Genomic DNA, 139,942 nt, shown 5'->3' on the forward strand with positions numbered 1-139,942 from the left:
AGCTGGTTAGTACTTCTGTCACTCGATCTTTGTCCTGTCCGTTAAAGAAACATGCAATGTCTAGGAATATTTTCTTCTCTTCAGAATCTAGATCATTGTAACTTATTTTAAGTATGTCAAAGATTTCCAAGTTACAAACTCTTCCCAGTTTCCCCAGTGCACTGTTCCATTCACTTTGATCTCTTCCATGCAAAAAAGAACCCAGTACTTCAAGAGCTAAAGGAAGACCTTTGGCATAACTTACAACAGATTCTGACAAACCAAGAAAATCTTCTTCAGGGTAACCTCTTCTGAATGCTTTCCAGCTAAAAAGCTGAAGAGAATCATCATGATTTAATTCTTTGACCTTCAATCTTCTCTCCACTCCATGTCTAATCAACAAATGCTCATTTCTAGTTGTGATAAGCACTCTACTCCCTGAACCAAACCACTCTTGGTTTCCTGCCAAATATTCTAAATGACTTGAATGGTTCACATTATCAAGAATGAGGAGAACTTTTTTGTGACCTAACAACCTCCTTATAATGGTGGCTCCTTCATGAGGGTCTGATACGTTGGCCTTCTTTGTCCAGATCCCAGAGAGAAGTCGCTCTTGTAAATTAAGTAGACCACTTTTTTCAACAGAGTTTCTCACATCGGTAAGAAGGAAACTAAATTCAAAGTCACGAGAGATTCTCTCATACACCGCTCTTACCATAGTAGTCTTACCAATTCCGCCCATTCCCCATATACCAATGAAGCGGACGTCATCCACCCCTACATCTAAAAGGAAATTGACTGGCTGCAATCTTGAGTAAATTCCGACTAGATTTTCTGCATAACTGAATGATGTAGGTTGCAATTTTGTCCATATAACTTCAACAATATCTCTAATGAGCTTTGATTCATACCTACAACACAGAATAGACTAAAGTTATCAAGTATTTAGTTAATGAAATGTGTCTGCATTGGACTAGATTTCTTTTATATTTTTGTAATGGCATTTAAAAAGCCTCATAAGCTCAACTGACTATCTGCTTATATTATTTGTGAATAACATAATGAAGAGCGCAAAACTTAACTATGTGTAAATTAGACAAAAGAGTATAAGCATACCATTCCTTTGAATTCCACCCTGAGAAACTTGCCACTTCTGTCAAAGCATATCTCCACCTTCTCAGTTTCTCTTTGTCATCCCTAAACCTTTCTTCATGATTAGCAAAGGCTTCTCTAAAACTCCCTGTTTGCTTTCGTACAACAGAGGGATCAACATCATAGAAAATTGGCAGCACAGCTTTTCTTGCTTTCATGCATTCAAGAATTCTCACTAGTTCATCCAAGCACCATGTTGACGATGCATAATTTTGTGAGAGAACAATGAGAGCAAATCTCGATTCTTCAATTGCAGCAATTAGTGCTGGAGAAATAGCTTCCCCTTTCTGAAGTTCAGGATCATCCCTGAAAGTTATGATTCCTTGATGTTCCAATGCAGTGTATAAGTGGTCAGTAAAAGCCTTGCGAGTGTCATCACCTCTAAAGCTCAGAAAAACCTCATATTTCCACTGAGGAGTTGAAGGGGGCAAAGATGGAGAGGTTCTTTGTGTGCTCATTTCCGATGAAACTTACTTTCCTGCTTGTGGAAGAGTACGTGTCATATAGGAGTAACCCGAGAAGCTTTCAACACAATTTCAAGGCTTGGAATTAACTATCACGGAAGACATGCAATCGTGTTTCCTGGTTTGCCTTCCCTACTGCATAAAACATAGAAAAGATGAATAATTTCCTAGTCAATCCACTATAAATAAATATTCATTCTAAAAAGAGTTGTATAATTAACTAGGGAAGCAGCAAACATTAGCTGGTTTGGGGGGCTGTACTATGGCCTTAAAATTGCTAGGAATTTGCTCATTTCTAATCTGGAAATTGAGTCTGATTCTGCCATCCTTATATTGCTCTTGCAAAGGTCTGATTTATCTCTGCACCCCCTTGGCTCTCTTGTTGATGGTTGTCATCACTTCATTTCAATATAACAGCTGATGCCTTAGCCAAAATGAGTATTGAGCATGCTCCTGGTCTTATCATTTTTGAGGATCCCCCCTGCTCATGCTGTTCAAGCTTTTCTGGACGATTTAGATGGTGTTTCTATACCTAGAAGAACTGAGAATGCTGTTGTTCCTTTGTTAGCTTTTGTTTCTTGTTGTTGGGCCTTTTTGGGCTCCTATTGTAACAAAAGGAGAAGGAAAAAAAAACATTAGTTGGTTTGGTTTAAGTGGTTGTCTATCCCTCTGCTCTCTCTTGTTCAGGTAATCTAAATAAACAGAGACACAAAACAGTGAAACACTAGAAGCAGCTGCAAATACATATTCTATTCCATAACACATATCCATATATCCTATTTGACGAAAAGTTATGATCAAAATTGATGAGTGGCCAAGTTATGCATGTATGTTCCAAAATTTCATAAGAAATGTTGAATTAAATCCATATCAATTACAAACTGGTGCCTCTTTTACAACTAGAGAAAAAGACAAAAAAAAAAAAAAGAAAGTTGATGTTGAATCAGAGAGCAGAAACATAGCAACACAAAAATGAGAAACGAGTTGGAGCTTAACCTGGGTTTCGTGGGAATTTGAAGGTGGGATCAGATCGACTTCAAATATAGCAGTTTGTTAAGATCAAGAATGAAGAGAAGTAAAGTGGTGAGAGACTTGACTCTTGAGAGAGAAATAAATTATCATCATGCATTCATGTGGTGGGTGAACTTTCGCGGAAGGAATCTTATTTTCCATAGCCAACTCCCCATACATTATCATCATGTGGTTCAAAAGATTAAATGGAATCTTTCGGTGATAGAACATGATATTGGAATTGCTCATTTGGATTTTAATACAGTTGGCAATACTGTAATACACCATGATGCTATAGACACTATTAATATTGAGTTCGGAATCAAGATCTCAGTTGATTACTTGCTTATGAGTTATGACAACTTATATATTTTTGAATTGGAATGGAACTAACACCGTAAGGGATTCTGGTTAATAAAACTGGAATAATTAGACTGCCGGAATAATTATTAATTTTATGGGAACACATATCAGGGGATATTTTAAATGCTCCATAATTACAAACGTTTTTGGGCGTGGGGCTGAACCTCCCAGCTAGACTGGGTTCCAAACCATTTAAAAAAAAAAAAAAAAAAGATAATCTTCAAGTCAATTAATATGTAATCTAATTTTGTCTATTTGTAGGAAATAAACAAAGTTGTGGAAATTGAGATAAAATTGCGCGAAATTAGAGCAAAATAGAAATTGTTGACAAAAGAACAAAATAGACGATGTCAGTCAACTAAAAATCTTTAAGGAGCGGAATCCGAAACCATAATATTGCGTGCGGTGGTGTCGTAGAATTATAAAAGTAGAAGTTATAAAAAGAATGGAGCTTAATTAATTAAGATAATTAATCAATAATGAATTACTTAATTAATCAAGTAAGGCATAATTTAATTAAACATTAGGAGCATTGACCCAAAGCACCAAAATGAGCTAAAATTAACCCAAGTACCCTATCAATAGATTTTCATTCCTACTAACTCAATTTAAAATAAAATGATAATTTTACCCTCAACCTAATTAGTAAACTAGGTTCATGCCATTCTCTCTCACACACACACTCTCTCTCTCTTCTTGATCACATTTCTGAGACTGTGACGCCATCACCACCTCCATGGCTAGAAAGCAAAAATCGATTTTAACTCCATCGAGGCCTTCGAGCCTGCCAAGAAGTAACAACAGCCGGAAGTCGTCAAGCAGCCGAAGCCAGCGGAGGAGGTAGAAGAAGAGGGACAATACAAGCCTGCAGCTTGTTGCCCAAAGCCGACAAGTGAATCGGCGACATGTTCCAGACCGGAGACATAGTCGAGGAGCTCCATATCGGCACCTCCGTCACCATCAAGTCACCATTCAAGAACGGCAGGAGCGGCTTCCAAAAGATTCTGCACACTTCCTTCAAGGCCAAGGACACGTCGATCTGACTAAGAGTCCGGCGCGGCCGAGACCAGGCCCGACCTTGCCCAAGAGTAGCTTTAGCGACAGCCCAGGGTCCAAGGGAAGGTAGGGCGCAATTTTTTTGATACACACACACATATATATAATATATTTATAAATAAATAGCAATATATGCTAGGGAACGTGGGAAAAAAAAAATTATTTCAGAAGTCTAGACGACACTAGCTACGTGTTTTCTTCTTCTTCGACTCTTCGAGTCATCGAGAACTGTAAAAAGTCATGCATCATTATAGTAGAGTCTTTCACTCTCTTCAAAACTTTGTAATCAAACAAATTTCTCTTTAAATTTAGGGTTGTTATGATTATTAAATCCCTCAATTCACTCTAGCGTGGTCCCACTGGGCGTGCCAAAATGTTCTGCTCCCAAAATCAGTCTGGTACAAACTGTCTCTTTTAAATGCGCGAGCGTGCCAGCACCGCGGGGTGCAGTCTTCGGGGCGTCCCTTGACCTGACTTCTTCTCAAACGATGTGGATGAGGAGAGCACCAACCTCGTCACAGGGTTCTTCTCTAGCCTTTCGGAAAAGGACTTTTGCCTTACGGATAAGGACTTTGGTTGTGGTCTCTTGCGTTCGCCGAATCGATACTTAGCGTCGTAGACTAAGCAGAGCAATCACTGGGAAGTTGGGAGAAGCACGGGTTGCGCTAAAGCGTGACTTTAGCTTCGCTGGGTTGCGAGGGCGTTACCCTTGCTTCGCTGGTAGTAACAGTGGCGGTTGCGCTCGCAGTCGGCTCCTGGGGAGACTGGGACTGGAAGTACGGTCGCCGGGTTGGTCTGGTGATGCTGACAGTCGGCTCTCGGAGAGACTGGGACTGGCGCACGGTCACCGGGTTTCAACGAGGTTGAAGGTTTGCTCCGGGGAGGCTTTGTAATCGCTAGGATTGATTGATATGAGAGAGGTCTTTTCTGTATCGTCTTTAGCCTCTATATATAGGCTGCTGCAGATTCACTTTCCAAATAGGAATGAAATACTATATTTTAGGCCACAGTTATTGGCCTTGAAATCGAATCAAAACTCTTAATAGTTTTGATATCTAATCGTAGGCAATAAGTAATGATATTTGCCTCTGTCATCGCTAGAATATAGGCAAGAGTTAATTGCCTCTTGGAGTCCTGGATGTAATCTTTCTCTTGGTCGCGAGTCAAACTGCTCCACCTTCATGAAACCTTAATTGCATGGAAGACTTGCTCGCTTGCATGTGATTGGCTGGTGAATGATGGCCCACCATGCTATTTAATTGCATGAATACTCTTGAATATAAGTGGAGAAGGACAGCACGTTGCCATGTTTAATTACATGGGGAATCTTCCTTACTTGAACCATGCATGAGCCACCATACATACATCATATATATATAAATATTCCTCTTTGACCACCATCAAGCATGATTGCATGCTTCCATATATGCCATTGCACATTAATTGCATGGGAATATATGAATATTTGCATGGCTTGCTTGCATGCCGCTGGTAGCGAAGGATAATGGCCCACCTTGACTCCCTCTTTAATTGAACCACCAAAGACCTTAATTGCAGGGGTGGTCTTGAATATGGGTAGAGAAGTATAGCCAGCTTGATCTTCGCGAGCAAACCGACTCGTCCGCATTCTTCCCTCCTGCTCAACCTTGGTAATCAAGCAAATAGATCATCATTAATTATCAAATATTTGATAATTAATAGTAAATCGATTAATACCCAGATTTGCTTTAAAATTGCTTGGCCTCCAAGTAGGCTTTATTTAGCCTCTAAACAATATTTTCCGAGCTTATCGAAAATAAATCGTTTGGGCCACGGATATTGGCCCGGTTCTCTTCGAGTCCCCCATGTAGGGAAAAAATATTTATTTTGGGTTCAAACAGTTAATAGAAAAAAGATCCGTTGCATTAAAGCTCCAGGTTATGTAACGCCTCCATCACATGTTTTGTTTGCGGATGATGTAATGGTTTTTCTTCAAGGTCGCTACAAGTACCTCAGAAACTTGATGTCCTTCATGGATGAATATGCATTAAATTCGGGTCAGAATGTAAACAAAGCAAAATCACAGCTTTTTCTTGGCAAGTTTGCAGTTCAAAGGCAAGTGAGAATAAGGAATATTCTGGATGTCAATGTTAGCAATTTCCCTTTTACTTATTTGGGTGTTCCCATTTTTGTGGGGAGGCCTAAATCAGATTTTCTTCTGCCCATTGCGGACAAAGTGAAGAGCAAGCTCAGTTCTTGGAATGGCAGATTACTTTCACAGGCAGGTAGGCTGCAATTAATTAGTTCTGTTATTCATAGCCAGTTAATTTACAGCTTCCAGGTTTATGAATGGCCCCATGAACTTCTGAAGAAAGTCCAAAGGTGGGTTCGTAATTTTTTCTGGAATGGTGATCCTATGAAAGATGGCTGTGCACTTGTAGCCTGGAAGAATTGTTGCACCCCCAAAGATCGAGGTGGTCTAGGTTTGAAAGACCCTTTCACACTCAATAAGTCATTGCTCTTGAAACGTTGCTGGGATGTAGTCACAAGAATTACTCCTTCTGCGATTCTGCTCCATGATCGTTTCTTAACCCCAGGTTTGCTTCCTTCTAGCTACTATAAGAAGTCGTCGATTTGGTTGGGGCTCAAAAAGCTTTGGCCGCAGTTTCATGCTAATCTTCAATGGGTTGTTGGGGATGGCAGATTGATTCGATTCTGGAAGGATAATTGGTTGGGTGAAACACTTGTAAATTCTTTTCATTGCTCCCCCGATTTTCTTCCATTCCTTGATGACAAGGTTTGTACTTTTATTCATAATAATGAATGGAAAATTCCTTGGAGTTTCCAGCTAGTGCATCCGCAGGCAGCTGCAGCTATTTACTCTGTTCCATTACCTACCATTGATGTCCCAGATCAGCCAGTATGGGCTTTGGAGCGGTCTGGTGTACTCACTGCTCAATGTGCCTACAGTTGCCTTGCTGACCCGCGGCCAAGGGTAAGATGGGGGAGAAAAATATGGCATGGTGCCATCCAACCTCGGAAAAGTTTAGTGACTTGGAAGGTTTTGTTGAATCGAATTCCTACAGATGACCTACTCCAACGAAGAGGATCAGTCCTATGCTCACGATGCCAATTGTGCAAATCTAACTCTGAAAGCACAAGTCATCTCTTTGTTACATGTGAGGCTTCTCTCTTGATCTGGCATTGGGTGGTATCTCTTTTCAGACTTCGTTTTGACCCAAGTATGTCATTAGTTGACCTGCTAGAAGGCAACTTCGTTTCTAGCCTCTCTATTTCCTCCAAGCTTCTTTGGTATATTTCTTTTTGCAATATCCTTTGGAGTTTTTGGATGGAGCGTAACAGATTAAAGCATGATGGAGGTGACTTTAATGAGGTGAATTTTAAACAGAGGTTGATCTTGTCTTTTAAGGAATCAGCGTCTCTGGTTTTTACCCCTTCTTCTAACCCCCAGTCTCTGCCAATTTTTGTGCTTCTGGGTCTTTCTCCTTTACGCCCTGCAGCCCCTAGAGTTGTGCAAGTGTTATGGCACTCCCCTCCTATTCATCGGTTGAAAGTAAACACCGATGGATCTTTCCATGAGCCGTCTCTTGCAGGTTATGGCGGGATTTTCCGTACTAGTGAGGCAGAATTTCTAGGAACCTTCTCTGCCAGGGTTGCAGTGCCTAGTGCTCTAGACGCAGAGATGTTAGCTGTCATTGAGGCAGTGCGCTTAGCTTGGACAAATGGGTGGCACAATCTGTGGTTAGAAGTGGATTCTTTGCTTCTGTTAAAGTACTTCAAGGTTCCCTTGTCTGTTCCTTGGCATCTTCGTACAATTTGGGGTAACTGCTTGCAAACAACCCGTCAAATGAATGTTCACATCTCCCACATCTTTAGGGAAGGTAACTCAGTAGCAGACAAGTTAGCTAACTATGGTGCCAGTTCAAATAACTATGTTTGGTGGGATTTGTTACCACCGTTTCTGTACTCCTCTTTTGGTCAGGATCTATCTTTTTGTCCTCGTTATAGGTTTTCTTAATCTTGGTTTTCTTGGGCTCTTTTCTGGAGTTCCACATTGTATTTTGCTCTGTATTGAGATGTTTTGTATGCTCGGGTTTTGGGTATTTGTCCCTCCCGACGATTTTTTAATTTCAATAAATAAACCGGACGTGGGGCTGAGCCTCCCAGTTAGGCTGGGTTCCAAACCCTTTTAAAAAAAAAAAGAAAAAAAAAATCAATTAGTAGCTTGGAATCGCCTTCAACAACAACATTTGAATAATGATGCAAAAGAGCGGTATGTAGACCGTCTCTTAAAGCAGTCGCTTCAGCCACAAGCACATTAGCATTGCCAAGCTTCCTATTAGCAGCGAACAAAGGATTGCCATCTGCATTACGAATAACAAAACCAATCGTAGCATTGCCATTTCTAACAGAACCATCAAAGTTCAATTTAACCTGTTTAGAATTAGGAGGTTGCCATTTGATATGAAAATATCTTGATGTTTTAGGAAAAATATGCTGAGGATTAGCCTGAAGATAATTGGATCTGATTATAGATGCTTGAAAAACACATTTAGATGGGACATAAGCAACATTCTGAAAAACTAATTTATTTCTACAATTCCAAATGGACCAAGCAGTCAAGAAGATTAAGGAAAGATTATCAGCAAAAGAAGGTATATTACTTATATGATCAATCCAAGATATAAAAGAGTTATTCCAATTAAAAGGCCTAGGAGAAGGAGTAGAGGACCAAACCTGGCGAGCAAATTGACAGTCCATAAATAAATGATCACTAGATTCTACATCCATAGTACAAAAAGGATACAATGGAGAAATATTATGATTGTAAGAAAAAATTTTGTCTCTCGTTTTAAGTGCATTTATGTCAGAGGTGTACTTGGGAAGGCAAATATGCAACGTGGTGGCATGTGATGGAAGAAAGGGCCAAGGTATTCCTATTTTTTAATAGAAGAAAGATCCAGCCAAGGATTGAAATATCTATGATAGTTCTGAAATATCCCCCAATATCTCTCTTTTTGGACAGGCCGATACATTTTAGGGGGTTAATACTTTATCTTCTACCGTTTCCCCTGAAATTTCTCCGACATTGTCAAATATCCCTGATATATTAGATATTTGGGATATATCCCCGATAAAGTAGAGAATTTTGGGATATATCTCTGATAAACTGAAGATATATCTATAAAATCTGATTAAAAAAAAAAAAAAAAAACTCAGTAATTGTCTAAATGCAAATATGTGTGAAGAGAGATGTCATCAAAGGAAATCTGGGTGAGGAGAAATCTCCTCAAGGTGAATCCAGGTGAGGAGAAATACCCTCAAGGTGAGATTCTGTGTGAGAAATAATTCTCTAAATTCAAATCTGTGTGAGGAGAGATCTTCTCAAAGCGAATATGGGTGAAGAGAAATCTCCTCAAAGATCAAATTTGGATGAGGAGCATTCCCTTCGAGGAAAATCTGAGTGAAGTGGAATTCAAGTGAGGAGAAATTCCATGAAATCGAATTTGGACAAGGAGAATTCATGATGAAGCAATTTCAAAAAATAACTCATTCACTTCATCTTTATGGGATTGGCCTCAATTATATTAAAGTTTTAGATAAAGAGAACATATTATTGAGTTATTATCCCCTTATAGGGAAAACAGTCGGCAGCTCTAAAGAGATCTATAACTATTATGTTCATCACTACAATTCGTACTATATGGCTCATATGTTTTGGTCTGATTGTTGCATTTTCGTAAACCAGCGAGCGGCTTTTCAACCACCTAGAGTCTCTTTTTGGATGTAGAAGAAGTTGACATTCATATGTATTTATATGTAATTCCAATAAATTGACTCTTTTATAAACGATATATTTTCTCCTATATCCCTGATATTTCCGATATATTTTTTTTTCAAAGTTCCGATAAATATGTAGACACAGATATATGATCTTCACTTGCCTCAAGTCAAACACTGATCAAGTCAAGAAGTTATTAAGAAGCTGAGGAATTGGGTAAGAAGTTGAGAATGGTTTGCAGGTGTTTTTATTGCCCCCTAGAAAAGGTTTTGAATTGATGTAATCTCCTCATCTTCTTCCTCAATCAAAGTTTTATTCTGTCTAATTTTAAAAAGATTAGTTTATCTTCCTCCTAATAAACTTTTATTGTCTCCCAATAAACATTTATCGTCCGCCAATAAAACATTTTTTTTTAGGGGCAATAAAAATCTCCAGAAACCTTTGAGAATTCCGACCTCTTTAGGGACCTCCAGCGACTTCCTAGGTCATAAGCAGATTAAAGGCTGCCAGCCAAGTTTAGCCCAATCCCACCACCTCTGACAGCCAACATCCTCAGCCCAATTTTGAAAATGAGAGTCTGCGCCACTGTCGTAACATATTCCATGTGAAATGCTATTACTGAAGTAGTGTAATGCAACTAGGATTTCTATTCCTTGTGACACCTCATTACCGAAGTAGTGTAACGCAACAAGGATTTCCATTCCATGTGAAATCTTAATGAAGAGGAGAAAAATAAGAGTTCAATTGCCCTATTTTCAAATTATGGATGATGTGATTCTCTTCTCTCTCTCTTTTTTTGTTCTTTTTGACAAGGGACTTAGATTGTTATAGCATGAATATTGAGCCATCCTATCTTTAAGAGCATAGCAAGCGGTAGTAAATTGATCAATATATGGTCTTCGAATGGAACAGCTGAAAAAATATCAGTGAAGCATCAATTGCAGCAACTGCATTAAAGTCATAACTTGTTATTTATATCAAAAAGATGTAAATATAAATTTGGTCGTTCATACATTCACAACAATGTTATTACTTAGATCCCATTGGCAATGGATTAAGTAAGATCTCAAGGAAAACCATATATACTACCATTGGAAAATGCCACAAAACATTTAGAAGCATCTTCAAAGCAATAGGATACAACCAAAAACTAAATGATGAAAGTCGATAAATAGTCTGAAATTTGTCGCTAAATATCTTAACTTTGTCCACATCAGGATATTCAAAATCCGAAACATAACGAAACTAAGCAGAAGTTGCCTCGAAAATCAACACTGATTATAATATTTCATTCCAAACACAAAAACATGGCTAGAAGCACTAATGGCTACAAACTCAAGATTGGAATTACAGCATGAAGTTACTGAAAAACAAGTAACCGACCTTTATCTGTTTTCCCGACTTCTTAGAGCTTCATTATGAGGCTTACCACTTCCGATCCACTCAAGCCTAGTTTTGGTTCCAATGAACAAGACTTGCAGTTAAAGAGCTGTTAATGTTGTATACTAACAATCTATGCACTCACACATATGAAAGTTCACAAGAAACAACTATAACTGTATACCCACTTGAGTGAGAGGATCAGTAGTCAGTTTTGTGACATTTTAGTGTAGTTAGACACTTAGACTAACTAGTTTTCTGCAAGAAAGAGCCTTGTTTATCGGATACTACAATTGACGATCTTTGCATAAATAAAGAAAATCGATAGTTTTAATTTTAACTTATAATTTGTATCAAGGGAAGTGAATTAATACTCCACATTTTACAATCCACATTCAATGTTTTCTTTTAGCATCTTAACATCACATAATTTACATCAACTCTATAAAAAGACAAAATTTTAGATATCAAAAAAAGAAATATGGAGTGCCAATTGTAAAATAAAATGTGAGAATTTCACTCCCTTTTTATCAATTACATTTGTCATGCTTTCACCTTAATGGTGTCCATTGAATACCTGTATTGTGTGTGACTACTGTGTGACCCTTTAGGTTCTTTTGAAGTTAGCAGCGGATTCTTGATCAATGGTCGATCATTTATCTTCAGCTAGAACAATTTCTTAGCTATTGGAACACATTCTAAACAAACTGTAATTCACAGATCATGGTTGATAGCTAGTAGCATGTCATGGCCCCTAAATCCCAATAGAATCACCAATGAATCTGTAATTACCGGATGGAACAAAATTGATAGAGTTTGAGTAATGACAGTTATTCAAACAAGCAACAACACAAATAAAAGAACACAAGAATTGCTGACGCAGTGTAAACCTCTCCACTGAGGAAACTTCACTGCGTGGCTTTTAACGTAGCCAATACGAGAATCAAATCCAATATGAATCAAATCGTTATAGATCACAAGTAGTGGTATTCAACACAACCACATTGACTAGCAACAATGCTAACTTGCTCACAACTGTAAAAGACCTATTCTAAACAACTATGAAGCAATCTGTATAGATGAAGAAATCTGGACACGCCTTCAGATTCAATCTTGCCTTGAAGCTTCACTGATCTCAATCACATATGCAAGTGATGAATGCAGTGAACAAGCAGTATGATCAATCAATCAAACAAACAATGAGAGTTTTGTAAAACAGTTAGTGCAGACTATGCAGCACAATTAAAATTCTCAATCAAAAACTCTAACTGCCACAATGCAGTTTCAAAACCTTTTATAGAAGATAAAGACTCCCCCTCAATCCAATCACATTAATCACAAATTGAGATAAGCTTGGAAGGTTTTTTAAACACATCGTGAGACTCAACTAATCCTTACGGATATCATGTAACTGTCATCTCTAAGGAAAGTTATCTGATATGCAATCATAACCATTCTAAATGCAGATACGATTTCCTGAACTTCTTTCCTTAAACATTATAAGATAGCAATTAGTTTAGTCTCACAATATATGCATCAATCACATGCAAATTGATATGATATGCAAATTAAAAGCTCTCTAAACCTAGACCATATTTTCAGAATTATATGGAGGAAAAAGAATCGTGTACAATCAATGCGCCTAACCCTAATTGATTCCTATTAGGAAAAATCTTTTTAACAAAAGATTGCCAATTAAAATAAACAGAGCTAAATCAATTAGGTCTTCAAAGGGATGTGTTTTAACTGGTGGAAAATATCTTTGCATAATAAAATTTAAGAATAGAAAGATACTTTCCAAAAACAAACTTCCTAAAACCTAGGACTGACTCAAAAATTGCAACACAGGTTGCAATCCCAATGCATATGCTGACTCATGAGATGCATTTACCTGTAACGTATTTGAGACCAGTATTAGGCCCTTTTCCAGCTTCTTCAGTGATGAATTGTCATGATATACTTCACTAGCTTTGTATGGGAATGCCAACAAATAACATGTACAAAATCTTGTACTTACAATCTCCCCCTTTGGCATTCCTATACAAAACACATCTAATTAATGCAAACTCCCCCTCAACAAGTACTTGAGGATCCTCACTTGGGAAGAAGCCTGCAATTCCTGTAACACTTATCACACACACCTTGTAAAAAGCAAGTTAAAGATAAGACATAGGAATGTCAACGCAATTTCAAGATCAATATCAAAAGCTTTAAACAATCAAAGCACAAGTTGATCAAATTCACCAATAATCTCCCCCTTTTTGTCTAGGAATGACAAAGGCAACATAATAAAACCGAACATGTAGACACAGCTTGTGAATGAACCCAAGAATACCAGCTCTTGTGCTGCTCGTACTTGAGTGAATAAATAGAGGAGCATGCAACAAGGAACAAAAGCACATACTTCAAATATTTCATTCCGATATCATCATATTCCTTTGTCTTATTCCTTGCATGGGACTCAGAACCTCAACATTGGTATCTTCCCACTTCTATCAATCTCTATGTGCATGGCCTTCCCAATTTTCCAAAATTTAATGCAGCAGCCAACTCCAGAGCTTGCAAGAACCATCCATGAATTCATTGTCAAGTAGATAGAGGAAGATAACGAACTAGCTTCATCACACAACAACAGACTTCGAAGACAGCCCTTCCATAGACTTATTTTTGTTCCAAAACTGAATATCGTTTTTTTATTTATTTTTTTTATTATTTTTTTTTATATATATATATATCGAAAACACAAAACTAACAACCTAAAAATAGCAAAAAGGTTTCAATTTTCTTCCCCCCACACTTAAACCAAATATTGTCCTCAATGTTTGACAAATAATCACATGTAATGAAGAGATTTAAGTATAGAAAGAGAGAGAAAAGAAAACAACAAAAACAAGTATAGTTAAGAAAAGTAGAGAATGCTCCCTCTTGTAGACCTCCCAATGCACACGACCTTTGGAGACGAACTAAAGACACAAACCTCAAGGCTAATTAAGCCTTGACTTCCTAACATAAACTCCATGCCAAACATGCTCCAAAGGTACTCCAATAATGCTCAAAGACAATATGAAACATCACTTGTCACAAACTGATTTCAGCTAAAACCTTGCAGCAGTCCTACTTCCGAGGCTTATAGCTCATCCATTCAGAATCGGAATCCAAAGATCCTACTTGGAGATGAAATTTCATATTCAGGGCTTTCCGTACATATGTGGCGCGAATTCTAAGTCCAAGGGATGTGAAAACTAGAGACCTGCAAAGTTAGCAAAAAAATACAGAAAACTGTCAGAATGCTGACAGAATGTCCTTTGTCCATTCAAACCTGAATACCGGAAGCTACAGGGGTCACATTCAGAAACCCTTTGGTAGGAATGAAGTAGACATCTGGGGCTTCAAATACATATAAGGCTTGTCTCATTTGGACCCCGGGAAGTATCCCCTGTTTTGCACTTTATGTGGCTCAGCTGCCCAGTTTTCTGGTTTTCTGCCCTGACCTTTCTGTACTCAACTGGAGACTGCAGACTCATTAGAACTCAGAATTTCTATCTGTCAACTCCATTGGAAAATAGACTCCTGGGGCTTTTGATCCATGTATGGCACGTCTTCTGGTTCCAAGTGAGCTGTGAACTCTAGCCGTTCAAAATGAACCGATCCGCGAGCCAGAAAAACTGTTTCGGTCAACAGTGATCTTCTTCTATCTTTCCTCAACTATATGACCTGCACACACACTAAAAACATAAAAAGGAACCAGAAAAGAAGCAAAGAAATTGAAAAGAAGATTCAGGTAAACTCTAACACCCTTTTAACATAAAAGTTTCCTATGCCGTTGCCATCTCCTCATCCATTCATTGGATTGCCTCCCAATTAGTGCTTGGTTTCATGTCATACAAGCGCACTTTCATTTCCAAATTCATTGAACTTCTCATGTTCAGTAATCAGTGACCTATTCAATGACCTGATCGGCTTCACCACTGAAACCAAAATCATTTACACGGTTTTTGTCCACGGGATAGACCCATCTCTGGTATATGTATATCAGAAATATGATATCAACACGGAACACACAAAAAAGCGATGCAACATTGACATTTTTATGACAAATGCAACTTATGTAGTGGAAGCTATGTAGAAGGAGGATCACCAGTAGATGTTTCGCAATAGACACCAGCCCAAGAAGAATCAATCAGAGAAAGATAGTCCAAGTATCAATACTCCCCCTAAGTGTGATCATGTGATGAGAGATGCAAGGATGAAATGCAAACACACAATGAGTGGGTTGTATCCAAATGCTAAGAACAGATTTAATTCGCATAGCTTTTCCAACAAGAGCAATACCACTTAATCATAAACAAGAGTGCAACAAAATAAGTTCACACGAGTGAATTGATTCCGACAATCACAAGGTAAGATAGAGGGTGATCGAGTATTCTATACCTCTTGTTGTGAAGAGTGAACATATCTCAAGATGGGGTGTGTAATATTTGTTGAAACCTGAAAAGCAAGCCTCACATACGAAACAAATTTAAGCACGTAAACTATATTCCCCCTTATAACACCGTGTGGGCATGATTTTGAATTTTTCTTTTGGCCTTTCACACAAAGTAACATTTTTGCTCAAGAAGACTACGACCCATGTAACGAGTATTAAGCTAGCAGCTCCCAAGTCAGATGACTTTAGGGTACTAGATGTAACAAGGACATCCCAAAGAGCACATCTACTCGAGTCAATAGTCTCATAATCCACCGGGGTGACCAAACCATTCCCGTTTCTTCCCAATCCTCATATCGTTCGTCACGACCGAGGCCTGTTTACTTTGGCAATAGCCTGGCCATGCTCCATAAAACATTCATTTTTTTTTTTCAAGGAGCAGCAAAAATAAGGAAATATTCCGTACAAGAGTATTGAGAACAGGCCAACCAACAAATATGACTTACCACCACTTAGAGTATGTGTGCATGTGAGGATTCAAGGTGATAGAGAATATGTTGTTCAAGCTCACAATTACAGAGTGATGCAGGAACAAATTCAAAACATGCTAAGCAGCTCATTGCACACAGATTTAAGAAAAGGAGTAGAGCCCTCGTCAATCTAAGTTCAAATTAATCTGTCAGACACTTAGGGATACAAATCACAATCTTGAATTTCCAGAAACTGATCCTAACAATGCAAAAACGGAAATAATAATGCACCTATACTACCATGAAGACATACAACATGAATGCATGCAAAATGGATCAAGCGAAGTGAGAGTATCAATACTTAGAGCATCCACCAACGGTGCTTCTAAGTGATTCATATTGAGTTATGTCTAAAGGCCTAGTAAACGAATTAGACAATTTGTGTTCAGTAGGAACGAAAGCAAGCTCAAGCATATTATCAAGATTATTCATATGAGCAGAAAAACAATTATTTGAACCTTTTTTAATCCAGATTTGCTTCTGCTTCAAATTCTGCTCTTTGGGGATTGCAATCCTGCTAATCAACTTCAGATGCTCTTTCAGCTCTGCTTGCAGCGATGCAGTTGAGCCTATTTTTGATGCTTTCCTCTGATTTTGAGTGACCCTGCGGAGCATATTACATCTAGGACGTATGTGTCCCAATTTTCCGCAAAAATGACAAGTGGGAGTGAAATTTTTTGAGTTATGAACATACCTGGGCTGACGCACAGAGGTGTGACTGTCAGAACTTACCTGAGTTCTCCTTTGATGAGGTGGAGGTGCTGAATCAAATTTAGGCTTTTGAGGAAGAGTTGGGGGATGAGTTTCTTGGTCATTTGATGAGCTTGAGTGCACACTTGAGCTCACACCTTTCACAAAGTTAGAACGATTGATTTTTGCACCTTTTGTTTTTGCACCTTCATGCCGCAACCTTTTCTTGTTGGTGTGTGGTTTTTCAATTCCAATCATTTTGGAAACCAAATCTGACCCTATTGAGAATTTGTTGAACTTTTCTTGAGACTCTTCAAGCTTAACCTGCAAACTCTCAATTTTAGAGGTTAGTGAGATATTCAGATTTGATTGGGCTTTAACTTCAACCTGAAGGGTTTTAATCCTGTCAATCAACTCAATACGCTCCACCTCCCAATTTTGGGAATTCATCTTATCCTGCAAAATATCAATTTTGTCAGTGTAAGCAAAGCGTTCACCTTCCCATTTTTCTTTGCATGATTCAAGATTTAGCTCGGCCTTGATCTTTGCTTTTCTGATTTGCTCAATCTCGTTCTCAAGTTTAAGATTTCTTTTGAACATCACTCTTGAAGCTTTATACAGTTCCCTGCACTTATCATTAGTCTCATCATCTGATACATCAAAAATCTTACCTTTACTGTCGGAATCGTCAGATGCCTCATGATAAGGTGAGGAGATGAAAGCAATATTCTCTTCTTCATTCTCAGTTTGAGAATTTTCCTCACTGTCGCTCCAAGTTGACTTAAGAGCCTTGTTATTTCGTGAGCTATATTTTCTATTTCCACAATCAGAAGAGATATGACCAATACCACCACATTCATAACGTATAGGTTTTTCAACAACGCTTTTCTCTTTATCAAAATTATTGACTTTTGGGTTTTTGTCAATACGTTTTTCAGATAATTGCCCCCTTTTTGAATCTGATATACTTTTTGAAGTACTACCATAAGAGTTTTTATTTTTCAGAAATTTTTTAAACTCTTTGGTTAGTAAAGCTGAATCCACAGAATTACTATCATCCACATCTTTCATTTTAACAGAAGAGACAGCAAAATTTTGTACCTTTTTCTTAGGCTTGAACCTCATCATGATCTTCCATTGCGAGTAATCTTCACCATCAAAATATGGGGGACAATTTATCGAACTAGCAGCTCTGTCACATTCATGTTCCATCATGTCCTCAGATCTACTAAAAAGCTTTAGAACCCGCTATGATGCCAATTGTAATTACCGGATGGAACAAAATTGATAGAGTTTGAGTAATGACAGTTATTCAAACAAGCAACAACACAAATAAAAGAACACAAGAATTGCTGACGCAGTGTAAACCTCTCCACTGAGGAAACTTCACTGCGTGGCTTTTAACGTAGCCAATACGAGAATCAAATCCAATATGAATCAAATCGTTATAGATCACAAGTAGTGGTATTCAACACAACCACATTGACTAGCAACAATGCTAACTTGCTCACAACTGTAAAAGACCTATTCTAAACAACTATGAAGCAATCTGTATAGATGAAGAAATCTGGACACGCCTTCAGATTCAATCTTGCCTTGAAGCTTCACTGATCTCAATCACATATGCAAGTGATGAATGCAGTGAACAAGCAGTATGATCAATCAATCAAACAAACAATGAGAGTTTTGTAAAACAGTTAGTGCAGACTATGCAGCACAATTAAAATTCTCAATCAAAAACTCTAACTGCCACAATGCAGTTTCAAAACCTTTTATAGAAGATAAAGACTCCCCCTCAATCCAATCACATTAATCACAAATTGAGATAAGCTTGGAAGGTTTTTTAAACACATCGTGAGACTCAACTAATCCTTACGGATATCATGTAACTGTCATCTCTAAGGAAAGTTATCTGATATGCAATCATAACCATTCTAAATGCAGATACGATTTCCTGAACTTCTTTCCTTAAACATTATAAGATAGCAATTAGTTTAGTCTCACAATATATGCATCAATCACATGCAAATTGATATGATATGCAAATTAAAAGCTCTCTAAACCTAGACCATATTTTCAGAATTATATGGAGGAAAAAGAATCGTGTACAATCAATGCGCCTAACCCTAATTGATTCCTATTAGGAAAAAAAATTTTAACAAAAGATTGCCAATTAAAATAAACAGAGCTAAATCAATTAGGTCTTCAAAGGGATGTGTTTTAACGGGTGGAAAATATCTTTGCATAATAAAATTTAAGAATAGAAAGATACTTTCCAAAAACAAACTTCCTAAAACCTAGGACTGACTCAAGGATTGCAACACAGGTTGCAATCCCAATGCATATGCTGACTCATGAGATGCATTTACCTGTAACGTATTTGAGACCAGTATTAGGCCATTTTCCAGCTTCTTCCGTGATGAATTGTCATGATATACTTCACTAGCTTTGTATGGAAATGCCAACAAATAACATGTACAAAATCTTGTACTTACAGAATCCTTATATCGTTTTTGTTGGAAGTAAAGGATCCTTTACAACAGCCCCAACAACCTTAAAACTTGTAAGATTGATCGATTATTAGTGAACTTGTCCCTCCCACAAGCACCCAAAACATATCCTAACTTTAAATCCCCCTTCAAGTACATTAATCAAAGAATATATGAATCTTTCACTAATATTGCTTTTGTGATTGAAAATAAATAAGTGTCGAATAATCAGAAAATTGTCTACATTAGAAGGCTACAGTGAGAACAATGGACCTTGCATTCCTAATATGAAATCTACCATCCATTGTACTAACTATACTATTAAGGCATCTTAATAGGTATCTCTAACATTAGTCGACTTTTGGACACGAGGGATGGTGCCAAAACGGCAAAACTAATACACATAATAAAGGACTTAGAAGATCGTCCCTTCTCCAAGTGGAGGACTGTGTTATATGCATATATATTTTTCTAAATAGGAATTAGGAGACACTGAGATATCAACTTACGTACGACTGGGAGGATTAGGAGAGCCGGCCTTAACTGAAAATCACCAAGCTCTACGCTCACCAACCACTAAGATTGGCCGGCTAATAACTTCACTTCAAAACCCTCTAATGAGCAGCTTATTTTTGCTCATCGAATACGAGCCAATACACAAAAGCTACAAGTAAATGGCTACTGAAGCAATGAAAGTATTGAGAAAGCAAGCCAAGAACACTGAGAAGAGATGTTCAAGCTCAAGCTCCATAGTAGGAGGACACTCCAACGATCCACATCAAGCTCATTTACTGTGCGCAAACCAATTCTGCCAGTGTGAATCTCTGTCATTGAGTAGCAAGCTCACATATAATCCTGCTCCATCGAGTTCAATAGCTCCAACCCAGCAGCATTCGGAGCATCTGCAGCAGTCATTTCTTGCTTCATCGTCCACAAATCATCAGACTTCAAGAATGAAAGTGAAATCCCAACACAAAGAGGGGATTGTATCTTGGCAGTCATCCAAAATGCGCAGGGCCACTAGACGAATAAAGGTAATCAGTTTATTTAAAAGGTTGAATGATGGAACAAAGCGAAGCAACTTTCTGAGGGGCAATTGTCAAGACAAATCAAGGGAAGAAAATGATCATACCAGCCAGGACAAAGTATTTCACTTCGGCATAAATTCTGTTGAATTGAATAGCAGAGCCCAATGGAGCCTCTATACAGATAACTGCTACTTGAACCAAAATCTCAGCAACAAGTACCGACCACAGCATCTCAAGGACATTGCAGGCCATGAAATGGTTATTAAGGCCATAACCAATGCAATTCAGCAGAATAAGATTGCACCGCTTTATCTTTTCTATGGTGCAAGAGGCTCCGGGAAGACATCTATTGCTAGAATATTAGCATTGGCCTTGAACTGTGGATCCAGCTCATTTATCAAACCGTGCTGGAAATGCCAAGGATGCTCCAGAAGCCTTTCTATTATGGAGTTGTGTTCTGGAAGTACAGTTGCTGGATTCAAAAGGATTAGGAAACTCCTTCAAAGTATATCATCTTTGCAAGCAACACCAGGATTTAAGGTATTTATCCTTGAAGAGTGCGAATCGTTTAGTACAGAAGCATGGGACGAACTTTCAGGCATAGCAAATGGAGCTTACAATGCTGGTGTGGTATTCATCCTTATCACTACAAATGCAGACATGGTGCCTAGAACCATATCATCAAGATGTCAGAAATTCTTCTTTCCCAAACTCAGAGACAGTGATATCATGCTCAAGTTGACTAGAATTGCAGCCCAAGAGGGTATAAGGATTGAAAAAGAAGCAATCAGACTGGTTACTACCAAAGCACAAGGATCTTTGCGAGAAGCTGAAAACATATTAGACCAGCTGATATTACTGGGGCCAAAGATAACAAGTTCCATGGCACAACAGCTTGTAGGTGGTCCTTTCTTTAAAACTTTCTACTCTCTTGGGGTTCAGTATAACTAATGGGGTCAACTGACTTGCTCCTAAGCTCCTGATATGTGATTACTTTAACAGTAAATTCTGTTCTATTTGAAGGTAGGTCTTGTTCCACATGATAAGCTCACTGAATTGCTCACAATGGCACTTTCCGGAGACACTATGCAAACCCTGAGATGTGCAAGGCAGCTGATTGGAACTGGTATTGAACCACAAATGTTTGTATCACAATTGGTTTCGCACATCACCAACATGCTTTTCAGTGAGGCTGATGCTGTTCCTGAAACCTCTTCTTCTACTCACTTATCTACAGATAAGGAACTTCTGCAAGGAGGATCAGAGCACAGTAAGCTGCATCCAATAATTTTCATATCAGTATACATAAATCAAAACACACACACACACAATACACACGTATACATACATACACACAGTATAATCATACTTACATTAGAGGACATTTTTACATCATTTGATTCGTTTAACCAATATTGCAGAAAATAATCAATCAGTGGCACTGTGTTGTGCCTTACAAATATTAGCTGCAGTAGAGAAGCAACCCAGGTCTTCAACTGACCAAACCTTGCAGATATTTAATGCTCTTTTACAAATTGCTTCTAGAGATGCTTCCAGCAAAAGATCTTCTGGACCTGTCCTATCCCCAGGTGCGTTCAAGTGCATCATCCTCAGACATGCAATTTCTAGCTGGGAACAAAAATCAGTTTCATTAATTGAGTTGAAGTTGGCACAACTTATACCAGTTTTGTCTGCAGTAGCAGATTACAAGTCCAATGCAGAAATGGAGTTGCATAGCCTAACCCACAGCAGGTACTTGGTGAACCACATTGCCATCAGCAACACTGCTGAGCAACAAGAGATGGACAATACGAAACAAAAGTCTACCATCAAAAGCATTACGAAACAGACAAATTGCAGAGACAAGGCAGTTGATGGAGAGACCCACTTTACTTGCACCAGTGAAATGGAAGAAATTTGGCTAAACATGTTGGGCAGGATGCATAGTTCATATTTGAAAGACTTTTTGCGCCACAAAGTGAAGCTTGCATCATTAACTATAACTAGTGGTAAAGCACTTTTACTCTACACTAGCATATAAATATTACCAGCGTGAAATTTATACAGTTCCTTGCCTGTTTGACTTCAACAGCCAATGCAATTTTGCATTTGATGTTCAAAAGACCAGAAGACAAGCAGATCGCTCAGATGTCTGAAGAACACCTATCGGAGACTCTAGAGAGCGCTATAGGATGCCCAATTATTCTAAATATGAGCCTAGAGCCTGTGGACTTGAAAATCTCAGACGAAAACTCGGCCTCCAGTTATCAGACACAGCTAGTAGAGAGCAGTCATTTTAACCATGGAACAAAATTTGTTCCTGAACCTGTTTATGAAGTAGATCTTGGAGCTGCAATGCAACACAGTGGTCAGATGAAAACCTTCTCCTTAAACAGAGAGCAAGTTAAGGCCAACAAAGCTGATGGCTGCAAACTGATATCTAAAAGGCAAGACAAATACAGTACAAGCATAAAGGAGGAAACCATTGCTCAGCCACAGGAGACAACACCCTTCAATGATCTTTTAAGACAAAAGAACCAAGAGGATGCATCTATTGATTCGATAACAGATTGTTTGAGTTCTCTGATGGACACAACTCGTACAATGAGGACACAAAGGCCCCAGAAGAAGTGGTTGTCTGTATCCTCTGCTCAACGAAGTGACGCAAGCATTGAACCATACAGTCAAGATATATCGTTTGACAATGCAAAGACAAAGATAAAGAGAAGAGCAAAATCCCAAAAGCTTCCAAAAGCATTCTTTAAGGTTAAAGAACTTCATGATTCTCAAGATGGTCCAAGAAACAGGTACATACTAACTTAAAGGGCATTTCTATTAAAGCCTCCTAATTTTCTCAGTAAACACCTCCCCCCATTTTTTCTAAACAAAAATGTCAGTTATGGTGATGAAAAAACCTTGAAATTAACATTTCTTCCTCCAAGGGGAGGGAGGATTCCCGAGCAAAAACAGGGGCAAAGATGAACCAATACTACTAATTATTATCATTATTATATTCATGAGTAAAGGTACTGAAAAAGACTGATATCACTTTGTAGAGGCCTGCACTGCAGCTGGAGTTGCAAGGATATATGCTGTCAGCAAAAACAAAAAATCACATAGCATGATCATCAATCATGCATTTATCACTTCTACAGGTGAGAGGTTGAAAATCAGTACACTACAACCCAAGTCCTCATTCCGTAGATTAAATAACGTTAATACTTGTATGATTTCTTAGTGTTCTACAAAGGCTATGGTTCAACATAGCATATAAGTAGTGCATAAAATTTCAATAATTTGTCTCTATACTAGATATAGAGAACAACTTTGATGGAACCCTATCCATGAATACTTGTTATTGTATAAATGTCAAGTTCCTATATGTTGAACATGCATTTTCACAAGTATGGTTCAGTATATTTTCCCACCATAATCTTCATTGTAACTCGTCAGATTTCAATTATGGAATCAAAACCTGCCAAATTCAGAGTGTAATATATATATATACTCGTATCGTATGGACCAACTTGTCAAAACAAAGCATCATCCATAAATTGGTAAGAAATATCAACTCCAAGACTTTCACTCCCTCAAAAGTTCCTTATCCACATGATTAGGGAAGAACAAAGGTAGTTCATGGTTCTTCCTGATTTATTATATCACTGCTATGGGTGATCAAGACCATTCAAGTCTCACTTTTGTTTCATAACACAGTTCCATTGCTCATCAGTTTCAGGCAACCTCTTCAACAAATTCCAGCAAATAAAGAAGGTTCTAGATCCAAACATCGCTTAGATTACACTAACCAAGGGCATGATAATAAATAAAAAATTGGAAGAAGCAAATATAATATTACTGTAAAAATATTGTTCTGTAGATGCTAGAAGCTGAATTAAGAACTTTCTCCCAGTCCACTTAAGAGGTAAAAAAGAATACAAAGTCCATATGCCTTGTTTTATAATCATAAGCAATAAAGTAGAAAATTTGGTAATTCCACAGTAAAGTGACACCAGAGGATGGATAATGACTAAATCTAAGAAGCTGATAAATGCAATTTTGTCACTAAAATAAATATATTAATTAATTTAAAATAAAAATAAATAAAAAACAAGGACCAAGGTAGTTTAAGAACATCAGAATTTACAAAGTATGATGAACTCTCAAACTGATCTGGTATGATGGTTTGCGAAATTAAATATCACATCATCAAAATTCACTTTCCAATGTTCTGTAAAATCAGATGGAATAAGCATCACATTATGAGTCTTTGACCCATGTGATGTCCTAGAATGTGTAACTAATGTGTGTGTGTGTACGTATATGCGTCTTCAAATGTAACTAAGCTGGTCACTTGGCTGCAATACCAAATTATAAATATTGTACATTTTAATTAAGGACACAGTTTTCATCTTACATTTATCAAGTAATCATTTTGCTGAACTAAACAGAACTTTATTGCATTTATCTTCCAGCACCATGTAAACCTTGACAAATTCCTCCTTAACCATAAAAAGTACAGATGCTGCAAAAACACTCTGTACTATCTTTGTGCTCATCCCTTTGTAAAAGCTAGGCAATCCTTCATACTGGATCATCTTCAATATGGCATCAAAAGTACCTGTGTTGCAAATATATCATGTATAATCTGTATTATAAAAATGGTTGATGCTAAACATGCAAAATAGAGAGAAACCAAGTGAAACTCTCTGCCTCTCAGTTATCCAGTCAAAATGTTGATTCCTTTTTATCTCCACGAAGCTCAATATCCAGATGAGATATGTATAAAGACAGGAATTCAACAAAGAAAGGAAGATAATGATAGTGCGGTGATGAGAGCTATGATCATAATATTTAAAAAAGATCAATCTATTTGAACAAGATTGATGTGTCTATAAACTATCAATTACAAACCTGAGTATCTTAGTGAAACATTCCCACCGATCTCCTGCTTTGCTTGCAACCTTGACTGCATAGGCTCATGGGACGCAGCTTATTAGAAATTTATCAAGAAGAGGCTTCAAAGATTACTAACAAGTGCAAAATCAGACTCCTGAGACTAGGATAGACAATTTTTGATATATGGCCAAAGGAGACTTGTTGGTGGGACAAATAAGTAGAATCACGATTCCCCTGGCCTAGTCTTAATGTGATTAAATATTGTATAAACTTTCTTACATGAAGTGAAATTCAGCAGTAACATTCAACTATTTTACTTTTTATATCCTTCAAAAGATGCAAATAACACGAGTACTGAAGTTTACCTTGACAACTAACAATGGATATGTTGTGACAGTTGCTCCTAGTTTCGCCAAGGCCCCTAAAAAGAAAACCTATCCACAAAAAATGTAATATATATGAGAAATGTATATGACATATAGATATGTCCATATGTGCGTGTGTGTGTGTAGAGAGAGAGAGAGAGAGAGAGAATCTAAACGACTCTTATTAGGTTAAATAGATTACTGTTGTGATATTCCTAATGATGATACCAATCATATGGACTCCTGGTGCCAGATTAATAGGAATTAAGAGAAAATGAAAACCTAAACAGGCTTTCAAAACCATCATTTAAATAGATCTTATACCTCTAAAGCAGTTATATTTTTCCTTCCCTGCTTGCTGGTAGCACGTTTTTCCCTTAGACGCTTTAACGAGCCTTCATAAATCATAAATTGTATTGCAGGGTTGCAAACCTACCAACAGAAACATTCATTACTCTAGAAATAAGTCATAGTGCATCAACAATCTATTCAATAGTAAAAAAAATCTAACCATAATAAGTGTTGGAACAATGCCTTTCCAAAATCCAGTAATTCCGGCTTCAGTGTAAACCTCGTGGACCTATAAATGTGTGCAGAATATATGAGAAGCAAAAGAAAGAAAGGGGAAAAAAAAATTAATGATATCGATGCCACTGATAATGGTGGTCCTAGTGATTATAGACCGCTAACTTAACCATTTATCCTTTGCATTACATATCCTTGAGGTCAAGTTGGCACATTCCTTAATGAACTGGAGCCAAGCCAAAGCTAAGACAGCAGAAAAATTCCAAACAAGTCTTATGTTGCACAGCAGAAACAATACTTATGAAGACACAGGCACATGCTTTCCTGCTAAAGGTCTAGTCTCAGTACATAGAGCAACTTACAGTTTATGCCAAGCACAACACAGAAACTGGGAGGGTACCAATCTGAAATATGATGACATGAATGCATGTATTTTCAAAAATGGACTTGATAACAAGCATTAAAAAAAAAAAGAAAAAAAAAAAAAGACAATTCTGCTATCCATACCGACTTAATCACAGTTAGCACACTGCAACCCAAAGTACTTTGGCCTCTTTTCCTTTTCCAAAAGCATAAGGCTTTATAATAGATCAACCCTCCCTGCTGAACTTGCCCAAATCAGCCCGACCTCTCTAAATAAAAATACTACAGACTTCACTGTGCACAAATACATGATGAACACTATCCCCCCTGCAGCTTGCACAAAACATAACAGCAGTTCAGTCTCCTCCTTTTATGAACATCACAAGTATTCACCCTCCCATGAGCCACAAGCCATCCCAAATCCTTGACCTTAGGAGGAATCTCAACTTCCCATAAATATTTTGCTGGAGGAAAGATTGGATCTGAATTAGAGTCAAATGAAAGGATTTGCAAGAGAAAATTTCAGAAGACTCCAGCTTCCATTTCCTTTCATCCAGTTTGGAAGCCACAAATCTTACTCTTTCTAATGCAATCAACAAAGAGGATAACTCCCTTACCTCTTCATGATTCGAATTCCTTCTAAAGCCAGTATCCCAACTCAAATATACAAACCTTAACTAACAGCCTTAAACAGATTATGAAATAAAATATTCTAATTCAAAATCATAACCACAATATGATTCTCTAAAACTCCTCTGAAGCTGGAGCATAGATGATATCTGTTTCCAGCTTGTTACATTTCTTAAGACATGATAAAGAACTTAAAACACAAAAAATAATATATATATATATATATATATATATATATATATATATATGAAGTCCTTGAATTAATATATTAATATATCTATATCTATATATTGCTTGAATGTTTGATCATGCCTTTTTGACCTTGAATTCCTTTAAATATAATCTTCAATACTCCAAACACTCCCCACTCCAGTTGATAAGTGATCAATATCTCAGTTTTGAACCAAACTACAATATTTTCCAATGCCGAATGGTTGAAAAACTACTGAATCTTTTTCCCACCAAAAACAATACGGGCATCATATACCTATAAACCAGATAACATTATTTTCCCTTTACACACATCATGTGTCTTCGCGAAACAAGAAAGGCAAACTTTGCATGTGCCTCGCCACAACACTTTTGAGACACATAGGTTGTCATAATAAAAGGAATAGACTTTGGTTCCCATCTTACCCATTTTCTAAGTTAAGAGATGCTAATAATGATGAAATTGTAAATTAGCTCAAATATACAGTTTCCTAGTTTGATTAGGGGCATGATTAGTTTCTAATTATGATTAGGGTTCTTCTCTATTTAAACCATTTTTAGATTATGATCAATGGCTCTCTGCTCTCATTTATCTCCCTTTTTCTCAAAATTTAATTTATTCAAAGGTGTTAATGACAGTGGGATGCTTCAGTCATCGTGTTCCAATAGGTTTTTAGGCTACTTAGTCGGATGATCCTAAAGAATAGTTGTGAACTGAATGGAAGGGTTAGATCAGACTAATATACAAACACATATATGTGTTTGCACGTGCACTGAATTGTTTGAGCACAATTTCCCACTTATTTATTTAAGTTTTATATTGGAGATTTTCAATTTCAGCATATGTGATTACTGTGCATATATAAAAACTGTTTCACTAGAAGAATTTCGCAACCATAACGTTTATGGATTCAGGGTTTAACGCATCTACTTCAGGATCCCAATGCAAATGATGTTGACTGAATGCTTAAATAAATTTATCATTGTTCATGAAAAATTCACAACAGAAATAAATTTGCTTACCGCTTGCAAAGTTCCATATGGACGGGGTTTTATTGAATCAAGTTCAGCCAATTTGTGTTGTAATTCAGAACCCGTCAAACCATTTTCAGAAGCTTCCCTCAACAGAGCGTCCTTTCTTTCCTCCATGATTTTTCTCTCAGCTTGAGTATGTGTCTTCAAGAGAAAAAGAAAAGGAGTCAAACTATGTAGGCTTTGATACAATACGAAGCGACTTGCACTGGAAGAAAGCATCTAAAGATCACGAAGTCATTCCTTTCAAAAACAAGATTCTAAAGTCATTATATTTTGAAGACAGAAATGTCTTCTTAGGGAAGTGAGTTATATTTGCCTTCTTGAATGCTCTTTGAAATGCTGTTATATTATAATTCCACAAAACTGAGTATACAGATAATGAGACAGACAAAAGGGCTGGTCACAAGAACGTTTACAGACTGCAACCGAGGTTGTTAACAGATTAGTTTATGTGTACTGAAAATGCGAATGCACCTGCATACGAGTCACCAGAACCCATATAGGAATTGTCAGCAGCACGTTCAAGGAACTGCAAGGTAATACATGAGTAAAAAAATTTATATCAGAAGACCAAGTCATTATAGGTTATCACTGAAAAGAGCTAAATGCCAGTTCAATGAGCTTAGATTTAATGATCGAAAATGGCTCCACCATGTCTCTCCCATGCTCCAAACTCCCTTAGGATGTATGTTCAGTAAGGAATGAAAGAAAAAGCTTTCTCTATAAGAAAGGATTTAACTTTACCCAGCCAAGGCTGCCACACTAAGCCAAGAAAACATCCCAATAGTACCATCCCCACGTCCTTTGACTTTGCGGGCAGCAGCGATGGCCTCAGCCTTGTTTTTAAACACTTGATAAAAATAGTAATAAATGCCCTGCCAGCAAGAAAAAGAGCGCTTTAACACATATAACACAGACCATTACAATAAGTAGGAGCCACCATTGTTTTCCTGTAGTAACATACTATAATATTCACACACTTTTGTCGCAAGCATTACAGTGAGTTAACATATCCTAACTTTTGTAAAACAGAAACCACGAAATCCAACTTGAACATATCCACGTATATGTTCGAATTCGTTTTCCAGGTTAACAAAATAATGATTAAACTTCATCCTCGGGTGTGTCTACATCCGATCCTCATACAATGAGTTGTTAGCTGTTTGTATATATCTTTACTCGAACCACTGAGAATCAATATATTTATAATGTCTTTTAACAATAGCAAAAGAAGAAAAAACAAGAACAAAGCGTATGCTGCACATTGCTAATTCCATTACTCTATCCAAATCATGTAGATTATGAGAAAAAAAAAAAAAAAAAAAAAAAGAGGAACCTGTGAAGCGGCAGTGCCGAGCAAAGAAGGCTTAAGGCCACTGTAGAGTCCTCCCCAACCGTCGGTTCTTATAACCTGACACAATTACAGTAAAAAACTAAGGTTGAAGAAAACGAATTTGAATGAAATGAGGACGATTACTAGTGGAACGATTGTGATTATTACATGGAGAATTTGTAGAAGAGTTCCAAGGCGTTTGGAAGTAGCTAAGGATTGCTTGGCGACTCTCTCGGTCTGTTCGCGCGTATTGACCTGCAGTTGACCGCGAAGAGACAGTCAAGGATTGATTGAGCTCTGAAATCTAGAGAGAGAGAGAGAGAGAGAGAGAGAGGTACAGTTTGGAGAGGATAAGTGATAATCTGGGCAATGATGCCACCTCCGGCGCCGGCTAGCCCATTCGCCACAGCGTTCGACATTCTTTCTTTCTACTACTCTGAGCTTTCCAACTGCCCAGAACACGGCAAGTTTATTATCTTGCTTATTTTAAGGGATGACTGAATTTACTTTTTACCCACAGTTAAAACATTTCAACGAGCCTTTCAAAAAAAAAAAAACATTTCAACAAGATTTTCTTTTTTCTTCTCGGGAAGGAAAAATAAGAGTCACAATCGTGTGAGCTGAGCTTGTCTAAACTTTTGAGTGAGAAGACACTTCTAAAGATAAAGTGGATCTATTTATTTTCTTTGTAATAATTGATTCAAAGACATTTATTACGAAATTAATTTTCCTCAACACGTTAAACATAACCACTATATGATTATAACATTTTCGTTTGACATAAATCAACAAATAATGAATTTCCTATTATCACTTCAAAATATCCTCATCTTTTTTCTTGCTTTAGAGTTTAGACCTTGGATCAAAGTGGCCCCGAATTATTTGCACAATTGCACCACACTTTCATTCTAATCACGAGTTAGTATGTTGCTACCAGATTGATGCCAAATATACGACATCAAAATTCAACTTGACAAAATCATTGGAAGGAAATTGTCGATGATGTGATGAAAGCATCTAAATTAGATGCTGCTTTTGTTAAGGAAATTAGAATAATTCCCGTCAAGGCTCACAGAGTAGACTGATAGAAAAGTAACAAACCACAATACAAGCAACAAGAGAACACCGAGATTTAACGAGGTTCAGCATAAATCTATGCCTACGTCCTCCCGAGAGATACCCGTTCTTCACTATGAGAATAATTACAGTACAAGATATATTGAGCTAAATCACCATAACCCAAACCCATAACCCTTGTACACCCACACTCATAGAATTTCCCAAGAACTCACTCTCACCCAAGAGCTGTATTCACTCTTGACATCTCTGCTCCCTTACCCAAGAGATATACACTCTCTTGTTGATGATCGCATGCACCGACCATACCTTGGTTTACTACCCATGCCCTCTATATATAGGCACCCCAATTATAATCCAATTGGTAGTAGGAAAACCAAACCTTCTTGTACAGGAGAAAGATCCTACTCCTTATAGGAATAAACTTTGACATCAACCATGTCCAATTAGGAAGACTAACCAAGTCCAACTAGGACTTGCCTTTCCTAATTAATTCTCATCACATCCTAACAATCTCCACCTTGATGAGAATGCCATGCAAAATTCCCTTGCACCATCTTTAACCATTGGCCTTTTTTTGTACCAGCAACACATAGCCTGAATCAAATTGTGGTTCTCCCTGATTCGTAACGGCCAATCCTATGTGTAAATGCACCGAGTCAACAATCAACAGCTGACTCTGAAGAGGGACCTCAAAACAACCCCTTCCCTAGCAGGATTTCCTTCTCACCATCATCTGAACTCGGAAACTTGTCAACGACGTCTCTGCTGTACCCGCAAACGAGACTCGCTTATGTGCACTCATGTTTCCCATTATCCATTGAGGTCTGACATACCAGATGATACCTACCACACTGTTCTCCCTGTATGAGGACCGTACCGCCATGTGTGATTTTTTCGGCTCCACCTGCTATAAACACTTATAGCCTTTGGAAACCAACTAGCTCCTGAATATCAAATTCCTCTGTAACTTTGGGACATTGTCACACCACCCAAAGTACTCCAATCCCAAATCTAATATCCAGTCAAAGAACTTGTGTCACCTATGGAGATTGTGAGAGCATCTCCATATGAAAATCGGTTTCTGCTACAGCAATGCCATCCAAGCCTTTCGCTTCATATGACCCTAGTCACGACACTTGTAGCATTCCTGCCTCTGGATTTAGACCTGCTATGATCACTAAATCCCCGACAGTTTTCCGTGCATTATCCGCTGTCTTCTCCGGTTTCACATCCTTTCCCTTCAACACTTTACTAAGCCCCGTTGAACTAGGATGTCTTTCACTCACTTATACCCAAAGAGTGAAACTTCCTTTTCTGTCAAACTACTCCACCTCAAACTATGAGGCAATACTTGAAGCCATGACGAACAACCACGATCAACATGCAAACCTTCGGCGAACGAATACCACGAACGACGAACAAGCACGATCGCTGACACCACGAACCACCTTAGTGAGATATACACTCTCACCAACCATCATTCCCTTGAGTCATATCCTGGTCTCTTGCAACTCCACCTTTGATTAGGATTTTTCCTGAGTCTAGCTCTCACCACCTAGCCTCCGAGTCACTCCACCTATCGACTACCTTCGATTAGGACTTTCTTGAGTTTCTGACCCGCTCCACGTTGGTAGAAATTTTCCTCGAGCTGGCTCCACCTAATGCACTTTTGAGTTAACACCTTAACCATCTAACTGACTCCACCTTGAATGATGAGGTGTCCCAGCTGAACCTTCGGCTCTGATACCACTTGTTAAGGAAATTAGAATCATTCCCGTCAAGGCTCACAGAGTAGACTGATAGGAAAGTAACAAACCACAAGACAAGCAACAAGAGAACACCGAGATTTAACGAGGTTCAGCATAAATCTATGCCTACGTCCTCCTGAGAGATACTCGTTCTTCACTATGAGAATAATTACAGTACAAGATATATTGAGCTAAATCACCATAACCCAAACCCATAACCCTTGTACACCCACACTCATAGAATTTCCCAAGAACTCACTCTCACCCAAGAGCTGTATTCACTCTTGACATCTCTGCTCCCTTACCCAAGAGATATACACTCTCTTGTTGATGATCGCATGCACCGACCATACCTTGGTTTACTACCCATGCCCTCTGTGGTGACCCGAGAGGGGGGTCCCACAGCGCCGCGATTCCGAGCCAATGAGAAACCGACATGTCACGAATGGCATCCCGATAACTCATTAACCCGAAAACGCAAGGCCTTTTGGGTTTGGACTGTTGGTTCACAAAACACTTTCTTGGACAAATCATTCTAGCAACCTAACAACAGATTTTCAAATGCGGAATTCAAAGTGGGCTAAAGGATTTGGGCTTATAATAGGAGCCCAATTTGGAAAATAACAAATCACTAAGTAAATACAAGTATGAGAGACGCGCCCCAGGGTTACGGGTCTCCCAAAGTTTTGTAAATAAGTGAGTAGAAAACAAACAATTAAATAAGAAGTAAATAGGTAAGTTACTTCAAAATCCGATAAGGGACCAAAACCATCTCTTGATAAAGCTAAAGAGAAATGCGCCAAGCCGGGTCATGTGCCTCCCCTGTACGCTTCCCGACCACATGCTCGAAACCTGCACACTATAGTAGGGGTGAGCTTTCGTCCTCGCATGCCCAATAGGGGCCGACCCAACCATGCTAGGTTTGAAAAATAATATACTTGAAAATATTACTACATAATATTGTGCACGTTTATCGAAAAATGCTTTAAGAAAAGTGGCAACCACAAACATTCGTTTTCTTTCATAAAACATGTGCAGTATGCTTCACACACTTGGAGCTCCGAGATACTTACCTGCCGGCTAAAATAAGATAAATCAGTGACCGACCTGGTTCGTCCTGAGTACGAGAACCAGCCAACTACTCTGTAGTCTTTGTGACTACAAGTAGCGAAAGTGTCCATTTCCTGGCTCTGAGTCTCCTATGACTGGTTCACTGTCTGTACTTACCTTTCCCCGACAAACATAGGAGCACAGCCCCCTCCGGAGGTTCACGGTTATCGACACCGTGGGATCCCTAGGAATCAACGCGTCTAGGTCCCATTCACTTTCAGGTCACAAACATACAAAGGGTACAGTATCTCAACATGCAAGTCTAGCCTCGGTTTTCGCAATCAACAATTATCAGCTCTGAAAACACATGTATCACGAGGCATCGACTGATGAACAACCAAAAACGTTCTTGCAGGCAACATACTATCATAGTATAGCATTCCACATATACTGAAAAGCCTCTAACAAGGAAGGGACAGCTCACCCCTGGAATTGGAGTGCTTGCCCACATTCGGGTTCGTTCCCGACTTTCGATCCTTTATCCAAATCCAAGTGCACACGCTCGGGTCCTTTATAATAAAATTTAACCAATAAGTAACTTGACTTCATTATAACTCAACTAACCGAGCAACCAAAACATTTACTTAATTTCCTTATAGTCCAACGAATTATCTTTTGATCGAAACAGCGATCTAGAGCTTATGCTTGAAAGAGTTTCTTTTGGTAGATAAAATCTATTATCCATTCCTAAATAATCCAAATCCAAATGATATAGCATTTGAATCATTTAGGATATGGTGATCACACTTGGCACTTTCACCTTCTTTTGTTTAGCACTTTTACTTTAAGAAAATAAATCACAACTACCATTCCCGAATGATTTTGTTTACTAAGTTCATTCCGGGATATGATAACTACGAGAATACTTTCATTGTTTTTGTTTCACTAACTTTAATAGAATAACTTAAGCGTAAGAAATCCACCACTTTCTTTGTCAACAACTTCTCAATATTAACATCAATCATAACATTTAGCTTATGTCGTAAAATTGATCCAATCTCAATTTTCAAACTGTTTAAGCCTTTGACCCAAAATGTCATCTTAAATTTACCTTTATTTAATCCATTTTCCAAGCATTCAACATCATGCTCAACAACTCACACTTTTTACCCATTTCTACAATTTCAATCGTGAGTCACAATACTAAGACTTAACCGAGTCACATAGTTGCTACTAAAAATTTCACACATTAACCATACTCATTCATCGATCAAACAACAGATTACAACCATAATAGTTTCACCAAACAGCAGATTCAAAACCCGGACCCTTACCAATTCTTCTTTTCCAAACTGAAAGCTAATTCCAAATGCTGCAATCCACCACCCATAGTCGTGTAAACACCTAACCAATACCAGATCATTAATAACCAAACCTTGACCATTTCGGTATCCCAAAACAGAACCTGTACATGGTTCTTACCTTCTCCAGTTTCAACTGAAATTACCCAGCAGCTCCTCCTCCTCCAAAACTCCAAATTCCCGAAATCCACATACCCGAAGTCCTCCAAAAATGCAGAACTCCTCCAACCTCAATTCTCAAATCAAATAGCAGTTGATTAGGGCTTCTCAATCCACATCGAAAATCAGGGTTTTAACCAAGAGAGGGTAAGATAATTACCTAATCGAAACTATCTGGAAATCCGGCATCCATGAGCGGTGGAGCTGCGGTGGCTCATACGCCAGCGGCGGCGCGTGAAGTGCGTACGGCGGCTCTGGTCGGAGTCGGAGGTCGGGGCCCTAGGGTTTTGGTGTTTGACAAGGCGCTGACTCGATTCTTGATGGTGGTTTCGCTCGGTTTGAACTGGAGGCCGGAAAACGAAGACATGCAGAGGCAATACTCCGGTGACGATGCGTGCGGTAGTCTTCCGGCGTCGATCGTCAGCGAAACTTTGGGGTTTCAATGCTCGATTTGGTCTGGGCACGTTGGTGTCGGTGGTGTGTTGAAATGATGGTCGGAGATGGAAGCTCTGGCCGGCCAACCAGGCGGGACTGTGGTGGTCGTCTGTGGAGATTAACGACGATGCTTGGTGGTGATCTCAGTTGGGCTTTGGTCAGATTTTGGTGCTGGTTCGATTAGTGGTGACGGTGTGGTGAGATGGTGGCCGGAGCTGGAGTCTCCGGTGGTGGCAGAGAGAGGATAGAGGAAGAGAGAGGCCGGGTCGATGCATGGCTTCGATCTCTTATGGGTTTAGGTCGGATTGAGGTGGTGTTTCAATTGGTGGTAGTGGTGATGTGAGGCGGTGGCCGGATGATGTGGTTCCGGCGAGGGCAGAGGGAGAGGACGAGAGAGTGAGGTCGGGAAGAGAGAAAGAGAAACGCGGCCGAGAGGGAGAGAGTGAGGGCTCTAGGGTTTTCTAGTTGCCCCTTTTCTATTTATACTTGTGGGTGTAAAATGTCCATTTTACCCTTGCGACAAATTACGAAACTCTTCTTGCTAAATGCTTTCGGTTTTGGGTTCGTAACTTTTCTTTTACTCATTTTCCATCGAAAACTTCCTAAATTATTTCTCAACTTCGTCCTAGGCCCAAAACTCGATTTCGTAAAAATCCAAAATCCAAGACTCTGTTACAACTCAATTTATCATCTTCAAAACTTTAACAAACGGTCGCTTCACTAAACTTCGCTAACCTTCTAGGCCCAAATGGAAGAATCTCGGCCCAAACTTAAATCGTCAGCCCAATAGGTGGTCTCGATACCAAAATAATTTCCAAAATAAATTCCTTCACTTAAATTACCTTGCGGATAAATCTTATTGTCGAAAAATTACCTTCAAAAATTAAACGAAAATTTCGGGGGCTCACACCCTCTATATATAGGCACCCCAATGATAATCCAATTGGTAGTAGGAAAACCAAACCTTCTTGTACAGGAGAAAGATCCTATTCCTTATAGGAATAAACTTTGACATCAACCATGTCCAATTAGGAAGACTAACCAAGTCCAACTAGGACTTGCCTTTCCTAATTAATTCTCATCACATCCTAACAGCTTTTAATAGAGGCAGCAACGTACACTCGATACTTTGACAAGATAGATGTAGGTTTACTCAAAGACCTATTGATTTCTAGAATCTCATATCTACCAAAAAAGTACAACAACATGGAAAATTCTATGGTACATTAATGTACTTATACATCAAGTAGATTAGATTTGATACAGATGTAGACTGACTCCATGCATTAGTAGCCTAGCTTGACTTGATCTCAAATTAGTCTACCTCTGTTTTAAGCCAATCTACATTTTTATCAAACTAGTTTACTTAATGTATCGGTACTCTAAGAACATTGGCAAACGCAACCTTCAAATCCTCTCCGGTAAGCTACCAATTTGAAACTGGATAGCCAATCTAGAATTGATTTACTAACATTGATTGCTGTTTATGCAATTAAAACAATATTTCAAGAAGAGATGATCTATATCTTCTACATTTCAGCACGCAAATAATACATTTAGAATTGATAATCGCAAGTATTAAGTATATGAAGGTGAATCAGTTCAACCACTACACTAAGGCCACGTTTGGCACACCTGATTGGAATGGATTGGCATCGATGACCGACTTGGATTAGATTGGATTTTAAAATCTCAATCTTACTTGGTGTTTGGAGCAATAGTATAACAGTTGGATTAGAAATTGGATAACTAAAAATTAAAGAAAATAAGAAGCTCAGCTTAGCCAAAAATTCTTTGGGAGCAACAATGAGATTGATGGAAACAAAGTAACAAACAATTCCAGATCCAGGTAGAGATGAACAGCGAAGTCTTGAGGATTCCATCGGAGGCGGCGAACATTGAATCCGGCGTTCGGGAGTACATCGCAGTCCGGCAACGATCAGATTTCTTGGCAATCGAAGAAGTAGGAGGTGAGGAAGATAGAAGACGGAGTTGAAGGCACACGTGGTTGATGACGATTAGTCGTGGAACTGATCCATGATTGCGCCATGGTTTGAAGGTCGAAGACAGAAAGAGGCACGCGCGCGTGGTTTTCTTTTTCAATATCGTGGTTGAGTGGTGGCCTGTATGGATAAGTTATATCTTACCTCTCCAACAGGACTTGTTATCAGAGTCTGATAGTATTATTATTTTCTGGTTGCAAGTTATCCAAGACTAACATACTGACCAATCAAATTGGAAATATTTTTTCCTATCCACTCCTCATATCAAGCAAACCAAACGCGGCCTAAAGGTGAATTATCGTCATTGATAAAAACGAAAAGTCAAAAAAGGTACTTCAACTTAGTAACTTCTAGCTCAAACAACCTCCCAATAAAAAAAAAAAATAAATAAAAAAAAAAAAACTGTAAGAGCCTAGCGTAGCTCAATAATAGTCAACGCCAAGTGTCGGAGTACTCTCAAATTAATAAATTTCATTAAAGGCCCTTTTTTTTTGGTCTGATCATTAAAGACTCGTTTATTCCAGTCATCTTCCTTTCTTTGGTCAAATTATTTATTTCCCTCTGGAACTTAGACTTTTACATTTTTTTTTTCTTGGGTCTCTGAAATAGACAATAAGAAGCTCAGCTTAGCCAAAAATTCTTTGGGAGCAACAATGAGATTGATGGAAACAAAGTAACAAACAATTCCAGATCCAGGTAGAGATGAACAGCGAAGTCTTGAGGATTCCATCGGCGGCGGCGAACAATGAATCCGGCGTTCGGGAGTACGTCGCAGTCCGGCAACGATCAGATTTCTTGGCAATCGAAGAAGTAAGAGGTGAGGAAGATAGAAGACGGAGATGAAGGCACACGTGGTTGATGACGATTAGTCGTGGAACTGATCCATGATTGTGCCATGGTTTGAAGGTCGAAGACATAAAGAGGCACGCCCGCGTGGTTTTCTTTTTCAATATCGTGGTTGAGTGGTGGCCTGTATGGATAAGTTATATCTTACCTCTCCAACAGGACAGAGTCTGATAGTATTATTATTTTCTGGTTGCAAGTTATCCAAGACTCCAAACATACTGACCAATCAAATTGGAAATATTTTTTCCTATCCACTCCTCATATCAAGCAAAACAAACGCGGCCTAAAGGTGAATTATTTCATGAATATATTCGTTACGGTTTCTCAAAAATTATCTCCCGTCATTGATAAAAACGAAAAGTCAAAAAAGGTACTTCAACTTAGTAACTTCTAGCTCAAACAACCTCCCAATAATAAAAAAAAAAAAAAACTGTAAGAGCCTAGCGTAGCTCAATAATAGTCAACGCCAAGTGTCGGAGTACTCTCAAATGAATAAATTTCATTAAAGGCCCTTTTTTTTTTGGTCTGATCATTAAAGACTCGTTTATTCCAGTCATCTTCCTTTCTTTGGTCGAATTATTTATTTCCCTCTGGAACTTAGACTTTTACATTTTTTTTTTCTTGGGTCTCTGAAATAGACAATACCGCGGCCCGCGTGGTGCGTAGGGGAATCTCTATTATTCTGTCTATTATTATTATTATTATTTTTTCTCTTTATCTTCTTCTTCTTCTTCTTCTTTTATTTTTTATTTCTCCAGTGTTTTTGGTTCGTTCCTACCCCTCGTCTGCTAGATTGACCGATCGGAGAAGATGGTGAAGGAGACGGAATATTACGACGTCCTCGGAGTAAATCCCACAGCCACCGAAGCCGAGATCAAGAAAGCTTATTACATTAAGGTCCCTCCTTATTCAATCTTCATTCTTCTTCTCTGCAATTTTTACTTTCTTCTTTTTACCACTGTTTAGCAAAACCCATTGTATTCTGTTCACTCTCTACTGTTTCGCTGCCTGATTCTGCATCTATTCTAGTTTGATTTTACTAAGAATTTTCGATTACAAGGTCAAAGGTCAAGAGGCGAAGGGAATTTTCGTTTCTGATGATTTTTGGTTTAGATTGAATAAGAGGTGATTAGAATGCTTAGTAGTGTTGGTTGAAATAGATCCATTATTGAGGACGAAGCAGAAATGAGATTAGCTCTCTCAGGATTTTTTTTTTTTTTTTCTTTCCTGATATGAAATTTGAAATTGATTATTTGGCTGTGTGTTTTGGTTACTTGCAGGCAAGACAGGTTCATCCAGATAAAAACCCGAACGATCCTCTCGCGGCGCAAAATTTTCAGGCAAGGCTAGTTGCTTTATGTTTAGTTACTACTATTTGATTACCAATTAGTTATGTCACAAAAAAGAAGAAAATAAATGTATTTGTAACATCAAGACCTGCTTGTATTTCACTTACATAATAGATGTTACAAATTACAAATTACAAGTACTTGCTAGGCAGATAGCTATGCCATCGGTTGGTTTCTCGCCCACTGGACTTGCAATCACTTTTCACAAAGCAATGATCTCTGTTATGATTTCTTTTCCATTTGATTTTGTTATTGATTTCCCTTGTGTGTGAAGGTTGGGGGAAGGGGCATTGGACTATGAATCATTTCTCTTACTGATTGTGACTTGGGACTTGGGAGAGAGACTCACAAGTAGTTTATTTATTGGATTCAGGTTTTGGGAGAAGCCTACCAAGTGTTAAGTGACCCTGCTCAACGACAAGCCTATGATGCTCATGGAAAATCAGGAATCTCAACGTTAGTTCTTAATCCATGAATAGATGAATTCTAAAATTGAAAAGGTGTCTACACCTCGTGGGTTTCCTATGAGCGTGTTTGATATCTGGTGAAATTAACATAAAATTGAACCTTCTGACTCTTTTCGGAATGTTTCCCTTGATGCCCTTTTTTCAGCGATGGAATTATTGATCCTGCAGCAATCTTCGCTATGCTATTTGGTAGTGAGCTTTTTGAGGAATATATTGGACAGCTAGCCATGGCATCAATGGCTTCACTAGATATTTTTACAGAAGGAGAACAGTTCGATGCCAAAAAGTTGCAAGAGAAAATGCGGGTAAATCATTTCACTAGTATTCTTAATGCTCGCTTGTGTTCTTCATTCAAGTCTGTATTGGACTGATTTTCAAGTAATATCTTCAAAGAATGCTCAAAGTTAAATCTTCTTTTTCTACAGGTGGTTCAAAAAGAGAGAGAAGAAAAGCTTGCAGAACTACTAAAAAATAGACTCAACCAATATGTGCAAGGAAACAAAGAGGACTTTGTTTGTCATGCTGAAGCTGAAGTCGCAAGACTTTCCAATGCAGGTAATTGACGCTGTGTGATTTGGTTTTAGGGGAGAAGAACGAAAAATATGTTCAACTGCTTGTAGATGTTTCATTGTGTAAACATTTTAATCTACTTGTAAATAGTGGGAACCTGAAAACACTTACAATGATTCATATAGGGCCTACATTTAATTATTCTTTATAAGAACATATAAATTATCTGTCGTACTTTCACCAAGACGGTAGATAACTTATATCTTTGTCACATGTTTGTTGATGCAATCATGCAAGCAGCTTACTTCTTCTCATTTTCTGGATGTTGAAGCCTAGCTGTTCTTGGATAGCTCTGTTTTTTTTTTTTTTTTTGGACTTCTTGCTCACTGGTTGTACTTTTTTTTTTCCAATATTTTTTTTGTTTCTTATAAAAAAAAAGTTTATAAACTCAAATACTCTATAAATATCATTTCTGATATCAAATGCCAATCGAATGCAATGGCAAGTTGTTTAACAGGTGCTAAATTTTCCAAATATCTTTGTGAGGGGGTAATTTGACAGTTAGGTCGGAAGTTAAGGGGGTATATTAGTTCTAAGCCAATTATCTATATTCTGACATGTTATTGCTAATAAATCAAGCAATGAAGCTATGTTTAGTAATTTGTTCTCTTTTTTAGGTTAAAGAAAGTGCTGAATTCATTGTTAAGAGTGTAGAACCCATTTTACAATACATATGATGTCATTAATTTCTTATGGACTGTCCCTGTTTTTTATCTCTGCATCACATGTCTAATCATATGTCTGTTCCCTACAGCTTATGGTGTTGATATGTTGAATACAATCGGCTATATATATGCCAGACAGTCAGCGAAAGAGCTAGGAAAGAAAGCAATATATCTGGGAGTGCCATTTATTGCTGAGTGGTTTAGAAATAAAGGGCACTTCATTAAATCCCAAGTAACAGCAGCAACAGGTTAGTAAACCTTTCTGGTTTCAATGACCACCGGTCGGGTTCTCCAGGTATTTGGGGGCTGATCCTACCCAAATTTGTAGGGTCCAATCTTTCATCACTTATTCATATTTTGACATGAAAAGGAAATATGCTGTCTTTTTTGGCATGTTTATGGTAATTATTCCCATACATGCACACAAGCTTGCTGCCTGAGCTAATTCATGCATTGGCTTATGGACTCTATTTATCTATTTTGTTTTCTGGTCAGGTGCGATTGCTTTGATCCAACTGCAAGAAGACATGAAAAAGCAACTAAATGCAGAAGGAAATTACACTGAGGAAGAGCTTGAAGAATACATGCAAAATAACAAGAAGTTGATGATTGATTCCCTGTGGAAGCTCAATGTGGCCGATATTGAGGCCACTCTCTCCCGCGTTTGTCAGATGGTTGTGTGCCATCCACTGTTTCATTTGATAGCTAAGTCATGAAGTGAAGTCTGGTTCAGTTTGTCTGATTGTAAATTTACATGGTTTATCTTAGGTTCTTCAAGACAGCAGTGCCAAGAAAGAGGAACTCCGTGCACGAGCAAAGGGGTTAAAAACTCTTGGCAAAATCTTCCAGGTAATCTATTTTTCTTAATTGTATGTGGATTTAATGAAGATTCTAGGTTACTGATCTAATACATATATAGTATTGCATTCATATAGAGAATCAAGTCTACCAATGGAGTTGAGGGTGAAGGTGGACCAAATAGTCTTAATGGAATTGAATCAAGCCGCGATGCTTCTCCTTCAACAACACCAAGGTCCTCAGTAAGCTCTTATGCACCACAGGTACCTTATCTGCTATAAGCTCATCTTATTTGTTAGACAGATTAGAATTTCACAAACTAGCGATCCGATGGGGGCCATCATCCATAAGGGATTTTGAACTTTGCCATTTTCTTGTTTTGGGGACACACAACTGTTAATATCCATTTTCATTAGAGATAAGGATTCCTCATCTTTGTTACTTTTATTAGAATACTTTGACTTGCTCTTGTAAACTACATACTAACTTGTGTGCAGTCTCACAAGAAAAGGTTTTTTTATATCCTTATCAATTTGTCTCCCTGTACATGTTTTAATACTCGAGTGTTGTTCAAATGACAATTAAAGCTGTTCAAACTGCTTCATTTTTCCTTTTCTTTTTTTTAATTCCTCTTGTTTTTTTCTTTTTTTTTCTTTTTAGTCTTATCTACTATTTATGAATTACTGATTTGTTAGGATTTGCACTGTAGTGTTTATAAAGATTGACGGGTCTATCTGGTTAGGGTTTAATATGTTTTAGAGGGAGCTCAGGATTTACGATGAACCATTGTAATTCCTAGACATTAGAATAAACCCCAAGTTCAATTAGAACTAAAAACCGAAAAGAAAAAAAAAAATGATCGCGTGACATTGATGTAATTCTCACTTACTGCCCAGACTCCTATGACCCTTCCTTCATACATTTATGTTTTAATATGCATTATTTTATTTTCGTAACTTGTTTTAAAACATTATTAGGTGCCACAGAGCCCCTACGTGGAACTTGCAGGTGTGCAGTTTGACAACTTCCCTAGGCCAACTGCACCACCTGGTGCACAGAGACATTCTTCCATGGGCAGGGATTAAGGGTGGAGACTTATCCTTTTCCTCCTTCTCTTTCCTTGTAGCATAAACCTTGTACCCTTTCATTTGTATCAAAGTCGTGGGGTGTCGTTGTGTGAAGAATCTGAGGTTTGTTAGTTGGATGTGTCTGCTTGAACTAGTGATGATTGTGCTTGAAAGGATACATCACCTCCAGCTGAGTAGGCCTTGCATTCTTTTTGGGAAGACAGATTTATATACGTAGGAAGGGAGATAGATTTGTTGTAGAAGTTGGTACTTCCTATATACTGTTGTCACCTATTGACTGTTATAGTTTGCACAGTTATTTTTATTGGTGTATTTTGCTGGAGTGACAGATCCCATTTTGTGGTTTCGAAGTTCAAATTTGGATTCGTATCCATGTCTTTCGAAATAGTACTGCTAGGTTTGCACAGTTATTGTTATCGGTGTATTTTGTCACAGATCTTATGTTGTGGTTTTGAAGTTCAAATTTAGACTCGACCCTTCGTCATCCATGTTCTTTCCGAGCAATATTGCTAGAGTTTTCAAATTGTAACGTGGTACCAATTGAGTCGGTTTAAAACGACCTGACACTGACTACAACTAAACTGGATAAGTTGCAAGGTCGGATTCATAGTGCATCAAGAATTATAATTAAAATTGAGAATTGAAGTGGTAAAGCCTTATTTATTTTAATATTATTATTTTATCATATGCAAGTAAAAAATTGAAAATGCACAAAAAGCATATCTAACAGCTTCCTCTATAATAGAAATTTTTTTAGAAAAATTATTGGAGATGCTCTCAGATATAATGCATGACACAGCCTTACACTGTACAATACCTTGATGATATATATGCGGGTATGACTAAGCATAAGTTACAAGAGAGCAATGATATCACCTTTTATAGAGATGTTAACCAAGGACCTAGAGAAAACTTCAATTCATAATTTTTTTTGTTACATTGTATTTTAATCATATAGTCCATAAGTAGTTGGGGTTCCTAGCTTGACTGAGTTTTAAATTTTAGTTCCAAAAACTTAAACTTTAGTTTGGTGCGACATATTACCTAAATTAGATTTCAACATTCACTCTTAGCCGGATCTTGCCTCAAATTGAAAAATTGAAAATGGATTTGTAGATTAAGATATGGTACATAGAAATTAACCTTGCATCCTTGATGAGAAATTAAATATGAAACTCCCTTATCTAATTAGTTGGTGGTGAACTACCGGTTCAAATTTTGGGACCAAGGTTGAAAAAGATGTGTTTGGTTTGGTTCGATTCCTGTCTGAAATTGAAATTTGGAGAATTGTCAATTTTCGACAATGATGTTTTCGGCATAGCCCAAAGTGATGGAGGGGTTAAAAATTGAGTTAGAACTATAAAAAAAAATGTTTAAAAAGAAAAAGACCGTTTTCGGCATTTATAACGAAAAGATAAAAATAAAATCCAAATAGATTCAATATTAAAATCAATGAAAGTGCGAGAATGGAAGAAAGTCAAGAAATAAAGGTGGTCATATAAATTCCGATATCCCGCAGTTATTTAATACATAAAAAACCAGTAAATGAATGAAAGGCTAATGAAAGCATTCTTCTGTTTCCGGAAACAAATTGTAAGAATACTAGGTAGGTAGCAATATCCGATCGAGACTCCGTTGTCGGTTCCATGCGGGAGTTGTGAGTTACCGATTAACACTAATATAGTAAAAAAGGTCAAACGTCTGAGTCTGACACTCTGATTCATCCGATCTGGTCACACAGATACAGATGTAATTTCCTTCCATTTTCATATTTAATTAATTAATAATTCACTTTTCACTTTTTCGGGAATCAAAATTCAAAATCCGAAAGCTCTCTCTCTCTCTCTTCACGAAGGTTTTCTTGTGTCTGGTATTGAGAGACCAGAGAGAGTCGATTCGACTCGTGTGTTTTGGTGTTATATATATGCACTCTCATAGTGTGAGTGTACGTTGGAGAGAGATCGGATCGATCTGTACCGTACCGGATCTCAGCCCTTGGTAGGGAGGGATTGGATTGGAGTGACGACGACGACGACGTCGTTTTGGGGTGGGGTTTGGGCGGAATGGACGTCAGCCAGAAGAAATCGTCGGCGGCAGTTTCCGATGTGGGAGCGTGGGCCATGAACGTCATCAGTTCCGTCGGGATTATCATGGCCAACAAGCAGCTCATGTCCAACGCCGGCTATGCTTTCTCTTTCGGTCCGCTCTCGATCTCACCCCTCCTTTCAATTATTTACATCATTTCTTCTGAATTCTATCCATCTAGGATGATGATGCATTTTAACCATATTTCTTCCAAACTGGTTTCGAATAGTATACAATGCACTGGAAAAGTTTACCAAAAAAAAAAAAAAAAGGGTGATGGCTTGATTCCGATTTGTGTATTTTTGATTGGAAGAGCAGAGAGAGAGAGAGAGAGAGAGTAATGATGAATGAGTGTGGTTTTCGTTTTTTCAGCCACCACTTTAACTGGGTTCCATTTTTCTGTAACTGCACTCGTTGGCCTCGTCTCCAATGCTAGCGGTTATTCTGCCTCCAAGCATGTTCCCTTTTGGGAGCTTCTTTGGTTCTCCATCGTTGCCAATGTCTCCATCACCGCCATGAACTTCAGCCTCATGCTTAACTCTGTCGGCTTTTACCAGGTATCACATAATTGTTTCCACATTGTGATGGATGTATATATGCTGTTATTTGCCACTTGCTAGTAGCCACCATCGTACTTACCTGTCAAGTTATATATCTAATGATGTCTATGTGGTTTTGGTGCAGATTTCGAAGTTGAGCATGATTCCCGTGGTTTGTGTGATGGAATGGATTCTTAACAACAAGCAGTATTCCAAGGAGGTTAAAATGTCTGTTGTGGTTGTGGTTATAGGTGTTGGTGTTTGTACCGTGACTGATGTGAAAGTTAACCTCAAAGGCTTCATATGCGCCTGCCTAGCAGTTTTGTCCACTTCTTTCCAGCAAATTGTGAGTGTTTTTTTTTTTTTTTCTTCCAATTTATGTCCATAGATTAATAAGATTGGAGAAGCATTTTTAAGGTGCTCAAGTCATTGGATTTTTAAGCATTTTTTTAATTCTGGTTATTCGTTCCATTACACAAACAACTTTGATTCAATATTCATTTCAAAATTTTCATGTATTTGTGGAGCGACCATCTTAATTCATGGTATTTATATTGTTCATCTGTTGACAGTCTATTGGGTCTCTTCAAAAGAAACATTCAGTTGGATCCTTTGAATTGCTGAGTAAGACTGCTCCAATTCAAGCCACTTCTCTACTTATTCTCGGCCCATTCATTGATTACATCCTTAGTGGTACATTCATAACAGACTATAAGATGTCTTCTGGTGCCATTGTAAGCACTTTATCCTTTTAGTGATTTACTATTTTGCTTTTGTTTGCTCTTGTATATCCTGACATTCAAGCTGTGATGCGTGAGTCTGCAGGCATTCATTCTTCTTTCGTGCACCTTAGCTGTGTTTTGCAATATTAGCCAGTACCTCTGTATTGGACGTTTCTCTGCTGTTTCATTCCAGGTTTTAGGTCACATGAAAACAGTATGTGTCCTCACATTAGGGTGGCTTCTCTTTGATTCAGAGCTCACTTTCAAGAACATTATGGGGATGATTCTTGCAGTCGTTGGCATGGTGATTTATAGTTGGGCTGTCGAGGCAGAAAAACAGTCTGGCAAACCCGTGTCCCATTCAAAAACCAGCATGACAGAAGAGGAAATTGAACTTTTGAAGGCAGGACTGGATACCACTACTGTGAAGGATGTTGAACATGGAGCAACTAAAGTTTAGAAGAGGTAGTAGACTCATTTTTGGCTGGAAAGGGAAAAAGCTAAGGCAAGGGAAGGGAATGAGGAAACAAGTGCTTTTCATTTTTGGACTCCTGCCCAGCTGACTCTTTACACAAATATTTTTAGAATATGTTTTTGTTTCATTGAGATTGTCCTTGTTTATTTATTTGTTACTTAATCTTATATTTATTTTTATATAGCCTATATCTGTATTTGCAAAAGAAGCATGTAAAACCCAAATCATAGTTGAAAGCGCCGAGTTCTATTTATTCATTGCAATCTGCCGAGTTCTTGTTTCACTCTTCACAATCTTCATGTTTGTGCTACTGCTAGGAAGGATCAAGAAGTATAGTTGTCGTTTGGGCAGTCTAGTGAAAGGGATTCAGAACCAACAAATTGTGACGCAATTTTTCTCCTTGATGCTATATATGCAAGGGTTTGTGCGAATAATTATTCGAAAACCTGACTGTACTTGGTTATACTCTGTTGCACTCGGGTGCTTTCACTAGCTGATCAAGTTTAATTTGCTATCCCACCTTACCTAAATGAAATCTCGTGTCTGAGATTCTGCACCATATTCCTTTACTCGCTGCCTGTTTTCAAGACGTTGCCATTTTACGTATTGTCCAAAATTTTAGAGAAATCTAACCACGATAACTAGAAGCAGAACTCTACTCTCTCCCATGTTGCACATCTCCTTGCTATGGAAACCTTCATGTGCTTACATTCTCCTAATTTTCATCCACAAATTCTTGGTCAACATGTTAATGCCTTAAATTATCTTTCATGATCACCTTATTAGATTGATTAACCATTATTGCCGGTCAATGAACTGTGATTGGTTGGATATATCTGTCACATTTGAATTCTATATATTATTATTATTTTTCTTCTTTCAGGGCAAACATTAATCGAATGGAAAAAATTTCAAGCCTCGAACTTTCTTGCTCACAAACCAACTAATTGCTGGCGTTATTTTTGTATCACTAAAATTTGATGTATACAATTTAGTCTTCAGTTTTTGAAGATGGAAGTATGAGATTACAAAAGAATCAATGTATAAGAAAGAATGGCTATCTACATTACATTATCAATCCCCAGTCAAAAAATCCAGAGGCTTAGAAATGTCAGGCAGCAGCAGAACCGGGTCTAATTGTAGATAGCACTAGCGTAGAACTTGGAAATGAGATCGGAAAGCTCCATGTAATGGGCGGAGGGATTGCTGGTTTCAAAGAGATGAAGAAGATAGTGGAACAGATCGACATCACACGCTATTCTTAGGGCTCCATCGTAGGAATAACTGAACTCTTGCTCGGCGGAGAGCTCCAGTAGACTCTGGAAGAGTGGGTGGTTTAGGTAATTGGCTTCCATCTCAAACTTGCACATCAGATCAATGTCTCTTCCAACACACACACGGACTTGACCGGCTTGTGTCATAGGCACTACTCGAGAGTCGTCTGAGTCTGAAATGGAGGGAAACCCTTTTGCTCCACAGAACAAGAGCTTCTTCACAATGCTACTCATCATCATCGAGCTAGTTCTAATTTAATAAAGCTTCTGCAGTACTTTGTTTTGTGAAATGAAAAGAAAGTATGAAATGAATGAATGAATGAATGGATGGAGTGAATGAATGACGGGGGAGTATATATAGATCGAGATTGGGGAACTAAATAAATAGGAAGTGGGTGCTGAACGCCTAGGCATTATGGCACATGAAAAGTAAACGCAAGGAAGGAGGCATAAGCCGCGGAATGCAAGTTAGCTCAACTTGACGAGAAGTCATATAAATTTAATCTGCTTATAAGAAAAGTCCAAGCCTCCATAGACTCACTCCATCTTCCACTAAGAGGGCCTTGTGTGGGATTGTTTGACTAAAAATCCTGTCCGATTGATGTAAGTTTTAGACGGTGCGATGGTATTTCAGTATTGTTCTTCTCGATATAACCATGGTCTCGTGACTCTCGTCCAATGTATCTCCAAGTGACATCATTTTTCTTAATTAGGGGACAATAATTACACGACTTTCCCTCTTCTGATACCTTCAACTATCAGAATGAACTAGTTAAATATATAAATGCATGGGCAATTAATGAATGAACTAATTAATTAGCCAAGAGTCGATGGAGCTGCTGTTTTGGGGCAAGCTATGGCATGAAGGCATGGAGCTGATGAATAAGCTGTCATTATTGATATTAAGAAATAGATCCATAACGGATCATAATATTAGGGCTGGGCTCGGGTCGGGCCCGAAAATTAGTGAGACCGAGACCGAACCCGATACTGTCGGTTCGGGCTTTTTCTGAAATGAAAACTGACAGAAACCGAACCCATTCGGGCCGGTTCGGTTTTCGGGCTTTTCGGGCCCAAAATGCCCTGTTCATCAGCTAGCCTATTTTGCCAGTTTTCCAAAGACAATTTTGGAACTTTTGGACTTCTAGCAGATTTCCCACTCATTTTGGCACCTGTAAGACTGGAATGCATATCAAATTATAATGCTGTGAAATAAACTCATAACTGTAATCAATTTTCAATAATCAAGTTTACCCACAGTTTACACTTTACAACACAAACTCAAGAGTCAAGAATACATAATATACATTGTCCAACAGAAAACAATCCAAATTCTTCACACTGTGCGATGAATTTTGAGAAGCCATTAAAGATTCAAAGTATAGGACTTGCTTGCAAAAATGAGAACACATCCAGTCCAGATAATCAGATTCAGTAGGAGAATATGGCTGCATTCAGATTCAGTAGGAGAATATATAATCTAGCATCAAATTAACACAATAACACAAGAGATTGCAGAACCAACCAAACTTCAATGGAAAAAATTAACCACCAGTCGCCGACTCCAAAGTCCAAACACGTCGTGACCGACGACTCGACGAGGTCCACCGCGTCTTCAAGAGCTTCGACTCCAACGGCGACTGAAAGATCTCAACCTCGGAGCTCGACAATGTCCTCAAGGCCCTGGGCTCCAACGTCCCCGACGACAAGCTCCGCTGCTCCTCTGCTCCAGTGCGTGATGGTTGACCTCGAAAGTCTCTGAGAGTCTGAGACAGTCTGAGATCTGGAGGGAGAGTGGCGGATTTCACAGACGAAGACTAGCGGAGCCGCGGAGCCGCGGAGGAGTGAAGGCTGAGAGAGAGAGGAACTGATCAACTGATGGAGGCTGAGAGAGTGAGAGATTGAGAGGCTGAGATCGGGTTCTCTTTAGGGTTAGTCTCGAGTTTTACCGAATTTTCTTTTTCTAAAAATATTTAATATATTAATATAACACCCAATCATAGATAGACAAGTGGCAACTCAGGGTATTTCGGGTCGGGTTCGGGCTTTCGGTCTCTACAAATTTGAGGCCCGAGACCGAACTGAGATAATATCTTTGGGTCGGGCCCTAGACCGAATCGATATTTTCAACATTAAAACTGAACCGATTCAAGCTTTTTGGCTCGGTTCGGGTCGGGTTTTTCGGGTTCGGACGCCCACCCCTAGATCATATGGTATTATTCCACATTTTACGTAGAAACCATGAATAAATTAATAAGCTAGTTTATTAATGTGTGTACCATACAGTAATGAGAGGCAGTACTGAGAACTCTCAGCAATTTAATAGAGTTCAGACTGGAGAGCTGAGATACATAGCAGAAGGAAGCTTGCATGATACCAAAGTCAAGGCCAGCTAGCTAGATAGTGAGAGAACCAACCGCGTCTTTAATTATCTGCACAGAACGTCGGGTTTGATCCGTCGAAATTTATCAGTGAATGGGTTTGATCAGTTGTTTTCGTATTATACTGGCAATAATTAATGGTGGGCTGCCTGCTTGAAAGCTTGAACCTTTGAATTGTTTGACATGGTTATGCTCTAGACTTGCATCTTTACGGGTAACTGGGTTTGAGATCAGTCGATGAAATATATAACAATTAAATTCAAATTCAAATATTCTATTGTTGACTAGTCAACCAACCAAAGCTCTCTCCACCAATCACAACATTGGTGGGTTGAATCATAGTCACCAATGCATGAACAGTATTCATAAATTGAGTCACCAAAAAACTGATAGTGAGCCCATGGGTATATGTCACGCCAACTATACCAACTTTTATAATAATAGTGACTGGACCGTGCCTATTGCCTTTACACACCATTGATTGGTGGTATGAAGCCCAACTCACACCATTAATAATGGTGTCTAAAGCCCAACTTTGTTGTAGTGAACAAAAACAATTCTTCTCATCTTCCCCACTCAAGAGTCAAGACGGTGAGACAACATTATGGCTCTCAAGGGTACAATAACGTGATCAAAATTTGTTGGATGTTGAACTATTGAAGGCAGGACTGGATACCACTACTGTGAAGGATGTTGAACATGGAGCAACTAAAGTTTAGAAGAGGTAGTAGACTCATTTTTGGCTGGAAAGGGAAAAAGCTCAAGGCAAGGGAATGGAATGAGGAAACAAGTACTTTTCATTTTTGGACTCCTGCCCAACTGACTCTTTACACAAATATTTTTAGAATATGTTTTTGTTTCATTGAGATTGTCCTTGTTTATTTATTTGTTACTTAATCTTATATTTATTTTTATATAGCCTATATCTGTATTAGCAAAAGAAGTATGTAAAACCCAAATCATAGTTGAAAGCGCCGAGTTCTATTTATTCATTGCAATCTGCCGAGTTCTTGTTTCACTCTTCACAATCTTCATGTTTGTGCTACTGCTAGGAAGGATCTAGAAGTATAGTTGTCGTTTGGGCAGTCTCTAGTGAAAGGGATTCAGAACCAACAAATTGTAACGCAATTCTTTTCCTTCATGCTATATAAGCAAAGGTTTGTGCGAATAATTATTCGAAAACCTGACTGTGCTTGGTTATACTCTGTTGCACTCGGGTGCTTTCACTAGCTGATCAAGTTTAATTTGCTATCCCACCTTACCTAAATGAAATCTCGTGTCTGAGATTCTGCACCATATTCCTTTACTCGCTGCCTGCTTTCAAGACGTTGCCATTTTTACGTATTGTCCAAAATTATAGAGAAATCTGACCTTGATAACTAGAAGCAGAACTCTACTCTCCCCAAGTTGCACATCTCTTTGTTATGGAAACCTTCATATGCAATCTGATTTGTTGGTAAAGATATCGACTTTGGTTGGATGGATTAATGATCCTGGATTGAGGCTTGATTCTGGTTGATTTGATTGCTTGTGTGGAGTGTGTCTATTCTGTCTTCTGCTTCAAATGTACAGACTGACATGCCATGGGCACAATGTTACCTTTGTAAGCCTTGCAAACATAGCCAGCAAAATTTTCATAGTCCTGCATTTCATTAAGACAATTTTGATTCAAAGAGAGAAATCGAACGTGTGTGAGAAAAAACGGGAGATGGAGGAAAGAGGGATCTGAGAGAGAGAGAGAGGACCAACATTTCCAATAGGTTGATCATTCAGAACCAACCATGGTACAAACTTTAGAGGTGGATTGAGGTGCATGGTTTCATTGCCATAGTTTTGTTCAAGCATAATGTCAAACATTTGAACTGTTGCATAATGGACAACTTAATCATCATGAATCCTTGTAGATAGGATTAAATATGGAACCTTTGTTGCATTTGAACTGTTGTAGCAATCCAAATTGGGTTTCTTAGGCAGTCCCAATGAACTGAAGCAAGTTTCCCACTCCTTGTGCCTTCCGTCTATGGCCTGAAATTCTATGCAGTAAATCAAAGCAAAGTGCTTGTTCTGCATCACAAACTCAAATTTCAAAACCATTTCTAATTCAATAAATTGATAACCTTTATTTGAAACTCATATTATCTCACCACATCATGCATAACATCGATAGCGCATGCTTCCAGAAAATTCAACTTACACCCATCTGGCCTATGCTGTGAAATTTACATAGAAGGAAGAACATATGCACCATTAATGATTTCATAAATAATGTTGCAGAAACTTTGAACCAATGAAGTTGGTAGAAAAAGTGATCAATATAAACCTGACAGAAAGAGGTGTTGTTGTTCGATTTGTTGGCGTATGCATCACCCCAAGGAACCAGTCTGAGATTGAGAATGGTGATGAGATCATCATTGAAAATCTTAGCAAGATTCTTGACGATGAAGGTAGCACAAGATGTGCTCAAAGAGTCATAGTAAAGCGAGAGAGTAACTTTCTGATTAGCAACATAACAAGGAATAGTAAGCAAGAACATTGAACAGGTAATGAGACAAGTGAAGAATAGAGCAGAGGCCATTTTTGAGGTTGAGATCTGTTTCAGAAGTGTTGTACATACTACTACATATATAAGTAGTTTCCCTCTTCTCTTTTAATTTCTTTTGTTGGGTTTGGTACTCTGATATTAATGATGGCCAGATCGTAATCATATCTTTGGACAAGTTTCTGCAGAAAATGAATGCTCCCTGTTATAGAATTTTGGGCAAAAAAGTCATCCAACCATGTGTGCATATCTTCAAGGCTAATTAGAGCTATGATCACCTAGAGAGCAGCAGCATCAGCATCAGCAGGGTTATAGATCAATCACTCATTGATGCCACACCTACCTGCTACTATCAGTTTGCATAATTTAATCATCTCAATCATAAATACATGATGGTGGCAGTGAAAAGCCCTCAGATTTTGACAATAATAATTAAGCATGCAGTAACAAACATGGGTTGAAAACACACACAAAACATAAGAACACAATGTCAGACCATATTACATTATAGGTCAGCTTCAATTATGTCCTATAAATGAACATTAGGTTCAATTATCATATGGAATGTCAATATAAACTTCTTGCCACATCGTCTGCTCCTTGGGCTTAAGATGTAGAGTTTCTTCGTTGTTCTGCTAGGCAAACTTGAGGAATCGATTTTTCATTTCCAATTGATTCAGTCTTGTAGCGAATGGATCTGCAAGCTTCTGGCGATTTTCCTTTGTATGCCTTACAGATATAGGCCATAAAATTTCCGTAGTCCTACATAGAGAAAACTGGTCATGAGGGGGACAAAAATGAGGAATTAAGCAATCCGAAATGTGATTTGACTAACCTCTGCAAGTGGTTTATTATTGACAACCAGCCACGGCACAAATCTATGTGGTGGATTAAGCTGAGCAGTTTCCTTTGCATATTTTGTTTCAATCTATGCATCAATGCCAAATTGCCAATCCATGAAGATTAATTTTGTTGTCAAGTCTCAAATGATGAAGCAGTTCATAAACAGCAAGAACAAAATAGGATTGAAAGCGAACTGACCTGATTGCCATATCCACTGTTGTAGCAATCGATAGGTACAGTCCCCAAGTTCGACATTTCAAAGCAATCGGCCCATTTACTGTGTTTGTTCTGCAACGTGAGCCTCTCAACGCAGTGGATGAATGTAAAATGGCGATTCTGCATTACAATTAATCCATCATAATTAGCTAGTAACCAAACCAAAGTTCAAGTGTCATCTGTACATGTTTGGAACAAAGTGTTTGAAGTCGATCTGCATGTTCAATAAGCTTTACCACATTAGGATAGATGGTGATGGTGCAGGCCTCAATTGTGTTGATCACGCATTCATCTGTTCCATGCTGTAAAGCACAAAAAGGGTCAAAAGAATAATCATTGAGCTACAAATAAACTGATTGGTGTATTATTAAAGTTCAAACACCTCTTAAGATTTGACAGAGTTTTCACATAACTTTTTTATAAATAAACAAATTTGCATGAACACACTCACTCACCCACGTTCAGTGCTTTCTCACTATGACCTTGTACTTCTAAAGTTGACATATATATAACTCTCATCCTGAAGACCTGAACCCACACGTGGATTATGAAAATGTCCAAAATACCCTATATCTGTTGGTGTGTGATTATGTCGTTTGATTAAACTAGCTGGACATTTCAGTGATTCTATGTAAATGTAAATTCTACAAGTACAGAAGTAAAATTGTAAAATAAGATTTAACATAGGAGGGATGGGCATGTATGTAATTTAAAAGATGAAAAGATAAGGCGGCGGACACAAAAACATTACTAAGAACGACGTCATAGAGCAGGACTAAACAGACAATCAATGAGGGAGCTAGCTAGCTAGCAGCTGGAACAAGAGAGAAAGCTGACCTGGCAGGAGAAGGAGCCGTCGGAATTGAGCCCAGCGTTGCCCCAAGGGACCATTCTGAGATTGACGATGGAGATGAGCCCATTCTGGAAGATGTTGGCCAAATGGTTCACTATGAAATCGGCACAGTATGGACACAGAGTCTCGTAGTAGAGAGTCACACTCACATTCTCAGCAGCATAAGATTGAGATGGGTTTAAGACCAAAAGGAGGAAGAAGAGTCTGGTAAAACCCATTTGGGAGATCAGATCAGATCACAGGCAGGTGACAGCAGGGCTTGAGACTCTGTGACTGACTGTGTGGTTTATATGTAAACAACTATATTTGTTCCATTGGGAGTTATACTGTACTGAATGCTTTTGTAACTGTCTCTACTTTTATGGTGGGTGGGTGGGTAATTACTAATTAGACCATCGCTTGGGTTGGGTTGTGGGGTGGCCCCAGGCTGCGTTTGCCACTTATAAGCAGAAGAGACCAAAATTTTGAGTAGCTTTTTTCAGAAGCAGCTGCTGTGGCTTCCGTCGAAAAGCAGAAGCACGCTCAACCAAGCCAGAAGCCCGAAATCACTGTGGCGCTGGTGACTGTGGATTAATGAAACTTGTATAATACCGGTCTCTACCCTTTCTGGGTTGAAGCTATTACTCGTCGCCCTCAGACCCTTTTGAGCAAGCAAGGCTGCTTGGCAATTTGATTCCGGTTCGTTTTTAATCTATTTCAGTTTCAAAGTTTGATGAATACTTGACATCAATTTCGTTATGGGTTTTGAATATGAGTGGTAGAGATTGTGATTTGTAGCATATATGTACTGGGTGTTGTGATGTGCAATTGAAATTGATTTTGTTTTGGTGATTTTTCTGGACCCTTTTAACTTGTGTTGATCCCCTTTTGACTCAGTAGAAGTTGAACATGTGTCAGCAATGGAACTTTCAGATTGAATTATGTTGTGTTCTGGGCAAGTAAAGAGTAATGTTTGATCTGTTGTGTTCTGGGCAACTAAAGAGTAATGTTTGAATTCGGTTGAAATTCCAAAATGACTCGGAAGGAAATATTTAATGAACATTCTGATCATGGCTTGATTTCTACTTGGGATAATATGTATGTTTATTAGTATATAATTATATATAGGTGGAAAGTTGCTTCGTAAATTATTATATACTGGAATATCAAAACAGTTGTACGTAAGGAGGAAGTTCTGTGGGGTTTGGCTGTAGACATAGGCATTTGAGTTTTGAAGGATCACATGGTTATGTAAATGATATCAGATTCTAAAGGACCAACAAGTATTGAGTCACTATATTTATTGGTGGACATTATGCTTAGAGATGTTCACAGGAATGGAAACTTGTTATATGAGCCACTGATCTATGCTAGATTGATTTCAGAAGCAAAAGTGAACATTTGAGAGTTTGGTTTTGCTGGTTTTGATCAGATTTGTGGAAAGGCAAAAGGGGAGAAAGTTTCTGAAGTGGAGGGCTTTGTTTTGGTTTGTCGAAAAGTACAACAGAATTTACAGAGACTATTTTGTTCAGATTAAGTTTATGAGATATCTTTTAACTATTTTGTTTGTGTGTTCTTGCTTCATTTGTTGTGATATATACATGTTCGATGCAGAAAGCCATAAATGTATGGCTTGTCTAAATTGGTTTAAGCTTCTGCACAGTTAGTAACCTAAATGATTTTCAAACAGAATGCAAGCATAGAAACAAATTAAGATGATAAGAAACTTGGCTTTCTAAAAGTGGGTGTCCTGAGCAAATTGTTAGGTTGCTGTTTGGGTTGGAATTCTTATTTTGACTTCACAACAAGAGATTTCATTGATCAAAGAACCTATATGCATCAGTTTAACAACCTTAGACCGAGCAGTAACCTCAAACATTAGTTTGTAGGCATTGGAGAAAGCTAGAACAAGTTTCTGCATATAATCGTTTAGTTAACTTCGAGCAACCATATCCTTTGATCTAGACCCTCATTACAGAAACCATTTGCATGTGTTGAAATCTTATAATGTAAGCTTGATATCTGTTTAGTTTCGTACTATTTCATTTAAGATGTAGTGGTTAATTTTGAGGCCAAAAACAGAGGTCTGCAATCTGTTGTTTTTGACCCAGTTGCTTTTTTACTAAAAACTGTACATTTCGGCTGGGTATTTGAAGTTGGTGTCTTCATGAAAGTTTCAGTAGACATCTTAAAGATCTATTCAGAATTAAAATCTCATAAAAAGGAGTTTTCTAGAGTAAGTTATGATTTTTCGAATTTGAGGGTCTGCATCAGGAAATTCTTCAATTGTCACTATGTTTCTGTTTGTTTCATTTGATTTCAATAGTTTCCTTTACTCAAACTTGTTCACAAACTGAACATAGGGATTCTTAACTTTCCAACAGAATGAAAGTTTATTTTATATACTTTTAAACAAAGCTGTAACTATCAAAATGAAGGAGTAACATAGGGATTCTTTACTGATCATTTGTTTCTGAGCAGTTTTGTTTTGTCTTTTGTTTGTGTGTTCTTGCTTCATTTGTTGTGATATATACATGTTCGATGCAGAAAGCCATAAATGCAGGTTAGCAATGATGATACTAGGGGTTCATTGCTTCACTTTCTTAATTCACGTTTTTGGACTCTAGTTTTGTGTATCTTTGTTTCCATCAATTTGAGCATTTTTCTGGTTTAGTATGTCAACTTGTGCACAAATTTGGTTGGATCACTATCTTAGATTGCCCAATTGAAGGCTTAGGCTTTTTGTAATTTACCTATTTGTTGTTTCATACAGGTTCTGAGGAAAGATTTAGGAGATGTATGTATTGTATGTAACAGCTGCCATTTGCTTAGAATAGAACAAGTTTTTGGGAAAGAGTTGGGTCGTGTAGGAACATTTCTAAATTGGTTAGTGACAAACATTGTAACTAACATTTGTTAGATTGATGGTTTTTCACTTTATCATGGGTTTAATTGGGTTTTCTAAAGCTGGTAGCAGGTAACATTGCCTTCTTCAAATCCACATAGCTGCATGCTTTCTATGTTAATACTCTTGGAACTCTTGGTTTCTGATTACATCCTTACTGAAGTGTTTGTATTTATTTTGAATTGTTGTATTATGCAAGACCATTTCTTTTACTCTGTTAATTCTTTGTTGATTATACTTGGAGTTGGTCATCTTGTCTATATTTGTTGGATGCTGAAACTAGTTTCCATAGTTGAGTTTGGTGGGTTTGTTCCATCTTTGCCATGTCTTTTTGGTATCACTGCTCTATTTTTAAGGTAATTTGCTCGACCAAATTATTGATGTCAGTGCTAAGAATATTGTTGGTTTACCCTACGGAAAATTTGAGTTGCAGTTGCAATATTGATCCTTTTGAAATGATTTTAAGCATATGTCAATGGGATTGATACATTAAATTCATGTGACTTAATAGCATAACCTTATCACTCATGGTACCAGCTCTTAAAGTTGTATCTGTCATTGTAGTCTTTAACAGTCTTCATTCATGAGCCAATTTTGTACTCATGTTCCATCCTCTGATGTAAAGACCTGAAGTGCATTATCCAGTTGCTTGTTTTGTGGGCTCACACTTTAAGGAGCAAGAACTGACAGATTTATATAATCTTTGACAGGTGATAGGAGCATAAAATGCGACGAATTTATAGTTTAATCCTTTACACTTTTGCTTAGTTATTTTGTTAAAAAGATCAAACTAACTTTGTTATTTTCTTGGGAGGTTTGTGGATCAACCATGGAAAAATAGGAGCTCAATTGTGGCAAGTTAAGGCTCAGATATATAATAGTGATGCAAAAGATGAAGGAAAACCATTTATGTGGTCAGAAACAATGAGGGAAGCTTGTGGAAAAATTCGTGCAAAACAGTTGCTGAGAAGCAGAAAATGAAAACTGGAATCTGCCTTATTTTCTTCTGTATTTGGACCCCATTTTGAAGATATTTTGAGGGCACCATGGCAGCAATTCTTGACTACATTTGAAAACCAGATATTTCACTATAATAAAGCCAAATCAAGTGGTCATAATAGTCAAGGATGAAGTCAGAAACATTGCACAAAGCAGGCCTCCTGATCAGCTTTCCACCTTCACTCTTATCTATGAAGCATATTGGAGCTGTCTTTTGGAGACTTTCTTGGAAAGTCTTTTGGAAGGTTATTGTTTGGACGTCAATAAATGATGCCATAGGGCATTATAGGCCTAAGAAACTTTCAGAAAGATAGCTACAAGGTCTGTGTACAAGCTCATAAATTTGACCAGAAGATAAGGAAAATCTGGAAATTTCTGACAGACCTTATCTTGAAGGCTTTTCAAGGCTGCTTTTGGGCAGCAAGTTAAGGGGATTTTTAGAAGAATTTTACACACTCTTAAAGGTCAACATCAAGGCTGTTATCTTGCTGAAAATCACATTCAAAGCTGAAATGAAACCTAGTTAAAAGAAGGGCTAAAAAGGCAATCCTAAGTGAGGCAGATAAGTGAGTCACCTTCTTTATCTCTTGGCAGATTGTTTTGAGGCTTCTTGGGGATTTTTTGCTGAGTTGTATACGTTTTATATGAGCTGTTAGCATGCTTTATATCAGCTGTAAATGATCTACAAGTCAAAGAATTCAGCCTAAGAAGAGAAATTCAAATGGAACAAGTAAACAAACTTGATCTAATTGCAAGAGTGCCCTTGAACTTGCAACTCCTATATAAAAGGGTCTCCTTCCACATTTTAAAGGGTGACCAACCACATTTTAAAGATCGATCGTTGATCGTATTTTTCTCAATTTCTGATTTTTGTTGTCTTCCTTTTTCATGAACTCCTTTGTGTTTTTGATTCCGATTATGTGATATGGTCTGTATGTGGTTGGTCACCCTTTAAAATGTGGAAGGAGGCCCTTTTATATAGGAGTTGCAAGTTCAAGGGCACTCTTGCAATTAGATCAAGGTTGTTTACTTGTTCAATTTGAATTTCTCTTCTTAGGCTGAATTCTTTGACTTGTAGATCCTTTACAGCTGATATAAAGCATGCTAACAGCTCATATAAAACGTATACAACTCAGCAAAGAATCCCCAAGAAGCCTCAAAACAATCTGCCAAGAGATAAAGAAGGTGACTCACTTATCTGCCTCACTTAGGATTGCCTTTTTAGCCATTCTTTTAACTAGGTTTCATTTCAGCTTTGAATGTGATTTTCAGCAAGATAACAGCCTTGATGTTGACCTTTAAGATTGTGCAAAATTCTTCTAAAAATCCCCTTAACTTGCTGCCCAAAAGCAGCCTTGAAAAGCCTTCAAGATAAGGTCTGTCAGAAATTTCCAGATTTTCCTTATCTTCTGGTCAAATTTATGGGCTTGTACACAGACCTTGTAGCTATCTTTCTGAAAGTTTCTTAGGCCTATAATGCCCTATGGCATCATTTATTGACGTCCAAACAATAACCTTCCAAAAGACTTTCCAAGAAAGTCTCCAAAAGACAGCTCCAATATGCTTCATAGATAAGAGTGAAGGTGGAAAGCTGATCAGGAGGCCTGCTTTGTGCAACGTTTCTGACTTCATCCTTGACTATTATGACCACTTGATTTGGCTTTATTATAGTGAAATATCTGGTTTTCAAATGTAGTCAAGAATTGCTGCCATGGTGCCCTCAAAATATCTTCAAAATGGGGTCCAAATACAGAAGAAAATAAGACAGATTCCAGTTTTCATTTTCTGCTTCTCAGCAACTGTTTTGCACGAATTTTTCCACAAGCCTCCCTTATTGTTTCTGACCACATAAATGGTTTTCCTTCATCTTTTGCATCACTATTATATATCTGAGCCTTAACTTGCCACAATTGAGCTCCTATTTTTCCATGGTTGATCCACAAACCTCCTAAGAAAATAACAAAGTTAGTTTGATCTTTTTAACAAAATAACTAAGCAAAAGTGTAAAGGACTATGATGCACTGACACGGGTACGGGGTGCGATACGTGGATACGTTTTTTTTCAAAAAAAACAGGATACGATACATTTCGGATACGTTTTCTAAAATAATATATATATATATATATATATATATATATATATATATATATATATATATATATATATATATATATCTATACTATTATTAAGAAAAGAGGTTTTGTTAGCCCAAAACAAAAAATTTGATAGATTTAACCCTGAAAGATTAAAAGATTTTGAGAATAAATTAAATCACAAGGGTAAATATAACAATTACAAAATGAATTTTCATTACAAAAATTAAAAAGAAATTATCCCACAACCCCCACTTTTCTCTCCCACTATTCTCTCTGCAATAATTGTTTTATCTCATTTATTTTTTTTATTTTCTTAAAAAAAAAAAGTATTACACATGTAGGAGCATGTATAAAGAACGCTAGTATATATATATATATGGTGTTAATAAATGTATCTGTTGAATATTGCCTATAAAATGATGGCATTTGCAATGATAAAATGATGAATATTGCATATAAAATGATGGCATATTAAAACAATCATACAAAACATAAGTCCAATGATTAAATTACTTAACAAAAAGTTCAATCAATTTATAATAACAATCAATAACAATTAACAACCCCTACTCCAAAACGACCTTCAAGCTTTAATAATATATGGTTGCTGCCACGGGATAATAACAATCAAACCAATTGATATAAGATGATTAAAAAATCTGGAGATCGACCTTCAAGCTTCAAGCCTTCAACCCACAGAGCTTCAACCTTCAAGCTTTCAATCTGAACATACGTCCTGGTCGACCCTTTCGTTGACGAAGCAGTGAAGAAGGAGAGAACAGAGACGCGAAGAGAGAACTGGAGACTAAGTGCGGCTGTGGTATGTTTTAGGTTTTAATTGATTCAATTTGTCAAGAATAAAACCACTGCAAGTGGCTTAGTGGTTCTTGCCTAGTTGGGTGTGCTCCCCAACCTAGCTTCGAACCCCGAAGCTGTCAAAGTGGCGAGGCACTGTGCTGCAATGCACAGTTGGAGCATTTCACATGCGCCGAAGGGGTTTATCTTGGGCCTAGGAAGCCTTTGGGTTCCCCTTGACAAAGTCAAAAAAAAAATTTGTCAAGAATACCCCCCAAAACGTATCCAAAAATAGGTCAGCACGTATCCAAGATGTATCCCCATGGTTAACACCACTACATAGTCAACGATACGTATTGAAGGTCTCAGATACGCACCCAACGCGTATCCAACCCGTATCCGTATCGGATACGGATACGATACACCATAGTCAGATTTTTGGAGTATCCATGCTTCATAGGTAAATGATTAAACTATAAATTCGTCGCATTTTATGCTCCTATCAACAATTTAGGTTTAATGGTTGTGGAGGCCTAATCTTGGCATCTTTCATGACATATGCATCGGAGCACCTTGCAACTAGATCATTCTTGAGAGGCCTTGAAGACCTCGCTACGAGAAGTAGGAGCTTTTGTTAGATATAGTTCACTGGTGACAAAACTGAGCATGTAAAACTATTGACCAAAAAAGTTGATGGCTTGATTCCGATTTGTGTATTTTTGATTGGAAGAGCAGAGAGAGTAATGATGAATAAGTGTGGTTTTTGTGTTTGGTGTTTTTTTTCAGCCACCACTTTAACTGGGTTCCATTTTTCTGTAACTGCACTCGTTGGCCTCATCTCCAATGCTAGCGGTTATTCTGCCTCCAAGCATGTTCCCTTTTGGGAGCTTCTTTGGTTCTCCATCGTTGCCAATGTCTCCATCACCGCCATGAACTTCAGCCTCATGCTCAACTGTGTCGGCTTTTACCAGGTATCACATAATTGTTTCCACATTGTGATGGATGCATATGCTGTTATTTGCCACTTGCTAGTAGCCACCTTCATACTTACCTGTGAAGTGATCTAGTGATCTCTATGTGGTTTTGGTGCATATTTCGAAGTTGAGCATGATTCCCGTGGTTTGTGAGATGGAATGGATTCTTAACAACAAGCAGTATTCCAAGGAGGTTAAAATGTCTGTTGTGGTTGTGGTTATAGGTGTTGGTGTTTGTACCGTGACTGATGTAAAAGTTAACCTCAAAGGCTTCATATGCGCCTGCCTAGCAGTTTTGTCCACTTCTTTCCAGCAAATTGTGAGTGTTTATTTTTTTCCAATTTATGTCCATATATTAATAAGATTGGAGAAGCATTTTTAAGATGCTCAAGTCATTGGTTGTCTGGTGTTTTAATTCTGGTTATTTGTTCCATTACACAAACAACTTTGGTTCAATATTCATTTCAAATTTTTCATGTATTTGTGGAGCGACTATCTTAATTCATGGTATTTATATTGTTCATCTGTTAACAGTCTATTGGGTCTCTTCAAAAGAAACATTCAGTTGGATCCTTTGAATTGCTGAGTAAGACTGCTCCAATTCAAGCCATTTCTCTACTCATTCTCGGCCCATTCATTGATTACATCCTTAGTGGTACATTCATAACAGACTATAAGATGTCTTCTGGTGCCATTGTAAGCACTTTATCCTTTTAGTGCTTTACTATTTTGGTTTTGTTTGCTCTTGTATATCCTGACATTCAAGCTGTGATGCGTGAGTCTGCAGGCATTCATTCTTCTTTCGTGCACCTTGGCTGTGTTTTGCAATATTAGCCAGTACCTCTGTATTGGACGTTTCTCTGCTGTTTCATTCCAGGTTTTAGGTCACATGAAAACAGTATGTGTCCTCACATTAGGGTGGCTTCTCTTTGATTCAGAGCTCACTTTCAAGAACATTATGGGGATGATTCTTGCAGTCGTTGGCATGGTGATTTATAGTTGGGCTGTCGAGGCAGAAAAGCAGTCTGGCAAACCCGTGTCCCATTCAAAAACCAGCATGACAGAAGAGGAAATTGAACTTTTGAAGGCAGGACTGGATACCACTACTGTGAAGGATGTTGAACATGGAGCAACTAAAGTTTAGAAGAGGTAGTAGACTCAGTTTTGGCTGGAAAGGGAAAAAGCTCAAGGCAAGGGAATGGAATGAGGAAACAAGTACTTTTCATTTTTGGACTCCTGCCCAGCTGATTCTTTACACAAATATTTTTAGAATTTGTTTTTGTTTCATTGAGATTGTCCTTGTTTATTTATTTGTTACTTAATCTTATATTTATTTTTATATAGCCTATATCTGTATTTGCAAAAGAAGCATGTAAAACCCAAATCATAGTTGAAAGCGCCGAGTTCTATTTATTCATTGCAATCTGCCGAGTTCTTGTTTCACTCTTCACAATCTTCATGTTTGTGCTACTGCTAGGAAGGATCTAGAAGTATAGTTGTCGTTTGGGCAGTCTAGTGAAAGGGATTCAGAACCAACAAATTGTAACGAAATTCTTTTCCTTGATGCTATATAAGCAAGGGGTTGTGCGAATAATGATTCGAAAACCGGACTGTACTTGGTTATACTCTGTTGCACTCGGGTGCTTTCACTAGCTGTTCAAGTTTAATTTGCTATCCCACCTTACCTAAATGAAATCTCTTGTCTGAGATTCTGCACCATATTCCTTTACTCGCTGCCTGCTTTCAAGACGTTGCCATTTTTACGTATTGTCCAAAATTTTAGAGAAATCTAACCTTGATAACTAGAAGCAGAACTCTACTCTCCCCAAGTTGCACATCTATTTTCTATGGAAACCTTCATATGCTATCTGATTTGCTGGTAAAGATATCGACTTTGGTTGGATGGATTAATGATCCTGGATTGAGGCTTGATTCTGGTTGATTTGATTGCTTGTGTGGAGTGTGTCTATTCTGTCTTCTGCTTCAAATGTACAGACTGACATGCCATGGGCACAATGTTACCTTTGTAAGCCTTGCACACATAGCCAGCAAAATTTTCATAGTCCTGCATTTCATTAAGACAAAAGTTAATTTTTATTCAAAGAGAGAGATCGAACGCGTGTGAGAAAAAACGGGAGATGGAGAAAAGAGGGATCTGAGAAAGAGAGAGAGAGAGAGAGAGAGAGAGAGAGAGAGAGAGAGAGAGAGGACCAACATTTCCAATACGTTGATCATTCAGAACCAGCCATGGTACAAACTTTAGAGGTGGATTGAGGTGCATGGTTTCATTGCCATAGTTTTGTTCAAGCTGCACTAATCCAACAATGTCAAACATAATGGACAACTTAATCATCATGAATCCTTGTAGATAGGATTAAATATGGAACCTTTGTTGCATTTGAACTGTTGTAGCAATCCAAAGTGGGTTTCTTAGGCAGTCCCAATGAACTGAAGCAAGTTTCCCACTCCTTGTGCCTTCCCTCTATGGCAAAAAATTCTATACAGTAAATCAAAGCAAAGTGCTTGTTCTGCATCACAAACTCAAATTTCAAAACCATTTCTAATTCAATAAATTGATAACCTTTATTAACTCATATTATCTCACTACATCATGCATAACATCGATAGCGCATGCTTCCAGAAAATTCAACTTGCACCCATCTGGCCTATGCTGTGAAATTTACATAGAAGGAAGAACATATGCACCATTAATGATTTCATAAATAATGTTGCAGAAACTTTGAACCAATGAAGTTGGTAGAAAAAGTGATCAATATAAACCTGACAGAAAGCGGTGCTGTTGTTCGATTTGTTGGCGTATGCATCACCCCAAGGAACCAATATGAGATTGAGAATGGTGATGAGATCATCGTCGAAAATCTTAGCAAGATTCTTGACGATGATCAAGGTAGCACAAGATGTGCTCAAAGAGTCATAGTAAAGCGAGAGAGTAACTTTTTGATTAGCAACATAACAAGGAATAGTAAGCAAGAACACTGAACAGGTAATGAGACAAGTGAAGAATAGAGTAGAGGCCATTTTTGAGGTTGAGATCTGTTTCAGAAGTGTTGTACATATGTAGTAGTAAGTAGTTTCCCTCTTATCTTTTAATTTCTTTTGTTGGGTTTGGTACTCTGATATTAATGATGGCCAGATCATAATCATATCTTTGGACAAGTTTCTGCAGAAAATGAATGCCCCCTGTTATAGAATTTTGGGCAAAAAAGTCATCCAACCATGTGTGCATATCTTAAAGGCTAATTAGAGCTAAGATCACCTAGAGAGCAGCATCATCAGCATCAACATCAGCATCAGCAGGGTTATAGATCAATCACTCATTGATGCCACACCTACCTGCTCCTATCAGTTTGCATAATTTAATCATCTCAATCATAAATACATGATGGTGGCAGTGAAAAGCCCTCAGATTTTGACAATAATAATTAAGCATGCAGTAACAAACATGGGTTGAAAACACACACAAAACATAAGAACACCATATTACATTATAGGCCAGCTTCAATTATGTCCTATAAATGAACATTAGGTTCAATTATCATATGGAATGTCAATAAAAACTTCTTGCCACATCGTCTGGTCCTTGGGCTTAAGATGTAGAGTTTCTTCGTTGTTCTGCTAGGCAAACTTGAGGAATCGATTTTTCATTTCCAATTGATTCAGTCTTGTAGCGAATGGATCTGCAAGCTTCTGGCGATTTTCCTTTGTATGCCTTACAGATATAGGCCATAAAATTTCCGTAGTCCTACATAGAGAAAATTGGTCATGAGGGGGACAAAAATGAGGAATTAAGCAATCCGATATGTGATTTGACTAACCTCTGCAAGTGGTTTATTATTGACAACCAGCCACGGCACAAATCTATGTGGTGGATTAAGCTGAGCAGTTTCCTTTGCATATTTTGTTTCAATCTATGCATCAATGCCAAATTGCCAATCCATGCATGAAGATTAATTTTGTCAAGTCTCAAATGATGAAGCAGTTCATAAACAGCAAGAACAAAATAGGATTGAAAGTGAACTGACCTGATTGCCATATCCACTGTTGTAGCAATCGATAGGTACAGTCCCCAACTTCGACATTTCAAAGCAATCGGCCCATTTACTGTGTTTGTTCTGCAACGTGAGCCTCTCAACGCAGTGGATGAATGTAAAATGCCGATTCTGCATTAGAATTAATCCATCATAATTAGTAACCAAACTAAAGTTCAAGTGTCATCTGTACATATATGTTTGGAACAAAGTATTTGAAGTCTGTTGTTCAATAAGCTTTACGGCTTTACCACATTAGGATAGATGGTGATGGTGCAGGCCTCAATTGTGTTGATCAAGCATTCATCTGTTCCATGCTGTAAAGCACAAAAAGGGTCAAAAGAATAATCATTGAGCTACAAAACTGATTGGTGTGTATTATTAAAGTTCAAACACCTCTTAAGATTTGACAGAGTTTTCACATAACTTTTATAAAACAAATTTGCATGAACGTACACTCACCCACGTTCAGTGCTTTCTCCCTATGACCTTGTACTTCTAAAGTTGACATAACTCTCATCCTGAAGACCTGAACCCACACGTCGATTATGAAAATGTCCAAAATACCCTATATCTGTTGGTGTGTGATTATGTCGTTTACTCATTATATTTTCAGTTAGACACAGCAATACTTAGCTTTTGATGCAGCGTACTAATTAACAGTTACTATGAAGGGTAGAGGTTGTTATTATTGATTTGGACTGAGCTTAAAGCGGTATACATGTGTATGAAACCATATTTACAGTAGTACAGCTATTAATTAATTGCATTCACTTTGGTACACTAGTGTTATGGTATATCCAATAATTGATTACTAGCCTCTTTGCATGCGCATACGTGCATGCGAAGGGCCGCGCTCACGCGTATGAATTATGTTTTTGAAAGAAATACAGTTAACATGTACAACATATCATTCATTTCTACTAAAAGTCAAGTGTCTGAGATTGACAAATATGTCACCGTCTTTACAATTAATCAATATATATTGGCTTAACTCTGCCTCTTTATATTCTCTTGTGCTTTGTTCCATCTGAGGCCCTTCCATGCTTCTTCAACTGTTTCTTCGCAGCTGATCTCTTTGGTTTTCTCCTTTCTTTTGCTTCCTATTTTCTTTCTTCAAGAACCCAAATGATCTCACTATCAAATGGAATTTCTAAAGAATGATAAAAAAAAAATGTGTGCTCAAATTAGCATTAATTACTTAGGTAATGTATAATCATATTTAAAACAAAAACTAAAAGGGTGGTGAGGCAGGCGGCAACGGTGATGGCTTTTCTCCAGATCTGACCAGCGGGGCTTGGGTCTGGTGCAGAAGCTTTCCGGTCATCAATGGGCCTCGCCACAAGGGTGGTGAGGCAGGCGGCAATGCCTTGCTTAGTGCGAACAGGTCCGGGACGAGGTACCTCCGGCGAGGTTCGGCGGCTCAGTGGCTAGGGTCGCGGACAAGGCAGGTCTGGGTGCCCAGAGAGATTTTGGGTGCCCACCTATGGATCTGGACCTGGGCTCCTATTGGTTTGGGCTTTTCAAGATGGGCCTTTAATTGGGTTCTGTCTTCTCTTTGGATTCGTATTTGGGATCCAGGCGACTTCTTACGGATTCCTCTTTCTGCTATACTCTGGATTTGGAATTTTGGCTACCTAGGTAGAAGATTGCTCTCTACTCGACGTATTAATTTGTGTGGAGTGGGTAAGGTCGGTCACACTACCGGCGGTTACCTTGATAGAAGGTTACCCTCTATTCGACGTGTTTATATGCGTGGAAGTATGGTCGGCCATACTATTGGAACCGTTTTACATCGCCCGGACTCTGTCCTGGGCGTCATCAAATGCTTAATTGCATCCCTTCGTACCTTTGTTCGGTTTTATTTCCGTTGCTTTATGGTATCTAGTATTTCCCTTATTAGTTTAAATTTTGATGTAGTTTCTACATCTTTAGGCTGTAATTTTTCTTATGTTTATTATTAATAAAATGGTTGACTATTATTCTCAAAAAAAAAAAAAAAAAAAAACAAAAACTAAAAGAAATAAAAGAAGAAATTACAGACGTGTTGTCCGAGTATTATTTGACAAAAGAAAAAAGTCCAAACACGATTATCGTATATGCAATTTATTTACATATAGGGAGAACTGATCACAGCCAAATAGTGAAGACACTAAGGTCTTCGTTACCCAAGACACTTGCAAGATCAATTGAGACCTTCAATGCTTGCATTAGCCTTCTATCCCGTATCCTTTCACAGTAGTTTGAGATAATGGTAACTACAAAATCAGTTTCTTTGTTTTGGCTAAACATGGACTGTACACTACTGTTACTAAAAAGAAAGATAAGGAATCAATGTGATCTTTCTTGTAAATGCATGGAAGAACACCTGGACTAAACTAAAGAAAGTACTCATGAATACAGCTTATAAATTCTAGCTTCTCACATTAAAAGTAACAAAGAAATAACAAAATAGATAAATAACGCATATGATCTTCATTGTAAATACACCAAAGAACACATAGAGTAAACTAAAGACATAAAAGTGTTCATGAACACAACATATAACCTCCAGCTTTTCTTCATTCATAAACTCCAAATTATTTTTCAGACCTAAAAACAAAATTTCAAATTAATTAAGCAAAATTCGATATATATAGAACATGGTGAAAAGAGAAAGGGAAGCAATTTTTATCACCATTCTTCTATGGCCTTTTTGCTTATTCCTTTCTGCCTTCCTTTATTCCCTGGAGTCAATCTGCATAGGAATAACATCTTTGGATTTTAAAAACAAAGAACATTTCAATCAAAAACACCACATCTATGAGACTTGCTAAAAAGTACGAATACCATATAAATTTCATCTGGAAATCAAATGACCATAGAAAAAAGTTTATTTGCATCTGGCACGCTTAAAACTTGGAACCTATAGTCATGCTTCTGTTTTTATTTTTGGTTATGAAATAAGATGAAAAACACCAAGTAAAAAAAAAAAAAAAAAAACTGTCAATCAATTGATATGGTTTTTCTTTATTACTCTGTTGTGTTAGTTGACTATCGAAAGCTCTGGAAGTCTCAGGAGCTATTTGGACACATGCCTCATGCCAGCTGGATCCAGTCATTAAAGTCTCTTCCATCACTAATTAGTTAGTAAACTAGTTAATTGGTTACTAATTAGTTGATTAGATTAATTAGTTAGGTGTGTGGTATGCTTTACGTTGTGTATAAATAGTAAATTGCTCTCTCATTTTAGGTTACGATGTATTAAGAATCAATATATGAGTATACTCTTTTCTCTCAAACTTTCCTCTTCCACATTTCGTTGTTCTTCGTCACAAACCCTAGGTCTTCACTGGTACCATGGCTATCATGGTATCAAAGCCCTCATAGATCCAGGACCTGTGATTCATGCTTCCGCATCCATTATCTTAGTGAAATCTCAATTCTTGATTCAGGCGTGCTGTGATTTGGAGCTTCAATTCTCTTTGGAGCCTAGATCGAGTGGGGCTTCGCTTCGTCGTTCAACCTCAAGCTACTCTTGTGATTTGCTGAACATCTAAGGTGAATCGCTCTTGTCTCTGATGCTTCGTGTAATAATCTATATACTTTACACTGAGATCTTGAACGAATGAGCAAAACAAAACGTATGTAGATCTTGAGCACTGTGATTAATTGAGCAAAACTTGTGTGAGTTGAGCATGGAATGAAAATCAGGGAGTTCAATTGCATGTAGAGCAAAACTAGAGGAAAGATTGTGTTGTTTGATAACTAAATCAGTGCAAATCAAGCAAATTGAGTCGTGACTAAGTGAATTGAGTGAAAATTCTGAGCAAAAAATAGTATCGATCTATCTACTCTGCTGAATCTGTATGTTTCAAGTTAGTATCCTCTAGAAATTGTTGAAACTGCTACACTTGATATCTCCTATAGAAGCATCGTGTCCAGTCTTGCAGAAGAACTATAGATGGCACCTCGTGTTGTTTCTACACCTGCTCTTACTCACTCGGATGTGCATTCACTGTTGAGTATGGTCACTATTCGACTTGGAGAAAGAAACTTCATCAAATGGAGTTTTCAGTTTGAATCCACTCTTGCTGGGAATGGCCTCTTTGGCTACTATGATGGTACAGAGTTAGCACGTCCTCGCTATGCTCTTACAACTGAAGGTGAAGTCACTAGTGAAGAAACTGCAGCATATAAGGCCTGGAAGCAAACTGATATGGCATTATTGAGCCTACTTATGGCAACATTGAATGAAGACATTGTGGATGTGATTGTTGGCTGCAAGACATCTAAACAAGCCTGGCTTGCCCTTCAAGAACGGTTTTCTGCTGTGTCAAGAGTGAGCATCATGCAACTAAAGACTGAACTACAAACACTTCGAAAAGGTGGTGAATCTATTGAGAAGTACTTGCAACGTGTGAAAAGTGCTCGTGACCAATTGTTATCTGCTGGAGTTGCTATTCCTGATGAAGATGTGATCATTGTTGTTTTGAATGGACTGCCTGAAGAATACTCAACAGTTAGGACTGTGATAGAAGGAAGAGAGACACCAATTAATCTTCGAGATTTGAGGTCCCAATTACTCTCAGCAGAAAGGCGCATTGAGGGAAGTTTCTCTTTTCATTCCAACATGAGTGCCATGGTAGCTAGAGGAGATGAAACCAGGAATGGTGAGAGAGATGGTGATAGCAGAGGATGGAGTCTCAAGGATGACAGTAAGGCCAAAAGTGGAAAACAAAGTGGTGGTAGTGTTGAATGCCAAGTCTGTGGGAAAAGAGGCCATACTGTGGACACATGCTTTCGTGTTCATAAGTGTCAAATCTGTGGCAAACATGGGCATCTCACAAGCACATGCTATCAGAATCCTGAGTATAAAGGCCAGCAAGCACCTTCAGCCAGACCATCAAGCAATGTACTCACACATGAGTGTCAAATTTGCTCTAAAAAGGGTCACACTGCAGCTAACTGTTTCTACAGAACTGATGTACCAGCTGGACATCCATCCTTGTCCATTCCAACTTGTCAAATCTGTGGGTTAAAAGGTCATGTTGCCTTGAATTGCACTCATAGGACCAACTTTGCCTACCAAGGATCTGATCCTCCTGCTTCCCTTACTGCATTAGCTGCTCAATCTTCTGGAGGTTATAATAGGAGCTTTCAACAATCTCAAGGTGGATATCTTGTTCCATCTGGAGCATCCAACTCCTTCTTTCCTGGTGGCTTCCATCCAACCAGTGGTGCCTCAACATCAAATTCTGGCTTCTCAATGAATCAACCTGGCTCATCTACTACATCAAATGCTCAGGCCAACAATGAAGTGTGGGTAGGAGATTCTGGAGCTACACACCATATGACCTCTGATCTTCGGAATCTTACCATTGCTCAACCATACACTTCTGACAACAAAATTACCATTGGAAATGGTACAGGTTTGAATATAGCACATACTGGTTCTGGTTATATTAAGCCTGCTGATCATATCCTGAGACTTAACAAAGTGTTGCATGTTCCTAATCTTGCTATGAATCTGCTATCTTTCACAAAACTTTGTCGAGATAATCATTGCTTTATCACACTTGATGAGAATGATATTGCTGTGCAGGACAAGGCCGGGCATCCAAAACTGTTCTCTATCAAGGAAAGAGTAGTGAGGAGGGTCTGTTCCTCTTCAAGACATCATCTGTTGCTTCAATACCTGAGTTGTCTCATGCTGCCTTACTTGGCTCTTCCATACCATTTCCTGTGTGGCATCAGCGTTTAGGTCATCCCACTCAATCCATATTGTCCAAAATGTTATCCTATTCTTAAATAAAGTCACCTAGTTAAGCTTCTAGTACTATTTGTACACACTGCTTAGAAGGCAAGATGCATAGACTACCTTTTCCCATTTCAGTAACCAAAAGCTCACATCCTTTTCATAAAATACACTCAGATGTGTGGGGACCTGCTCCCTGTCTTTCTCTTGAAGGATATAAGTATTATGTTACCTTCATTGATGATTGTACAAAGTTTGTGTGGATTTTTCCACTTATTAATAAATCAGATGTTCTTGCCCATTTTGTGAAATTCTGTGCTTTTGTTCATACACAGTTTGATTCCACAATTAAAATTTTTCAAACAGATGGAGGGGGTGAGTTTAATAGTAAAGCTTTCCACAATTTCTTAGCTTCTAAAGGAATAGTGCATCACCTTACTTGCCCTTACACTCCTCAGCAAAATAGGGTTGCTGAGAGGAAGAATAGACACATTGTAGAAACAGTCATTTCCCTGATGTCTACTGCTGGTCTCCCAAAACCTTTTTGGTTTTATAGTGTAGCTCATTCCTTCTATCTTATCAATAGAATGCCATGTAAGTCCCTCAATATGACTTCTCCCTATGAGCTACTGCTTCATAAGGTTCCAGATGTCTCTCAACTTAAGGTGTTTGGCTCTTCTTGTTATCCATATCTTCGCCCTTACACTCATGACAAGTTAGATCCCAGGACTACGCAATGTGTGTTCTTAGGATATGCCACTGGCTACAAGGGAGTCTTCTGTTATAGCATCTCTCATAACAAACTGTGGTTGTCTCGACATGTCATTCATGATGAGTCTTCTTTTCCATTTTTATCTCCTTCATCCTGTGTGTCTTCTCCTGTTGATCCTGTCACATTCTTTCCCTCTTCTACACCTCTCACTACTCTTCCCAGGAACATGCCTGTCCTTCATTCTATAGTTCCACTCAGTGAGGTTCCCACTGCGTTTGGAGGGGGGCAATGGTGATAATGTAAGCAGTGGTGTAAGCAGTGGGGATGTGAGCATTGGAGTAGAAGCTACTACTGATGATGTGTTGATAGATGTACAGGAAACTGGTGCTCAAACTGGTGCTCAAACTGATAGTACTAATGAAGTGAGAACTTGTGAGCAGAATGTGTCTAGGGTTAGTCAATGTGATGATATTGTTGTTAGTATTCCTGAAATAAGAAGTAATGGTCAGGAGAATGCTGTGGATAATGTTCAGCTTGACAGTGGTGGCCTTGCAGCTGCTCCAGTTGATGGTCTGAATACAAGTGAGGTTACTGCTTTACAATTTGGTGGAAATATTGATGGTGAAAATCTACCTCAGGAATTGGAGTTTATTGTGGACCAGAATTACAATGATCACAGTATGATGACTAGAGCCAAAAATAGGATAGTCAAACAGAAAACTTTTGAAGATTATTATTGTTTTTCTGCCATTACACAACAAAAGCTCTATGATGAGTATCCTTTCTTTAGTGGCTTTACTGCTGTGTCAGATATTAGTGATGTTGTTGAACCTAAGTCTTTCAGGGCAGCTAATGGTAGGTCTGAATGGGATCAAGCTATGTTGGAGGAGATTGATGCTCTCAAGAAGCAAGGCACTTGGTCTCTTGTTCCATGTCCCAAAAACAGAAACATCGTGGGAAGCAAGTGGATATACAAAGTTAAGAAAAATCCAGATGGCTCTATTTCAAGATATAAAGCCAGGTTAGTTGCTCAAGGATTCAGTCAAACTAAAGGTCTTGATTATGATGAGACCTTTAGTCCTGTTGTAAGGCATAGCACAGTAAGAGTTATATTGGCACTTGCAGCCCTGAACAACTGGGAGTTAAGACAATTAGATGTTAAAAATGCTTTTCTGCATGGAGATTTGAAGGAAGAAGTCTATATGGCTCAGCCCCAAGGTTTTGTTGATCCTGAACATCCTGAGTATGTGTGTTTATTAAGAAAATCTCTCTATGGTCTAAAGCAAGCTCCACGAGCCTGGAATGAGAAGTTTACAAGTTTCCTACCAAGTCTTGGATTTACATTTTCTCATTCTGATCCAAGCCTCTTTGTTAGACACACTACAGAGGGAATGATTGCATTGCTACTGTATGTAGATGATATAGTGATTACAGGCTCAGACTCTAGAGGTGTTCATGAGGTTATCTCTGAATTAAGTATGGTCTTTGACATGAAGGATTTAGGTGCATTAACATACTTTCTGGGATTGGAAGTAAACAAAGTGCAACATGGCATATTTCTCAGTCAAACCAAGTATGCTAAGGATCTACTTGTCAAGACAGGAATGGATATTGTTAAATCATGCAGTTCTCCATGTCTTCCTCATTATCAAATGACAAAGGATCAAGGTACTCCACTTAAAGATCCCACTGCTTACAGAAGTATTGTAGGTACTTTACAGTACCTAACCTTCACTCGCCCTGATATAGCCTATGCTGTCAACACTGTGTGTCAATTCATGACAAACCCTACTGATGTGCATTATGCTGCAGTTAAAAGAATCTTAAGGTACTTGCAGGGATCATTGCATAAAGGTCTCTTTTATAGTGCCACTGGTGCCTTGAGCAATGCTGTGGATGTCAAAGCCTTATGTGATGCTGATTGGGCTGGCGAGGTTATACAGAAGCGTTCAACTACTGGGTTTGTTGTATACATTGGATTGTGTCCAGTATCATGGCAGTTTAAGAAGCAAAGTACTGTGTCACGAACCTCTACTAAGGCTGAATACAGAAGTCTAGCCAACACTGCTGCTGAGGTTAGCTGGATCAGGCACTTGTTATGTGATTTAAAGATTAAGATTCCTCGTGCTCCCCTACTTAAGTGTGACAACTTGTCAGCTCTAGCCTTAGCATCTAATCCAGTCTTTCATTCCAAGATCAAGCATTTAGATAATGACTTTCACTTTGTTCGGGAACGTGTGCAACGCAATGATCTTCGCTTGGAATATGTTTCCACCACAGAACAGACAGCTGATATCTTGACAAAAGGGTTACCTTCACCTATCTTTCGGACACATTCTACCAATCTCAGGCTAGTTACCCTAGCGGAGCTTGAGGAGGGGTGTTAGTTGACTATCGAAAGCTCTGGAAGTCTCAGGAGCTATTTGGACACATGCCTCATGCCAGCTGGATCCAGTCATTAAAGTCTCTTCCATCAGCTAATTAGTTAGTAAACTAGTTAATTGGTTACTAATTAGTTGATTAGGTTAATTAGTTAGGTGTGTGGTATGCTTTACGTTGTGTATAAATAGTAAATTGCTCTCCCATTTTAGGTTACGATGTATTAAGAATCAATATACGAGTATACTCTTTTCTCTCAAACTTTCCTCTTCCACATTTCATTGTTCTTCGTCACAAACCCTAGGTCTTCACTGGTACCATGGCTATCATGTTGTTCGTGTTCTTTTTTGGGTTTGACATCATACGGATCAACACATGCACACCCACACTAAACTTCTTCTAACATAGATTTGGAAGAGTATAATCCCGAATTCTAAAGACAGTAGTAGCCTACGATTCAACTAAGAGCAACTCCAATAGCTTCCCTATAATTTCTGTATTATAGGGAAGCAACAGTTAAAGCTTTAGCCTCTTTTTCTTCTCCAACTCTAACAGATTCCCTATTTTACAACAATCTTTAAAATCTCCATATTCTTCCTTAAAATTTTAGAGTTTGCTGTAAATATAGGGAATTTAGTTTTCTCTTTCCTCACTTTCCCTAAAATAGGAATAGTTATAGGGAATCTGTTGGTGCAAAAGAGGCTGATTTTTACCTAAAGTAGAGAAAAATCAAAATATAGGGAATCTGTTGGAGTTGCTCCAACAAATCTGAAATTGATCTGTAGGACAACATGGCGGCTACTTACGGCTTCACCTACTTGGTTTTGGTTCCCCATTGCAAACACATGGAAAGAAATAAATTACCAGATTGAGCAATTTTGAGGGCCTTCATTGATTTCTCTTTCTCCTTCCACAACTCTTCCTTGATCTAAAACCTGAACATACACCTAGTAAGCACAGAGAATGTGAGGTAAAAACCAAATATATAGAAAAAAGAACCATAGGGATGAACTTCAATATTAATTCTTGTAATTGGAGTGTGAGATTATGAGGAGAGACTATTGGGATATTCAAGAATCCCTTCTGCTTACCAATAAGGAGTTTTGCTCGGTAAAGAAGAGCGGGTCGGAGGATAATAACTGCATATCAGTTTGAGTTTTCTATATCTCAACTTCACGTGAGAAGAATCTTAACGTGTTTATCCTTTTTTTTTTTTTACGCTGAAATACGTTTTTACCCTACTTTTATTTAATCATTTTGCAGTAGACTTATATAAAAAGAGGGGCAATTGCAGGGTTTTTGAAAATTTAACCATAAGCCTTATTGGCTTAATTAATACTGATTTTGCAGTAGACTTATATAAAAGGGCAATTGCAGGGTTTTTGAAAATTTAACTATAAGCCTTATTGGCTTAATTAATTATACAACTAGTCTTCCTCCATACATGCTCTGCATGTGCAAGTTTTTTTTTTTTTTTTTTTTTTCAAAAAGAAAAAAAGAGAATGGATTAAAACAGTTATTACAGAGAGAAGTTAGTGGGAGACAAAAGTGGGTTGTGGGAATTTTTTTGTTTATTTTTTTAATAAAAATATAATTTGTAATTTTCATAATTGCTTTTGTGATTTAATTAATTCTCAAAGTTTTTTATTATTTCAGAGTTATTTCTGTCAAAGTTTTTAGTTTTGGCTAACAAAGCCTTTTCTCTTAATAATAGTATAGATATACTAAAGCTCAGTTGCCCGGTTTCTTGTTCATCACTGTGCACAAAGTGGAGTGACTCTTTTGCCCTTATGTTTCTCTGATTTACGGGATGCCATCGTTCTATAATCAAGTCAAATACACGTAGATTTCGTTCGTGGTTTCCGTACAGTCGAAACAGAGAGAGCGAGAAAGAGACCGAGAGAGAGTGGTGATTTCATTTTGCTGCGAGAGTGTCGAATCTGTCTGCAAGATTCAGATCGGTGGAGAGAAAGCGTTTTGTATCGAAGGTATTGTTTCCCAGATTTCTATGTTTTTTTCGTTTTTGTTGGGGTTTTTGTTTTCTCTTTTGATTCATGTTGTTATTGACTCTGGGTTTCGGAAATTGGGAATTGAGTTTTATTGTGTTGAGTTTGATTAGCTTTTACGGTTAGGGTTACTGAATTGGGGTTTTTTTTGGGTGATTGAATTTGATTCTGTAATTTCAGAGTTTTGATTCTGAGTTTGTTCTGTTTATGCTTAATTGAAGAGTTGGCTATCTGCCGAGGCCTTTAAGTATTGTAATAGCAATATAATTTTTTTTCCAAATGTGGTTCAGTGGTGTGTTCAAATGGTAGAGGAAGAAGAGGAGTAATAGATATGAGTTTGGTATGGAGAGTAGGGATTGCAGGTTCGGAAATTTGTGTTTTTTGCTGTTGTGTTCTTCTTCTTTTAGTTTTGTTTGTGCTGGGGTTAGAGATATAGGTATTTGAGTGGAATGGTTTTATCAATTTTGGTAACTTAACAACTTTGTATCAACTTTGGTGTTATATGACGATCATAATGAGAACGTATAGGGATGTGATGGTGGGATTATAATATATATTTGGTAATATGATATTATAAGCAGCAGCAGTATATTAATTGTTACTACTGTAAGAAGCAAAGATTTTCACTATCTGCAATCTACAGTGTGTCAAAAATTTTATTAGGAATGTGTTTCCAAAGAGGCAATCTTTGTCAAGTTTAGTCATGTTATTCATTCAAGTCACGTCTTCTAAGTTGAATTTGAGTTTAGGTTTTGGTTTCTCCAATTTTGGTTATAGTTTTGAGTTTAGGATCATGTTCTGGACTTTGCCTTTTGACTGATACAGATTGTGATCTTTTGAGTACTTTGTTTGTCCTGCACTTTGCGATTTTGATGGTTGATTGAAAAAATTAGAAGATAGAGATTTCAGTTTTTTTTTTTTTTTTTTTTTTTGGTTTAAAAATTTTCGATTCCTTTTATGTTCTTTTTTTTTTTCTTTCTGGTTGGTCAGTTTGAATATATACTGTATATACGTGAGCGCTAGAAACAGAGTATTAGAAATTTCAAAGAAAATTACAGATTTGGAAAGAAAGATCTCATTAACTTTCATTAAACAAAATAATCTGATACGATTGGATGGCCGTATAGAAATCTAATTAACGAAATAAATAGAAGTTATTTGGCTGTTCTTGGACATTGTTTGTTAATGTTTAGAATATGTGCAGTTTTGTTCAAAGTCTACAAATGGCTATGTAACAATGTGATGACTAAATGATGATCTCTTGGTTGTGTTTTTTGGCAGCTTAAGGATTAATTTTCAAATTTGACTTAGTGTGAAAATGTTCAAATGGATAAACCTAGGAAAGGATAGGATGGTATATAGAGTTGGATGATCTCATTGACTGATCATGTGATACTAATCTTAAAACAATTGGATCGGTCTTATTAATCTGTGATTAAAGATTGACTTTCAAATAGGTGAAGGTTTACCTTAACTATCAGGCTAGAATAGCAGCTGAAGCAATTATTCTGAGGTGCTAAATTTTGAGTTGTACACTTACACTGTAAATACACATCTAAGAATATTGAGAGGGAAAAACTAAGAACATTAACTTAATGGTTGTAAAGTTCAGAGGCATGATCACCACCTGTGAAGGTAATTGGTGCATACATAATTAATTCTTTACATTTTTCAGTCAACAATAATGTACTTCAGTTTATTTTTGTTTGTTTAGTTTCAATATAATGTATGTATAGCATACCATTACAAACAGAGTATTGGAAACTTCAGAGAAACTTATGGATCAGGAAAGAAACATCTCATTAACTTCCATTAAATAAAAGAATCTGATATTTAAACAAAATTAAATAAAAAGTGGACCAACTCGATGCTATTCTTCTCATCAAAATTGGATTGATACAAGATGATGCTGGATATGGCTAATGTTTAAAATCACACAGGAAATTCAGTATATACTATTATTACGTCCCTGAAGTTTATTTAACTTTTCAAACATAGTCGTTTAAGTGGATTTACATATACGGGAAGAGAGCAGAGCATCAAGTAATTTACTCTTCTAAACTTCTAACTTGATTACTGTTGGTATTAAAGTGTGAAAAAGTGAAGAACAATACTCAACCTGCATTCCTTTTTTATTTTGGTTTCGTTTCTTTTCAATTTTGTTTTGAATTGGTTTCGCTATTTGGATTCTTACTGTTTTGAAACTGTGAACTTCATTTGATTTTTGTTGTTTGTTCAATTAGAAATAAAGCAATTGATAATTGTTAAATGACTAAAAAGTAGTTACACTACCCGCAGTTTATAACGAAAATTGACTTTGTTATAACTCTTATTGACATATAAATATTTGAGGCAAAAGTCATAACCGTGATTCAACGTGAATCCCACATTGTCCGAAAAGTGAGAAAGTACAATGTTGTGGTATCCAGACGAATAGAAGGAACACAAAATTGAAGCTACAGCTGGAAGATCTGACAATAATGTCGCCGAATCCAGACAAATTGAAGTATCCTGATGCTTCCAGATTCCGGGATGGGACAAACAGTGTTAGAAAGGGATTCAATTTAGGATTACGGTTTTGCCCTGGATACTTGCATGTATAAGAAAGGCCTCCAGCACTATTCCAATTCGAGAAGCCTCCACTATGTGCACAATGTGGTTTTCATCTTTTACAGACTTTCTTTAGGTGAGCAAAACGTAGGTTCTGTCTATTTACCTCTGTTTGGCCATTTTCTTCTACTTTTGTTTTTGTTAGTTGCGTTTTTAGTTGTTGTTGGTTTTGAATTGTTATGGGTTTTTACGTTTTAGGGCTTTTGTTTGTCTTCGGATTTGGGATTTGGGTGATTGATTGGAAAAGTTTCAAGCTTTGTTTCTGGTGTTTGGTCATTTCAATATTTTCATTGGATGGTGGCTTGCTTGATTTCGTAGAATTACTTTGTCATGTTCAATCAGATTAGTTCGTATTGATTTATTGAATTTGGTTGATTTGTAGATGTAGATCAGTTTTTTGATTGTCAATTCGTGATTCTGAAATTGTTATTATGGTAGCCACTTTGAGTATTCTCCAAATCCCTTGATTAAACTAGAGTCAGAGAAGGCCTTAGTACCTCAATTTGTAAACACTGTTTTTTAACATTTTGATTTCAATTTGGGTCTGAGATTTTATTCTTAGTCTTCCTTGCTGTTTTGTTTAGTATAAAACCTCTTATTTACTGAGAAAAGAAATTTCAGTCCAAGAATGTCAACAATTAAGCCTATAGCAGACTGCAGCATGCTATAATTTCAATTTCAATTTGGGAAATGTATCCAATGTCAACAATTTTATGATTCCTTTATATATATATATATTTATTTATTTGCGTGGTTGATGATTTCCGGGGCCTGGATAATTCAGAGACTTATAAGTGTTTCATATTTTGTTATTTGGGTTTTTTTTTTTTTTTTTTTTTTTTTTTTTGAGTGATTGGGAATGAAAAGAAAAAAAAGTGAAATCTTTATTTTGCTATGTTTGATTGCAGAGACAGAGAGAGACTCTTAATATTGTTGGAGAAGAGGCTTCCAACATTGAAGAGAGGACATCGGTTGATAGCAGGTAATTTTGGATTGCTCATGTATCTGTTTTTTTTTGTTGTTGTTGTCTGATACTTGGTTGTTGTTTTGAAATGCTCCGGGGAATTGCAAGTTTAGTCACTATGTTGGAAGGAAGAAGAATCGGGTAATCACCTTAAAAACTTTACACCTTAAAAACATCAAGTCCTTAGTGCTCTCAAATTTTTTCCTATATCTCTCTCTCTCTCTTTTTTTTTTTTGTTTCTTTCTTCTCCTCAATTGTAACAAACTTTAGATTGTAACATTATAAACCAAATACGTATATCTACTTTTATCATCATACAAAATGATTTAAGCTTAGAAACTAGAAAAGATGACATTAGTTAGTAATCTATACCATCATCTAGAATCAAAGTATGTGAGTCTGTGCAGATAGTATGAATCACGCATTCTCACATCCATATAGAATCAAGTGAAAAAGAGAGCAAGAACCACGCATTCTCACATCCATATATCTGTAGGGGGAAAATTAACCTAAGAAAACACCCGGCAGATTATATTTAGTGTTGTTTTTATTTTTGTTTTTGTTTTTTTACACTCACACCTCGGATTTTCACCTACACCAAGCTCGGGGATGGACACAGCCTCTATTTCATATATGGCTAGCATGTCGACCTTTTTGCTTCTACTTTATGTCCATGACACTCTAATCGTCCTTATTTTGCTCCAATAAATGATTAGTGACACTCTAAAGTACATGAACAACAATTAGCAGATTTACTTACTAAAGTTGTATATAGCAAGTTGTTCTATGATTCACTAGGCAAGTTGGGCCTTCTAGATGTTTGGAGCATTTTTAGCAATGCTACCTGCTCTTCATCCCGTAAACCCTAAACCTTCATAAACCCCTGAAAATCAAATCTCTAAATCAACTCTGAATTTCTCATTCTCCCCAATTCTCCAGCAATGGGCTTCTTCGACCTGAGCGTACCCTACACCGACCTCTCGCTGCCGGACCGCTCAACCCGCGCAAAGCTCTTGACCAAGGCCCTCGAGCTCGGCTACTCCGGCGTCGCCTACAACCGTACGATCAAGGGCGTCATGTCCGATCGCGACCGTTGCTCCATCCCCCTCCTCACTCTCCCTTCTCTCCTCAAACACTCTCCTCACCTCACCTCCTCCGTCGGCTTCCACCGCGACCTCCTCGGCGTCCCACGTGCCACCCCTTTCCGCCAGTACACGCGCCTCACCGTTTGCGCCGAAACCCCTGCCCAGGCTCAGGCCCTCAATTCCGGCAACCCCATTTTGAAGACCTACGATTTGGTGGCTGTCAAGCCCATGAACCAGTCCGCTTTCGATCAGGCCTGTGAGAAATTGGAGGTTCGTGCTTTACGCTGCCTTTGATTCCTTTGCATTTGTGTTCAGTTCAGTTTGGTTTGCTCGGAAAATTGAGGAAGAATTGTTATTGCTTTGGTGTAGGTAGATATAATTGCGATTGATTTTTCGGAGAAGTTACCATTTCGATTGAAGCAGCCTCTGGTTAAAGCTGCCATTGAGGTTCGAATTCCGTTTTCTTTATTCATTCAATTTTTTTTGGTTAGGTGATAAGAGTTTGTATGTGTTGGATATGCAGCGGAAGGTGTATTTTGAGATCACATATGCAGGGCTTATTGCCGATGTTCAAACTAGAAGGCAAATTATAACCAATGCTAAGGTGAGTGTTTGTGAAGTTAGTTGGAATTGTCAAAGCAATAGGCACCACTGAATTGGAAGTGTACTAAAACTTTGGATTGATTCATATTCTTGCCAATATTACTCTACTTTTGTTTTTGTTACTTGCTTTGATGGAAATTGAGAATATGAGGTGATTTTACTTCCAACTTTATAGTACGATATGTTTTAGGGTCATCTGTTGCATCACGATAAAAAAAATTACTGCTGGGATGCCCATGTAGGTGTGATATATGGCCAGGAAAAATACTGTTCAGTATAGCATAGTTGTTGAGTATTAGTTTGTATTTGTTAGTTTTGTCTACATATAATCTCTGCCTTGCTCTTCAGTTATTGGTAGATTGGACTCGAGGAAGGAATATAATTATCTCTAGTGCTGCCCCAACTGTGAATGAATTTAGAGGGCCATATGATGTTGCAAACTTAATGTCATTGCTCGGTCTCTCCATGGAACGAGCTAAGGCGGCTATTTCAAGAAATTGTAGGTATGACAGCTTCCATAAATGTCATAGTGCTGTTGTTATGGAAATTTGTTCTTCCCTAAGTTTCTTGAATGAATGTCTTGCAGGACTCTTATATCTAATGCAGTGAGAAAAAAACACTATTATAAGGAAGCCATTAGAGTTGAAGTACTACCATCAGGTCAAGAAAGTGATGGGAACAAACCTTCGTCTAGTGACTCTTTTAATTGGGATCCCATCTCTAGTGGTGAAGGTGATTTGCTTTTAGATGATTTGGCAAAGGCTTTCAGTAACTCCAGTACTAAAGCAACCAAAATGGTCAAAGCCATTGATTTTGCTTTGTCATCACTTGGATTTCAAGTTAACGATCTTATAGCTGGAACTAATGTGGTTGTGTCACAACCATTGGCTACTCAGAAAAACATCGTTTCTGCTCCCCAGTTAAATGTGCAATCAGTTGCAACTGATGGAGTACAAGAACAATCTGTTTTATGTGATACTATGTTGGAGCGGCAAAGGTTCAAAAGCGAAAATCCTCAGAAATTATATTCATCTAGTGATACTACCAAAGCTGTTAACAAAGTTATTCCAATTGAAGATCCTTCGATAACCACAAGAGCAGAACCAAATAGTCCAGATGAAACAGATGGGATTGCTACAGATATTCATGATGTGCAATCACAGAAGTCTGCGATTGCAAATGCTGTTAATGATGTTATGGAAATTGAAGTTCCTACAACCACTGGAGCAGAACCAACGAAATCAGCTGAATCAATGGGGATTACAAAAGAAATTCATGATGTGCAATCACTGAAGTCTGTGACTGCCAAAACTTTTAAAGATGCTATGGAAATTGAAGCTCCTACGACCACTGGAGCGGAAACAAAGAATCCGGATGGAATAGATGGGGTTACTACAGAAATTCTTAATGTTCTATCACAGAAGAGTATGACTAATTGTGAATTGAATGTTGTGCCATCTCAGGTTAATTTAACATATCATGCACTAGACATTGGGTTGAGTGTTGCTTGTAATCCTGATTCTGAAGTTCAGGTTCCCACTAATTATCAGGACACTGATATTCCCGGTCCTCATAATGAAGAGGCTGATAGTATTAAAAATAATGATATCCAAAGTGATTTAGTGGATGAAGTTCTAACAGGTAAAGAAAAAAAATCTTTGCCTCTGGATTCAGCATTGGATAAAAGTATTTTGGAAGTGGATGAATTGACGGAACCTGGAGATGATGTAGTTGTACTTGCAAATCAGGTTCCTGTTCTGGATTCTAGTGATGAGATGACAGCAACTGATGATTATTCAGTTGCAAATCATGAGACAGCAGAGGTAATAATGCATGAGCAAGAACATGGGAAAGCTGATGTTGAATTGAGCTATCCAGCCTTGGTTCAGTCTGAATCAGGTATGACTTCTTTTCTTATGTGTGTTTTCAGATCATCTTCCGTTTCTTTTGTATTGTGATATTCTTTGTAGAAATGGGTTTTTTTGTTATGCAGTCTGACTTGTGAGATAGACTATCCTTTTGGAAAGTAGTAATATACACACACATAACCCATGGACTTGGGAACCATGTAACTGTTGCATGCTCTGGGTCCTTCATGGTGGTTAGATTGGCCTCAAGGCACATGCAACTGCTTTGTTGTTTATTGTTTTTCCTTCACAGAATGTGTTCCTGAGTATAGATTGTTTTGTTGTTTTTATGTCTAAAAACAAATTTAATTATTATTCTTTTCTTTTTTAATGATTCTTCAAGTCGATTCGGTCCCTTTAACTGAATATCAAATGTCGACATTTTTTCCCCAGTTAATTCTCAGTAATTGTTATAAAAAAAGGGAAAAACTCATAAACAGTACCTGAACTTCAAGCCACTAATAACTTTCGTACCTCAAGTTCAAAAAATATCAGATTGGTACCTGAACTTCTGACCCCGACCCAATATCAATACTTGGGAACAGTAAAATCGTTAACGGGGTTAATTTTTGAAGGGTAAATCTGTCATTTCACTGTTCATCATCTCCAAAACTCTCCCCTCTCTCTGCAAACCCAGATTTTTCATTATCTTCTTCATACCTCACACACACAAACCCAAATCGACCAAAGGAGAGGTGAGAGGTGAGAGGAGTTGGTGGTGGATGGGACGGTGGCTATTGAAGAAGTGAAAGGTTGGTTGATAGTGGTGATGAGGTATGAAGAAGAAGAAGAAGAAGAAGAAATCTGGTATTGCAGAGAGAGGGGAGAGTTTTGGAGATGAGGAACAGTGAAATGACAGATTTACCCTTCAAAAATTAACTCCGTTAACGATTTTACTGTTCCCAGGTATTGATATTGGGTCGGGGTCAGAAGTTCAGGTACCAATCTGATATTTTTTGAACTTGAGGTACGAAAGTTATTAGTGGCCGATATGTCAGGTACTGTTTGTGAGATTTTCCCATAAAAAAATTACATCTTCCCCCCAATTTACAGCTTTGTATCTGTTTGAAAATTTTCTTATCCATCATCCGTTGCTTATATGTTTATTGGCTGCAGGGAAATTCAAGGCAAAAAGGAAGAAACCTCATCAGGTGACATTTCTTCCGCTCAAGCGATTGCTGCATGCTACACCTTTTAAGAAGGCTCGGAAAAGTAAAAGGAGACATAAGATGGCATAACTATGCAATGATTTCCAATATTAATATTATTGATTGTCGAAGTAGGCGAGCAAAGTTTGTTTCATATTTATCTTGATTATTTGGTATCCATTCACGTGTAATGGATGTAAATTTGTCATTGGCCCCAAGGGCCCTTACTGATGGTCTAGTCTCAAATTTTGATCTTAATGGCAATTTTGTCCATGATTGTATTCAATCTTCTATACAATTCTATTTACGTCAACTATGAAATGTCAGATATGCTTCTATACCATAATATGTTGGTGGAAAAATTAAACGTTGGAGATGGTGTAGTAACTTACCCTTAAAAGTCATATCCTAAACTTAGTGTACTTGGTTTGTATTGTTGCTTATTATCTTCATTCTTATAACCAATTTACTCATATCTTGCATATGACTGTACTTCTCTTCCAACTCCATCCTCATGACATTTGCATTCACATCTGGCGAGTTGGTACTATTTCAGGGTGCGCACTGTTTCCTTTATCCCTTGGATTTTCCTCCCAACACAATAATATGTACGTCTTCTTGTCTGTAGTTTTTTTTTTATGATAATTGCTTTTGGATGTGTCAGACATCCAAGTATGCATCCATTATGTTATTAGTTTCCATTTCTATGAGATGTCTGTGGAAACATGTGAATCTGCCGGGTGTTTTCTTAGGTTAATTTGCCCCCTTCAGATATATGGATGTGAGAATGCGTGGTTCTTGCTCTCTTTTTCACTTGATTCTAGATGGATGGGATCCCAATTAAAAGAGTCACTAGACGAAGGTTTGTTCCCATCACTTTCTTGACCTGATGGTAGTACTTCAACTCTAATGGCTTCCTTATAATAGTGTTTTTTTCTCACTGCATTAGATATAAGAGTCCTGCAAGACATTCATTCAAGAAACTTAGGGAGGAACAAATTTCCATATCAACAGCACTATGACATTTATGGAAGCTGTCATACCTACAATTTCTTGAAATAGCCGCCTTAGCTCGTTCCATGGAGAGACCGAGCAATGACATTAAGTTTGCAACATCATATGGCCCTCTAAATTCATTCGCAGTTGGGGCAGCACTAGATTGAGCGATGCAAGGCAATAGATTGTGTTAATATTAATTATAGCTGGCTTAATACTATCAGTTCCTAAGCTGGATTGAGCGATGCTGTGATTTGGTGTTGAAGCATCTTTCAGTCATCCAGAAACAAAGGTATGTTGCTACTCTCTTAATACACTATTTGTCTCTGTCTCTCAAAATGTACTAATGCATATTATGACTCTTCTAGATGCTGATGAAAAAAGTTGATGCATTGATGAAAGCCATGGAGCAGAGTCTATGAAAATAAAGACAGAAACCGTAGCTAAAGATAAAGAAGCTGCAGCAGCCAAGGTGGATGCTGAAAAAAAGAACATAATTATAAACTCATCTAAGAGGTTATAATTACTTTTCAACAGCCTCAATACCATTCTTTCCTTTTGTATGATGCTTCTGTAGCAGCATCCCTTTCAAATATTAAAATTTTTCAGATCTGATCACCTGAATATATGATTGATTTTATGGTTTACTTCTAATTGCTGGGGGTAACAAAAGCATCTTCAATGTTTGGTTACACGAGATTTATTGAAGATAATGAGGAGATTTAGTCTTTATGAGCAATGTGTCCTATTATGATCATACGACAATAATTCCCGCAGCAAAGTTTCAGCTTAATGCCAAATTTAAACCCAGTTCGTTTTTCTGTCCGAGTTTATGTACAAAATTTGGGTTCCTGTTTCTTTAAAGTTTTATTTTGGGTTCTGATTCTGCGTCATTTTGATGCAGCAAATCTGATATAACTCCCCTAGGTCCACTCCTTGATAAGGCTGAACGTTATTTCACCGAGGCAAACTCAACCTCCTGTACAAAAAATTTAAGTTCATGTATTTTGATTATCTCTGCATTCTTCCGTGACTAAGAAGGAACTCCATAAGAAAGCTGACAGGTGAGATGTCTTCTAATATTTATTTATTATCTGCTTTGCCTACATTTTAGATAATAAGCTTCTGATAGAACACTTGGAAATGAAGCGTACTGTTGAAAGGCCAACTGTCGACAACCTTATCTGGTTTGCTCACATTTTAGGTAATAAACTAACCTCATTAATTCATGAACAGCTAATATATGTTCTCAAGGTTTTCCATGGTAAAATTCAGGTTTCTATCATCTTTGCAGTAAATAAGCTAATACATAGATCATAAATCGGTTCTATCATTCTTTTCATGCAGAAAGATATGAGAAGTTGAAGTTGGAGATTGTGAATAGAAAGAGAGCGAGAATGAAAATTTAAGGCAGAATTCATCGACCAAATTAAGAGACCAGCATTGCTCTTCAGCAAGCAACACCAACACCAACACCGACTGAACATTGTATTCAATTTATAGCTTCATTAAAGTACATACATCAAGTTTGATCTGAAATTATCAGTTTTGTATCAATCACATAATCATCTATTAAACCAATTCCCGCGCAAGCCGCGGGCAACTATTGCTCGTTGAACTAGCTGGACATTTCAGTGATTGATTCTATGTAAATGTAAATTCTAGAAGTACAGAAGTAAAATTGTAAAATAAGATTTAACATAGGAGGGATGGGCATGTAATTTAAAAGATGAAAAGAGGATAAGGCGGCGGACACAAAACTTGTCGTGACATTACTAAGAACGACGTCATAGAGCACTAAACAGAAGAGAATGAGGGAGCTAGCTAGCAGCTGGAACAAGAGCTGAAAATAAAAAGAAGGGATATACTGGAATATCAAAACAGTTGTACGTAAGGAGGAAGTTCTGTGGGGTTTGGCTGTAGACATAGGCATTTGAGTTTTGAAGGATCACATGGTTATGTCTAAATGATATCAGATTCTAAAGGACCAACAAGTATGGAGTCACTATATTTATTGGTGGACATTATGCTTAGAGATGATCACAGGAATGGAAACTTGTTATATGAGCCACTGATCTATGCTAGATTGATTTCAGAAGCAAAAGTGAACATTTGAGAGTTTGGTTTTGCTGGTTTTGATCAGATTTGTGGAAAGGCAAGGGAATGGAATGAGGAAACAAGTACTTTTCATTTTTGGACTCCTGCCCAGCTGACTCTTTACACAAATATTTTTAGAATTTGTTTTTGTTTCATTGAGATTGTCCTGTTTATTTATTTGTTACTTAATCTTATATTTATTTTTATATAGCCTATATCTGTATTTGCAAAAGAAGCATGTAAAACCCAAATCATAGTTGAAAGCGCCGAGTTCTATTTATTCATTGCAATCTGCCGAGTTCTTGTTTCACTCTTCACAATCTTCATGTTTGTGCTACTGCTAGGAAGGATCAAGAAGTATAGTTGTCGTTTGGGCAGTCTCTAGTGAAAGGGATTCAGAACCAACAAATTGTGACGCACTTTTTCTCCTTGATGCTATATATGCAAGGGTTTGTGCGAATAATTATTCGAAAACCTGACTGTACTTGGTTATACCTGTTGCACTCGGGTGCTTTCACTAGCTGATCAAGTTTAATTTGCTATCCCACCTTACCTAAATGAAATCTCGTGTCTGAGATTCTGCACCATATTCCTTTACTCGCTGCCTGCTTTCAAGACGTTGCCATTTTTACGTATTGTCCAAAATTTTAGAGAAATCTAACCTTGATAACTAGAAGCAGAACTCTACTCTCCCCAAGTTGCACATCTCTTTGCTATGGAAACCTTCATGTGCTCCGTTACATTCTCCTAATTTTCATCCGCAAATTCTTCATCAACATGTTAATGCCTTAAATTATCTTTCATGATCATCACCTTATTAGATTGATTAACCATTCTTGCCGGTCAATGAACTGTGATTGGTTGGATATATCTGTCACATTTGAATTCTATATATTATTATTTTTCTTTTTTGAGGGCAAAGCCGGCAAACATTAATCGAATGGAAAAAATTTCAAGCCTCGAACTTTCTTGCTCACAAACCAACTAGTTGCTAGCGTTATTTTTGTATCACTAAAATTTGATGTATACAATTTAGTCTTCAATTTTGGAAGATGGAAGTATGAGATTACAAATTAAAGAATCAATGTATAAGAAAGAATGGCTATGTACATTACATTATCAATCCCCAGTCAAAAAATCCAGAGGCTTAGAAATGTCAGGCAGCAGCTAGCAGAACCGGGTTTAATTGTAGATAGCACTAGCGTAGAACTTGGAAATGAGATCGGAAAGCTCCATGTAATGGGCGGAGGGATTGCTGGTTTCAAGGAGATGAAGAAGATAGTGGAACAGATCGACATCACACGCTATTCTTAGGGCTCCATCGTAGGAATAACCGAACTCTTGCTCGGCGGAGAGCTCCAGTAGACTCTGGAAGAGTGGGTGGTTTAGGTAATTGGCTTCCATCTCAAACTTGCACATCAGATCAATGTCTCTTCCAACACACACACGGACATGACCGGCTTGTGTAGGCACTACTCGAGAGTCGTCTGAGTCTGAAGTGGAGGGAAACCCTTTTGCTCCACAGAACAAGAGCTTCTTCACAATGCTACTCATCATCATCGAGCTAGCTAGTTCTTTAATAAAGCTTCCGCTGTACTTTGTTTTGTGAAATGAAAAGAAAGTATGAATGAATGAATGAATGAATGAATGAATGAATGAATAAATGGAGTGAATGAATGACTGGGGAGTATATATAGATCGAGATTGGGGAACTAAATAAATAGGAAGTGGGTGCTCAACGCCTAGGCATTATGGCACATGGAAAGTAAACGCAAGGAAGGAGGCATAAGCCGCGGAAAGCAAGTTAGCTTGGGGCCCGGCCGCGTGACTGGCACCCTCTCTGGCTTGACCAAGAAGTCATAAATTTAAGGAGTTTTTCCCGTATACCCAAAAAGTACCGGTATTTTTCTCAACTACCCAACACTTTTGTATTACACTGTTTCTTTTAAGAAAAGACTAACAGAGATAAGTCTTTATCTAAATGTCATTTGTATCCTATATTAACCTGTGGTTTTGCTAATACCCTTTGACTAAAAAAATTTCATTCTAAACGACAAAACAAAACAAAACTAGCCTTCAACATGCCTAAGTTTTTCTCCTAACGGCCTCTTGCCTAACGGACACTTTAACAGGCGGAATCACTGCTGCTTGTCTTAGTTTTGGATTTAAAACTGGTTTTTTAGGTTAAATAGTACCATCAGAACCTCAGATTTCTACAAGATGCAGACATTTAGATAGTGACCTAAAGATGAAGATAACTATATTATGACAATGATAAAGATGAAGATAACTATTTAATGACAACGATACTTGTTGAAGAGGTGGATGAGTAACCACATGAATTCATTTATTCAAATAATATACATGTTAAACATTCAGAGCCTCATTCTCAGGTAAACAGCAAAAGCTGTTTAGCTATCCATAAGAATGAGAACAGGTACTTACTTGTACTGAAGCACACTACTTCACTTCTAGATAGGAATGGAAGCACTCTACTATGGCTCTTTTCGAATATCGGATTGATGTTTCCGTTTTTCGAATGCCTTACAAATGAAAACCAAAGCTCCTTATATAGAGAGCGGACTTCAAACTTGAATTCAAAACACAAAAATATACAGAACAACTCTGTGATCTTCTGCTTTTCTGAGTGCTCCTGATGATGGAGGTCGGACAGGGAAAAGCAAAAGCATTTGGGTGAAATGTTTTTCACCTTCTTCTTTTCTGAAAAGCAAAAGTATCTTTTTTTAAAAGGGAACAGTTGCTTTTTTTTGTTTTTGGTGCCTTTTTCTTTCACCAGCTGCTACATGTTGTCATCAGTCTCTGAGTTGTGGCCAAAGACAAATGAGTTGTTGTCTGCTTGGGCCATTCTAACTGTTGTAGCATTGTCTTCTACGTCTGTGTCGACATACATCTTGTAGTGGTTGTCGTTTTCAAGTTTGTCCACCCACTGCATGCATGCCATTGTTGAGTCTATCTCTTTTCTGGTGAGAGATAGGAATAGGTCACTGCTGACTACGTCAGGATGATCGTAAGCAGTGATAATAATCTTCTCTCCTGCTGCCAGGAAGGTATTGCTGAGGTCTTCAGAGATGATCTTCTTTATGTATTCCAGAGCCATGGCCTTCATCCATGGGATGCTAGAGTTTGGTTGGCCATTATATCCAACACAGGCAGGTTGCAGATATTGTCTTGGAATAATTCTCACATAGTGATATGGAGCAATATATTCAACCTCACCATTTGCTTGCTGGATCCATTCTGGAGGAGTGGATCTAAACTTCAGACGAAGCGTACAGTTTGTTTTTCTAACATTCTTGACTGTATTGACGATGATGGGCGGCAATCCTTTTAGATCATCATTAGTTTTGGTCCACAGATTATGGACAAAACCATTTTCAACAAGCCAAAGCTTGTGTTCTTGCGGATGTTCACTTTGAACATTTACCAGGTATCTTCCAACATATGGTCCCGCTATGATGAAGAGGGTTGGAGGAACTAGGTCTTCTGAATTGTGCCTTCCTATTAGATGGTGGAATTTATGCCAGTCTGCTTTAGTGAGTGCCATGATAGGGATCCTAGCACTTTCTGGGCTTTCAAGGAAGTTAATTTTTTCTTTCTTGATAGCACTCTGCTGTAGTTCTTCGAACTGTGGCCTGCCATTTTCATAAAGTTCTTCAGCTAAGGCAAAGAGGGCTGGGAACATTAGACCACTGCTTCTTTCTTGGAAGGCAAATAAAATATTATCCAGAATTGCCTTCTGATGGTAAGCGAGTCTCCTGCCAGTTCTGAACACAGGAGTGTCAAAAGTTCGAAGTTCATAGTTAAAAACATTAATTACTCCAGTTGGAGTAGGTTTGCTTTTTGGCAAAGCAACAGCCGTCAACGGTCTTGATGAGCCTTTACCGTCTGCCGTTTGAGACGGGCTAGTCAATCCTTTACCCTGGGATTGATCAGTTGTGGCTAAGCCTCTTGGACTTAGCAGGAATCTCTTGAGGATTTTTTCTTTGGGATCCTCATTGGTTTCATGTTCTTTCCCAGCTCTTCTGCTTCTGGGATTGCGACCTTCGTCGTCTTCATCATTTCTTTTGCTGAACATGGCTAATTCTCTAGTTAAGGCGTCTGGAAGATAGTTCTTGTTTCCTGCAATTAATTCAACAACATATTCATATTGGTTAAGGAATAATTGCCAGTTAGCTAGTCTTCCTCTGTCAGCAGCTTTATCAAGTTTGAAATTTTTGAAATTCTTTACTCTGGCACAATCGGTGCGGACAGTAAAGGGTTTTCCAAGGAAAGCTGGAGAATTTAAAATTGTTTTCTTAACAGCCAAAATTTCTTTTTCCCCTGTGGGATAATTCAGTTCTGCAGGGCTGAACTTGCCACTACAAAATTTACAGATCTTTTCAATGTTAGTTCCAGGCGCTTTCGCCAGGACTACACCGGACCAGTAATTATCACTCGCATCTGTTTGGAGGATAATCTCATCATTCTCTTCTGGTTGTTGAAGAGGAGGGAGGTTTTTGCAGAGATTTTTTATCTGCTTCACAGTTTTTTCATCATCTTCTGTGAAGTTCCATTTTCTTTTGGAACTCGTTTTAGGAGATAACATTGTTGTTAACCCTGAGATTTTAGGAATGAAATTTCTTCCATAATTTATGACACCAAGGAATCTCTCTAGACTCTTAGCATCAGGAATTCTATCCGGAAATTTTCAGATCTTCTCAAGGATATGAGGTTGGAGTTTTATTACCCCATTTTTTATGTTTATTCCTAGGAAATCAACTTCATCGAGGATAAAGAAGATTTTCTTTTCTCCTAGGATAATTCCATGCTGAACTATCAGCTTTACAACCTCATAGAGGGGTTTCATGTGTTCTTCTCTGTTTTTAGAGAAGACAAGGATGTCATCTATGTAGACGACGCAAAACTCCGCGACATGCTTGAAGATGTTGTCCATCTTTCTCTGGAAGATTGAGGGAGCTTGCTTTAGACCAAAAGGCATTACTAACCATTCGTAATGTCCTTGTGGTGTTCCAAATGCAGTAAGAGGTACACTCTCAGGATGCATCTTGACCTGCCAGAAACCCGACTTTGCATCGAATTTCGAAAAGACTTTAGCTCCTCTGAGCTGGTTGATCAGTACTCTTACTTGAGCAATTTGATAACCATCTTTGACAGTCTTTTTATTGACATCTCTATAGTCAATAACCATTCTAGCTTTTCCTCTAAGGGTTTCTGCATGATTCCTCACGTAGAATGCTGGAGCATGATGAGGGCTAGTGGAAGGTTGAATTAATCTCTTGTTCAGGAGATCTTCAATATCTTTTCTGAATTCTTTTTGGTCTTCCTCTTTGTATTGAGGAATGGCTTTGACATGACAGATGGCATTCATGTCATGCAATCTTAATTCACAGACCACTGGGTCTTTTTCCCAAAACTTCTGAGGGTCTACATCGATGTTCTGCTCGAGTAGTTTCTTGATTTTTTCAAGAGTGGGAATTTTCTGAGACTCAAGCTTATTCTGAAAGTGCTTGAGGTTATGCTCATGGATGAAACTAGCTTCTTCTTCTTCACTAGTTTCTGCTTCTTCTTCTTCTTCAGAAGATTCTTCAACAAGTAATTCTTCTTGTTGTTTGATTTGGAGAATGGGTTCAAATTTGGGTTTGTAGGGGGTAAGATCACCACTATTCTGTTGCGATCTCTGATATTGGGTAGTAAAGTTTGGACCTACAATACTTTTGGCTTGAATAAGCCTATCAGCCCATAACACCCGTTCGCCTTTTCTGAAGCCTATTGCTTCTTCATCCTGAATAAATCTCTGTTGGAGAATGAAATCATTACCTAACAAGAAATCTGCGCCTTGACCTTCAGATTGCCAGACGTTATGGATGGTAAATATTCCCCCACCAATGGTGATATGAACATTTTTTGCTACTTTATTCATGGTGAGATGGCTTCCATCAAAAGTAACACCAGTAGCTGTTTTCTTTTCTTCTTTCCAGAGTTTTTCTGGAATTGCAAATCTCTTTGCAACTGTAAATCTTGATCCATTATCTACAAAGGCATGTAGATGATATTTTTTGTGATCAGGGAATTTTAGTCCAATCTCTATGTAGTTGCTGTATCTACTTGTAGAGACGACTTTCGATTGCTGAAGCTCATTTTCTTGAGCTTGTTCCTTTGGAATGAATGGTTTACATTCTTCTGGAACAATTTCTGGTGGTTCAACCAGTTCAAAATTTAGATTTTCATCGGTTTTTTCTTCTTCGATGATTTCTTCCTTTATTTTTGAGGAAGATGGTTCCATAATTTCTTGGAACAAAGTTTCTACTTCTTTCTCTTTTTGTTCAGAGAAATATTCTTCATATTCTTGTTCAACCAGTTGGCTGACAAGACCATTCCTGGTTTTTCTTCTTGCTTCAGCTATGAAGCATTCTTTGTGATAAGTCTTTTTTGACTCTTCGCAAAACATAGGGAGACCATTATTTTCGTGACATAAGCAGTAGTCACAAACGAATGTACCAGGGTTCACCTGATAAGAAGAAATTAAAGATTCTGTCTTACTTTCTTCCTAGTTTTTGATTTTCAAAACATTCATTTGTTTGGATTCGAAGTACTCTACTTCAGAATCTGTCTCAGACTCAGATGAATCTTCTTCTTCGGACCAGGCAGAGTAAACTGACCTGTCATCTTCTTCATCATCAGAATAAGCTATTTCATAGCCTTTCATATTTGCAGATTCTACTATATGCTCATATTCTTCAAAGAGAGCTTTAGTAGATCTTTTACCCTTTTCCGGGCATTCCTTGGCATAGTGCCCTTCAGCTTTACATAACCAACATCTGCAAGCTTTCTTGCTTGGTTGTTTATGTTGATGAGTATTCTTCTTTTTCTTGAAGAATTTATTTTTTGGATCTTCATCCTGTTGCTTCTTGTAATTGGAACTTTTCTTGAATTTCCAATTTTTTCTTTGATTACTCTTTTTGAATTTTTTAGAGTAATATTTTCCTCTCTTCTTTCTGTAGAACTTAGATTCATGACATCCCCAGTTGGTTGGCATATCTAGTATTCCATAACAGAAATTTTCAACTCCTTTGAGTTGTTTCTTGGCCATCTTAGCTCTAAGATTGGCTTTGCATTGTTCTTTCAATAGTTGCCGGATTCTGTCGGCAATTCCTCCAACTGAAAATCGTTCAATTGGTTTTTCTGCTATGCTTTCTCGCACAGCTGTTCTCCATGGTTCAGGGAGTTTCCTGTGCAACAGGTTGACTAGATCAGTATTTTCTAGTTCACCAATTGTACAGTAGTATTCTTGAAATTCATTCAAGTATTCTTCAAAATATCTCATGTCACAAATTTTGAGAGCATAGATATTTGATTTAGCCGTTTCTCTAGCCTTTTCACTCATATTTGCAAGATCTCCACAGAACTGATCATACAGTGGTGCTGCAAAATCATACGGAGATTTTGAAGTTTTGATTTCTTCCAGCCATTCTTTTCCTCTGGCTGTTTCTTTGAAAGAATAGTAATACTTCTTGGCTACTCCTGTGAGAGTAGTTTCAAAGTACATCTGAAGATCAGGAGCTTCAAATTTTCCAAGGGTTAGAGCAGATGCCATCATCAGGCTGTCTACCCATTGGTCGAGAGTTTTTCTCTTGTCTAGAGCTTTATCTAAATCTAGCCAGATACCATAGTTGGAAATTGGTACTCTGGGTATCTTGTCCTCTGGGACAAACCTTTGAGAATTTCTTTCTCCATTTCTGCCCGTAGGGGCCTTCTGTACAGGGAGTTTCACTTTTCCTTTTTCTCTGGTGATGGAAGTTTTGGAGCTTTCTCCTTCTTCCATTTCAACATCCTGGTAGGGAAGGAGTTTTCTTTCCTTTCCTGGATTGAAGTTTTTCATTTCCTCGATTAGTTTTTCTAATCTTTCAGGGTTTTCGCAGAATTCTGCTTCTTCATAAAGATCATAGAGCTTTTGTGCTCTAAACATATTGACTGATCTGTTTAGATCAGCTTCTAATTCTTCTTCAGTGATGGACTCTGAAGGTTCTTCAGAGTTCTTTGTACCACTAACACTAGCTTCTCTAGTGCTGTAGCTTCTTCTAAGAAGATTTTTGTTTATCCTGATATTCTCAGGACAGACATCACTTTTTCTGTGATTTTCAAAATTTAGACTGATTTCTCCAGTCTTTCTACTTTCGTAAATTTTTGCTTTTGCACTTTCTGCTGGTAGCCTCGGACCAGATAATTTCCATTCAATGGGAAAAGTTACTTCATTCCAAGTAACCTTGTGGATCTGTTGTGAATGGTTCTTCTGACTGGTGAGGAATCCAGTAGTAAGACCAGGGATGTTTGATATCCTTGTCTTTGGTTCTACTGTAGTACTCATCAGTTTATAGTATATCCTGTATACTATTGCCAATTCTTGCATATCATTTTTCATAGATATGGCATCTGTCTTGACTCTCAGTCGGAGACAGTGGGCTGCATCTTTCAAGCTTGTTGAGAAGTTGGGGAAGCAGTTGAAATATGCAACTTGGTTGCACAGAGATGCTTCAAGGGCTCCCAAAAGACTAGCTTGAAAATCTGTTAGTCTATTGTCTTGTAAGACACATAGAACTGAGCAGTTTATGCCTTCTCGAGCAAGAAGTTTTATGCCTACTTGGACTGCTCCAATGTGCATAAATTGATAATTTTTTGCTTTTGCTCTGGCAACTTCAGCAGGAGTGATCAGTAGTAGATATGTTTCTCCTGTTGTAGAGGGGGTTGTAAATTCAAGTAATTTGAAATGATGGCTATCCATCAGGTCAAACGTTCCCCTTTTGTAAATTTGTTTGAAATCTAGCTTAGGAATTGATGCGTTTTTTACCTCATGCTCGATTTCATTGTATTCAAATTCTTCAGCATTTAGGAGTTGTACTCCTTTCTTTTTCCCGAAGATGCTCATCATATTGACATCTCGAGTTTATCTCGGCTTTTCATACCGAATACTAGTAGAACTAGTTGAGGGATCCAGAAAAATCATATTTGGAACAGGATTCTTTTCTGGCCTTTCTAATGGTTTGAATCCATTAGCCTTTTTTGGTTTTACTGTAGGCACTTTCTTGTCCTTCAGTATATTTTTCATAGAATCCAGCGTTTTTTGCTGTTCATTGATTTTTCTACTAACACTTGTTAGCTTTTCTTCTTCCGTTTTTGGAAGATCTTTGATATAATCCAGTTTGTTTTCCAATTTTTCTAATTGGTGGATTATAACAGGAATTTTTTCTAGATGTTGTTGATATCTAGAAATCTCTTTCTGCAGGATCTGATATTTTTCATCAGAAGATTTTAATAGAGAATTCAGTCTCTCTATTATTAAATCAGACATTGTCCCCATCGGGGATTCCCCTGCTGAGCTATTTTACAAGCTCTGATACCAGTGAATTGCGGATCTAACCAATGCTCAGGTAATCAAGAGGTTTTTGTTCCTCTCCCAGAATATATAAAAGATTTTCAATATCTTCTTCTAATTTATAAATTCTGGTTTGAAGTCTATAGATATATCCCAGTAATTGGGAGTCTCTCTACTAAGACTTTCTCTATATTCTTTCAATTTTCTCAATTTTTCTCTTTCCTTATGCAGTTCTTTGCTAGTATTTTTGCAGATAGCATTTAACTCAAGTCTGTCAATGATTGAAATCTTGAATAGTAAAGTGTACTGTTTACCTTTGAAATAGAGGATGAATGCAACAGCTGTATATATTCAAACAAATATAATTCTTATGGGCCCACCATGTTTCAACAAAACAATAGAAAACAGATAGTTAAAGAAAACCAACAACTGACAGAGACCTCAGAGAAGGGTACTACTGGTAGGAATTTTGATAAGATGGATTGGTGAGAAAAGAAAAGAGAAAAAGTTGTGTAAAGAGGAATAAAAATAAGACACTGGGGTGTATGAGAAGTATTCTCAGGAATCTGGGGTGTATGAGCATTAACCTTAAATTTAATCTGCTTATAAGAAAAGTCCAAGCCTCCATAGACTCATGGCTAGTTTGGAATTGCTGTGACATTAAAACAATTTCGTATTTGGTAAATAATATTTTTAAAAGTGCTGTTAGTCCATAAAACAACTGCAGAGTGTGTTTTGATCCACAACAGCTTCTAAAAGTAACCTTTGGGCTGCTTCTAAAATCTGCTGCCAGTGACCTATAACTTTCAATTAAAGCTGCTTTTTATTTATTTACCAAACACAAAATAATATAAAATTTTGAACAAAAGCTGATTTTTTAAAAATCGAAGCAATCCCAAACGGGGCCCCACTCCATCTTTCACTAAGAGGGCCTTGTGTGGGATTGTTTGACTAAAAATCATGTCCGATTGATGTAAGTTTTAGACGGTGCGATGGTGTTTCAGTATTTCTCAATATAACCATGGTCTCGTCCAATGTATCTCCAAGTGACATCATTTTTCTTAATTAGGGGACAATAATTACACGACTTTCCCTCTTTTGATACCTTCAACTATCAGAATGAACTAGTTAAATATATAAATGGGCAATTAATGAATGAACTAATTAATTAGCCAAGAGTCGATGGAGCTGCTGTTTTGGGGCAAGCTATGGCATGAAGGCATGGATCGAGCTGAATAACCTGTCATTATTGATATAAAGAAATAGATCCATATGGTATTATTCCACATTTTACGTAGAAACCATGAATAAATTAATAAGCTAGTTTATTAATGTGTGTGTACTATATAGTAATGAGATACATAGCAGAAGGAAGCTTGCATGATACCAAAGTCAAAGGCCAGCTAGCTAGATAGTGAGAGAACCAACCGCGTCTTTAATTATCTGCACTGAAGAGTCAAGACGGTGAGACAACATTATGGCTCTCAAGAGTACAATAACGTGATCAAAATTTGTTGGATGTTGTTGTAACACTGTGTACCAAAAAAATCTTTTTCACTACCAAGCACTATTACTGATGCGAAAATGCACAAGAACCACTAGCTAGATTCGCTCTTGTAGAAAATTGGTTTTATTTATAAATTAGGGTTTTCTTAGATCCTAAGGCTTCGTTTGATTTAAGGATTTGAGGTTTGGGTAATGATTATTAATTTTCTTTCAACATTTGGTGTTACAAATACAAAGTCATGAATAAAACTAATCATTGCATAAATGCACCAAGGAATTCATTTTTTTTATTAATTTTTTTATAAATGAGTTTGGAACCTAGCATAACTGAGAGGCCCCGCGTCCGTTATTTATATTAAAATTTGAAGGATGCATTGGGGGGGGGGGGGGGGGGGGACATAAGGCCTGAACCCTGAGCCCCGAGCTACATTAGAATTATTGCAAATATCCTCATAGTGAACATTCTGAATAATAGCAGGTGTCTCATCTAATCAAATTTCATCAAGAAATGAAAAACTAGCAATAAGGTGCGCTAATCTATTAGCAATACCATTTGCTTCACGATAGATATGTCTAAACTGATGTTCGGTCAAAAATCGTCTCGGCCGCGTGTACTAGGCCTAGGGCTTCTTTTCTTACACGTGTTCTTCTGGCTTGCTGATGTGTGCGCGGGCGTGCCAACTCGCAGCCTGGAAGCCAAGCGAGGTTTTGTTCTAGATTTTAGATCTTGTGCAGATCTGACTTCTAATCAGGTGATTGTGGACCAAGGAAGGATCAATATCCACCGTGGGGTTCTCTCTGCCTTGAATGCAAGGACTTTAGCACAGATCGACCTTACCTAGCCGGAATGTTCGTGCTGTGCAACTCAGTGAGTGAACGTGAAAGTGCGAGTGACAATTGATAAATCTATGGGATGTAGATACTCACAAGTCACGGTAAAAACAAAATCAAAGTATAAAGTGTTACCCTGATGCCTTGATTCAATACCGGTACGAACAAAGAAATGCATGAATGCTAGAAAACTCATTTATTATATCCAAACGTTCTGGTAATGTCTCTTTTTGGTGATTTTCTTAATGAGTGCAGGAATGTAAATAACGCGAAGTAAACAATAGGAATGTAAAAGTGCAGCAAATAAAGATAAATAACAAGAATGTAAACCGCGGGAAATAAAGTGCAGTAAAGTAACAATCGAAAAGATAAATTGCATGAATGTAAAGAACAAAAATGTAAAGTGCAGGAAAGATAAATACTGGTAAAGAAAGCGATAAGATAAACACGTAAAGATTGATAACTACTGTTGAAATTAATGTATTGAGATAAAATTTGTGTAATCGCGCAGAGCGTTTGGTCGAGAACCACTAACAATGATGCCTATGGTCCTTTTTATAGTGGAAGATACACTACTGATCGAATAAAGGAAAAGATAAAATCTTGGTTGTAACTATCGATACCATATTAATTGCATGAATTCAAAGTTGTGAATCAATACACGGTTACATGCATTTGAGTGCAGTAGCTGCTAACTTGGGAATTAAAACTCATAGCCGTGCATTTAAGTTGATTGTCTCAAATTATAATCTCCGCGACTTTTGAATATCCTGAATCCTTTTAACGCACACCTGCAGCTAATGGCCTTTATGAACTTGATTAACACCATTCAATTGCCGTCATTCATTATGCTGCGGTCATCCAATAGCGATCATCCATTATGTCGCGGCTATTCAACCATTCAACTGCGATCCTAAGCCAAATTTCTTGTGGACCCTACGTGGCTGTGTGCCATGTGAGCCTTGCCAAATTTAGGTTCAAACAACTGAAGAGATTGAATGCCCTGCATGTAACGCTTACAATCATTTATAGTCCTCCCCACAGTAGACAAATCAGAATTAGCACAATCCAAAGAGCTAACCAACAAGGAGCAGTCACTCTCAAATGAACCTCCATCCAACCATGGTGAATGGCTAGCAATAGGCCAGCCCCACATGCTTCTGCTTCCATTTGCAATGCCAAGAGAGCGTGAGAAAAAGGCTTCGCCATTGCTGCCACGACTTCCCCAAACTCATCTCGGACGATTACACCAATCCCTCCTTGCCCCTACTCCTCCTTGAAAGCACCATCGATGTTCATCTTCAGTCACCCTCTAAGGGGGCATCTCAAGCGCTCTTTAGGCCGTTGCCTATGTGAGATCCCAGTTTTCTTCAACTTTTGTTACTCCACTAGGTAATGATCAGCCTAAATCACCATGTGTAAAGGGTTAAAATCACTACCCTTTCACACTATATTATTTTACTCACTCTAAATAACCCATAAACTAACAAAGAAAAGATCAAGTTGATGCTTACCTAGAGATGAAGTCACTTCCAGCATCCATTCTAAAATAGAGTTACCATAGAAACTCTTAGGCTTCAGCTTGAGACTAACAGCTGGCCAGAAAACATCTAGGGCTTCCCAGTGTTTGTACAGATGCAGGTCACTCTCAACTTCATTCTGACTAAAAACACAATTAGGGTTTTCGATGAAAACCTTTTTTGCCAAAGCTGCCCTTGCGGGATTTCATTTTTCTTCTTTGGATTGCTCTGATAACCTGTGGGATTATTTGTGTATTTGGGAATATGTTAAATTTCAGATTTTCAATTGACTATTATGGAGTTGAGGATGATGTTTGATTTTATCTACAGGTTCAATTAGAAGTGTAAATTTTATCTACAGGTTCAGTTAGAGGTGTAAATCCTTTTTTAACAGGTTTTGTATATTATCTTGTATCTCTTTTCTAATGTGGGATCTTTCCTCTCTAACACACCCCCTCGTCTCTAGGTCTGCATGTGAAATCAATTAGCAAATCCAATCCCCACATTGGAAATTGGGACACAAGTTTCATATCGGCAACATGGTCAATATAACAATCCAATGGCCGTATCAAACACTTGGTAACAATCCAATCGGAATTTGCCGATGGCAATATAAGGAACCCATACTCTAGCTCATGTTGGAGACACAATTAGAGAGGAACCTGCTCTGATACCATGTTAAACAACGATAAGCATGGCCCATGCCAATTATTGTACCGATATTGTTCCAACTTAACCACCCGTTAGGTGTTGGGTTTTAATCACAAAAGACCTCGGTACACTTGGATGTGATCCACCCACTTGTAAGTTATATTATCTTTTATCTATTTTTTAATGTGAGATCTTTTCTCTCCAACACATGTTTCTATACCTTTTTCTATAATGAACTTATTATGAGTATTACTATATCTTTGACAAATTTTTAGCTATGAATAACGCATTTTCTATTGGAATGCATGAGTTAGTAGCAATAATGCTAGTACTTATTAGGTTTTAAGCAACATTCGTTTCAATTTATACGCAGTTGTGATTCATATGTAAAAGTATAGTACTATAGAAGAGCTGAATCAATTTACTTTTGGTTTCTTGAATTACCGAGATCGATTTCTAGGTTTTTATAAGGAACCTTTCTTGTCGTATATCGATCTGTTCTTTGTCATTGGTATAAGAGTTCGTATAAACACCTACTTTAAATTTGCATAGCTCCTCTTTTCTTGCTCTTTGATTCAGAGCTAACTTTCAAGAACATTATATGAGGGATTATGGGGTCTTGCTGCAGTTGTTTACGTACAAGTTTGAATGGCGATCTATAGTTGGGCAGTACTGGATTGTTGTGAAGGATTGGAGCGATTAAAGTTTAGACAAGGTAATGGAATAGTCATCTTTGGACTACTAGCCCCAGCTATGCTAGGGTTTCCATGAATTATTTTTGGAAAACCTGATCATCATTGTTCTTTTCTTGTTAGTACATGCATTATTCTTCTCCTTTAATACTATGCTACACTGGTGTTCTGGGGTTTATACTACCGGTGCTTTCACTTAGACTGATCTTGCTGTGCTCAATGAACACCAGCTGCTTAAGCATGATTAATTAATTAAGTTAATTCTAGCTAGCTAGCGCTATCCGCCATATACCTAAATGAAAATCTCATGTTTATAAAAGCACCCCTCTACTTTAGAGTCTTTATATTAAATCTTAGGGTAAGCAAATCTCCCTAACCTCAAACAGATAAAAAAAAACAAGAGAACTGAAGCGGAAGAATTAGTCCCTCATTGTTTTCATGGCAAAATGGCACACTCCATTACATCCCGATCCACTACCTTCTTCATCTTCTTGAAACTAGTAACCCCTCCGCCCACTACATGGAGCTTTCCTATCTCATTTCAAAGTTCTACAGTTATTAGCTGTGCGCTACTATATAACTAGACCCGTTACTTACTGCTGCCTGACATTTCTAAGCCTCTGGATTTTTATACTGGGGAATGAAATCATTGAATCGATTGATAATGTAATGTAGATTGGGATTCTTTCTTATACATTCATTCTTTTGTAATTTCATACACTTCCGTCTTCAAATATTGAAGAATAATTGTATACAGAAAAATTTTAGTGATGCCAAAAAAAAAATAAAAAATGCTAACAATAAATTGACCATATTTGTATTGTAAGATCAAATATGGACATAACACATATCATCATAAAGTAATTGATGATTAGCTTAATATCAATCCTAGTTTAACATATGGATACAAACAGTAAATCAATACTAGTGACTTAATGAAGTAGTGTATCAATTCATTAAGGATAGTAATCCATTGCTTAGTCTACAAGAAAGGCTACAAGTTATGATACATTAGGAATCTAACCGTGAAACCTAAACCGACAAGGAATGCTTTAATGGGAAGCTTCTTGAGGTTTAAGTCTCATATATATACAGATGAATTGGTCTCTGATTACTACCACGACTATTGCATAAGTTCTGTCCATTGAGAAGCAAGTTGGTAAGTAACAGAAGACTACATTCAGTGATTGAGTTAAGCAGTTGCATAAGATGGAATCCATGCCAGTAATTGCAGAAGGTAAGCCTTGATCCTTTTATGATTGTTGTGCAGATGTTGTGAGCATGTAACTATGGTTTTTACATGTATTTCATTAGGTACTGCTCAATGGTTCAATAATGATAATGAATTTGAAGGTATGGAGAAGCTTTTTGGGGTGAAAAATAGGAAATGAATGAATCAATGGAATGAAATGAACGGCAAAGGAGTATATATATAGATCGAGATTGAGGAACTAAATAGATCACAAGTAGGTGCTCAACGCTTATGCATTATGGCTTATGTAAAGTAAACGCCAAGGAAGGAGGGGGAGCCGCGAAAAGCAAGTTGGCTTGGGCCCGCGTAACTGGCAGCCTCTCTGGCTTGGCCGAGATGCCGATTAATTTAAGCTGCTTTAACGTTTTATTGAGAAACAGCTCCAAGCCTCCAAGGACTCCATCTACTTCTAAGACGGCTTGAGTGGGATTGCTTGACGAACAAGAAAGTCCGACTGACATAGGTTTAAGGGGTGCGAGGGTGGTTCAATATTTCTCGGTAGGAAACATAAGGTAAATTCAAATATGATCGTTCAACGTAGGTAGGTCTATGTAACATTATTCTCTTAGTTAGAAGAGTGATGATCAGACCGCTTGACATATGACTTTATCTCCTTTAATATCTTCCACTATCATTGAGCTACATGTATAAATGGGAAAAGAATGATTTGAATTAGATTGGAGTCGGATCAGTTTTGAGGCAAGCTAGCTATGGCATGAAGGCGTATGGAACTGAATGATTAGCTGTCATATTATTCATATAAACAAATTATAGATGCATAATCATATGATGTTATTCCATATTGTAAGTAGAAACCATGAATAAATTAATAAACTAGCCTCTAAGGAGAAAGAATTAATGTGTATATAGTATTGGGAGGCACTGAGAGCTCTCAACAATTAATAAAGTTTAGACTAGGTAGGAGAGCTGAGATAGTACAAGGAAGAATCTTGATATGAAAGACAAGGCCAGCTAGCTACTAAAAGAACCGACCGCGTCTTTATCTGCTGCAAAGAATAATTCTTATCATCTTCTCCACTCCGACGGTCAAGACGGTGATACAACATATATTATGGTTTTCAAAGATATAATAAATACAACAACGTCATCAAAATTCGTTTGATGTTGTTATAACATTAATATACGTAGCAAAACGATTTTTCACTATCAAGCACTATATATTACGAAGTGTAAAAATGTGAAAATGAACAAAAACAAATATCGATTTGATTAGATTAGGATTTTCCGAGAACTTTTTCGTTAACGGATTTCAAGTTTCCAGAAGGGAAATTGATTCATTTATTTTAAAATATTTGGTGAGTGTAAAGTCAAGAAAGTCAGAAATAAAAATATGGGAGACAAAAATCGTTCCACACATGTAACCTAAGGGATTCATTTCCCCTCTTTGTTTCTTTGAATGCATTACGAAATTTAAATACTAAACTATTGCTACCGAAATTTGCAGTAGGCAAGATTCTTAGAATTTTGCTTTAAACAACATATGACTTTCGAATTTGGAGTTGTCAAATCTTATGGTGCTCGCCAACCTCCTTCAAGAAACAATTACTCTTTAGCCTGATAAAGCCTGATAAAATTTGAATAAAGTTTTTGACCAAGAAGATTGATCGAGATGTTAGAGATTATATATTATGGCACAGGGAAAAGTAGTTGATTTTATCCTTTTATTGTTTTATGTTGCATATCTGTCTATCGTTTGATGTGATGACTTATGAATATAGAAATTGTAAAATAATTTATGTTTTGAAAAGTTTACTCTGACAACTTTTTAGCTTGATTTATCGACTAATCTTTACTACGACAAAGAGAACCTAGCTAAAATCTGGTGCCAAGAGTTTCACTAAATTTTAAAATGCCTACAATACCTATATATAAGATACAAATAAAAGCTCATAATCAAAATTATCTAATTAAGAGAGTTATTATAGTAAAATTAAAATAAAAACTAAAAATATAAAATTGAGGGAGTGGATAAGAAAAAAAACTCCTAATTATCTAAGAACAATAACAGGTGCATCACAATTGTACGAGGCTAGTTAGTTGGAATAATGTCTGAGACTATGGGCACTTTATTTCTTTACCAGCTGCCTGCTTTTAAGATGTTTGCCTTACTCTTTTTTGTTTTTTCATTGCGGAAATCTTAAAAGAGAAAGAAAGCAAAGCTCCATATATATGTTAACCAATATAAAAACCCTCAGAATTATAAGAACTCTACTCTCCCCAAGTTGCACATCTCTCTCATTGTTTTGATCAAGTTTCTGGGCACCCCATATATATTATATGCACCATTTCATTCTCCTTGGTTTCATCCACAAAAGCTTCATACATCAACTTCTTCATCACTTGAATTACCTAATTTACCTTTCATGCATGATTATCAACTTAACTAGTTGAACCATTGATCAGTCAATGAACTACGTACGAATTGGTTGGATATATATAATTCACATTTGAAATTTTATTAAAATAATTCTCCTTTTCTTTTCTATTTTTCCAGGCAAACATGGGTCAAATGGCCAATGGAAACAACAGTTCAAGTCTCTCACATTCTTGCTCACTTACCAACTTGTTGCTGGCGTTATGTTTGTATCACTAAAACTTTGATGTATACAATTATTCTTCAATTTTTGAAGATGAAAGTATAAAAGAAATAAAAGATTTACTAAGAGTATCACTATCTACATTATCAATCCCCAGTAAACTAAATATCCATACGCTTATGATGTCAGGCAGTTTTAGCGAGTGTAGTTACAGTAGCACTAGTGCTGTAGAACTTGGAAATGAGATCAGAAAGCTCCATGTAATGGGCAGAGGGATTGCTGGTATCGAGGAGATGAAGAATGTAGTGGAAGAGATCGATGTCGCACGCTATTCTTAGAGCTCCATCGTAGGAATAACCGAACTCTTGTTCTGCGGAGAGCTGGAGTAGACTCCGGAATAGTGGGTGGTTTAAGTAATTGGCTTCTATCTCAAACTTGCACATCATGTTAATATCTCTTCCAACGTACACACGGACATGACCGGCTTGTGGCACAGGCACTACACGAGAGTCGTCCGAGTCAGAGATGGAGGGAAACCCCTTTGCTCCACAGAACAAGAGCTTCTTCACAATGCTACTCATCATCATATGTCGATTAGCTGGCTAGCTTCTTTTGCACTGCAATATATGAAAGGAATGAAGTGAATGAATGGCAAAGGATCCTATATATAGATCGTGGACTTAAATAAGAAGTGGGTGCTCAAAGCTAGTTGATGCATGGCGCCTCAGTCCTCATGTAAAGTAAACGGCAAGGAAGGAGGCATATGGAGGTGCAGCCGCGGAAAGCAAGTTGGCTTGGGCCCGCCTGCAAGACTGACCGGCTCTCTGGCTTGGGCGAGAAGCCAATGAAGTTAAGCTGCTCGATTAATATCTAATTAATTAACAAGTCCAGATTAGATTCTCCATCTGCTACTCTGATCGTCTTCGGTGGAATTTCTTGACTAACAAGTTAATTTGTCCGACTAACCTTGCACTGCCACTTGAATAGGTTTAAAGTGAGGGTGTTTCAGCATTTTCCAGCAGGAAATATAGGGTAAATATTTACCCTATATTAATTTAAATATAGGGTAAATATTTACCCTAAATTAATTTAAGTATGATTGTCCGATGTATGTACGTATGTTTAGGTAACATCTTTATATTAAGTAGTCAGATCGCTTGATACAAGACTTTCTACTACTTTCTAGTCTCATTGACTCAGACTAGTTACATATACAATGAATTATTGAAATTAGTTAGGAGCAGAACTGTTATACGGCATGAAGGTACGGATCTGAATGATCAACCGTCATTATTCATATAAAGAAACGTACAGATTCGCAATCACATGGTATTACTCCACATTGTAGAAATTATGAATAATTTAGTGTACTAGTTTCAAGGAGGAAGAAATAATGTATACAGTTAAGAGAGCCAGTTAGTGTGAACTCTCAACAATTAATAAAGTTTGGACTATGAGAGCTGAGATAGCACAAGGAAGCTTGGTACGAAAGTTAAGGCCATTGACAGCTCGTGCAAGAACCAACCGCGTCTTTAGCTGCAAAGAACATTTCTTATCATCTTTTCCACGGAAGACGATGAGACAGCATTAAAGCTCTCAAAGACATACTGTTTGGATCGAAAGTTTAATAATGCTCCAAAGTTATGTTGGTGTATCACTACCGTACCATAAAAAAATGAAAGAAATGAACATTTACACTTAATAAACATGATATTTAATTATTTCTCTATACTCACAATAACTTCAGTAGAATGTAAGTAGAAGACATCTCACTAGCTAGTACTCCGGCCAACTTGTAGGAGAAGTGGAGAACTACGGTGTAAGGGAGCAACTCCAACAGCTTCCCTATAATTTCTGTATAATAGAGAAGCAAAAGTCAAAACTTTAGCATCTTTTTCTTCTCCAACTCCAACAGATTCTCTATTTTACAACAATCTCTAAAATCTCCATATTCTTCCTTAAATTTTAGATATTGCTGTAAATATAGGGAATTTGGTTTTCTCTTTCCTCACTTTCTCTAAAATAGAGATAATTATAGGGAATCTGTTGGAGCAAAAGAGGCTCATTTTTCTCTAAAGTAGAGAAAAATCAAATTATGGGGAAGCTGTTGGAGTTGCTAATGGCCGGAGATAATTAAGGATAAAGAGTCATAACATGCATGGGAAGAGCTTTCATGCCCACCATCTCCAAAAAAGAGACAATCTCCTCTAATATATAATTAATGACTCTTTTATGTAACAAAATTTGAACCCAGTTTTCAACTAAGAAGCAGATTGAATGAGTAGTTAAGATATATACTACTTATGGGACCAGGAAGAAACGGTTTGATTTGATCGATCCTCTAATTGTTTGTTCTATCTTACATGTTTCTCTATCTGGTTTATGTAATGAATCCGTGAGTATTAAAACTTATAGGATTGTATTAATATAATTCGTGGTGTTACGTCCCCCCCGATGCAAAATTTTATTATTAATATAATAAATGGAACCGGGCGTGGGGCTGAGCCTCCCAGCTAGGTTGGGTTCCAAACCCCTTCAAAAAAAAAAAAAAAAAAAAACTTATAGGATTGAAGAGTTTCCTATATCTATGACAAATTTTAAGCTTAATTTATCGAATGCATTTGCTATTGGTTTGCATGAGTCAATAGCAATAATACTAGTTATTAGGTTTTGAGAAACGCAAGTTTGAATTTATTAGTTGACAGGAGCATAACTATGCTATGATAATATTGTTAATTCTCATATTTACCTTGTTAGTTTATCTTATTTTTTGGCTAATTTAGTTGCTTTTATTAGGTTTTCCGAAGCAAAAAAAGAAATAAGAGCAAAATGAAGGAGATATGTGCGATTGATGGAGAATCATAAATTCTTGATGAATCAAGGAAGGTTAAGGCAATATGGAGATAAAGATATTCAGCAATTATTTCTCTTGGCAGTTCGTATTGGATAGAATGGTGCCAACAAATCCGAAATCAACCAGAACATTCACCAAGAAGCTTTCCGTTGAAGCCAAGGAGTTAGAGTACCAAAAAGAAAGAAGAAAAGCATTACAAACTGAAAAAAAAAGAAGAAAAAAAAAAAAAAAGCTCTCTTCAGACATTCAAGAAACCTACCATCTCACGTACGAAGAAGCATAAACGCACAAGAGCTCAAGACGAAAAAGCACCGCAAAACACCGCCAGAAACAATCAATCATCGGACTACTGGAGATCAATCACTGATCCTCTTTCTCCAATTTTTTGGTTATTGTTGTTTTCTTTTCCATGAACTCCTTTGTGTTCTTTTTCCCATTATGTGTAACTAAGGCCTCGTTTGTTAGCCAGGAAATCAAATCTGGAATGTGAAACAGTTTTCCATTCCATTAAATTGTCGTGTTTGGTTAAGTCATAAGTCTGGAAAAGAAAGTAAAATAAATGTGTTGATCGGAGTTCAATTCCATAAAAGAGACGCAATAGAAATACCATCTAGGGTGTTGTATTTCAATTCCTTCACTCAATGGAATTGAAAATTTGCTTGTTTAGACCCTCATAAAATCTGGTCAATTAATAATTCCTATCTCCACTCATTCATTTTTAATCTTCCATATTTAATTTGATTGAGCATTATTGGAAAATCATTAACAAATTAATTCTCTCAAACCATTTTCTAATCTCAAGTCTTGAATCCTTCCAAACACCACAAATGGAAATGCTAAATCAATTCCATTCCATCCTTGAAAGGAAAATTAGTACAATTCCTTTTCTCACTGTAACATTCTAGTCAACCAAACGGGGCCTAAATTTTCAGTAGTTAAGGGGCAATTGAAGCCCCTAGACATGATCCATAACATGCTTTGACATTCAATTTGTTTTCCAATTAATAAAGTTGAGGTTTTGTTTACCATTTCTCATTGATGAATTCTATGTTTGTGTGTTTTGGAGGCCTACTTAGTATGCATGCTAGGGTTCTAACACTTTGATTGTTTGATGCTTGAATCAATAGTTGGATTCCTCAAATTATCTAGAGAAGTAATTGGTAGTTTTCACTAGCAAGTAAACAAAACCCTAGGTTTAGCGAGGCGCTAAGTTATTTGTGATGCCTAGTGATTGCTCAAAATCTTTTCAAACTTAATGATCTCAGCATGTTAAATCTAATAAACGTACCTTTAGGTTGCATTGCTTGGGAATAGTCTAGGTGTAAAGCACTTCCTGCCTAGCGTACAAAGTAAGAAAGGGTTAGGTTGTGTTTAAGCGTACCGAGCCAATCTGAGCGTCTTCAACCAAGTTAATTGGTTATAAATTGGATAAAGTATGTTCTGTGTGATTTTTGGGGTGGATACTTCCTTCCTAGTTAATTTCATCATCTTGATTTCAACCGTTCTCAATTTAGTTTTTCTTTATTTTACGTTCTGTTATCTGTTTTCTCATATTTATTTAATATAGTAAACGAACTCCAAAAATCACCAAATTTTGTATGCTGGACACCCTATGTGTCTAGTACATCCTCATAAATTTTTATATTTTTCTGAATTGTTTTGTGTTAGGTTTTTAGTTTAATTTTCCACTGCTGTTCAGTAAGGGTTGCAGTCACGTTTTGTGACTTTTGTTGAAGTTTTTAGTTTAACTTAATCCTCTGCGGGAGACCCTTATTTCCCTATGTTACAATCAACATATTTACAGGAGATCAAACAAGGAAAATCAGTATCTTTTAATTTAGCTATCATTAGTACTTCTAAACTGTGATTCATGGATATAAATATAGAAGAGCTGAAGATAATTTCAAAATTAAGAACAAAAAATCATTGTTCTAAGGGGTTCAAACTAGTCTTGGTTTATTGAATTTCTGAAATTGATTTCTAGGTTCTTTATCGATTCTTTCTTTGTCGTATATCGATCTGTTTGTCACTGGTACAAGGCTTAATTTCAAATTTGAGATATCCTAGTTTCTTGCTCTTTGATTCAGAACTTTCAACATTCTATATGGGGATGAATCTTGCTGCAGTTGTTTGCATGTCGATCTATATTTGGACAAGATTGGATTATTTTGAAGGATTGGAGCGATTAAAGTTTAGAAGAGGTAATGGTATGATAAACAAGGACTTTTCATCTTTGGACTTCTGCCCCAATATGCTATGGTTTGCATGAATCGCTACATTGGGAAAGTTGATTCTTCTTTTCTTGTCTGCACTTGCATTGTTCTTCTCCTTAGACCATGCTACCCTGCTATGCTAGGGTTTATACTATAGTGGTTTCACTTGGATTGATGTTGCTGCCCAGAATGAACAACAACACTTAATTAGATGCATGATTATTTAATTTAATTATCTAATATATAAGGACTAAATTCAGTTTAGTTTCTCGAACTTTAGAGCTAAAATCAGTTTGGTCTCTGACTTTTTTTTTTTAATCACGATGGTCCCTGCACTTTCAATTTCTATCATTCGAGTCCAAATTTCAAAATTGACTCCAATTGTGACGTCATATGGTGAGTTGGCACTGACAAGCATGGCCCACTATTCACCCTTAACCCTCACTTTTGGACGAAATTCCCAAACTAACCCTTAATACTATTTTTCCTCATCTCTCTCTCTCCCCCTCCTTTCCTCCACCACGTCGACCCAATCCCGACCCACCTCTATAACCTGTAGCAGAATCTCCAAGATCCAATTTGAAACCTTTACCCAGCTCCCCACCTCGCCGGAGTTCCTCTTCGTCAAGGAGGCTCGTCACCAGCACCACTCCTAAGGTGAGAATCTCACCTTCTACACCGGCTGCACCTACCTCGTCGGCGATAGGAGGAGAAGACACTCACAACACCGGCTGACCACCATGAATCTCTGCTCACAAGCTCCCACTACCCACCACCTTAACCAGTGGCGGAGCCAGAAAATGATCTCAACTGGGGCACTCGAAAGTTAAAAAAAAAAAAACAAATAAACTTAAACTTAAAATATATCAAAATTGTAATAAAAATAATAATTAGAATAAGGTTAGGGTAAGATCAATATCTATTTTTGTGCTAAAAAAGGTCAATATTTTTTTTAAATTACATATTTTATTAATAAAACTTATAATTTTTAGATTTTAGACAATTTTTAATAATGGAAATAGAATTTATCTTTGAACTTTGAAACTATATGAAAGAATACTATTAATGTTTTTTTTTCTGAGAAGAAATACTGTATTAATGTTAGAAAAAAGAAAGAAATAATAAAAAAGAAAATATTAGCACATTGCTGAGAAGAAATAATAGTATTAATGTAAAAAAAAAGAAAAAAAAAAAGCACATTGCTGCTACCAGCAATCGAACCAGCAACTAGCCAAACACATGCATCTGCTTCAACCACCAAGACAAGGCAACACTCAACTATAATACACAACCAGATTGTATATATTTCAAATCTCACTGGGGCACGGGACCCACTGTGCCCCAACTAGGGCTGTCAATGGGTCGTGTCAGGTTGTGTTCATGTCGGGTTAAGCTATTTGCCGTGGCGCAAAATATAAACCCAAACCCAACCCATTTAATAATCGTGTCAAAAATTTAAACTCAAACCCAACCCATTTGTTAAACGGGTTACCCGTTTCCAACCCGCTTAACCCATTTAATAAATAGGTCGTGTCTTCTTAGACAAAATGACCCATTTAAGCGTTAACAATGGGACCCATTTAACTAAAAAAAATGCATAAATTGATTAAATTCACTAAAAATTCCACAAGACGAAGAATATAAATAATTATATATAATTCATAAATAATTAAATCCAATCATTAAAAAGCAAAATATTTTAAATTGTCTAATCCTATGATGAAATACTCCGAACATCCAAAATTTCAAGAAGAAACATAGCACAATTGGGTTATACGGGTTCACTTCGTGTTGGCGGGTTGACCCGTGGCCGACCCATTTATTAAATGGATCATGGCGGGTTGACCCACCCCCGACCCGCTTTTTAATCGTGCTGATTTCGAGTCGTATTATCGGGTCGTGTCGGAATTGACAGCCCTAGCCCCAACATGGCTCCGCCCCTGACCTTAACCAATCTCCACACCCTCTCAAAACCGCCTCTTCCCCAACTGCACATAATCTCCATTTTCTTCTCCCAAAATCAAAATTGCAAACACAATCCAATCCAAATAAAACCCTAAGATGAGCCCAACTTCAAATCACTAATATCTAAAAGCAAAATCCAGCACCGGAAACCAAAATTCACACCAGAAAAAAAAAAAAAAAAGGAAAAAAAAAACCCAGCAATTTCTGCATTTGTGATTGTGATTGATATTTGATTCCGGTTGCAGAAGGAAGTCAGGAAGCATATCCAAACCAAGAAGGAGGAGCTTCGTCCACCACGCCATCATCCACTCTCTCTCTCTCTTTCTTCCCCTTCCCATTCCAATTCTGATTCTGATTCCAAGTCATCTGACTCCTCCATCCGCATACAGAATCGCCTTCGACACCCCCGAGAACATCTGGGCTACCTCGACGAGTCCAAGCCAGTCACCGGAGAAGAAGACGAGGACAAGGTGGAGGCGAAGAGAGAAGCTTCGACGCTGGATTTGATCGAGGCCTCCTGTTGCTCCTTGAGGCAAAAGTCTTTGTAACATTTGGAGCAGAGATTCATGGTGGCTGGCCGGTGTTCATGGTGGCTGGGAATGAGAAAGAGAGAGAGAGAGAGAGAGAGAGAGAGAGAGAGGAGGAGGTTTCAGATATGAGTGAGAGGAAAGCAAGGCAGAAGGGAGAGAAAATAAGAGAAAACAAAATTAAAAATTAGATCAAATTTGAAATGTCCATTTTGGTCTTCTTGTGGGTTCAAAATCAGAAATGTGGGACCTCCTTGTCGGCTCCAGCTCAACGCATGATGTCACATTTGGCACCAAATTCAAATTTTGGATGAAGTTGATGCAATTTGGGAGATCAGGGATGAGTTTGGATTAAAAAAAAAAAGTCAGGGACAAAACTGATTTTAGCCCTAAAGTTCGAGAGACTAAACTGAATTTAGTCCAATATATAACATCTACCTAAAATGTTGTGAAAGTAAAGATGTGGGTCATAAGCTGTTTCAATTGCACGCCACTCTGTATGTTTATGAAACCAGTTAATATTTGTCTCTAATTCATCAATTCTTTACCTGAAATGTTATTTCAAAATTAATTGGCATTTTCTTAATGTTGTGAAAGTAAAGCTGTGGGTCATAAGCTGTTTCAATTGCGCGCTACTCTGTATGTTTGTGAAACCAGTCAAATATTTGTCTCTAATTCATCAATTCTTACCTGAAATGTTATTTCAAAATGAATTGGCCTTTTCTTTATGTTGATGCTTTGTACTTTCACGTGAAATTAGTAAAAGCTTTGTCAGTCTCAACACACGTCTCCTAAAATGTCATGAAAGTTAAAATGTGTGTCATAAGCGTTTCAATTGCTGCGATATATTTTTACGTGCAACCGTTTAAATATTTGTCTCTATTTCATTAATTCTTTACCTTATATGTTATTATAAAATTACTTGCCCTTTTCTTTTTGTTGGTGCTCTGAATTTTCACATGAAATAGTAAGTTGTTTCAATTGCCACGCTGCATTGTCATGTGAATCTAATTAAATATTTACCAAAATTCTAATTTAAAAATTAATTGGTGTTTTCTTTTTGTTGCTACTCTGCACTTTCACGTGAATTCAATAAATAATTTGTCAGAACTTAAACAAACGTCTGCCTAAAATATCGTGAAAGTTAGATGTATGTCATAACCTGTTTCAATTCACTTCTGCTTATTTTCACTTGAATTTTTGAAAATTTCAAACTTTAACCCATTGGTTGTGTCGCCCCAAAGTTTTATAAATAGGTCCCCAAGCAGCCAAGCCATTTCACTTTCATAGTTGCTTCATATCTTTTCTTGTTGGTCATAGTGTCATACATCAATTTTAATCTTGAGAGACATTTTCCAGTAATTAGAGGATGAGGAAAGGGAGAAAGCAGAGGGGGAAAGGGCTAGGTGAGGGAAAACTTGAGAGATGTTTACAATTACTCCAAGAAATTCATTCTACTGTAGAAATGAGTGGCATGGGAAAAATTGAATCAGGAGGACATGCTCCTAAAATTCTCAAAAGGAGCCGACACAGGGGTAGGAGTCGATCAGTGCCTTTTTCTGTGCCGAATGTTGTGCCAATACCTGTCTCTGCAGTGCCAACTGTTGTCCCAGTGTTCATCTCTGTATCGAGTGCTGTCCCGTTGTTGACTTCAGGGATGAAACAACCACAGATGTTTAGGCTGTTCCTAGGGGAAGCACGGCTTTTTCCACTTTCTGGTGAAAGAGGAAGTAGTACTTCATCATCTGTTAGTCGTGATCATGGGAATGGTGAGGCTAAAAAATTAGAATGACCTTGACCTGGAACTCTTTGTAGGTAGATATATCATTGCTCATCTCAATGATTTATATTTGAAAATTGTCCTCGTTGTATGAAAAGTAGTAACAAAACTATTCTAATGATTTTTTTTTTTTTTTAAATCCTAATGAAGTCCTCAAGCTTTTCAAAATATTAGATGTTTTTTCTTCACATCATTTGCAGATTGCAATATCGCACACTGAAACTTTAAATTCATAAAAATCGGAAATCATGAAAGAAGAGAACAAAAAGACCAAAAAAGAGGCCAGTTAATTTCTTCCAGCTGTTTTAACAAAACATAAAAATAATATCTCATAGACTCTTACAACATTTCACCAGTTAATTTGGGTGGTGAGATAATTAGTCCTCTACATCAGTTAATTTGGGAATTAGGAGGTCATGTGCATCAATGAAAACTGAAGATCTGTGTTTCTAAATTGTAATGTCTTAGCAAAGTAGTACTATCACCACCAAATGGTGTTTGTTTTTTTTTCTTTGTTTATGCATATTCAAAGCTTCATACACTCTTAGAGCTTAAGCTCTGATTCGGTTCCAGCCATAAAAAGAAAATGTCTATTGGCTTGCCATGCTTGGCAATTGTAGTGAAAGATACCTATTACTCTTCCCTTTTAGCATCACATATATGCTGTAGTTATATGGGTTATTGGGAATGAAATTATTTACATTTGTTCTTTAATCCATACGGCACCCGCAAGTTGCAATAATTGGTTAATTAGCATAAATTAAAATTGAATGCTATACCAGTTTGGTAATTTCCTTAAATGTTAATCATGTTATAAAGTTATGAGTTTATGACATGGTTTCAAATTCTGGGTCCAGCGGGTTTTGAAATCAAGATTTCTACTACATACACGAGACGCGCTTATTAGAAAAAAAGCCTCCGTTCGGACTTTGATTTCGCTCTCATCCGGCGGCACCTCGCCATTGACGCTAGCCTCTGGCAACGTTGGTGCACGATGAATGCTGCCAGATGGGTGTTTGGTGGCCTATGTTGGGCTGGTTTCTGCTGGAGAGGAGTTATTGCAATCCTCCATTGTTTTTCTTGTGTGGCGATAGGCGATGTATCTAGGTCAGCCTATTAAAACCCAACACATAACGAGTGGTTAAATTTGGACAATGTCAATACAATGGGCCACGGGCTATGAGCCACGTTTATCACTATTTATTATAAAATTCCATTATAGATCCTCTATTGAATCAAACCCAAGGGTAGCAATATCATTCATCTCAAGCCAAAATGACAATTACATACCGTTCCGCTCCTATCTAAAGACATACAAGAAGATGTGTTAGTACTCATGGTGGTACATAGAACTAAGTTCACTCATTAGACATCAAATACATTGAAATAGCATGAATCCTCTTCCAGTACTGCTCCAGAAGATTTGCTCGAAACACATAAAAGTGCATAGGTCCTTAAAAAATAGAGAATTATTGAAAATATACTAAGTTACTAATCCAGGGCTCCCTAAACAAACGGAATTAAAAGAAAGAAAGAAAAATCTAAATAATTATGCCTAGTAGCCCAGTGGAAACCCATAAAGAAAGTCCAAGCCCAAAGCTTAACACAATTGGCCCAAACCTCAGGCTCAGCAACATCTCCTCTGGGTAGGTCATCGCATGCACAGCAGCACAGCCTTACCGATCTAGAATCTTGCTACCGTCGCCAACCAAGGCCAGTGCCTCCACCGCCAAATCTCAGACGCCTTCAAACCCAAAACCGGGTTGGAACATCTGAGTATTTGATGCCATAGAAACCATTAGAGCCAGTGATGCTAAAGAAACGATGAAGGTCGAGCATTCTAAAGGCTGTGACGATGACTCTGCACCATAGAATTCACACTGAAGCCCGACGCCGAGGAATTCCATCAAACTTCGACTGTGGCTCTCCCTTTCAAGACCCTTCAAGCACTTGTATTAATACTCTCATCCGGCAACAAGCCACACCACATCAGGGAGGCCAGGGGCCAGCCCAGACGGCAGGTTGCCTATGAACGTAAGAGGTTTTGCAGAAACCACTCTGGTTTTAGGCGGCTAGGGTTCAAACGCTTAAGAATTGTCAAGAACTCAAGATTATGCGATACTTGATTACTATGGTAGTCACCTTTATTATACCTTGAGAAGCCATGTAATGAAAGTAAATAGAGATTTATTCAATTGATAATGAAAACAAGAGAGAAGACAAATATTAAAGTGCTTTGAATTACATCTTCTTTGAAGTGGTGGAGAGTCTACAAAAACTTTAAAACAATATAGTTTTCGATAGTATTGGTTTTAATAAAATGTTTACAAGCATCTCTAATAGTTTTCTATAAAATCTTTATGGGTGGTTCTAGTTGGACCTCCAAATTTGATATTTAAACCTCTCATACTTATTAAACCTCTAATTCACTTTTTTGAGTACTTAAAATGCTAAGTACACCTCCTTAATTTTACCCAAACACCCTTGAACAATTAAATATGTCTCTTCAACAATTTGTTGTTATTATATATATATATATCAATTCAACCATGAAGAATTCTATGAGGGAGCTGTCTACATTTTTAGTTAACTACTTTTTCAGTGACGAAACCAGAAAGTAATTCTTGGAGGGACCGAACAAATAGACAATTATAAAGATTTTTTTTTTTTTTTTTCTGAATAAAGGGGTGCGGCTGCCCTCAAGCCTTGATTAATGAAACTGTTGAATACAAGATGAGACATTGAGCCTAAACTCCTGATTACAATAAGCATACAGAGAACATCCTGAAACAATAACAGAAGTCTCTACCAAACAAATGCATTCAACTAGGCACCAACTAGCAAAGAGTGCTCCACTAGCTACTCTATTTGCTTTTGACGTAGCGGTGACGTAACGGAAAGATAACTCGATATATAACCCGATTACAACGTAGCATAATTACCATAAGCACAACTTTCCTATTATGTTGCCCCTGGAGAGTAAATCCGACGACACTAAGTTTCATCCTGCCACTAGAAGGTTGCGACCATTTAACAATGGACCGTCACCTCACTAGGCCAGACAAGGCAATTAGAGTACGCACACAAGCATTTAGCCCGAATAGCCCTACAAGATACATGCATGGACTTATTACACGTCAGAGGCGAGACAACACTAACCAACTATAATAATTAAAATTGAAAACATAGAAAAACACAGCAGCCCAGGTCGGGCCCAAAAAGAAGGCCCAAGCCCAAGCAGTAATCCAGGCCGCAAGCAAAGCTTATTGCATTCCTACCACCTCTGACAGCCACCATCGTCAGATCATCGTCATCCTCACTCCACCCCCGCCACCCTTTCCAACAATTCGCTTCACCATGTCGGAGTCAAACGCCACTGTAATACCCCAAAAATTCGTTATTATTTTCTGATGATTTTTCAGAAATTATTAAGTTGATTGTTAGGACGATTTCGTGGTTCGAGGATAGAGTGGAAGCGTTTCGGACGAATAAATACTCAAAACGTTTTATTTTCAAGGGGTCAAGGAGTTGACTTTATATTCGTTGAGTTTCTCCATAAACTTTCTTCACGAAAGTCATTGAGAGTGTTGATACGAGTTCGTGGACATATGGCACGCATAAATCAGAGATCGTATGAGAAAGTTATGGTCAGCGGAAGTTTCTACTATTTTGAGAAATTTACTATAAATAGATAATTCCGAATTTAGAAAATCAGTTGTTATATTTTCGGAAAGTTTCCCTTTTTGGAAAATCATTTCTCTCCGTTCTCTCTCTTCGAAACCCTAGGATCCGGAAGTTTTCTGTCCGACCCGACCTGATGATAACTTCCGATTGCGGCGTTCTCCCGCCACGACATTGACCTAGATCGTTTTCTCTCCTGATTCCGGTCCCCCCCTACGGTGGTCACTAGCTCCGATTCGCACCCACGGCGACGGATCAAGGCCTTGAAGTTAGACAGTGGCGGAACCGAGCAGTTCTCCGATTTCTGGTGACGGTTTGGCTAGAAACCGGTCGAGTTTTGCTTCTAGCAGCGTCCTCTTTCGATCCTTGGAGGTTTGGTTGATCGATTTGTACCGGAGGAGCTTCAACTCTCGGTGACCAGTGGTTTTCGACTTGCTGTGGCGATCTAGGTCTAATTGGCTCAAGTCTCAGGTATTAAAGTCTATCCTTGTGTTGTGCTCTCCATGTCGGATGGTTGGTGTTGAGCTGGTGTTGAGTTTAGCACCACGGCGCGTGGGGTTCACTCACAGCAGCCTGTGGAGGCGTGTGGCGGTGAGTCTGACCAGGGTTGGGGAAGTTTCTTTCACCATTATCATCTACTCACCGATACGAGCGTTTTGATTTATGGTTTGTAACATTTAGAGACCGTTTAATTATATATGTTAGGGTTTTCCGTTATTTTGAATTGTTCGGTTTTTGATCTGTGAGGATCCGACCATTGGATTGACTTGTCGTTTCGACATATTGATCCTAGGAGTGTTCTTGAGACTTTGGGTGGTCTCGGATAAAGCTTCGTCTCGATTGATGTAGTATTCCGGCTATAGTTCATGTGTTTCGAACTTAGTTTCTTTTGTACCTCAAGTGGTATTAAGATGTGACCTTAATGTGATTAGTTATGTAACGATGTTATCTTGGACGGTTTGTTGTGATTGTGTTAGTCTGGTTCTATAAGAAGACGCAAGGGGATTCTGAGGTGGGTAATCTCACAATGTTCATTTACGAACGGATTTACCTTTTCTTTTCGGGAGTTAGTTAATTAACTGCAAACTATAGTTTGTATTATGCCATTCCTGAGTGAATGACTACGTATATATATTACGTGAAATATATATGTATTGGTGGATTTGTTGTGATACAAGCAGTATTTGTGAATGGGTTCATATAATAGTTTTGGGCTGTGACATTTTGGGGAATCTTTTATTAGATTTTGGTAACATTTTGGGTCCAATGCGACTCGCTTAATGTTGGTCTTTGTACTGGGGGGGGGGTCACTAGTGGTGATCGGGATTTGGGTAACATTTTGGGTCCAGTGCGACTCGCTTAATATTTTGGTCTTGTACTAGGGTTCTGAAGACTGAGAGTCTGAAGACAGAGGATTTGAAGACTGAGAGTCGGAATATCGCGGGTCACGAATATGACTAAGGTAAGTTATCGGGAACCAAGCCTTTGGTCGGGTTATTGGTTACAATCAGTTAGAGCTCTAGTCTGTCTGCCAGGTTTTATTGTATCTTATGGGGGTAACAGTGAGGTTACTTGGGACTCATGAGTACCAATTTTTAAAAGAGAGTCTTGAGAGTATTCTTTCTTTTATTCATGGATTTTCATATTTAATTGTCGGACTTTCAATTAATATGATTTTGTCATGGTGTGGCACATGTTTTCCTTATGAGTAAAGGATGGGAAGTTTCGAAAGAAATCAAGCGTGAGTTGTTTGCTTGAGTTTCTTCCTTAAATGGAGTGGGTGATTTTCTCATGATTTGTGTGAGTTGCTTCCTTATAAATGGAATGGGTGGGTTTTTTTGGTGATTGATGTGAGTTGTTTTGATTGATGTATTTGAGTTTACTCATACAAGCTTTCATAAGCTTACTGGGTTTGTCTGTTGCAACCCGGTGCACTATTCGATGGTGTAGGGGTTAATCGTGCAAGTCAGGTTAATCGCGGGTGAAGCTGAGATCTAGTAGCAGTTGTACGAGTAGGAACCTACTTTTGTAGTTTTACTGTTGTTAGGACTTCCGCTGTGTAGTGAGCTCTGAGGAGTATTTACTTATTATTTTGTTACGCAACTTAATTCATAAACTTGTGTAATGTAATATATGATTCTACGGAGCGGGTCTGTATTAACATTGTGCTTTCAGGGCATCATTATGTACTTGGTTTAAAAGGAAAAATTTTTCAGGTATTTTGTATTGATGGCTAAACCATTCATGTCCGGAATAATTGTGAGATTTTCATGATTTTTAATTGTTTTAAAAATCGGGGCGTGACAGCTGAGACCTAGAATAGACAATTCTGATCGGATCCAAACCAGATTGGGTCACTCCAATCTGAGCCAAGCAACGCATCCACGGGCTCGTCTTCTCCAGCCCGCCTCTGAGCCCGTGATACCACACTACACCGCCTACTCGTCGATCCTAACTCCGTCCAGCAAGATAAGAACCACCACTCGCCAACCACCTCGATCTCCTCTACCATCTCTTCCAATCCCTTATCAACCAGATCGAAGTTGCGAACACAGACAATAAACCTAAGGCCAACTGTTTCCGTCCGACGACAACATCTCCAGATGCGCCGCCGGACGGAACTATTGAATACAAAGGGGGCACATTGAGCCTAAACTCCTTATTACAATAAGCATATTGAGAACATCCTGAAATGATATCAGAAGTCTGTACAAAATAACTGTATTCGAACATGCACCAACTAGCAAAGAGTGCTCTACTGGCTACTCTATTTGCTTTGACAAAGCAGTGACGTAATGGAAAGATAACTCGATTACAATGTAGCATAATTACCAATTTCACAGCTTTCCTTTTATGTTGCCACCGGAAAATAAATCAGACGACACTTAGTTTCATCCTGTCACTAGGAGATTGCGACCATTTAACCAACGATCGTCGCCTCACTAGGCCAGACAAGACACTTAGAGTGCATACACAGGCATTTAGCCCGACTAGCCCTACAAGAAGCATGTAGGGATTTATTACCCACCAAAAGCTAGACCAACCTAAGCAACTAGTTAAAATAAAACTAAAAACATTAAATAACCAAATAGCCCAGGCCTGGCCCAAAAAGAGAGCCCAAGTCCGAGCCTTGACCCAGGAGAAAGGATGACCAAGGGAAGCCAACCAAGCCTGACTCAACCCCACCACAGCCTCCGTCGCCAGACCACTTCCAACGCCTTCCCACCGCAATCGCCGGACGCCGCCGTGAACTTACCGTCATTCTCGATGAGCCATGAATAAGCACCGCCCCAGCCAAACAAACCCAATCCCAGATCGGATCCGTAGGTTCCAACCCGAACGGATCGATCCGATTGGCACGACGCCACACCATCACCCGCCAACCTCCGATCGGTTCGACTATAGGTCGCCACGAGCATGCCACCACCAGCCCTTTGATCTCGCGACACCAAACCAGTCCACCGCGCAAGCCATCGAGTAGCAAAACCAAGCCTGATAACCGCCACGATCTCCCCCTCCCTTATCGCGTCAATAGCCACCACGACCCACACGGAGTCAACAAAAGCCCGCCCGACTACGGCGCAAGGGCTCACCGCCGGACAGGGATGGAACGAGAGAGAGAGAGAGAGAGAGAGAGAGAGAGAGAGAGAGAGAGAGTTTTAGGGCTAGGGAGAAAATTGCTTTTTATTCAACGGAAAAATATTACCTATCTTTCCACAAACGTGTGAAATTAGAATACCAAAGATTGAAGTGTTTTTTGGGCAAAAGTTCAACGACTAAACAATATTTAATCCTTAATATATTTTGTAGAAAGAAGAGAAAAAAGGGTAAAAACTTTCAAAATAATGACTCCCTATAATTTTAGAGTTTACTCTAAGGCCTCGTTTGGTTCGCGGAAATGAAAGTAATTCCTTTGTCTTTCCTATGGGAAGGGAAATAAAATTTCCGAAGAAGTTTTCATTCCGATGTTTGGTAACATAAAGAAAATTATCCATAAAGTTGTTAAAAAGTTTGTAATTAATGCAATAAAATAATGTGTTGTGAGTAATAAATGTAAGGAAATAATTGGGGAAAGTGATTCATTTGGAGTACGGAATGAACCATTTTCCCCTTTATTCCTTTGCTTCAGGAAAGTATTTTCTTTCCTTTTGCATCCCAAAAGCAAGAAAGGAACAACTTTCTTGTCCCGATTATTACTTTTCGCGAACCAAACGAGGCCTAAGTATAAGAATTTTTGTTTTACACTCACTTTCTTTCTCTAAAATCGAGATAGTATAGGAAATTTGTTGGAGCAAAAACAAAATGCATATATCCCTAAATGAAAATGAATTGTCTATAAGAGCACCCTATTACGTAAGAGCTTTATAACACCCCCCCCCCCCCCCCCCCCAAACAAAACAAAAAAAGTTGTCCCTCATTCTTTTCTCCGTTGCATCCTCCTAGTTTTCACCCAAAAAGGCTTCATTATCAACATCTTCATACCTCTCTCTAAACTGTAGAGAGAGAAAGTAGATATGGAAAAAATCCCCCTCCCCCTTCTCTTTTGCCCAAATCTTAATCCCTTAGGATCTAGATTGAAGGCCTAAGAGTTGGGGGGAGGTCCTTTCTCCTTCATCCTTTTCAGCATCCTCAAGAATCTGCTGCTCTTCTCTCACCTTTGTGGTGTTTCTTTTGCTCCCTTTGTGGTATTTTCTGGCTATGTCCAGTTCATTCCTGGCACTGTCCAGATCGGGAGGACATTGTTCCTCACCTCTTTTTTTCTTTCTTTCTCAATGTCAATCAATCCCACATCTTTCCAGATCTTTGATTACCCAACCCCAAAACAATTCTTCTCTTTTCACTCTCAACCTCCATGAGAGCTACTGTGACTGCGATGATAAAGTGCAAGGCACTTACCTTGGTGAGTATGGGTGCTCACGCATGGGTTCGTCACCCCCCATTCTCCATGGTTCTGGTTCTCGGTCCTCTTTCAGCAACCACGACTCTTTCTTGGTTTGGGTCTTGATGGTGGACAGTATAAGGTTGTTTTGAGGGATCTTCTTCCCTGGGTTGTTGATTTTCCTATGATTTGTGTTCTAGGTTTTGATTGGCATCGGTTATTCATCATGGAACTACTTGGTGTTCTACTTCTGGCGACACATCGGCGATGCTACGTGGTCGGCGGCGCGAGGTGGTCTGCAGTAGCTAGGTTTTCTATTTTGGATCGGGCTTGTTCTTTGGGCCTATGCAGTAGTTGTTTTACAAGGGTTAATTTCCTTATACTGGCTTTTCTGAGCTCAGTTGGAAATTAAGTTTGCTTTTCTTTTTTGTCTGTTTGGGCCTGTCCATCAGACTTAATAGTTGGTTCTATTTTCAGCCTTTTAGGCTAGCTTTGGGACAGCTTAATTGATCCCCATTTCCAAAAAAAAAAAAAACATCTTCATACCTTCAATTTCATGATCATGAACCATTGACCGGTCAATGAACTACGATCGGTTTTTTTTTTTTTTTTTGTTGCCCTCGCCTCGCACTAATTTCTTGCTAATTAGGCACTTTACTGAAAGCGGTTTTATTTTTATTTTTTTTATTATTTTTTTTTAATATAACTAAAATTTTGCTGTATATAATTTTGAAATTACATAAGAATCAATGTATAAGCTAGAAAGAATCTCTATCTACATTACATTATCAATCCCCGGTAAAAATTCCAAGGCTTAGACATGTCTGTAGACACCAAAAATTTAATGAAAATAAAATTCATTAAATAATTCGGTCACCACTTGAAATTATGACCGAACAAATTTAGTCAGCATGTGGGTCCCGCAAATTGTCCACATGGCTTGTGAGTCAGCAAAATCACGCAGACTCAGAGAATGACAGTTGGCGATACATGAAAGGCTCGACGGCAATAAATGAATTTGCTCCGGCTAAATCAATTGATATTAAAGCGGATCAATCAAATTAATTGATTCCGAATAAAATCAAGCATTAAATCTCGTCTGCTGATTAGATATCAATTTATTTAAATTGATAATCAAGATTAAAATCAGCCATCAAACTAATTGGCTAATTCCTTAATAGTCATGATTAAATCAGTTAATTAAAGCTGATTGATTTGATTATGCTATTAATGAAATACAATTAAAATCAGCCATCAAATTAATTGGCTAATTCCTTAATAGTCATGATTAAATCAGTTAATTAAAGCTGATTGATTTGATTATGCTATTAATGAAATACAATTAAAATCAGCCATCAAATTGATTTCCTTAATAATCGTGATTAAATCAATTAATTAGGGCTGATTGATTTGATTACGTAATTAAGGAAAATACAATTAATTACGTGTCATCAAGGCATTCCAAATTGAGAGAGGCGCTGACACTATAAATAGCCCCTCTCAAATCAAGAGAAGGACTTCAGCGGAAGGAGAGAAAAATCACTCCCAAAGTTCATAAGTCCTCAAGCGCGTAAAGAGCCTTCAAGCTGCCAAATAGCCGGTTCATCACCAACCTCAAGCCAAAGCACTCGTCACGTGTCAACCCTCGTGGCCATCATACGACTCAAGATCAAGCGTCAATCGCCCTTGAGCCAAGTACACCATCGAGGACGACGACAGACAGAGGGACGCAAGCAGACGGAAGAAACCTCTCCAAAGCTCAGAAGTCTCCCAAGCTCGTGAAGAACCATCAAGCTACCAAATAGCCGGTCTCTTCACCTCGCCGATTTCAGAAAAGCAAGGGATATCACCTACAAGCTCGGAAGTCGTCAAACACGCGGACGATCAACAAGCACCAAACACATGTGCTGATTCATCCACCATCAAAAGCCATACTCGCCACGTGACACCGCTCGTGATCTGATCAAGTTCAAGCCTCTACAGCCCTTGATCATCCGTCGTCTTCAAGTCGTCAACAAAGCAAAACTTCTGCCAAGTTCTTCATCAAGCTCGTGGAGAATCAACAAGCACCAAACACACGTGTTGGTTCATCCCCTACCAAAGCCGAAGAACACTCATCACGTGACACCACTCGTGGCCTAAATCCGATCAAGATCAAGCTTCTACAGCCCTTGGTCAATCATCTTCCTCAAATCGTTAACATAGCAGGAAGTCCACATTGCAACCGTTTGATTCAAGATCAAGTGCTCGCCACCCTTGGATTAAATCAACGTCAGAGATCGAATCAGAGGAGAATCTTGTGAAAGAGCATCAACAGAGATTGTAACCCGCAAATTCATTAATAAAAATATATTATTTTGTACACGTGTCCTTCTTTCATTAGTTGCAGGATTTTTCGTGTTTACAATGTCAGGCAGCAGTAACGTGTCTAGTTAATTATAGCAGCACAGGCTGCACAGCTAGCTGTAGAACTTGGAAATGAGATCGGAAAGCTCCATGTAATGAGCGGAGGGATTGCTGGTTTCAAGGAGACCAAGAAGATAGTGGAAGAGATCAACGTCGCACCCTATTCGTAGGGCTCCATTGTAGAAATAACCGAACTCTTGCTCGGCGGAGAGATCCAATAGACTCTGGAAGAGTGGGTGGTTTAGGTAATTGGCTTCCATCTCGAACTTGCACATCATGTCAATGTCTCTTCCAACGTACACACGGACTTGACCGGCTTGTGGCACAGGCACTACTCGATAGTCGTCCGAGTCTGAGATTGAGGGAAACCCGGCCCCTTTGCTCCACAGAACAAGAAGTACTTCTTCACAATGCTACTCATCATCATCGTATCAAATGAATGAATGAATGCCAAAGTATTATATATAGATCGAGAGAGATCGGAATTAAATAAAAGGGAAGTGGGTGCTAGCTCAACGTTTATGCATGCCTCATGTACAGTAAACGCCATGGAAGGAGGGAGGCACAAGGAGGTGGAGCCGCGGAAAGAAAGTTGGCTTGGGCCCGCGTGACTGGCTACCTCTCTGGCTTGGGCACACCTCCCACAACAAGAAGCCGACTAGCTTAAGCTTCCAGACCTAAAAAACACACAAAAAAAAAATCAATGGAAAGCTTAAGCTATTGCTGTTGAAAATCTAATTAAGAAACAAGTCCAAGGACTCCATTTTCTACAAGGCATTTCTCATTGAATCAAAATAGTTACGAACAATGATCCACTAAACTACAGAGGATTAAAATTATTGAGAATTGTAAAAACACTGAAACATGGATGACAATATCAATATAATTTCGATATAAATGGAAACTATGTAGAATTTTGATTGAAATCAGCAAAATATAAGAAATACTGAAATATGTTGTTTCTACATCGTACTTGTATATTATTGATCATTAAATTGTACTTGTATATTATTGATCAGTAAATTGTCGCACACATAAGTGGGCAAGGAATGAATTAGTTAGTTTGAAGCCGATGGGCTGGTAAATTGGGGCAGGCTATGTGTCACGGGCCGAACTTTGCAATGCGCAAAGCGGACCGTGCGGCACTTGCTAGCAAGCAAGTCAGCCAAGTGAGTACCTTGCAAGGAACAATGAAAGCCACACGATATTAAAATAGTGCTAGTGACAAGCAAGAACACAATTATATGAATGTTGGGGCAACCACGAAGAACAATGAATAATCGAAAGGAAAGATCAAAGAGCAATCTCACGGGGCACAGATGATTGAATAATTCCTCTTTTATTGATGGTAAGACGGTAAGGGAGGCAAAAGTACATGTGCTTACCTATACTAGTTCCGTAGTCCAAACTATGCCGACTAGGAACCCCTCCCTATAGAGCATATCGGCCTTACATGAACCTGGCAGGAGGAAACATGAAAAAGGCCGAGGAGACTAATTGCTAAATAAAATAAATTACATAATTTGTAAATTACCAAAACAACCCTAGCACGCAAGCAAACCAACCAAAGGCTTAACTAATGACCCTGGACAAGGTTGTTTGCGGCATTACAAGTGCGGCCCCTAACATCCTCCCCCACTTAAGCTGTCGGCGCTCTCGACGACTGCCTTGATCTTGAAGTCTTCAATCTTCTGCTGGAACTTCTTCTTCAGGACGTCAGCATTCTCCCAACTGGTTTCTTCATCTCCAAGACCCTTCCACTTGACCAGGAACTGTTGGCATGGGCGCCTTGCCACTCGGATCACTCTCTCTGCTAGGATCTCCTCCACTTCTTTCGGCTTTGGTGCTCTGATGTCGACGTGCTCCCGAACAGGCTGGTTGCGTGCTTGATCTTCACAGTCTGGCTGGTGCGGCTTGAGGTTGCTGACGTGGAAGACGGGGTGAACTCTCATCCAGGCGGGAATATCGACTTTGTAGGAGCACTTCCCCACTTTAGCAATGATGGGGAGCGGTCCTTCATACTTCCTGAATAGTCGTTTGTCTCTGGAGCGCAGGAACCTGAGTTGTTCCGGAAGCAGCTTGACAAGGACCATGTCCCCTGCCTGAAACTCCCTGGGCTTGCGGCCTTGATCTGCCCACTTCTTCATTCTCCCCGCCGCTTTCTCTAGATAGGCTTGAGCGATCTCGGCATTAGTCTTCCACTCTTTTGTGAAGTTGAAAGCACGCGGATTCGCCCCTTTGTAGACTTCCTGCACCGTATGCGGCAAGAGAGGCTGTTGGCCAATGACAATTTCAAAAGCACTCTTGTTGGTGGATGAGCTCTTCTTCGAGTTGAAACAAAATTGTGCAACATCGAGCAATTGCGCCCAATTCTGTTGGTTGGCATGAACGAAATGGCGCAAGTACTCCTCCAACATCCCGTTGAACCTTTCTGTTTGCCCATCAGTCTGTGGGTGATAACTTGAAGATATGTTGAGCTCAGACCCGAGCAACTTGAATAGCTCGGTCCAGAATGTTCCCGTGAACCTAGTGTCTCGATCACTGACTATGTTCTGAGGCACACCCCAATACTTTACAACATGCTTGAAGAAGAGGCTTGCTGTGTCTTCCGCCGAACAGTACTTTGGGGTTGGCACAAAGGTGGCATACTTTGAAAACCTGTCAACCACAACCAGGATGCCTGATAAGTCTCCCACCTTCGGGAGGTTAGTAATAAAGTCAAGGGAGACACTCTCCCACGGGCGAGTAGGAATAGACAGTGGTTCCAACAGCCCTGGAGTCTTTTGGCGCTCAATCTTGTCTTGCTGGCATGTCAGGCAAGTCTTGGTGTATTCCGTGACATCGTCTCGCATCTGGGGCCAGTAGTACCCCTGCTTGAGGAGTGCATGGGTCCTCTGCCAACCAGGGTGACCTGCCCACAGGGTGTCGTGACACTCCCTCATAAGCATTCTTCGCAGTCTGTCAGCTCGCGGAACAAACACTCGTCCTCCTTTGGCCATCAATATGCCATCCTCCATCCAAAACCGACGGCTCTTCCCTTCCTTCACCATTTTCATGAGGGATTGCGCCACGGAATCCTTCTCCAGACTCTCCTTGATACGTTGCTTGATGTCTGTGGCAATGATGCTGCTCGACAAAGTGGCCAACACCTTGAGGGTGGCAAGGTCAGCTTTGTGACTTAGAGCATCAGCAACTTGGTTTGTGTGCCCAGCCTTGTGTTCGAAATGGAAGTCGAACTCAGCGAGAAACTCTTGCCATCGAGCTTGCTTTGGAGTTAACTTCGGCTGGGTCAGGAAGTGGCTGACGGCTGAATTGTCTGTCTTTAGAAGGAACTTTGACCCCAGCAAATAGTGTCGCCACGTCCTCAAACAGTGAATTACGGCTAGCAACTCCTTCTCCTGAGCCGCGTACCTCCTCTCAGCTTCCGAGAGTTTATGACTTTCATACGCAACAGGGTGCCCTTGTTGCAGCAGGACTCCTCCTAAGGCGAAGTCAGAAGCATCTGTTTGGACTTCAAATGGTTGGTTCAGGTCGGGTAAGGCAAGGACCGGATCTTCCATCACGGCCTTCTTCAAATCTTGAAAGGCCTTCTCACAATTACTACTCCAGTCCCATGTCACTCCTTTCTTCAAGAGTTCAGTTAAGGGGGTCGTCTTCTTTGAGTAATTCTCAATGAAACGTCGGTAGTAATTGGCCAGCCCAAGAAAAGAACGTAGCTCTTTCACATTCTTGGGGTTTCTCCACTCCTTTATGGCTTCTACTTTCTCCATATCCATCCTGATTTGACCCCTTTCAATAATGTGACCTAAAAACTTGATGGTCACTTGCGCGAAGGAGCACTTTTCGCGCTTGACATACAACTGGTTGTCCCGCAACCGTTGGAACACCAACTTCAAGTGCTCTACGTGTTCTTCTAGGGTAGAGCTGTACACCACTATGTCATCCAGGTACACTACCACGAACTTATCTAAGTACTCGTGGAAGACTTGGTTCTTCAAAGTGCAGAATGTGGCTGGCGCATTGGTCAACCCGAACGGCATCACCAGGAACTCAAAGGCGCCATAACGGGTGACGCACGTTGTCTTGGGTTCATCTCCTTCTGCAATGCGAACTTGATAGTACCCCGAGCGGAGGTCTAGCTTTGTGAAATATTTGGCACCACTGAGTTGGTCAAACAGATCTGCAATCAGAGGGATCGGGTACTTGTTGCGCACCGTGACTTTGTTGAGAGCCCGATAGTCCACACACAGTCTCCAACTTCCATCGTGCTTCCTTTGAAACAGCACAGGTGCACCAAAGGGGGCTTTAGATGGCCTAATGAATCCCGCCTTGAGCAGGTCTTCGAGCTGCTTTCGAAGTTCCGCCAGTTCTGGGGGCGCCATTCTGTAAGGTGCCTTTGCAGGTGGTTTGGCCCCCGGAAGCAGTTCGATCTCATGGTCCACACTCCTCCTTGGAGGTAATTCTTTGGGAAGTTCAGGAGGCATCACATCTACAAAGCTCTCCAATACCCCTTCAATCTCCTTCGGAATCACTTCTCCTTTAGTCTCATCCTTTATCAAAGGAACTGCTACATAGGTAGGCTCATGACGCTTCACGCCTTTCTTGAACTGGAGGGCGGACAAGAGACGGGGTTCACTTGGTTGCTCGATTCTTGCCGGAACCACACACGGCCTTTCTCCCATAATAAGTAAGTGTTGGGCACTAGGAATGGGAATAGCTTTGTTCGCCAACAAGAACTCCATCCCCAATATGACATCAAAGTCGTCCATCTGGACAACTACGAGGTCAGTCTTCCCTTGCCAGTGACCCAACTTGAGTGATACCCCTCGAGATAGTCCAGTTGTAGGTGAGGCCTTAGAGTTCACAGCGTTCATGCGGCCAACATCCTTCTCCAACTTCAGCCCCAACCTCCGTGCTTCAGGTTCTGACACAAAGTTGTGAGTGGCCGCTGTGTCAACCATCACGCTCTTGGCTACCTTTCCATTAATACTACCATCTATGAACATCAAGCCTTTAGCCTGGGACTTCTTAGGTGATTGTGGTCGCTTCTCCACCGCACCCAAGAATCTTAGAGCTCCCATGTGACCAGGTTCCTCCTCTGGCTCTTGCTGATCTTCCATTTCTTTCGAGTGAATATGAGCCTGTAGGGCAGAGAGGGCGGTCTTATGAGGGCACTCATTCAATCTATGTGGTCCTCTGCATAAGAAGCATGCTAGTGGCTTTGGAGCATAGCCTGAGGGATTAAAGGGTCGAGGGGTGAAGACCCCTGTCGAGGCAACAGGCTTGGACGTTGCCGTGTCCCTCGCATTCACTACTCTCCTGTCCCCTCCTCCTGAGTTGGAAAACTTGGACTCCGCTCCCCCATTTCTACTCGGTCCAGGCCTTACATTTCTGTTGACATTCACATTCGAAAACGGCTGAGTCTTCTTAGTAGAGTTCTCTTCGAATGTGTAGTCCGTCAACCTTTCAGCAGCAGCCTGTGCGGAGGCCAAATCTTGGACTCTCTGCCGCTGAAGTTCGGTCCTCGCCCATGGCTTTAAGCCTTCCAGGAAATAAAACAGCCGATCCTTCTCTGACATGTCCGGGATGTCAAGCATGAGCACAGAGAACTTGTTTACAAAGTCTCGGATGTTGTTGGTGTGCTTGAGCTCCCTTAGTTGCCTTCTAGCAATGTACTCTACATTCTCGGGGAAGAATTGGGCTTTGAGCTCCTTCTTAAGATCCTCCCAGGTGTCAATGGTGCATACCCCTCTTTGTATGTCATTATACTTGGTCCTCCACCATAGTTTAGCATCTCCTGACAAATACATTGTCGCCATGTTCACCTTCACCTCTTCCGAGTCTGGCTTCACTGCTCGGAAGTATTGCTCCATATCAAATAAGTAATTCTCAAGCTCCTTGGCATCTCGCGCCCCTCCAAAAGCTTGAGGTTCTGGTATCTTTACCTTCCTGTAGTCCGTCACAGGTTGGTTTCCCATCGCACGGATGGTTAGGTTGAGCTTGGTATTCATCTCCACCAGCTCGTTTCTAAAAGCATCAATGGTGACTCGGACATCTTTTGCCATATTGTCCACGGCCACCTGGAGTGTGTCAAGGGCATCACTCATCGCCCCCATTTGCTCGTTCGGAACAGGAGCTTCTTCCTCATTTCTCTCCCTTCCGCTACCTCGAGCTTTCCAATTTTCAAGGGCCACAACTCGGTCCTTCAGGCTCTCCACCTCTATCATCCGCACCGCCAACTCATCTAGGTCGACGCGGTCCAACACATTAGTGATATCAATCAACCTATCCGGCACTCCCGCCAGTTCTCCGAGTTGTTGGTCATACCAATCGAATCTTTGTTGGCTTGTCATCTTCCCCGACATCGTAGTGAGCTTCTTGAGCCGAGTTGGCTCTGATACCAACTGTCACGGGCCGAACTTTGCAATGCGCAAAGCGGACCGTGCGGCACTTGCTAGCAAGCAAGTCAGCCAAGTGAGTACCTTGCAAGGAACAATGAAAGCCACACGATATTAAAATAGTGCTATTGACAAGCAAGAACACAATTATATGAATGTTGGGGCAACCACGAAGAACAATGAATAATCGAAAGGAAAGATCAAAGAGCAATCTCACGGGGCACAGATGATTGAATAATTCCTCTTTTATTGATGGTAAGACGGTAAGGGAGGCAAAAGTACATGTGCTTACCTATACTAGTTCCGTAGTCCAAACTATGCCGACTAGGAACCCCTCCCTATAGAGCATATCAGCCTTACATGAACCTGGCAGGAGGAAACATGAAAAAGGCCGAGGAGACTAATTGCTAAATAAAATAAATTACATAATTTGTAAATTACCAAAACAACCCTAGCACGCAAGCAAACCAACCAAAGGCTTAACTAATGACCCTGGACAAGGTTGCTTGCGGCATTACAAGTGCGGCCCCTAACACTATGGCACAAGGGCATTATTATTCATGTAAGGAAATATATCCACAATCACATGGTATTATTCCACATTGTAGAAATCATGTACAACTTGATATACTAGTTTCAGAGAGGAAAAATTAATATATAGTTAAGAGAATTCTAGGTAGTGTGAACTCAGAGCCCCAGAGAGCAATAGGAGGAACTTGAGGGGAAGTTCCTCAAGGCGATCATAGAAACCTATAGAATCTAAAAATATAAAGATAGTGCTCACTAAATTTGTCAATGTAAAGATAATATATTTTATTATCTCTATACACTGCTCATCAAAAAATAAATTTTTTTACCCAATATCATTTGATCGAGTGACATAAGTCTCTCATTCGTAAGTGACAGATCGTGAATTCGACTAATAAATAATTATGAGTTGTTGATGTGATAAAATAAATAAAAAACACAACTTTTTTATTTCCACTTACTAAATTGGCAAAAGTTGCATCAAAAGTGTGAAGGACAGATGGATTAAATAAGTCCAACATGCCAAATGGGGAGCCACCTTCTTTTTTTTTTTTTTGATGACAGGAAAAAAGCAAACAACTACAAAAACAAACTCACGATCTACGCCCCTTCCCAGCTGATCCAAATGGAACGCTGGGGACACAAATGGAGTCACCTGATGTTACTCACGATAGATGTGTTAAAGAGAAGGCACTAAGAAGACTAAACAAATGTACTTGTTTAATGCACACATGAGACCCAAACCATTGATATAAGAGTTTGTTTGGTACTCGGGATAGTTCTGAGTCACTCTCTTATTAAGATTTAGCCGACATTCCGCTTTGAGTAGGGTTACTCAATTTGAACAACGTTTGGTGAGGTAACACCACGTAAGGTGGGGACTATTATGGAGAACCCAAAACTCTCCAAAAGGCAAAAACTCTTGATAAGCTCTAAGATCAAATTCAACAAATCTAAGATCAAAAGTCGCACTAAAAAGACCCAAAATGCATCCACCATCAAAACATCGATCAATTGAGTTGCACATCAAAACTTCCTCATGCTTGCAATACCCAGACCCATATCAACCAAATTCAGCAAATCTCCATAATTGACCCAAATCTCGAATACACAAACCTTCTCTATTAAAGGCTTCTTAGGGGGCTTGTAACTTTTCTCGGAGAGTAGAAAAACGATGACTGCAAAAAGAATTACTTCTACAAAAAGATGTCCTGCAAGACAAAGGCCAAACAACATAGATTTTCTAAGAAAAAATAAAATATCTATCTATACTATTATTAAGAGAAGAAATTTTGTTAGCTAAAACTGAAAATTTTGACAGATTTAACCTTGAAATATTAAAAAACTTTAAGAATAAATTAAATCACAAGGGTAAATTAGATAATTATAAAATAAATTTTTATTAGAAAATAAAAAAGAAATAATCCCACAACCCCTACTTTTTCTCCCACTATTTTCTCTCTGCAATAACTATTTTATTTCATTTTTTTGTTCTTAAAGAAAAATTATTACACATGCATAGCATGTATGAAGAAGGCTAGTACTATTATTAAGAGAAGAGACTTTGTTAGCCAAAATCAAAAATTTTGACAGAAATGACCTTAAGATATTAAAATACTTTGAGAATTAATTAAATCACAAGGGCTATAACGACAATTACAAATTATATTTTTATTAACAAAAATAAACAAAATAAATCCCACAACCCACTTTTTTCTCCCACTAACTTCTCTCTGCAATAACCGTTTTCTTTCATTATCTTTTCTTTTTTATTTTCTAAAAAAAAAAAAAATTTATTTGCACATGCAGAGCATATATTTTAACACATGCAGAACATGTATGTATGGAGGAAAACTAGTTTAGACAAGTGGAAGAATCTATTAAGCTCTCCAAACCCACGAAATTGTAATACAGTTGAACAACGACGCGCTTCAGAAACTTCCGTGTGCGTTTTATTTTTTTTAATGCACCAATTTTTTTTTTTTTACTGTAAAATAAAGAGTAAATACAGGATGCATTGTTCGTGAAAATGTAGAAAAACAGGTGAGTAGTTGTATAATTTAGATCGGTTTGTAAAACTCATTTCAATTTCCAAATGATAAAACAGTACATTTCCTTGACATCTTCAATAAAGTCTCAAGGACTCAAGATTTAAGAACCAATGTACAGTTTGTAACGTGAAGACTTTGACAGCGTTATGAACAATCCGAGGATGTACTTGTGTTCTAAGACTAAATTTGACGTTAATCTCGATCACATGTATACAGCGGCCAAAAAAAATTGCGATCGCATGTTAATCGGTGATGAAAAGAACGTAATTGTAAAATAATCATCTCTATCGCATCAACCAGAGGCCTTTCACCGTTAGCCTGCATTTCAAAATTGCTCCAACCATCGAAGGGTTTCATAAAGACAGGATGTGCTTCAGTCAGCAAGAAAGATCAGGCATTTTCCAGTCATATATGATTCTTCAGCACTGATTCAGCAACCGTTTTCAGTGACTCTGATGCCTTCAGTAGATCTGATTCGGAATGGGCAGCAGAAACAAACAGTCTAATTCCCACAGGCAAACGACATTTATCAAGTGTTGACCTTTTGGACGCCACCGCAAGAATTGAATGATCCTTTAACAACTGCAAAACCACAACAAATGTACTTGAGAAAGAAAATTAGCAGAAATTGATTCAGCTTAGTGCAATCAAGATCAAACCATTTACTTACATGGTCAGCAATTTCGTTGAGGAGTTGCAGGTCACCCTTCACAGAACTTGTTGACTTCTGTAGTTTGAGAAACACAATAGGTGATTCTGGATTGCTTGCTAATGAGAGGCCCATTACACCTGACAATCCTGCACATCACAGCACAATACTCAATCAAGAGGATGCCAGCGCAAGGCATGTGATAAGCGACTGCTAAGACACTACTAATCAAGTGATGACTATACTGGCCGTGCGATATCAAACCAAGAGAAACACACATGCACATGAAAAATGAGAAAAAACACAGACCTTTCCATAGTAACGTAATGTTTTTCTTCAACTTCGTTATCAGATCAGGGTTCTCCTCAAGAACATCAATGGCAGTAATGGCAGCACTCGCAAGATATGGGGGCAAAGAAGCAGAAAAGACGTACCCAGAACTGCTCAATCGCTGCCACAGACAACACCCCAAAACTTATTCTTTTGGACATAATATATTATATCCAGGCAAACACATAACCATTATTACAATAAGACAAAAAAAATTCTTGTTAGAATTCCATTCTATTGATACACACATCAGTAACCATATCAGTTTCACAGAATATAATGACCATACCTGGTGATCAGTAACTCTAGCACTTCCAGTGCAGAATCCTCCTTCTGCGGCTAAGGCGTGTCCCATTGCAGCAGTAATTATATCTATCTTTTCAACCTACAGATATCACACCACTGGAAAATCACAAACTAACTATGAATCAATATATTCTGATCTTTTTTTCTTTTTAAGGATGTTTGAAAAATACCAGAACCCCGCAAAATTCTGTGAGACCTCGTCCAGCTTTTCCAAGGACACCAAATGAGTTGCTCTCATCTAATAAAACACGAAACCTATATTTCTCCTTCAATTTAACAATTTCGCCCAAGGGGGCTATTTGGCCAGAATTCTGCAAATTTTAGGATAAAGAAAACCAGTCAATACCTCCCAGTCAAGCAATTTCTTTAACTAATTCGAAGAAAAGAGGGGAAGGAGGAGCAACTGTATGTTATAATCTGACAGTATAGAAAGAGCTAAAGAGGGGCTCTCATTCTGTTTTACTAAAATTTCAACATCGGTTAAAGTAATAAAACAACTATAACATAGGTAAATACTTAGCATTAGAAAGCGGTAACAGAGTACATGACAACAGAACAAGTCAATTCACCTACAATTACTAATCAACAAGTTATTCAATTCTCATTAAAAATGGAGGCAGTTTGCTAACATGGCAACTATGAAAGGATGAAAGGTCATCTTGTTGACTTTCCAGTGACATAGCAAGCTCTTGCTTTTTAAGTACAATTGTCCTCTTGCTGACAATGGCTCTTTAGCAGAAATTCATGTAGGGATGGAAGTCTCACATTTATTTTGCATAGTATTAGCAACCTCTATAATGAAAGTGGATGATGTTTAGTTGTGTTTTCAAAGAACTCAGAACATGCCAAAAGAAATTGCAAAGGATATATTTGATGTAATGCATAGACATAGATACCTGGTACACAGCTTCAACCACAATATAGCGCCGGAGTTTCTTAGCCCGCTTATTCTTCAGAGTGATTTCCTCCAGAGTATTCCTTAATGATTCCATGTCATTATGCTTGAAATACACAATTGTGCTTCTAGAAAGATGAAGACCATTTTGTATTCCCCAATGGACTCCTTCATCCCTAAAAAAGAGGAAACAAAAACCACTTTATATATCAATTCATGTCTAAACAGAAATTTTTGTGCAATGTCTTGAGCAGGTAGAAACTCCATATATGCTAAGACCAGGATGGTACAGTAGTAAAATAGAAAAATAATGTAGCACCTGAAAAATATGAGAGCAAGGAGTAAACATACTGATCATGCATCTGAATACATACTTTAATTACTTCTTCAGTAATTTGAACGTATTTTGATCATCATTTTAAATTGCAATTAAAAGATCTAGAAATTAGCTTAAAGTTCAAGAGATTTGCCATGTTATGTTATCCATACTATCCAACCAAACAAGTTCTAGAGCAAAAGACAACAATAAATTATATGATCGGGACATACTCACACAACAATGATATCTCCTTTTTTGCAAAATGCTGGAATTGCACTGAACATGGTGGAGAGACCATAAGAATAGAGAATTGAGTCAGGAGTTCCCAAAAACTTTGCTATTCTTGCCTCACAATCAAGGTGGACATCTGATGCAAAATAAAATAAAATAATAAAAAATATATGGCAGGTGTCGACCTTTCTATGAATAGAAAAGAACATCAATATTTTATCTCATAGTATGTGA

The 139,942-nt window shown here is 38.3% G+C and overlaps 16 protein-coding genes and 1 long non-coding RNA gene across 40 annotated transcripts in view; 5 read left to right on the forward strand and 12 right to left on the reverse strand.

Moving 5' to 3' along the window:
* Positions 1-2,721, reverse strand: part of LOC133745555 (TMV resistance protein N-like) — a 5,348-nt gene extending 2,627 nt beyond the window's left edge. Inside the window, exons 1-3 of one of the 4 annotated variants that reach the window (XM_062173644.1) lie at positions 2,592-2,721; positions 1,096-1,727; positions 1-890 (exon numbers count right to left, since the gene is read on the reverse strand). The exon at positions 1-890 is cut by the window's left edge and continues 200 nt beyond it. In XM_062173644.1, the coding sequence (XP_062029628.1) occupies positions 1-890; positions 1,096-1,589 (1,384 nt within the window). In that variant the 5' untranslated portion in view covers positions 1,590-1,727; positions 2,592-2,721. Of the gene's footprint in view, positions 891-1,095; positions 1,731-1,816; positions 1,977-2,591 lie in introns of those variants that run through there. The other 3 variants (XM_062173641.1, XM_062173642.1, XM_062173643.1) reach the window with 3 other exon arrangements.
* Positions 2,722-19,523: 16,802 nt separating this feature from the next.
* On the forward strand, positions 19,524-24,305 carry LOC133745927 (protein STICHEL-like 2). Of its 2 annotated transcripts, XM_062174089.1 has the most exons (6): positions 19,524-21,247; positions 21,374-21,620; positions 21,772-21,939; positions 22,048-22,359; positions 22,443-23,157; positions 23,407-24,305. In XM_062174089.1, the coding sequence occupies exons 1-6, from the start codon at positions 19,997-19,999 to the stop codon at positions 23,468-23,470; spliced, it is 2,757 nt and encodes a 918-aa protein (XP_062030073.1). In that variant the 5' UTR covers positions 19,524-19,996; the 3' UTR covers positions 23,471-24,305. The 2 variants fall into 2 exon arrangements, with proteins under 2 accessions (XP_062030073.1, XP_062030072.1); XM_062174088.1 differs by having other exon boundaries at positions 21,772-22,359.
* Positions 24,306-24,532: 227 nt separating this feature from the next.
* On the reverse strand, positions 24,533-30,197 carry LOC133745928 (peroxisomal nicotinamide adenine dinucleotide carrier-like). The gene is made up of 11 exons (XM_062174090.1): positions 30,046-30,197; positions 29,876-29,962; positions 29,711-29,785; positions 29,119-29,249; positions 28,849-28,903; positions 28,363-28,515; positions 26,123-26,191; positions 25,936-26,043; positions 25,612-25,680; positions 25,262-25,316; positions 24,533-24,968 (listed from the first exon to the last, which is right to left on the reverse strand). Exons 1-11 carry the CDS (start codon positions 30,124-30,126, stop codon positions 24,778-24,780), a joined length of 1,074 nt encoding a protein of 357 aa, XP_062030074.1. The 5' UTR covers positions 30,127-30,197; the 3' UTR covers positions 24,533-24,777.
* Positions 30,198-39,028: 8,831 nt separating this feature from the next.
* Positions 39,029-43,697, forward strand: LOC133744069 (chaperone protein dnaJ 10-like). Of its 3 annotated transcripts, XM_062172202.1 has the most exons (11): positions 39,029-39,047; positions 39,148-39,286; positions 39,670-39,729; positions 40,112-40,194; positions 40,351-40,510; positions 40,631-40,760; positions 41,530-41,688; positions 41,936-42,114; positions 42,209-42,289; positions 42,376-42,501; positions 43,216-43,697. In XM_062172202.1, exons 2-11 carry the CDS (start codon positions 39,200-39,202, stop codon positions 43,321-43,323), a joined length of 1,173 nt encoding a protein of 390 aa, XP_062028186.1. In that variant the 5' UTR covers positions 39,029-39,047; positions 39,148-39,199; the 3' UTR covers positions 43,324-43,697. The 3 variants fall into 3 exon arrangements, with proteins under 3 accessions (XP_062028186.1, XP_062028187.1, XP_062028185.1); XM_062172203.1 differs by lacking the exon at positions 39,029-39,047 and having other exon boundaries at positions 39,066-39,286; positions 43,225-43,697; XM_062172201.1 differs by lacking the exon at positions 39,029-39,047 and having other exon boundaries at positions 39,069-39,286.
* A 1,436-nt stretch (positions 43,698-45,133) lies between these two features.
* Positions 45,134-47,404, forward strand: LOC133743767 (UDP-rhamnose/UDP-galactose transporter 3-like). Its single transcript, XM_062171796.1, has 5 exons — positions 45,134-45,525; positions 45,784-45,968; positions 46,096-46,296; positions 46,523-46,684; positions 46,776-47,404. Exons 1-5 carry the CDS (start codon positions 45,390-45,392, stop codon positions 47,130-47,132), a joined length of 1,041 nt encoding a protein of 346 aa, XP_062027780.1. The 5' UTR covers positions 45,134-45,389; the 3' UTR covers positions 47,133-47,404.
* Positions 47,405-48,280: 876 nt separating this feature from the next.
* Positions 48,281-48,661, reverse strand: LOC133744600 (uncharacterized). The gene has a single exon (XM_062172682.1). The coding sequence runs from the start codon at positions 48,659-48,661 to the stop codon at positions 48,281-48,283; it is 381 nt and encodes a 126-aa protein (XP_062028666.1).
* A 2,773-nt stretch (positions 48,662-51,434) lies between these two features.
* LOC133742833 (gamma-interferon-responsive lysosomal thiol protein-like) lies at positions 51,435-53,395 on the reverse strand. Its single transcript, XM_062170517.1, has 4 exons — positions 53,123-53,395; positions 52,947-53,012; positions 52,552-52,866; positions 51,435-52,444 (listed from the first exon to the last, which is right to left on the reverse strand). The coding sequence occupies exons 1-3, from the start codon at positions 53,375-53,377 to the stop codon at positions 52,684-52,686; spliced, it is 504 nt and encodes a 167-aa protein (XP_062026501.1). The 5' UTR covers positions 53,378-53,395; the 3' UTR covers positions 51,435-52,444; positions 52,552-52,683.
* A 336-nt stretch (positions 53,396-53,731) lies between these two features.
* On the reverse strand, positions 53,732-55,565 carry LOC133742832 (gamma-interferon-responsive lysosomal thiol protein-like). Its single transcript, XM_062170516.1, has 5 exons — positions 55,238-55,565; positions 54,637-54,702; positions 54,383-54,520; positions 54,177-54,269; positions 53,732-54,103 (listed from the first exon to the last, which is right to left on the reverse strand). The coding sequence occupies exons 1-5, from the start codon at positions 55,469-55,471 to the stop codon at positions 53,948-53,950; spliced, it is 687 nt and encodes a 228-aa protein (XP_062026500.1). The 5' UTR covers positions 55,472-55,565; the 3' UTR covers positions 53,732-53,947.
* A 5,795-nt stretch (positions 55,566-61,360) lies between these two features.
* LOC133742831 (UDP-rhamnose/UDP-galactose transporter 1-like) lies at positions 61,361-64,433 on the forward strand. Of its 3 annotated transcripts, none has more exons than XM_062170515.1 (5): positions 61,361-62,053; positions 62,815-62,999; positions 63,130-63,321; positions 63,537-63,698; positions 63,790-64,433. In XM_062170515.1, the coding sequence occupies exons 2-5, from the start codon at positions 62,958-62,960 to the stop codon at positions 64,144-64,146; spliced, it is 753 nt and encodes a 250-aa protein (XP_062026499.1). In that variant the 5' UTR covers positions 61,361-62,053; positions 62,815-62,957; the 3' UTR covers positions 64,147-64,433. The 3 variants fall into 3 exon arrangements, with proteins under 3 accessions (XP_062026499.1, XP_062026497.1, XP_062026496.1); XM_062170513.1 differs by lacking the exon at positions 61,361-62,053 and adding an exon at positions 62,060-62,696; XM_062170512.1 differs by lacking the exon at positions 61,361-62,053 and having other exon boundaries at positions 62,060-62,999.
* Positions 64,434-65,598: 1,165 nt separating this feature from the next.
* LOC133744601 (gamma-interferon-responsive lysosomal thiol protein-like) lies at positions 65,599-66,041 on the reverse strand. Its single transcript, XM_062172683.1, has 2 exons — positions 65,784-66,041; positions 65,599-65,673 (listed from the first exon to the last, which is right to left on the reverse strand). Exons 1-2 carry the CDS (start codon positions 66,039-66,041, stop codon positions 65,599-65,601), a joined length of 333 nt encoding a protein of 110 aa, XP_062028667.1.
* Positions 66,042-66,529: 488 nt separating this feature from the next.
* LOC133744602 (gamma-interferon-responsive lysosomal thiol protein-like) lies at positions 66,530-67,571 on the reverse strand. Its single transcript, XM_062172684.1, has 5 exons — positions 67,518-67,571; positions 67,303-67,368; positions 67,046-67,183; positions 66,839-66,931; positions 66,530-66,765 (listed from the first exon to the last, which is right to left on the reverse strand). Exons 1-5 carry the CDS (start codon positions 67,569-67,571, stop codon positions 66,610-66,612), a joined length of 507 nt encoding a protein of 168 aa, XP_062028668.1. The 3' UTR covers positions 66,530-66,609.
* A 1,906-nt stretch (positions 67,572-69,477) lies between these two features.
* Positions 69,478-77,198, reverse strand: LOC133741768 (uncharacterized). Of its 2 annotated transcripts, XR_009862114.1 has the most exons (4): positions 76,971-77,198; positions 76,744-76,826; positions 69,729-69,788; positions 69,478-69,643 (listed from the first exon to the last, which is right to left on the reverse strand). It is a non-coding gene; the product is annotated as an uncharacterized LOC133741768 (long non-coding RNA). The 2 variants fall into 2 exon arrangements; XR_009862113.1 differs by having other exon boundaries at positions 76,744-77,197.
* Positions 77,199-77,702: 504 nt separating this feature from the next.
* On the forward strand, positions 77,703-86,548 carry LOC133741734 (protein GAMETOPHYTE DEFECTIVE 1-like). 12 transcript variants are annotated; one of them, XM_062169457.1, is made up of 10 exons: positions 77,730-77,867; positions 80,238-80,571; positions 81,404-81,477; positions 81,573-81,600; positions 82,399-82,814; positions 82,914-82,991; positions 83,068-83,148; positions 83,496-83,650; positions 83,734-85,046; positions 86,171-86,548. In XM_062169457.1, exons 5-10 carry the CDS (start codon positions 82,401-82,403, stop codon positions 86,290-86,292), a joined length of 2,163 nt encoding a protein of 720 aa, XP_062025441.1. In that variant the 5' UTR covers positions 77,730-77,867; positions 80,238-80,571; positions 81,404-81,477; positions 81,573-81,600; positions 82,399-82,400; the 3' UTR covers positions 86,293-86,548. The 12 variants fall into 12 exon arrangements, with proteins under 12 accessions (XP_062025437.1, XP_062025440.1, XP_062025442.1 ...); XM_062169460.1 differs by having other exon boundaries at positions 81,410-81,477; XM_062169453.1 differs by lacking the exon at positions 81,573-81,600 and having other exon boundaries at positions 77,703-77,867; positions 80,315-80,571; positions 81,406-81,477.
* Positions 86,549-90,477: 3,929 nt separating this feature from the next.
* Positions 90,478-90,852, reverse strand: LOC133744603 (auxin-responsive protein SAUR29-like). The gene has a single exon (XM_062172685.1). It carries the CDS (start codon positions 90,850-90,852, stop codon positions 90,478-90,480), a length of 375 nt encoding a protein of 124 aa, XP_062028669.1.
* A 17,029-nt stretch (positions 90,853-107,881) lies between these two features.
* LOC133744604 (protein SMALL AUXIN UP-REGULATED RNA 12-like) lies at positions 107,882-108,283 on the reverse strand. Its single transcript, XM_062172686.1, has one exon. The coding sequence runs from the start codon at positions 108,281-108,283 to the stop codon at positions 107,882-107,884; it is 402 nt and encodes a 133-aa protein (XP_062028670.1).
* A 19,771-nt stretch (positions 108,284-128,054) lies between these two features.
* On the reverse strand, positions 128,055-128,551 carry LOC133744606 (uncharacterized). The gene is made up of 2 exons (XM_062172687.1): positions 128,531-128,551; positions 128,055-128,414 (listed from the first exon to the last, which is right to left on the reverse strand). Exons 1-2 carry the CDS (start codon positions 128,549-128,551, stop codon positions 128,055-128,057), a joined length of 381 nt encoding a protein of 126 aa, XP_062028671.1.
* Positions 128,552-137,012: 8,461 nt separating this feature from the next.
* Positions 137,013-139,942, reverse strand: part of LOC133706700 (long chain base biosynthesis protein 1-like) — a 7,976-nt gene continuing 5,046 nt past the window's right edge. For 2 of the 4 annotated variants that reach the window (XM_062132244.1, XM_062132243.1), the window contains exons 7-13: positions 139,712-139,844; positions 139,160-139,334; positions 138,434-138,574; positions 138,247-138,342; positions 137,937-138,078; positions 137,649-137,776; positions 137,015-137,560 (exon numbers count right to left, since the gene is read on the reverse strand). In XM_062132244.1, coding sequence (XP_061988228.1) covers positions 137,384-137,560; positions 137,649-137,776; positions 137,937-138,078; positions 138,247-138,342; positions 138,434-138,574; positions 139,160-139,334; positions 139,712-139,844 — 992 coding nt within the window. In that variant the 3' untranslated portion in view covers positions 137,015-137,383. Of the gene's footprint in view, positions 137,561-137,648; positions 137,777-137,936; positions 138,079-138,246; positions 138,343-138,433; positions 138,575-139,159; positions 139,335-139,711; positions 139,845-139,942 lie in introns of all 4 variants that reach the window. The other 2 variants (XM_062132245.1, XM_062132242.1) reach the window with 2 other exon arrangements.

Source organism: Rosa rugosa, chromosome 4 (genome assembly GCF_958449725.1).
Source record: "Rosa rugosa chromosome 4, drRosRugo1.1, whole genome shotgun sequence".
Classification (NCBI taxonomy): domain Eukaryota; kingdom Viridiplantae; phylum Streptophyta; class Magnoliopsida; order Rosales; family Rosaceae; genus Rosa; species Rosa rugosa.

Coding starts and splice junctions, on each gene's coding strand:
- LOC133745928 (XM_062174090.1), bottom strand. CDS start 30,126: ATGTCGAACGCTGTGGCGAATGGGCTAGCCGGCGCCGGAGGTGGCATC. Junction 26,044..26,122: donor TTGTTCCAACACTTATTATG/GTTAGATTTTTT, acceptor TTCTGTTGGTAG/GTTTGCAACCCTGCAATACA. Junction 24,969..25,261: donor TGTTTCACTAAGATACTCAG/GTTTGTAATTGA, acceptor TTTGCAACACAG/GTACTTTTGATGCCATATTG.
- LOC133742831 (XM_062170512.1), top strand. CDS start 62,772: ATGATGAATAAGTGTGGTTTTTGTGTTTGGTGTTTTTTTTCAGCCACC. Junction 63,000..63,129: donor ACTGTGTCGGCTTTTACCAG/GTATCACATAAT, acceptor CATATTTCGAAG/TTGAGCATGATTCCCGTGGT. Junction 63,322..63,536: donor CCACTTCTTTCCAGCAAATT/GTGAGTGTTTAT, acceptor ATCTGTTAACAG/TCTATTGGGTCTCTTCAAAA.
- LOC133741734 (XM_062169453.1), top strand. CDS start 80,481: ATGTATAAGAAAGGCCTCCAGCACTATTCCAATTCGAGAAGCCTCCAC. Junction 82,815..82,913: donor AGGCCTGTGAGAAATTGGAG/GTTCGTGCTTTA, acceptor GCTTTGGTGTAG/GTAGATATAATTGCGATTGA. Junction 82,992..83,067: donor TGGTTAAAGCTGCCATTGAG/GTTCGAATTCCG, acceptor TTGGATATGCAG/CGGAAGGTGTATTTTGAGAT.
- LOC133745927 (XM_062174088.1), top strand. CDS start 19,997: ATGGCTACTGAAGCAATGAAAGTATTGAGAAAGCAAGCCAAGAACACT. Junction 21,248..21,373: donor GTTCCATGGCACAACAGCTT/GTAGGTGGTCCT, acceptor TTCTATTTGAAG/GTAGGTCTTGTTCCACATGA. Junction 22,360..22,442: donor ATCATTAACTATAACTAGTG/GTAAAGCACTTT, acceptor TGACTTCAACAG/CCAATGCAATTTTGCATTTG.
- LOC133744600 (XM_062172682.1), bottom strand. CDS start 48,661: ATGATGATGAGTAGCATTGTGAAGAAGCTCTTGTTCTGTGGAGCAAAA.
- LOC133744606 (XM_062172687.1), bottom strand. CDS start 128,551: ATGGCGTTTACTGTACATGAG. Junction 128,415..128,530: donor TGGCGTTTACTGTACATGAG/GCATGCATAAAC, acceptor GATGATGAGTAG/CATTGTGAAGAAGTACTTCT.
- LOC133742832 (XM_062170516.1), bottom strand. CDS start 55,471: ATGGGTTTTACCAGACTCTTCTTCCTCCTTTTGGTCTTAAACCCATCT. Junction 54,703..55,237: donor ACGGCTCCTTCTCCTGCCAG/GTCAGCTTTCTC, acceptor TGTGCTTTACAG/CATGGAACAGATGAATGCGT. Junction 54,521..54,636: donor TCACCATCTATCCTAATGTG/GTAAAGCTTATT, acceptor ATTGTAATGCAG/AATCGCCATTTTACATTCAT.
- LOC133744069 (XM_062172202.1), top strand. CDS start 39,200: ATGGTGAAGGAGACGGAATATTACGACGTCCTCGGAGTAAATCCCACA. Junction 39,730..40,111: donor TCGCGGCGCAAAATTTTCAG/GCAAGGCTAGTT, acceptor TATTGGATTCAG/GTTTTGGGAGAAGCCTACCA. Junction 40,511..40,630: donor AGTTGCAAGAGAAAATGCGG/GTAAATCATTTC, acceptor CTTTTTCTACAG/GTGGTTCAAAAAGAGAGAGA.
- LOC133744602 (XM_062172684.1), bottom strand. CDS start 67,571: ATGAGAGTTATGTCAACTTTAGAAGTACAAGGTCATAGGGAGAAAGCA. Junction 67,369..67,517: donor ATAGGGAGAAAGCACTGAAC/GTGGGTGAGTGT, acceptor TGTGCTTTACAG/CATGGAACAGATGAATGCTT. Junction 66,932..67,045: donor ACAGTGGATATGGCAATCAG/GTCAGTTCACTT, acceptor ATTGATGCATAG/ATTGAAACAAAATATGCAAA.
- LOC133742833 (XM_062170517.1), bottom strand. CDS start 53,377: ATGGCCTCTGCTCTATTCTTCACTTGTCTCATTACCTGTTCAATGTTC. Junction 53,013..53,122: donor ACAACACCTCTTTCTGTCAG/GTTTATATTGAT, acceptor TAAATTTCACAG/CATAGGCCAGATGGGTGTAA. Junction 52,867..52,946: donor TCGATGTTATGCATGATGTG/GTGAGATAATAT, acceptor TTTGTGATGCAG/AACAAGCACTTTGCTTTGAT.
- LOC133744601 (XM_062172683.1), bottom strand. CDS start 66,041: ATGGCCTCTACTCTATTCTTCACTTGTCTCATTACCTGTTCAGTGTTC. Junction 65,674..65,783: donor ACAGCACCGCTTTCTGTCAG/GTTTATATTGAT, acceptor TAAATTTCACAG/CATAGGCCAGATGGGTGCAA.
- LOC133744603 (XM_062172685.1), bottom strand. CDS start 90,852: ATGATGAGTAGCATTGTGAAGAAGCTCTTGTTCTGTGGAGCAAAAGGG.
- LOC133743767 (XM_062171796.1), top strand. CDS start 45,390: ATGGACGTCAGCCAGAAGAAATCGTCGGCGGCAGTTTCCGATGTGGGA. Junction 45,526..45,783: donor CGGCTATGCTTTCTCTTTCG/GTCCGCTCTCGA, acceptor TCGTTTTTTCAG/CCACCACTTTAACTGGGTTC. Junction 46,297..46,522: donor CCACTTCTTTCCAGCAAATT/GTGAGTGTTTTT, acceptor ATCTGTTGACAG/TCTATTGGGTCTCTTCAAAA.
- LOC133744604 (XM_062172686.1), bottom strand. CDS start 108,283: ATGATGATGAGTAGCATTGTGAAGAAGCTCTTGTTCTGTGGAGCAAAG.